Below are 121,896 nucleotides of genomic sequence, written 5' to 3' on the forward strand. Positions count from 1 at the left end.
ATATATATATATATAATAGAGAAAAACACAAAGAAATATAAAAGTATAATAAAATAATATCACGTACGGTTAATCATATTTAATATTTGGTGAAAATTACAGATTAGACAGATTTTATCAAGTTTGATGTAAAATTTGTATCGAAAGGCTGATCACTAGATATAATTAGAGACAATTAGTATTGTGAACGACTAGATTTAGTTTCTTAAATTTGTCTGTGGATACTCTTTGATTTGTTCAAACCGTTACATACGAATTGAAATACCTAAATATTCTTAATATACCATTTCATCAAATTCTGTAATTCCTGATACAAAAGAAATTTGTTGATAAAATTAATTTTTTTTGATGAATTTTATTAATAAATTTTAAAACTTTAAAATTAATGATCAGAATATTTATTGATGATAATTTGTTAATAAAATTTATTAATAAATTAAAATTTTAATTATCGATGAAAATATTTATGGATAATTTTTTTTTATTGAAAGAGAATATTATATCACCATCAAACCATAATTGATAACAAGTCTCAACCTGAATAAAAATCATGAGTCTGACAAATTTCCAAAAGATTGAGCCACTGGAAAAGTTTGAAAACGAACATATTTGGATTCACGTGTGATGCTCTAAGTGCCTAGAAACTGATCTTCTGCTTAAGAATTGTCAAAGTGTTCTAATATAATAATATGCGAAGTTTTGTATGACTAACTTGTATGTGACTCTGTTACTTTCGTCGGGTGTTCATAAGATCTGTCTGCCACTTTCCTAGATGTTCAATAAAACAAAACACAAATTTCATCAAATAAACATAATAAAAATGGAACACATAATTTCCGTGTCCTTAATTGGTAATAAAGAACTCTTACCAACTGTATTATTCTTTATTTTAATATAAATTATTATTTATTATTTTAAGAGCATGTTTTTTATGAATATAATTACAGTAGTCGATGAATGGATAGAGATGATTTAAAGAAACATGAATATTTGTTTTCAATAAAAGGAAATGAATTATTGTTAGTATTTTAAGGTTGTTAAAAAGGAAAGAGAAAATGTGTAAATAGTAGAGTGTAAAGTAGTAGTTGGAAAAGTGTATTTTGTAGTTGAGAGTAGTTGTATGTTGTGTTATTTTTCTTGATGTTATAAATGGTAGGATACATGAGTATTTATAGACCCAGAGATTATTCTAGAAACTTCTAGTTAGAATTTGTGCAAATATTTTTAAATTTTTTTACATAGTTGAATGTCCTTGAATTTTATTCTTATCCTAAGCTTTTCTTCAATACTTTAGAAGTTTTATTACATTTCAATAACTCCATCTTTAAATTTTTCAAAATTATTCTAGAATTTGCATTATACTTTAACAATTATAGATAATGATTTGTGAGATTATGTTCATTTTCCATCCTAGTGTTTTGAGGAGATTTGGGAGAGAAGTTTGTCATTTTATCACTCCCTCTTTATTATATTAGAAAATCTTTGTACCATTACACCATTGATCTTCCTTCTTGGAGATACATGTCTATTATGAAGAAGTAATGGAACAGATATTCCAACTTCATATATTTTGTTCCACTTACCCGAGTACATTAGTGATTATATCTGATTCCAACTTCCTTTATTTTTCTCCACTTACTTGATTACATTTGTGATGTATCCGATTTCAATGAGCTTGAATTTTTTTATCCACATCTGATTTTGCTTTAATGAACAAAATTTAAATATTTTATTTTTAACTTCAAATATATTATAATATTTCTTTTTTAATTAATAAATATTATTAATATTTTTACTTATAAAAAAATTAAAATTAATTACAACTTATCTAATTATCATTTTATATTATGTTTAATATCAAGGCTAATTTGATAATTTAACTTTTTCATAAATTAAAATTCATTTTTTATTAGTCACATCATTCAAATTCTACACAAATTTTCATAAAATTTATTCTCAAACTTATCCCATTTTCACCTTCAAATCTCTTAAAAAAAATACACAAAGTTCACCTTCAAATTTACTTAAATCAATTTGATCAAATCGATCATCTTACTTTTTTTCAGATCTTTCCATTCATAAAAACACGTTCAATTTATTTATTTTTCCTAGTTGTGAACATATAACTTAAGAAGGATTTGTTAGATAGGATAAGGGTAAAAACCCCATGAATCTGAAACGTAAAGTAAAGAGGACGAAAAATTATCAAAACTGAAAATCAAAGTTGTGCAGAAATCATGAAAGCCACATAGAACAGAATCACAGGTATTCACATTATCAAGAACTAAAGGAATTGTCTTGGATTTTGCGCTATAGGAGATATTAAATTAGAACCAGCCAAAACAACAAACTCTTATGAATCAAAAGGGCAGTAATAACAGGTCATGCGGAGAAGATGACAAAAAAAGTGTAAACAGAACCAAGAAGAAATAAGGGAGAACGCACCTGAAAAAATGAAAGCAAGCAAAGTCAACTAGAGAAATGAGGATGTAGATGTAGAGAAAAGCGAGACACGAAGCGGTTCCAGAGAGAAGTGAATGCGGGAGAAGGCAGTTTCGAAAATATAAGTGAAGAGAATATGAACGGTTAACAAGCGAAAATGATCTTGACCATTTAAAACCCAGAAGCATCAGATTGCAGACACGTGGCGGGGTCAGGTAGCAAAGTTGTAATGATCATTTAAGTTAGCTTTCTTCAAACCAAACATTCATGTATTTCAAGCACAAAAACTTCAATATTTAACATAATTTACTTTAAATTTTATATAAGGCAATTAAATAATTTATAAATTTTTCATTTTAAACCAGTTAATTATAAAGTTTATTATGAGTTTTTAAAATATTTTTACTTCACTGTTTAGTGAAATATTAAAAACCCTCGTGTTTTTTCTTTTTTATATTCAAACATGTTTTATATAAATTGTAAAAATATGAACTTGATCAGCTTACTTAAGGTTGACCAGCAATTTATTAATTTGAATTGCGATTAGAAGTCACACAAAAGCTGGATTGGTTGTTGTTGAATTTAGTAAGCACACGTGTATTATGCTATAGAAGACAGACTTTTATAACAGTAGAAGACTATTATTAACAATGTATCCTCATAAAGAACCAATCTATCTGGCCAACATGTGGTAGAACAATTAATTATATCATTTTGTATATCGGTGTCCCCCCACTTGTACATATAGCCCATGTTAACTAAAATGTAAACAAATACTTTAGAGATCAAAATTTATAGAGTTCAAAATGCAAAATACATTTACTAAAATTTAATTAAAATAATTAAATATATATAATTCTAAAATTTTAAAATTGAGATATTAAATTAGGTCAAAATTTTAAAAAAAAAAAAACCGATTCTAATATTTACCAAAAAATAAAAGATTAAAAATATATTTAATTCTTACAAAAATCATATACATATTTTTATTTTTTATAATTTAATTGTGATTAAATATATTTATTTTTCATAAAGAACCAATCATTTTTAGAGAAATCACTCTCTTCATTTAACTATTTTCGTACACACCGGGTGCTTACTGTGCTGCACATTGTAATAATGTAACTACAAAGTCATGACAAATAAACATTTTGAATTAACGTCGGCGTGTACAATAGACAAGATAATCAACACATATAATGACAAAATTTAAATAGAAAAAAAAAAGTAGTGGCGCTTTCTTCCACTTGTAGTAGACAACGTTCATACTTCCACATTCTTTGGCCTCTATAAATTAGTGGCCACGCCATTGGCCACTGCACAGAGGGCAAAACAAAAATCCAGAATTGAACCGAACCAGAGAAAGAGATAAAGAGGTTCATCAACATGGCGGGTGGGGTGGTTCCTGTGGACTCATCACCAATTACCAATGGCTTCGTTGGCAAGATCACGCTCTCAATCGTCATCACCTGCATCGTTGCTGCATCCAGTGGACTCCTTTTTGGATATGACCTTGGAATTTCAGGTTATTTTCTTCTAAATTCTTCTTACAACCACGTCAATTCTGAAACAAAACAACACTCTCTAGCTTCTGCGTTTTTGTTCTAATATTTTCATCAGAAAATCACAGTAGAAGCAGAATGATATGTATTTGCTTTTGCAGAGTTTGCTTTAGATTCTCAATGATTTCAAACATATGGTTGAAAATCGAAAGATCTAGCAGAAATAGGAGATATACCAGATGTTACTCTTTTAGATAGCATTATTATTCATACAGTATAAGAATAATTATACTGGCTCAAGTTCTCTAAGAATTATTAGACTCCACCCTTGCTTTATTTTAGAGTTTTTTTTACCTTACCAATAAGGTATATTCAATTATAATTTTTTAATCAAGTATAAATTTAAATGTAATTATATATCCCTCAATTTAAAGAAAATTAGCTATTCCACTAATTTTTTGCCGGGGACTAATATTGGCAGAATTAATTACTATGATATTTTTGTAGAAAAACTAGATATATTTAGCATCTTAGAACACAAATATAGTAATAATAGAAAAGATTAAAAGAAGATATTTTAAAAATATTTAAATTTAATACGGGCCACAAAATGAATTTGAAAAGAGAAATTTTAATCATAGATAGTAAAAGCAGATGTCACTGGCCTCACAAACAGAAAATACCCTTTTTTTTTGTGGATGGCACATGGTTTGAATTGAATCTGAAAGTATTTGAAGGTCCATTAATTGCAGATGTTGAAAAATAATAAAATCTTACATCATGTGGGCATGATAGAAGAAAATGGAGCATAAGTTGAATTGTTGTGTTTGAAAATGTTTAAACTTTTATGGACATCGACATTTGTATACAGTTAACAGTAACTTTGCACACGTCACATTGGGCCCACGAGAAGTTTTATTGGTATGGTATCTAAGAATTTGGATGAGTTTGACAAAATAGTTTATTAGCGTTTAAAATAGAGGGTATACAAACACTTTATATTTATTATTTTATTTTTCAACTTTTATTTATTTTATAAATATAAAAGTGAAATTTTTAATGACTAAAATATTTTTAAAAGTTGATTATTAAGTGTAATTTATGTTTGAACATTTTATGATAAAGATAAGTTAGTAATGAAATATATAATGTCTAAAGCTGAGTGTTTCCTTGGAATAAAAATGTTAAAAAATTTCAGGAGGAGTGACAACAATGGTGCCGTTTCTGGAAAAATTCTTCCCAGACATACTAAGAAAGATCGGTGGGAGTGAAGTGAACATGTACTGTGTTTATGACAGTCAAGTGTTGACATTGTTCACGTCTTCTCTGTATCTTGCGGGGTTAGTATCATCTCTGGTAGCTAGTCGAGTAACAACAGCAGTGGGTCGAAGAAACACCATGTTATTAGGTGGTGTAGTGTTTCTTCTTGGTGGTTCCCTTAATGCAGCTGCACAGAATATTGTTATGCTCATTCTGGGTCGTGTGCTACTTGGATTTGGGGTCGGTTTCACTAATCAAGTAAGTTACATTTTTTATTTCTTAAACTACTATATTACTATCGCATTTTTATTAATCAAAGTACTTATTATTAATCATGCTAGAATATCCTAGACCATGCTTTTTGTCCCTTTGTTGCCCACCAAATTGCAATAATTTCTTTATTCTTCTGTATTTTATAACCTTTTGATATCTTAGACTATATCATATTGTTTTCCACCGTTTTTTCTCTTTATGTTTTGTTTGGACGATGAAAGATATGGAGAACAACAAAATGAGTAAAAAGAGGTGGAAGAGAAAGGTGAATACATTGTAAATGTGTTGATTTTTAAGTTTTCTGTGTTGAGAGAAGTCAATAAAAGAAACAATGTATAAGAAAAAGAGAGAATAAAGTTATAAAACATATTTATCTCTAATCATATATTTTTATATTAAATAGACAACAAATAAATATGTTATTTCCATTTTTTTAACAAGTCCCACACTTTTGTTTCTCGCTTTTTCTAAAAATATTATAATTTTAGAAAATATAGGAGTTTATCTTTTCTCCTAATTTTGTCCTTTACCCAATAATAAAAAAATTATCTGTCATTATTTTTTTTTCTCCAAATTTATTTTGAATTCAAAAAATAAATTATAAATACATGATAAATTTATTTTAAAACTAAGGCTGTATTATTTTACTAATCATCTGATAAATCTTGGACTTCAAGAAAGTACTAAACTAAAATATTTAATTTTTTAAAAAATATAAAAATGTATTTGTTATTTATTAAATAAAATGTAGTAGAAAAATATAGTAATAGAATTTAAAAAATATATATTTCTTGTACTGTTTTATTAATTCACGTGGAATTTCGCATTCATTGTTCATACTAAGAAAATATTTAAGATGTTTTTATTTTATCTTATGTTTCCTTTTCGCCTCATATTTTTTTTCTTGTGTACATCTTTTTATTTCCGTCTTTCTACTTGCAATATATGTCACTTTCTTGTTTTTCTACCTTTATTTCTTAATTAGTGCTGCGTGCATGTTTATCAATTATATCAGGTCACTCGTCACAGTATTTTAAACTTTGACTCAGGCCATTAATATTCTATTTTATTCCAACATAAATATCCCACATATATAGAGCCGGCACGATCATCCAAAGGACGTAACACAACTGCATAACAATAATTCTATAACTACCAAAATAGTGAACGAAACAGAGGCTTGAATTCAACCTTCTATCAGGATCACGCCATTATTTTTTTAGCGTGAAACACATGGACGTTATTAAATTATAAACAAGTCAAAAAATAAAAACTAAAAAAATAAAACCTATAATGGTTGAAATAAGTTAACCTTAAGATAACTAAATAGTTCAAATTCACTTTTTTAAGCAATGAACCTTAAGATAACTTATTGGCATGTTGCAATAATTCTGAAAAACAGGCAGCCCCGTTGTACCTTTCTGAAATTGCTCCACCCAAATGGCGAGGAGCATTCAACACAGGCTTCCAATTCTTCCTAGGAGTTGGAGTATTGGTCGCTGGCTGCATAAACTTTGTAACTGCCAAACACACGTGGGGGTGGCGAGTTTCGCTTGGCATCGCTGTGGTGCCGGCGGCGGTTATGACAGTTGGTGCCTTGCTTATAACTGACACTCCCAATAGCTTGGTGGAACGAGGCAAAATAGAACAAGCCAGAAGAGCCTTGCGGAAGGCCAGAGGGTCCTCCTGTGATGTTGAACCCGAATTAGATGAACTCATTAAGTGGTCACAGATTGCAAAATCTGTAGACAAGGAACCCTTCAAAACCATATTTGAGAGGCAGTATCGACCCCATTTGGCCATGGCAATTGCTATCCCATTTTTTCAACAGATGACAGGGATTAACATTGTTGCATTCTATGCTCCTAACCTGTTTCAATCAGTGGGTTTGGGACATGATGCCGCTTTACTTTCTGCCATTATTCTCGGAGCAGTAAGCCTTGCCTCTCTCCTCGTCTCAACTGCTGTTGTTGATCGCTTTGGTCGAAGGTTCTTGTTCATATCTGGTGGCATTGTCATGCTTGTTTGTCAGGTGAGCAAAATTTAGTTACTTCCTTATGTTATATATCTGTCCAATGTCTCCCTATATTACTAACAGTAACAATTTTTGTGGCATGAAGATTTCGGTGTCAGTTATGCTAGCAGTGGTAACTGGTGTTCATGGCACAAAGGACATATCAAAAGGCAACGCAATTGGGGTGTTGGTGCTGCTTTGTTTCTACACTGCTGGTTTTGGCTGGTCATGGGGACCTCTGACGTGGCTAATTCCGAGTGAGATTTTCCCGTTAAAAATCAGAACCACTGGACAAAGCATAGCTGTCGCCGTGCAGTTTATTACCATATTTATATTGTCCCAGACATTCCTGACAATGCTGTGCCACTTTAAGTTTGCTTCCTTCCTGTTCTATGCGGGTTGGATTATAGTGATGACACTCTTTGTTATACTTTTCGTGCCAGAAACGAAAGGAATTCCCTTGGAATCAATGTACACCATATGGGGAAAACACTGGTTCTGGCGCCGCTTTGTAACACAACTTCCTCAACAAAATCTTCCTTGAACTAAATTTCACTTTAGGACTGTTGTTTATAACAAACAGTTAAAAATTAAATATTGTTGACTTTGCCTTCTAAGTTCAATGTTTTCTGTATATGTAGAAAATCTCTGTAATGATCCAGTTATAACTAGTCATAACTATTTGTATGCCACTGATCTAATTAGCCAAGTTTAATATAATTATTATATATCAGTTCTGTGTATCTATTTTTCTTTCCTGCTACAGTTAGATTTCCTTTCCAAGAGTATTGTGTTTCCTTGACTAAATATTTTGGAGTATTTTTATCAACATGTTCATTTTATACTAAACCATGCAAAGTGCGCGAATAGTTTCTTATAATCCAAAAAGTTATTTTTTAGTGCAATTGACATTGATGTTTGTAAATCAAAGTCTATACGCTATGTTACATTACACCTCACTTTATAATTTCTGTCTTTATATTGAAAAGTGAAACTAACAGAAACACTTAATAATTGTTGATTTAACTTAATGTGTATGTTAAAATACATTTTATTTAAATAATAATAATAATATTAACGATATTTATAATATTCTGCTTACATTTATTTGCTTCAGATAATTATCATAACCTGTGGCTTTTAGCTCTGGCCAAATTTAGCCTTCTTTTTGTGAAAATAGAACAAAAAGAGACTCAACATAATACAGCAAGTTGTTTGTGTTTCAAGCAGTAAAATGGTACAATTTTATTTTCAAAATTATCAATTTTCAAAATTCTTAATATATCTCAAACTTGCTTTATCTCCATCAAGTTGTGTCTACAAAAATGAATTTATATCAAAAAATTTGTTTTAAGTATGAATTTAAATTATATTTGCAATTAATATAAAATTTTATTTGTAAGTATGAATCCATTTTATTTAAATTCAGTCTGAAATTATGTTTTAAAAACATCAGTATAAATTAAATTAAACAAAAATTTTATGTACAAGACTTCGGTAATAAAAACTAAAATTAAGTGTAAGTTCTAAACTAATTAAAAAAAGTTATATGGTAAAGGAATAATCTCAACATACAATTATAAAGAAAGCGAAATTGTGAAAAACGATTTCATAAGAAAACATTGTCCTTCTAACTTACCCATCACATAAGTATTTTAAAAGTTATCCTAATAAGTAATTTAGAAAAAAAAATAGTAATATATATATATATATATATATATATATATATATATATATATATATATATATATATATATATATATATCAACTCAGTTCTATTTATAGTTCTGTTAGGGTTTTTTTTTTTTGTCTGTGTATATTTTATTAATTCGAATTTCCTTCAAATGACGCTCACGTGGCGTTATCTTAAATTAATTGAGCGGAAATGTGGGATCTTATGGTGTTTTGTTCCTTTTGGATGTGTGGTGTGGTGTCAACTGTCAACTAACCCACATGATGTTTTAATATTGTTATTAATTTTTTTTTTTCTGTTACCTCACAAATATTTAGACACTGCATGTCATGTTCTTGTTCTTAGTGCTTTAGCTTTATTAAAGATGAGTTGACTTGCATATTCAATAATTCATGTGGGTTGCTTAGGGTGTAATTTCTGTTCTTATCCATTTTCCGTCAAACGTATGGTTTATTTTGTTAAAGAGGAAGGAGAAAATAAACAGAAAGAAATATATTGTTTTTATATAATAAGCATTATGTCGTTTCAACCAGTACCAAGATTAATTTGATTAATTGATTATGAGTAAGAGTTATTTAACCGACCTTTAATGTTTAAATATTTTTCTATTAAGAGTATTTTAGTTTTGAATCCAAAATCCTGTTTCAATAAAAGTATATATATTTTTCGAATATTGTCTTTTTCTTTTATAACTCCATATTTTGAATATTTTTGTCATATCGCCACAGCTCAATTATGACAAAATGTTCATGGACAAAAAATTATCGCCAAATGCAATTAAGTAATGATTGAATCACTTTGTTTGCATGAATTTGACATTGAAAGGCTATATAATTAACTTGGTACGTAATTTTGAGTTTAAATCATATATAGTATAACATGTATTGCCGATAAAAAAAATATATAGCATAAAATTAGTTAAATACTTAAAAAAAATATCAAACGTATATTTGTAATTAACTTGTAAAGAGTTTATACTGGATTGCCAACTTTCGTAAATATTTTTGTCAAGAGATGATTTTTATCACCACTATTTTTTAAAGAAAATTATTTAATCTAATTTGACAAATTTTTTATATAAAAGAAAAGGAAATATTGGTCCTAATCCAACTTGAAGTGCATTAGGCCATTTGTAATCTTAAAGTTATAGTAAAACTAATATTTAAGTTTGCGTTCTTTAAAATAAAAATTCACATTTCTCAACAAAAAAGTTTAAATATTTAACTTAAATTAGTTAAATTTTTATACAAGTTAAAAAAATATTATTTACAAATTATTTTGAACAAAGCTTTCTATTAAATTGAAAGAATTTTTAGAATTAATATATATATATATATATATATATATATATATATATAATTTTAGTAGATTTCTGAAAAATACTCTTAATATAGATATTGAGCTGCTTTGACCAGAAATTTATTAATTTGAATTGATATCCATAGTTTGCGGTTCAATTTAATAAATTATAAACACTTGTATACTATACTATATATATAATACTATTTTCGTAAATATTAATAATATACCCCCGGAAGAAAAAAAAATGCTGCCTGGCTAATAAATGATAAATAAAGACTGAACAATTAATCATTACATCATGTTGCATTTGCCTGTCTGCCCACTTGTGTGGTCAAGCTTACTGTTTCAGAAAAATTAAACCCTAATTAAAAGAATATATCATAGTCAACAAGCACCAAAATAAATTTAAACAGTAAATATGATGTAGGTGTTTCTAGATTTAGTTAAAGTTGGATCTGTAATACTTATGATTTAAAAATAGTTCTTTTGATTCTTTTTCTAATTTTGGAACGATGTAGATTTTTTTTTTCTTAATAGAGTTAAAATAAAATATAAAGGTAAGGATGAAGCTCACTATATTTAACGAATATATAAAATAAAATAAACAAGAAACAAAACTATCAATTTTAAAATCAATACTTTAGCATGTAATGTATAGGACGATTAATTAATCTTTTTATATTACGAAAATTCGTAATGAAAAGTAATTTTGAATATAAATTAGTTTGTGCATGATTACTGGAACATATTATGAGAGAGAAAAAAGAGAGATGTAATGGCATCATATAATAGAAGGGGTATTAGGCTAATAGATAATCAAAGTTGTTGAGCTGCGTCATAGGTTTTTCCTTTTTTAGCTAATGGAAGTCACATTTTTATTTTTTATTTTGACGTTACAAACGCCACTTATGAAGGGTATGGTGCAAATAGACCTCTGATGAGTACTGATGTTCTGGTGCAAATACGCCATTTATGGAAGTTACAATCTTTTTATACATAGTCTCCATTTTCACTTTGCAGAAATAAAATTTCTACATTATTCTACTTATTCTTTTATCTGAATTTGTAGTTCACTATTAACATATGTGGTATTTTTTTCTTCCTTGAAGAAGACGAAATATAATTTATACTTCTAAAAGATGAAATGGAATTCCTATTTATTAATTATAATTATTTACATGTGTAATGTTGAGCGGATAAAAATAATATATCTTAAAAAGTTTCATATTATAAGATAAAAAATGAAGTAAGTGTTATTGATTATACAATAAATTCTAAGTTTATGATATTCCTTATCCCGGTCAAATACACTTTAAGTTTGTATTTAATTTTTCTTATACTCTTATAGTAAAGTATTGTGAGGTTTAAGTTTAATTCTTTTATTTTAGAATGCTGAATATACTTTGAATCGAAGGATATATAAGAGAATAATTTATGTGTTGTACAAAATTTCATATAATAATATTCTCTGGTTGTTAATAGACAATTTTGATATTTTCTGTTTTGGTTAATTAATTATGTGTTTTTCATATGATCGTTATTATTATTGACCATCATCTCTAGAAGTAGAAATGGAACTTTTATTTTCTATTTTACATAATCACGTGCTTTTAGACCGTCTTCAATGATATCAATGTTATGATTATATGATGACTATTTATAAATTGATATATTCATGAGATTTTTGCATTGTGAATATGATATTTGAGGAAAAAGTTAAGATGTTGGCTTTGTTGTTAATTTAATTTCTCTCCTTGTCCTAAAATTTGATCAATAAATACAAGAAAAAAAATAACAACTTTTATACATATTTTAAATTAAAGTTATTAAAATGTTTCCTTTTTCGCATGTAAAATTTTTATTTTCATCTTAATTTTAATATTATATTCAAAAGTTGGATTCTGTATTTTCATATTTGTCTTTTTTTTTCTTAGTAAACTTGGTAGCCCCCATATTAACTAAACTTGTTAACAACCCTGTTTCCTTTCTATTTTATGTAGTTTAACTTTCTTGATAAATAATTTATCAAATATGAAATTATAAATTTTTTATTAAAAAATATTTAGAGTGTTCTAATCTAACCCATCTATAACCTTATCTATAACAATATATAAAGGAGATTCCTCTTTTTGTGTCCACTTTTCATTTTTCAATTTTAGTCTTAATTACTATTTTAAAAATTAATTATTTTATAATTATTTTTTCTGTAACCGTTTTTTTTAAATCTTTTTTATTTTGACCGTTATTCTAAAAACCTTTTTAAACAATTATTTTATTTAACAACTATTTTAAAATTTATTATATATATTTTAAAAATAAATATTATTAATTTTATAAAAATTAAAAAAAGCAGATACACAGACGCGACAATGCCTATGTGTTCGCTAGTGTATAGAAGATAAATTGCCGAAAAAAAAAATACTATAGAGTCCCTTCTAATATTTCCGATAAAATTCCTGCAAAAAAATTTCTCCATCACAACAACTAGTTATACTCTGGTTACACAAAGCAATTATGCATGTCTAATGTTCTATCTTGTTGTGTATTTGATTATGCCCATCCATAAATTAAAAGGTTTAAAAGGTAAAAGTTTGGCTAGTAATTTATGGTTGATGCACGAGATTGAAGCATATAATTATTTTTCCCACGTAATTTCCGCATAAACACCGTACGTGATGATCTTTTATATATAAACTATATAATGGTTAATGAAATGCTCGTATAAAAGATGTTATGGATAGTTTGAATAACATTTTTTTAATTATGAATATTTTAACTTTAAACATTTTAAATTACCATTATGTGATCCAATAATAATTAAATTGTTGTAAGGTATATCAATTGTTTCATTGCGGAGACTGGATGGATCTTCAAACAAAACTTAGGGGATGTCAAGATAAAGAGTGTGTGTTTTTAGTATCTGAACTTTCACGCAAGATTGAAATTTGTTTTTGTCTGAAACTTTGATACATTTTGAATTCACAAACTTTAAAAATGAATGGATATAATCTTTTTCACCCAATTACGTTAAATTTTGTTAATGCATCAAACACGTTTCTTAGCAGTTATTAAAACAGGATCAAGACAGACCTATAAATAACTTAAATGTTAGCATGAAATGCGTCTACATTTCAAAACAAAACAAAATTAGTGTAATTGGATTAAAAAAAACTATATATATTAATGTCTAAAGTTTATGATCAAAATATATTAAAGTTTTAAACATAGTTTCTAACATGAACGAATTTCAATTTCACTTCAAAACTAAAAAACTAAAAGAATATTTAACTCCAAAATAAATATATAAAATTTTTAAAAATATCAAATACATTAAAATTAAATTATACATATATATATATATATATATATATATATATATATATATATATATATATATATATTATATAGAAAAAAAAATGTGGGAGGAGGGGAGGGGGCCAAAACCCCCTATAAACATTCTAAGGTCCACCATTATAGATGGATCAAGTGCCAATTGAACTATTATAGTTGGGTTGATACGATGTTAAGTTAAAAAAGTTACATCATGATTATAAATTATAGTTTTTGGTTAGTAATAATTTATAACAAAAGAATTTGTCACAAAACTATTTTTAATACTTAAATTTGTGGTAATTTTTTTCACAATAATTTATCAAGAGCACGGTATAATACAATTTGTAATATACTCGTAAATATGATACACTTGAATGGAAAAACAGAACAATCCAATATTTTAAGATTTGTAGTTGAATTGGAAAATTATGTGTACAAATTAAGGAGACTTCATGTTTTATCTTCTTTTTTACAGTATCACAAATGTAAAATGAGGATGATCTTTAATTTTTCTTTTTCTGTTATTTTATATTTTACAAATGGGTTGAGGCAAGTCAATTTTGTTTATTAATTAAATTTATATTATTAGTAAAAGAACTGATTGTTTTTGTGAACACAATTTATTTATTTTTTGATGAACTTTTTTTCATTAAATTTTTTTTTCTAGTAGTGAAAATCAAAAGGAATAAAAACATTATCAAGAGGAATTTTTATATATATATATATTTTATGCTTGTCTTGAATTGTAATTAATCATTTTGAAAAGTTATTGGACAACTCATATAGTGTATCATAAAGTAATCATCATTAGCCATTGACCTGTAACTAAATGAACACATTACAATTTTTTTTTTATAGAAAAAATGCAGAATAGTTCTCCTCCACTTGCAAGTTGCAACAGACAGCGTTCATACACTCATGACTATTTAGGAATAAAGTTTTCGGTTTTTATTTTTGTTTCATTGGTTTCCATCGTTGGCCTATAAATTAGTGGCCACGCCGTTGTCCAATGTCCATTACACAGACAGTACAGAAAGCAAAGTGAAGTGAAGTTTGAGTGAGTAGAGAAGACTGAGGTTCATCAAAATGGCCGGTGGGGTGGTTCCTGTGGATTCATCACCGGCGGTCAATGGCTTCGCCGGCAAGATCACGTTTTCCGTTGTCATCACTTGCCTCGTTGCTGCATCGAGTGGACTCATTTTTGGATATGACGTTGGAATTTCAGGTTCATTCTTTCAATCTAATAATACCTTTATTCTGTTCTTAGTTAATCCTTTTCTAAATTTTCTTATATGAACATCATATTCGCTTTTCAAAAGTTTCCTTTTAAGTTTCAACCTTAATTTGACTTCGTTGATTTTAGACATCAGAGTTGTTAATTACTCTCACATACATACATAATTCTTACGATTATGGTTTATACTAGCTTTCTCTGAAATCGCAAATACATTACGTCTCAAACTTAATTACTTTTCCTAGGAAATGTTTTGACCTTCCTCAGGTTTTACTTATTTTATTATTTGTAAGGATATTATGGACATGGGTGAATAGATATAAAAGTATTGCATTATTAGTTTTGCACTCAAGTTAATTTTTAAATGTATAATTATCGTCAACATGAGTGTGATACTAATTATATGTTTTTGACAAGTTTCTAGTAAGCTTTTAATGGAAACTAAACTTTGCCCAAAACAATTGTTACCGCAATAATTGAATCATACCAAGTACAGACTTAATGTTAAAAATAAGATTGATAGTAATAATAATAAAATAAAACTTGGAACAATATTTTCCGTCTTTACGGTTTTCTGAATTTTCTTTCTAAAAAAGGAAAAAAACTAAAAAATTAAAAGTTAAAACTAAAATTATGAAAATTAATTTAAAATAATTAATTAAAAATATTATATTTAAATTTTAATTTCTTTAAGATAAGGAATAAAATAAAAAATAATTTATGATTTTTATTTAATGTAATTTAAAATTAAATTTGTCATTATTGACTTTTAATTTCGAATTCCCAAAAAGTTTCTGATATCGGAGAAAAAAAATAGTTGAGAATTTGACTTCTGTTCGTCCATTATTTGAGGAAATAATATTCTGGTTCATTTGAATTTTTTTTTTAAGAAAATTATTATTTAGTCAAAAATTTAAAAATATTAATTTTTTAACATAATTTAGAATAATTTTTTTATTATTATAATGGTTTATAGATAAGGATAAATAAAAAATAAAAGAAAATTTAAAATTTGACAACGTTATTATTATCATTGTTCTTGTTATTGGTCATAAGTACTTTTCATTCTAATATTTTTGTTTTATTAAAAAAAATCAATATTAATAAATTTAATTTCAAATTATATTAAAAAAAATCATTAACTAGTTTTATTTTATTCCTCCTTTTAAAGTAATTAAAATTTAAATCCAATACTTTTAATTAATTATTTTAAATTACTTTTTCATATATATATATATATTTTTTTTTGTTTTTTCGCCCCATTCTAGAAAAGCAAAAAAGCAAAATATAAAAATATAAACAGGTCCAAAATGTTCGGTGATCTATTTAAAGATTTTTTTGAAAAAAATTATTATTTTGGAAAAAAAATTAACGGTATTTTTATTAGTTTTCTTAATATGCAATAAGAAAGAAAAAAAAGCCCATGTTCTATCTTGAAATATAAAAGTACTGCTAATTAAAAAATAGAAATAACATGTTGCAAAACATGTAAAAAGGTTCCTAGAAATATTTCCATCCTGGACAGAATACCAAATGCTCACTTCAAGTCAAATGACTCTTAAAGGTTTGCATTTTAAAGCACTGGTAAAAGACCTTCAATTTATGTCTGCCCAGGAACTAATTGTCCACCTCAACAAACCTTTAATTTTAATTGCAATTTACCATCTTAACAAAACAAATAGTTACATTTACAACGATGTTATAAGTAGTATAGAAGCTTTTTAGCACCTGATTGATATAAGTTAATTTTATTTTTTTACCAAAGTAAAAACACTTGTTTAGACAAAAAAAAAGAAGAAGAAGAAAAACTCTATAAAGTCCTTCTAGTTTTATCATATACTTAAATAGTGTTTTCATTAATTTGAATATGTAAAGCTTACTCCTTCCCTTCGATAAAAATGTGAACAAATTTCAGGAGGTGTGACAACAATGGTACCGTTTCTGGAAAAATTCTTCCCAAATATACTGAGAAAGATCGCAAGTGCCGAAGTAAACATGTATTGCGTATATGACAGTCAAATATTGACACTGTTCACCTCTTCTTTATACCTCGCTGGGTTAGTGTCATCTCTGGCAGCTAGTAGAATCACGATAGCGTTTGGTCGGAGAAACATCATCCTCTTTGGAGGAATCGTCTTCTTTGTTGGTAGTGCCTTAAATGCAGGGGCTGAAAATATTGCTATGCTCATATTAGGTCGTATTCTACTCGGAATTGGCGTTGGTTTTACAAATCAAGTGAGTCAACACATTCACATTTCATATACTGCTGCAGTTAATAATGAATTCATAATAACAGAATATAATTTCTCAATTCATGTCATATTCATTTTATTTTTGCTTCTATTAATGTCATCTGTGTGTTGCATTGCATGAATCTGGAAAAGGCTGCGCCATTGTATCTTTCTGAAATAGCTCCACCGAAATGGCGAGGAGCTTTCAACGCGGGCTTCAATTTCTTCGTCGGAATAGGAGTGGTTGCCGCGGGCTGCATAAACTACGGAACCGCAAAGCACAAATGGGGTGGCGGGTCTCTCTTGGCCTGGCGGTGGTGCCTGCAGCAGTTATGACAATGGGTGCATTGCTTATAACTGACACCCCAAGTAGCTTGGTCGAGCGTGGAAAAATAGACCAAGCCAGAAGAGCCTTGCGCAAAGCCAGAGGATCCTCCATCGATGTTGAACCTGAGTTGGAAGAACTCATTAAGTGGTCTCAGATTGCAAAATCTGTGGAGCAGGAACCCTTCAGGACCATATTTGAGAGGCAGTATCGACCACACTTGGTCATGGCAGTTGCTATCACATTTTTTCAACAACTCACAGGGATTAACGTCGTCGCATTCTATGCTCCTAACCTCTTTCAATCAGTGGGTTTGGGACACGATGCTGCTTTACTTTCTGCCATTATCCTCGGAACAGTCAACCTTGCTTCTATCGTCTTGGGCACTGCTATTGTTGATCGGTTTGGTCGCAGGTTCTTGTTCGTAACTGGTGGCATAGTCATGTTTCTTTGCCAGGTAAGCAAAATATTTATCATTTTATTATTTGAAACGTGGTGGCACCCATAATAATTAACAATTTTTGTGATGACTACTGTGAAGCTTGCGCTATCCATTGTGCTAGCGGTGGTAACTGGTGTTCATGGAACAAAGGATATATCAAAGGGAAATGCGATTGTGGTGTTGGTGTTACTCTCTTTGTACGCTGCAAGCTTTGGTGGGTCGTGGGGGTCTCTCACATGGCTCATTCCGAGTGAGATTTTCCCCTTAAAAATCAGAAGCACTGGACAAAGCATAGCTATTGGTGTGCAGTTCGTAACCATATTCATATTATCTCAGACATTCTTGGCAATGCTATGCCACTTTAAGTTTGGTGCCTTCGTGTTCTACGCGGGTTGGATTGTTGTAATGACAATCTTTATTATATTTTTCTTGCCTGAGACAAAAGGAATTCCTTTGGAGTCCATGTACATCGTTTGGAGTAAACACTGGTTTTGGCGTCACTTTGTAAAAGTTCCCCAACAAAATCTTCCATGAACTAAATATTACTTCGGGGTATTGTTGTTTGTAATAAGAATTGTGATATATATTGTTTAGCTTTTGATTTGTGTTTGGTTATTATCTCTGGCTTAAACTTTTTTTTTTTGGTTAGATTCCTATTTGTGTATTTTGTTAGATTCATATTTGTATATTTTGGTTATTATCTTTGTCAGAACATTTATCTGTTTTCATTCTTTTATCACAATCAGTTTTCTACCTTAACTTCTTTTCTTCTTTTCTTATGTATAATGAGTGATGTTACTATAAACATGTTTGGTGAGTACCATTCTGAAGACGGTATCAGAGCACCTGTTTCTGCTGCGTCACTTCATGTTTAATTTTTTGCTCTTGTTTCTTCGTTATTTCTTTTCTTCATCTCTCATAGATTTTTCTATTGTGGATCATGAATTCCAGTCTTTATTATTTATATGGAAGTGAGAACCTGTGTTATTCTTGTCATTTCTGAAACAGAATTACCATTCTTGGAGCCAAAATATGAGAACTCTTGTATGGAAAAACAAGTTGAAATTTGTTGTCGGAAGCATCCGCGTTCCGGGACGTGTCCATTCAATAATGTTATGATTTTCTTTTGGATAAATTGAACATTGCCCGAGTATGGTTTACATTGATGATGGCAAGAATCTTTGGATGATTTAAAGGATAGATTCTCAAAAGAGATCATTTCCAAATCTGATTTGCTCCGATAAATTCATTCGTTAAATACGGAGAAATAAGTGTATTCAATTTTACACTTATCTCAATATTCTTTGGGGATAGTTTGAATCTTTGAAACCTATACCAAGATGTGTTTGTGATATTGCTTTTACTTGTGATTTGTCCTAAATTAATGTCAAATATATGTGCTTTCTAAAGGGTCTCAGTAAGATCTACCATAACGTAAAAAACCAAGGTCTGACCGGCATGATGGTAAGAGCAATGTTTATATACCATGGAAGGAATCCGAACTCCGCGTGAGATAAAGAAACAATATAATGCATAAGATAATAATCATACTATTTAATTAACGAAAAAATTAAATAATAGAGACTTAATTAGAAAATGTAAAAAAATGTTAGAATTTAATAAATACTTAACTACATATGAATAAATTTATAAAAGACTTAAAACTTAATTAAGTCTATTAGACACTCTTATAGAAAAGTTTAATTAGTCGAATGGTACTCATTTTTGTTTGGATGTATCAGTTTGGTACCCATTTTTAAAAATGTGTCAATTGAGTCTCAACTTTTTGAAAATGTCTCAATTAGATCTATTTCAAAAAAAAAAAATTTATTAACGTCGTTAACCACATTGATATTTAAAATGACTTACAAAATTAAGTATTGATATTTATATTAAAATTTAGTGGTAAAAGTTATGAATAAAGTTAATGGTGTTAATAAATTTGTTCTGAATGAGACCTAATTGAGATATTTTGTCAAAAGTTGGGACTCGATTGACACATTTTTTAAAGTATCAAATTGACACATCTGAAAGAAAGTGGATATCATCTGACTAATTCAACCTTTGTACGAATATGTGTAAATATCTAGTTCCAAACTATCTACATGACACTAATGGCTTGAACCAAATAAACAACTTTTGCATGACTATTTCTTCTTACACCTCCATAGTTTCAACCTGCATCACTATGAATTTTTATATATTTAAAAATGCCTTTCTGTATTTTATATTTTTTGAAATATAAAATTAAAAATATGTTTTTAGTTACATAATTTGGAATATAAATATATTTTAAATTTTACAATTCAAAATATAAAATTGTATCATGAATTATGCATTTGTAAATACAATTATTGTATTTTGAATTATATATTCGAGAATAATTAATATATATTTCAAATTATATATTCTGAAACAAAAACAAAAAGTATTTGAGATTATACATTCCAGAAAAAATCAAAACTTACATTCCAGAATACAAAAATTAATAGTAGAGGTTGAAAGTATTACGGAGGTGCATGAAAAAATTACCCTTTTGCATCGGGGTGACATTCTACTCTGGTTGGGATGGGCCAAATTAAAGAAAAAAGTTGTTAACGATGTTTTGCATTAATAAATGGGTTGCTTCTTTCTCATCTTATTTTTTTTTTTTTTATGGAACACTCCCACTATAATAAAATATTTCATTAATAATAATAACCAATTTTAATAATAAAAAATTATTAGTTATTATAATCATCAATTTATATATTAATTTAAAAAATAAAAAATTATTAATTATTAAAATAGTCATTATACTAAAAAAATTATAATTAATCACTAAATTAATCATTTATTAATTAGAGATCAATTTAAATACTAAATTATTTTAGTAACTAAAACTTAAATAATTATTTCTAGTGATCAATTTTCTTTAATAATCAAAATTATGGTAGCCAATTTTAAATACCAATTTAATAATTAATTATAAATTTTTATTCATTGACTATTTTTAATAAATAATAATTTTTTATTTTATTAATTAGTATCTAAATTTGTTAGTATAATGACTAACGATTCATGATCATTAAAATTAATTATTAATGAAACATATTTTTTAGGTTAAATTATTTATTTGGTCCCAATTTTTATAAGTAAATTTGAATTTGGTCCCTTAATTTTTAAAAGTGTTACCTAAGTCCTTAATTTTAATATTTTGTATCAATGAAGCCTCTTCCGTTAAAATGACAGAAACGACGTTAAGAGTACAGTGACATAGAGATATGAAATTTGAACAGTGAAGTGGCACAGTAATGTGATCAGTGAGGTGCATGCTCCAGCCCCTACAATAACTTTCTCAATTTCTCCTGCCACCACCCTGCATTCATATTCGCACCACAACCTTCAACATTCTTTATATCCATACCATCTTTTTCTTCAACTTTCCACAGAGAATGATGAACAATGAGATATTTATGTATGATTCATTACACATTTATATTGAAAATTTTTAACTGTTTTCAAATGCATTTAAATATAAATGACACATTTCAGTCTCATATTTCCACGTCACTGTTCTCTTAACGCCGTTTCTGTCATTTTAACGGAAGGGACTTCATTGATATAAAATATCAAAATTAGGGACCTAGGTAACACTTTTAAAAATTAAGGGACCTAGGTAATACTTTTAAAAAGGTAACACTTTTAAAAGTTAAGGGACCAAATTCAAATTTACATACGAAAATTGGAACCAAATGAATAATTTAACCTATTTTTTAATCTCCCGTAAAACTTGTTCCCCTCATTTAAATTATAATCTCCGCGGAGTTAAGATCGAAGACAAATTGGTTGCTGGTAAGTGGTTCAAGGTGGTTATCAGTGGTGTGCAATGACAGCGCGAAACGACATTGCTTACGGTGGCAGTTTGAAGGTCGAGTTGAAAGATAAGGATTATCCTCCCTCTGGCTCGTTTCTTATATACTCTCGGGCTCTCTGTTATGGATTGGCATGAAAACCTTGCTGTTGGCTTCAAATTGCTTTGGTTCCTTTCATAAAAAATGCCTACGGGTGGAATTCACTATTCTGGGAAGATTTTGTTTTAAATATTCTGGAATAAATATTTTGGACGGTATTTCTGTTCATATTTTTTATAATATAATTTTGTACTTATCACGTTTGTATTGTTTAGAAATCTAAATAGAAGACGATTTAAATAGTTTTCTCTTTTTATTTTAAAAAAACAAAATCATGACGAAGTACATATTATTAACTGAACCATAATACGAATGTATAATATTCTTCCTCCTATCCTTTAATATAACTTTTATGGACAAAATTACAGAACATATGTTACAAAATAGACAATATTTCGAATGTTTGATGACAATATTAAATTTTAAAAATTCTCAATTTAAAAAATATTTTTATATTTCTAACGGACTATTCCGAAAGATATTTTTAAATTCAAAAATATTTCCCAAAACATCAAATTTGGTTATACTTTTCGGATTAAGTATTTTGAAAAACATTTTTAAATTCGAAAATATATTTTGGACCCCCTGATCAGAAAGTTATTAAAAAAAAACAAAAAAGAAAGAAAATTTTTCTTATTATAATTTTAGTGAAGGTTAATTTTGAGATTACAGATTTTATGCATTTGCAGGAAAACAAATGGGGTGCATGAGAAGAAAAAAAAAAACCTAAAAAATGTCTTCCCCAATTTTTTCTTTCCATAAATGTCTTACCAGAGTTTGGATGCTCCTATCCCGTTTGTTATCCTTATTACCAAATACATAATTCTACGTAGTTGTTTCAATTCCTTTTATTTTTATTTTAGGAATTTCATCTTCATTATTTTAATTGTATAATTTTAATTCATCTGTTAATTCAACATCATGTATGCTGTATTTAATAAGATTTTAATGTAACTGTGCAGTTGTACGTCCCGTCGGTATGTGTATGCAAATATATGGACAGTTAGTTTTTTTAGGATGGCAATTAGGGTCTGATCCGTCCGGAGGATTGGAGAAAAAATGCGGAGCGGGCCAAGGAAGTGAGCTTGTAGGCCCGTGCGGGTTCGGCCTGCATAGGCCCGCGGTTCGCGCGGGCTGGCCCGCAAGCCCGCACAAAATAAAAAAAAAAATTGTATTTGTGTATATTAATTACTTCTTCTATGGAATCTTGCATTAACGTTTCAAATTCTTGTATAACTGGAAAAGACAAGTATTATGTAATTTTTAATGTGCTAAAATTTAAAGAATACATTGTGTATGTCATAGTATGAAAATGATCAAAATGTTGAATTATCAATTTATCATCTAATTCTCCAAAGTCTTTACTTAATTTTGTGAACTTCTTAAAGTTTCCCAATTTTTAAACATTGAAAGTTTTATCATAAAAATTAAAAAAAAAATTAAAAAAAAAGCGGGTCGGCCCGCTGGCCGAATGGCTAAGGAGTATGCGGAGTGGGCCAGTGTTTTCAGCCCGCATAAAATATGCGGGGCGGAGCGGGACGGGGCGGGCCAGCCCGCGTTATGCGGGCCTTATGCGGGGCGGGCCTAAATGGGGCGGGCCGGCCCGCATTGCCACCCCTAGTTTTTTCTAAACAATTAATTGATAACGGATTTTTAATAATAAAATATTTAATTGAAATATTTAATTAAGACATAAATTGAATTGTTCAATAAACTTTTTTATAAAGGCTGTTGTATAATAATTGCATAAAATAATAGGATTGGCAATATATTGAATTAGAAGTGTCATTGATTAGTTAAAATCCACTCCTAATGAGTAAAAAAAAATCTATACTTCCTAAAATTTTCTCTTAAAATGGGTTAGGGTTAGGACTAAAGTGATTTTGGTTTCATGATAAGATTTTAATTAACTCCTAAATATAATATGTTTAGTCTAAATAAAAGGTTAAGTCAAATTGTGTTGAAGGTCAACCCAAGTTTGTTCAGATTGAAGTTCTAGACGAGTTGGACGTAACAAAAGGTCAATCCAAGAGTTGGTGCAGGCTAAAATTCGACCCAAGTTAAGTCAAGACTAAGGTCAACACGAGACTGTCAAACCAAAGGTCAATATAAGTTGAGCTGAGTCAAAGACCGAGACAATCCGCCTCAAAACGAAGTTCAAGATAGGTTGTCTATAACCGAAGTTTGAGAAGAGTCAGCTTCGACCGAAAGGTGAGACAAGATGGACCAACCAAAGTTCAATATGGGTTGGGTCGAGCTAAAGGTCAATACGAGTCGGATCTGATCAAAAATCAAGACAAGTCAAGACAAACTGAAGGTCAAGATGAAGTCGAGATTAATCACAGACCAAAAATCAAGACAAATTAGATCGTGTCGAAGATCAAAACGAACAATATTGAAAGTCGAGATTCGCCGATCCAAATTAAAAGCTAAAACAAACTAACTCATGCTAAAAATCGATATGGATCAACTTATATAAAAAATCAAGACAGGTCAAAACGAAATTTGATAACCTTATTTAGAACTAATAAAAACTAACAAATTAACTTTATTTTTGTACAATTTGGAACCCTATTTTTATTAAAGGTTAAACATTTATTTAACGGATATATTAGAATAGTGCGAACGACATTTATAGAGTATATTAAAAGAGGAAATTCATGAAATTGAAAAAGTAAAAACTTAAATACCTTTTTCGTCCTCATTTTCGTAGTGTTTGTTGTGGATGGTCCTCATTTTGACAGAATATTTAAAATGGTCCTAATTTTTATCGAATGTTTAAAATGGTCCTCATTTTCGCAATTCGTATTTTATTTAGTCATTTTCTGTGACGCTGTTTAAGTCAATAACGGAGCACTGTATAGGTGGCACTGTTTGTATTATGTTGCATTGGGGTGTGTTACATGTTCTGTACAGATGGTTCTGTTACTGATTTAAACGACGTCACAGAAAATGACCAAATAAAATATGAATTGCGAAAATGAGGACCATTTTAAACATTCGGTAAAAATGAAGACCATTTTAAACATTCTGTCAAAATGAGGATCATCCACAATAAACACTACAAAAATGAAGACGAAAAAGATATTTAAGCCAAAAGTAAATAAATCAAAGCAACTGAGAGTAAAATATGATATTTAAAGCAACCCTTGTTTAGATTCAACAAGCGATGCGGCTATTTATTGCAGGCTAATAAAAGTGCAACATGTTTAGTCGTTTTCTGTTGGGCTTGGGTACGGTTGCCATAAAGCTAAAGTTTTATTTTCTTGAAAAAATTACGTACTACCAGCAATTATATTTCTTCCCAACAAAATCTATATCTATACATAAAAAAAATATTTTACATGTATACTATTTTTTTTCTAATTTTACTTTTTGATTAAAATAGTTATATTTCTACTTTTATTCTTTAATTATCATTAATGTAAAATTAATTATTTTGTAAATTAAATAATTATTTTACTATTTTATATTTTAATGTAACATCCCAATTAATAAAATAATTTTACTAAAGAAAAATATCACATATTTAATATTTAATACTTTATACAGATAACACTATACACTAAGAGTTCCTATTACATTTATCCAAGAGATAAATACAAAATTGGTATATTGGCACAGTCTAAATCTCTAGAAAAAATGACAAAAAGATAAACATTACAAAAGTTTTTCAAAAAATACAATTTAACAATGAAAGAAAATTTAAAAAATTAAACAATTGCATTGTCATCACCATTAGGAGAGCTAACACTTAAAACCTCATCTGTTCACACCAAATATTAGTGATCATTGCAAAAGAAGAACAACATCACAAAAAGCACACACACCCAATAGAGGATAAACTAATATAAAGATAATTGTTTCATTAATCACAAATTAAATCATATTAGGAAGTTAAGTAATTCACACCATTATAAGCAACAAGCCACATCATAAAAGATCCATTAGACTCAGTTATCCAAATAACAAGCATTGATGTAAAACTATTTGGAAGCGTTGGCACTTGTGATGGATAACTTCCACCAACAAGATTAATTCTATACTGGTTTCTAGAACTACAAATGGTTTTTCCAACTAGGACCTCCTGCTACTCTCCATTCTAATTCATTCTCCTCTACATGAGTTTGAATGATTCGTAGAGTTTTAAGATAAGCTTTTAAATTTGGAGTCCCTACATCAATGTACACCAAAGCACACATATTTTAAACGGATTTTCCCTTCAAAATCCATTCACCATTCTCAGTTCACTATTTAACAAGTTTCATCCATTATATCATCAATATACAAGGCACATATCCATTGACAAGGTCATCATCATCACAATTTCATACATCATTATATTCCAAAAAGTTCATATCATCCCCAAACATTCACATAATCACCAAACATATTACACTATAACTTAACAACACAAATACAAAATTGGTTGGGGGTTTTAAAAATAAAACTGCAGTTTTTACAAAACTCCAAAAATTATATTCTTAACATTCATATTAAAGATAATTTATTCAAGAACTCAATGCAAAAAGAATCAACCCAATTGGATACCTATAGAAAAAGTTATATATTAAACAAGTGGCAAAGATCATAGTTGTTAATAACCTAATGTACGGGAACCTTACAAGAAAAATTGCTCTCACTATAAACTTTCAAACAAAGATCCTAACGGTCAAAACAAATAATCATACGTCTAGGACATACTGTAAATATTTTAGTTCGACCCAACAATTAACGAAGTAATAATTAATTTTTTTTTGAAATGACTCAGAGCAAGAAAACACAACTCGCTTAAAAAGAGAAACTCTTTGTAAAAATTAATTTCGACACTAACTCAGTGAGTGATGGGCTCGCCCAACAAGTCTGCTTAATGCATAACTTCAATTTTGCAATTTAACAACTCCCAACATACATCAACTCATTCCAAGTTTCATACAAGTTACCAACACACTAAATTTGTGTTAAAGAACTCAAACCAACCAACATTACCACATTTGCACTTCATATAGAAAACCTCAAAATTTCTAACACATACATATTAAACATCAAAATTAGGGATTTTTCATCTCATACTCACGAAGAACGAATAAAACTCACCCATTTGATCACAAGAGGGATGAAATATGAATGAGAAATTGAATGAAGAAGCTTGAAGATTTGTAAAGGAGAATGAGTTTTGAAGGGAAGTTTTGTGTTTGTGATTTTAGGATGATCGGTTTAGAGATTTAAAACAAAAATAAAGGTTTTACATTTAATTGTTACATTTTAAATTCAGATAATTATTTACAATAAAAAAATTATTTAATGGTAAGAAATTATATAAATGGTCTATTTTATAATTATTTTTAATAAAATTTATATTATACTTTAATAAAATTTTGCTAAAATAAAAATAAAGATACACATGTACATAACACGTGTTTTTTACTGGTACACATAAATTAAATCATTGTATCCTAATTACTTAAGATTTAAATTCTACCGAAAAAATATTATTAAACTTGAGATAATATAATTAAAAATTTTGTTTTAAAGAATTCCTTAAAAATACGATAAACTATAATTTAAGAAAATATATATATATATATATATATATATATATATATATATATATATATATATATATATATATATATTTGTAACAAAAAACTTTATGCCACGTCATTATTTTTTTTTATTGTGGTATAGTAATATATCACATTAACTCAACTCTATGTTTGTTTAGTGGATGACACATGCGTTTTTATAAAGTAAATTAGAAAAAAAATATGCGACGATTAATATTAATCTGCGAATAAATGAGAATATTGATCTTCGATAAAATGAGAAAATTATAATAAAAAGACAATACTCAATAAATTTTTCCGTATTGGCCACAATTTTTTATGTGGATAATAATAATAATAATTATTATTATTATAATAATAATAAAAATAATAATATCAATAAAACATAATAATCAAAAACAATAATAATAAATATAAGTATAAATTTATTTATTTTTAAATATTAACTTTTATTATAATTGTAATAAATATAATAATATTACTTATTATTATTGAAATAATAATAATTATACTGATAATTACAATATTAATAATAATTATAATCAATATAATAATAATCATCCAATTTACACTAATTATATTCTATTTTAAATTATTTTCATGATTAAGAGCAAATTGGTAATCAATCAAGTTTTCCAATTACAATTTTTTAATTTTTAAATTTATTAGTTGGAACTAAACAACTTAGATAAGGTGGTATCCAATACATACTTTTTTTTTGCTCTCCAAGTTATTACATTAGTTCATGCTCTAACTGACGTAGAATGTGTAATTAAATAAATAACTTCTTTTTTTTTTTTGCCAAGATATTTAGAGTTATTGTTGTGAGTCAATCTGACTTATCAAGGATTTGAGATGAGTTGGGTTAAAATAAATTTACAAATTTTAGTACGAGCCAAAAATTGATCCGACCCATTAAGAACTCAACTCACCTAGATTGAATCTGTGGTGAGTCAACATCAAGTCAAACATAAAAAAAAGGTTAAAATACTTTTTGGTCTTCGTTTTTGTACCAAAATCTCAATTTGGTCATCGTATTTTTATTAGTATCAATTAGGTCATTTTCGTTAGTATAAAACTAACACAATTAAGTAGGTGTCACGTGTCAGTTCCTCATTTATTTATTTATTTATTTGATTTTTTTTGAATTTTTTATTTTTTTAAAAAAAATTATTTCTGCCACGTGTCTGTGTGTGTCAATCTAATATGGTGACACGTGTCAAATTATTGTATGAATTTCAATTTGGTCCTCATATTTGTTCCAAATTTAAATCAAATTTAATTTTTATATAAAGATAATGATGATACATTTATTACAAGTGATATTTTTATTACATATTTTTAACAATATTTAATTTATTTAAATTTATATTTTATATTAATTTTATTTAAGTTAGTTGATGTAGAATGTCCGATTAATATCGCATAACTATTACATATGTTGTATACTTAAGTGAAGTAAAATGTCATTTTTTTTGGGTTTTCAGTCGCTCAACTATTACATCGGTTGACTTTTAAAATGTAGAATTTCAAATTTACATCGATTTTAATAATAATTGATGTAATATGTAGTTTGATAATTACTGCCACCATGTTTCTTTTTCTATTATTTTTCTCTAATCGATGTAAAGTGTCGTTGTTTCCACTATTTTTATTATGGTTAGTCTCAATTTTATGTATTTTCATTTTGAAATGTGAGCTTTCTACACCTTTCCATGCTTTCATTGTTAGGGATAATATGTATTGTATTGTATGAGAAAATATGAGTGATAAGAAAGAATTGAGTACGTACTTTATGTGTTGGTATATGTATTTATAAGCTTATTGAGTCTATAAAGAAAGAATATATAATAAATTGAAACATTTTAAACAAATTCTATTTCCTAGTAGCATATGTGAGAATGATAAATTATGATATCAATAATAATGATTTATTAACAAAAATATATCGAATAACATAATCAGTTCCAAACATACCACATCAGAATCCGAAATCTTGGACAGAGTAAGTATGTAAAATAATTTAATTTAATGAGTTTTTTTCGTAAGAGAACATTAAATGTAATGTTTAATAGAAAATACTTTGACTTTCTGATTTTAAAGATTAACATGACCTTCTTTTACATAGAAAATTGGTCCAAGTGGGAATTATTAGTTCTGCTTACTAAATGAACCTTATCTTTTTGCCATGGCAATTTGATAACTTATATTATCCATTGTTTTAATGAAGTTTAGTACCGTAGTAGGTCAGCCAAATATTGTCCAAAGAGATTGCAGGTGAATATATAACTTCGATAGTATAAACAAAGAAGCATCAAATGTTGTCCATTTAATTTTTCTGAAATGCATAGTTCCTTCACAATACTATTTAATCATTACTCACCAACCCGACTGAGAAAGTATTGATGAACTAATGAACCTTCCCCGACACGTAATTTCACCGAGAAAAAGTGGGTCCCTTAATAGATTCTCTTCGGCAGTCATGATTTTACTATGTTGGAAGTCTCGTATCGACTAGAGATAAGATTAATTCATAATATATAAGTGGGCATAATCTTTACCTTACAAATCGATTTTGTGAGATTGAGTTAGACTTAAAATTCACTTCTAACATGGTATCAGAGCCAAGTTGAGCCAAGTTAGAACCTATCTTAGCGAACTTTCTTGGAAATTATGTTCCACCCAATATCAAACCTCTAACGGATCACCCACTAATGTCTTGTCCACGCACGAAAGGTAATACTTTTGAGTCATTGATGTTGTTGTTCAGTTATACATATATAGATTGTTCTTCCGTCTCCACCTACACACTCTTAGAATATAATGTATCATCAAAGCGTATCCGTCACCACCGTCACCCACTGTTTACTCGTCAGAAGCTGAGTTTTGCAAATAAAATTAACTAGGCTGAATGAAGATAAAAATAGATGAAGAAAAGCATAAAGTAATATGTTACTCTTGTATTGATTAATGGAAGTGCAGTGGGAGGGTAAGCAACGAAGGGCAATAATTTGGATAAAATAATAGTGCATGGCACAGTACTGGACACATATCCAAGAGTTTATTACAACTTCTTCAAACTGTCTCAGACTCTCTCAGCTCCCTCCATCGGATCATCAATGTCCTATTTCAAACTGACATAATATAAATGATCAAAGGCTCGAACATGTTCAAGTCAAAAGGGTGATGTAGAAATTTACTTTCATGTGTCATGCCCTTGAAAATAAATTAGTTACATTGATGATGAACAGCTACCGGAGAAAAGAAAAGAGAAGAAAGGATGTTTATATACAGTTGCATTCATGATAAAAAGGAGTGTACAAGACTTTGAAAAGAAAGGGTTCTCCATGTTGGTTTGGTGTTAAAAGTAGGAGCCCGGCCGTAATATATAACAGACTAATAATGATAAATCAGTCCGTATAAGACAGGTTAATGGATGGAGTTGGACTCATCTTTGTCACTTTTTTTTCTTAATTTTTTTATTTTTTATTTTTAAAATTTATTTATATATATATATATATATATAAATTAATATTAAAAATATATTTAATCATATAAAATATTTTTTAAATTTTTAATTGATTAGTTAGTATTTTTAATTAGATAAGTTAAAATAATTATTACATATACACAATGACCGATATTAATCAAGAGTATTAGAGAGGCTAAAGTAATATAATTATTTGATTGAATAATTACTATAATGCTTCAAAAAATGGTTCATCTATAAAATAATTGGATCCTTAAATTAAATCATTAGTATAATGTTTTAAGAGATGTGAAGATATAAAATCTATCTTGTTTTCATTTTCACATATAACTTCCCTTTTAGCACTTTTAAAGAATGAATTTATTATTTTATTCTTCATCGATATTTTTTTAAAAGTATATTAAAAAATAATTTTTCATAATCGAATAAAAAATTGAGAGAAGTAATTATTAGAAGAAAAATATATTAGAGTAAAGTCACAATTAAAAATCGGTTATAAAAAACACATAAAACATTATTTTTTTCTTCTATAATCATAAAAAAATGAATATACATAAGGCTCATGAGATAAAAAATAATGTTAATAATTATTAAACTAATATTTAATTATCAAGTGAGATAATAGAGAGTTACATTTTTTCCTTCAAGAAAGAAAGGAAACAAATGAGAAATGAGAGAAAAAATAATAAATATGTGTCTAACTTCATTTTTTCTTCGAAAACAAACAGAAAAATATGAGAGTGAGAAATGAGTACAATTTTGTGAAAAAACTAAGAAGACAATGAGAAAGAAAATAAAAAATATCTTAATAAATATTTGGTTTAATTATTCTTTTAGTTAAAGTTTCCAAATATGTCAAGTTGGTCATCTAGTTCTTTAGTTTTAATTTGGTTCCAATTTTTTAGTCGTAATTTGATAATTTTAGACAAAAACAGAGACCACCAAAAGCGTAATTGAATCTAATTTTTTTTATTCTTTATTATATTTGATTTGATGTTTTATTATTTATTAACATTAAATGTATTTTACAAAAAAAAAAAAGACAATTTAATTTCCATCAATTTCTAAAATATACTATCTATAACTTAAAAAAAATGATAAATATATGGGAGGTCATGGCCCCTCCCACTCCTTAGATGCTCAGCCATTACATATACATGTTATATTACTCCATTATAACTAATAATTAAAACTTTATTTGTCAATGTTAATGATTTACATTACAATACTATTATATATTTACACATTTAAAAAAAATATAATATAAAAAAGATTAATCCTTTTAATTTTTTAATTTTATGTTTTTATTTAAAAAAAATGCCAACGAATCGAGTTGAATTGACTCGTATTTTGACTTGTCAAATTGACAGACTGGATTAGAACGAGTTAACGAATTGAAATCTTTAGTCCAATCTATCTCTTTGATGAGCTGATTTGTTGAGTCCAAACTGATTTGTCATCTCTAATTAAAAGTGCAAGGGAAAGAAAGGAATAAATCATAAATTTTTAAAATTTACTCGATAATAGAAAGAACTGAATTATTAACAATTTTTATGCAGAAAATAGGCTTTTTTGTATTTTTGGGTCTTTTTGACCGGTTATTTGTAAAAATGGGTCGTTTGATTTTTTTTTTTGGAAAACAGGGTTAAGTCGTTATGGGGAAGGACGACATTGAAGGTGAAGTCGTCCTCCCTCAGACCGGTTTCAATTTTTTTTTTCTTAAAAACAAAGTTGCCATGCAGAAGCACGATTTCTGAAATCTGAGGATGAAATCGTCGTTGCAGATGCCGGTTTCACTTCATTATATTTCTGATCTTAAAATTATGACTCTTGGGTAGGTTACACTCCTACGCAGTGAATGAACCATTCATAATAGTGAATGAACCATTCATAATAGCCACACATAGACAGATGAGCATTCTTCATCCCGTATACAAGCTCTTAAAGCCACACTTCACTATGCATATTAATGCCTTGGCTCGACACACACTCATCAATGCTGGAGGGGTGTCAAATGTTGGAGGGCTGTTAGAGAAAACAGTTTTCCCTAGCAAATTTTCCATGGAAATGTCAGCTGTTATATACAGAAGTTGGGTTTTTTCCGAGCAGGCACTACCTACTGATTTGCTTAAGAGGTGGTGATAACAAAACATTTTTTTTACTCCTTATTATTGTATTGGTTAAAATTTAACAGAAACATGCAAATTGAGAGTGAGGTTTTATTAAGTAAGAAATGAAACCGGACAAATTTGTTATTTCTAATGAATTTCTGGTGTTAGCAATCTATATATAATAACATAACATGCTACCATTGTATTTGGATTGAATATCAGGGAAATGGCAGTTCCAGATTCTAGTTATCTTTATGGACTTAAGCTTGTGATAAAGGACTACCCATATGCTATGGATAGGTTACAAATTTGGGAAGCAATTGAAACTTGGGTGACTGAATATCGTAACTTCTATTACTCGTCGAGTGAGATGGTTGAGGAAAATGACTTAAAAAGTGAAATCAGCATCCTCAAGGACGACTTCATCCTCATATTTCCAGAAATCGTCCTTTTGACCGAGGACTTTGTTTAAAAAATAAAAATAAAACCGGCTGGGAGAAGGACAACTTCACCTTCAATGTCATCCACACCCATAACGATTTAATCTTATTTTCAAAAAAAAATATCAAACAACTCATTTTTATAAATAACGGGTCAAAAAGACCCAAAAATACAAAAAAGTCCAGAAAATAACTTTATTTACAAATTAAATCGGTAAATAGTAAAAACTGCGTGGTCATTATTACTTTATATCAAATAATTACATAATATTTTTATCGAGTAATAATATCTCTAGTTAATTACTGCTAAGTTAATACAATTATTAGTGTTTGGGAATATTAAAACGATAGATAGAATCAATGTAATACTTTAAGAAAATATTTATTAATCAATCAACAATTTTACAATCAAAAACTTAGTTTTATAACTAGATAGAATAAAAGTTCTTAATATACAGAAAAGCAACACAAAAAACAAAAACAAAATTAGTAATAGAAAAACAACAATGTAATCATAACTATATAATTTTATCTCTAATTACAGTTAAAGTAAAAGACAAAGTTTCATCCTCATTATTAATATATATATATATATATATATATATATATATATATATATATATATATATATACATTTTTATTTTCAATTTCATTCTTTGATAAATAATTATTTTACTATTTTTACCTTTTTAGTAACTATTTTGTTAGATCTAAATGTTTTATTCATTCAATTCTTCTTTTCTATATATAAATATATACTCCATTTTTGCATCATATTTTTATTTCCAAATTTATCCTTTAATAAATAACTATTTTTTAAAATTAAAATAATTATTTTACTATTTTTACCTTTGAAGTACCTACTATGTTAAATTTAATTATTTCATTCATTTAATTTTTCTTTTAAATTAATCCTGTCAAAACTAAAATAAATATCTTTAATAAAAATTATCTACTAAAAGAATATTTATAATAAAATTATATATTTATAACAATTTATAACAAAATATATAAAATGATATTTTCTTTTGTGTCCACGTCTTATTTTTTCAATTATATTTTTAATTATTATTTTAAAAATTAATTATTTTATAATTTTTTTATCATCGATCATTATTCTAAGAACATTTATTGTTATTTTAGAAACCTCTTTTATGTACATATTTTACTTTTTTAATTTTACATCTTACAACTCTTTTAAATATATATATATATAACAACGTCTGTGTTTAAAAGATACTTTATTTTGGTGTCCTAATTTTTCTTTCCAATTTTATCTTTTAATAAATAACCTTTATTTTTAAATTTCAATTATTATTTTTCCATTTTTAACTTTAAGGTTTTGTTAGATCTAACAATTTCATCCATTTAATTTTTCTTTTCTATATATAAAGAATACTCCATTTTGGTATCACATTTTTATTTCCAATTTTACATTTTAATAAATTACTGTTTTTCTTTAAATTAAAAAAATATTTTACCACTTTTACCTTTTAAGTAATCGCTTATTTTTATTTAGTTTAACTATTTTATTTATTTAATTTTGTTATTAAATTAATCATATTAAAACTAAAATATATATCTTTAATAAAAAAAATTATGTAATAAATAAAAAAATATTTATAATAAAATTTTAAAAATATTTATATTTATTTTAGACTTAATTATGTTTTGAATCTCTGATAAATTTGGAAACTTTTAATTGATCCCTAATAAATTTTTGTGATGTATTGACTTCTTATGATGTTATTAACTTTATGATGTGACAGCTATCTTGTGATGTGACAACTATCTTGTACTATCATCCTCCTTGAATGTTGTCACATATTATTTGTTACAAGAGATGGTGATGACGAGATCTTTTTCAAATATTTACTGTATCTAATGAAAATTGTTTTTAAATTTTGTTAAAATAATAAAATTAAAGTTAAGAAAATAAAAAAATAAAATAAAATTTTATAAAAATATAAAATATGTAATTATAAAATTATGAAATATAAGATTATAAAATAAAAAACTAAAAAATATAAAATTACAAAATAAAAAAAATTATAAAAATAAATAATTTCATAATTTTAAAATCTTAAAATATATAAATATAAAACTATAAAACTATAAAATTATAAAATTATGAAATTGTGAAAACAAAAAATTATGAAATTATAAATTTTTTAATTTTGATTTTTTGTAATTTTATAATTCTTAATTTTATAATTTATATTTTTTATTTAGAAATTTATAATTTAAATTAAAGTTTAGAAATAATTTTAGATAAATACAATAAATGTTTAAGAAAGATCTCGTCTTCACGATCTCTTATAACAAAATATTACGTGACAATTTGTGGTGATATTTAAGGAGAAAAACAGTACAAAATAATTATCAAGTCATAAAATTAACAAAAAGATTTAATTGCATGAATTCAGTTGAATAAGTGTAAAATATAAAAAATTTGATAGACAATTTTTTAAAAAATTTATTAGAGACTAATTCAACAAATGATTAGACTTTTATTTTTAAAATTAAAATAATGACCTCACATTCTGTTTTCACCTGTATACATGAAAAAAATAAATCTAAGACAAAAGTTCCTTTCGCTTTCCCTTGCAACTTGCTTGACCCATGTTTTTAAATAAAAATAAAAAAACATATTTATTTTACCACGATTATTTTTAATACTCTTTAAAGTGTCAAAACAGAATATCTCATAAATGAAAATCTGTGTTTCACAGAAATGTATAACATTTATAAAAAATTAATACAAGCACTTAAGGAAAAAGTATCTTTATCAGGCCGTTATATTAATATCCGCAAAATTGTGTCAAAAAGATATTAATATCACTCATCTTCAAACATATATATATATATATATATATATATATATATATATATATATATATATATATATATATATATATATTATTTAAGCTATATAAATAAAAAATTTAATTATTTAAACTTTATTTCATAAAAAAATATTATGTTGGGTTGTTTTCATGGTTAGAGTAGATGCTTGGATGTGATGTTTCACAGGCAACATGTTAATCTCTGCTATAGTCTGTTATTGTAGCACTATCTTCGATTTGATGATAAAAGTTTTATTTGGACAAGTTTAAGTTTTTTTTCTGTGTGAATTAATGACAGGTGGAGTTTTTTTTGTTGTTGGAGTAACTGAATTTTTAAGGTAAGAAATGTTACTTTGGATGATATATATATTATTCTCATAATATTTAGTTTTATGATTTTTAATTGTTTGACTCTTTGTATATCCGAATAATTTATTCACATGTTCAAAGTACTTTTCCTCTCATCACAATCTTTATCACACACTTATTTTTTCTTCTTATTTTTTGCATAATTTTTTTAAATGGTGTATTATAAAAATAGTTTTTATATATCACATTTTATTAATTCTACTCCTTTTTAATATTTTTCTTTGTTATTTTTTTTTTCACTTGAAAATATTTAACTCTCTCAAATTCAAGTGTTCAATTACCTAAATGATTCATTTACCAGGTAATATAAACAAAAAATTATATTTTTATTCTCTTTGACTCTTAATTTTTATTTCATTTGAAGAATTGCTCAAAAAATTTTCATTATTTCTCAACAATTCAATTAGTTTGATATCTGAAGAGTTATTTGCAGATCTCCAAGTTATTTTATTTCTTATCATACTTTTAATTATTTATTTTTTTCTTTGTGCAATCTCATTTAGTGCTATATCAAATCATTTCTAGTGTATATATTTTATCATTTTTACTTCTTTTTAATATTTTTATTTATTGATTTTTTTATCATGTTGAATATTGTTTTAATGATTTTTATATAATTATTTTTATTTTTAACTCATTATTATATATGAAATTTTACCATTGTATTGTATAAATATAATATAAAAATTTAATATAATTGTCATGAAGTTCAAAAGCTAAAATATTTATATTTAAATTCAAATTATAATTAGTTTAATTTTTATTCTATGTGTGATTTCATTTAACTAATATATTATCACCTTTATTAATGTATAGAAAAAGTATAAATTTTTTTGGTACTATACCTTCATATTCAACAGATATAAACAAACAAAAAACCTATAATGTATGAAAGAGATCAATGTAGATAAAAAAAATGAGTATGAAGGAAAGAGATTAGAAGAAAAATGTGGATGAAGAGAAGAGAAGAATAATAAGGATGAAGGAGATAACGAGAAAATGTAGTTAAATGTATGTGGATGAAAAAGATGAGTGTGGGTGAAAGAGATAATTATGGATGAAAAATGTGATAATTGTAGATGAAAAATATGAGTGTGAAAAAATTTATGAATGTTAATAAATAAGACGAGTGTGATGAGATTTATATAGATGTGTGAAAAAAGAAACTATAAGTAAACATATTTGTCATCCTTAAATTTGGATCATTATATTAAAAGTAATATGGGGTTATTTTTAATTTAAGGAACACTCACAGATTCAAAATATATAACTTAATGCCGACTCAACCGACTTTAACTTATATACTCATGCTAATCTTATTTATTTTAGCTTTTTATAGTTAGCATTCATTATAAGTAGACAATAACTTAAATAAATAAATATTAAAATAAACAAGATTAACATTCGTTAAACCGATACAAACTTAAATAAATAAAATATTAAAATTAAATATATTATTGTATAAATCTACACTAACTTAAATAAATCAAATATTAAAAATAAATAAGATTTACATTCGTTTATTTATTTTAGTTTTACTTTATATGTAATATCCACTAGCTAACACTAATATAAATAAATAAATAAAATATTAAAATTAAATAAAGTTAACATTTAGTAAACTCATGTTAAATTTCATTTTAATGTTTGTTTTAGTTAGTATTTGTTAAGTCAAAACTAACACAAATATTTATGTAATAAAAAATTAAAAAAATTTTAACTTTTTGTTTGTGACTTTTAGAAAAAAATAATGTTTTGTGTCGTATTAAAGTCGATGATAATAACATCGCAATTTGACCGATTCTAATATTTGAAAGTTAAATTATATTTTCTTGTAATCCAAATATCGGAAAAAGAAAAAATAAATTATGTCCCTGATGGTACCAATAATAATTATAAAATTTAGTTAACAAATAAAAAAAATTGATTATATTTCTTTTCGAACTAACAAATTTACAGTTGAAATAAATGTTTTCAAATAAATGAAAACTCATACTATGGCACATAAAAATTTGAAAGAACCAGTTCCACGTAAAGTAAAAGTAATTTGTACTCATCACACTTCAGTTTTTGTTCTTAAAAAAACAAGTAAATGATTTAATTATTAGGATAATTGGGGATTGGAGAACTGTGAAAAAAGAAATTGTTGTTGAAAATGAGGTATGGATGAAGTGGTTATTGGAAGGTAAATTGAAGGAGAAGGATATGAAGAAGGTAGCTGAGGTGAGTAGATTTTGACAGTTTGTTTGCAGTAAGAAGAAAGAAGGAAACATAAATGAAGGGAAGGCAGGGTGGGTTGGGGGCATTTAACAGAACAAAACTGTCTCTTGATAATGAAGAAGAAAGATGACCAACAAACACACACTTGTTTTAATTTGGTCGCTGTTCAAGTCTGCATTTAAGTGAATTCAAGGAGGTTTAATGAAGGCAGGTGAACTTTCTTCAAATTCAACACTCCATCTATCTCTCTTTGCCTTTAATGCCTTGCTACTTCCTACCCTTTTCTCTTTCTTTACCTTCTTCTACTCCTACCTATTACGCCAACCATTTCTTTTTTCTTTCTTAATTATCACAACAAACTTTTAATTCATTTCTTCAATTCTAATCATGCTTTTTTGCTTCCCAAATATTATTTTAACATTCATAATCCATCTTCAACCACAACCATCAACATTTTTCACATCAATAATTGTAAATAAATTTTCTTCATTATTAAATGCTGATTCACTTCCAGTATGACAATCACTTTTTCATCACTACAAAACTAACTATATCTAATTGATTTCAGTCATACTAGCATGACCACTCATTAATTTTGACGGCTTAAATTGATTTCAGTTTTAGTTGTCGTGATATTTTCAATACATCTATTTTCGTTTGAGTTATACGTTTCTCGAACATGAGACTGAACATTAATGAGTAATCTGATAGCGAGTAAAATAATAGACTCAACAAAAAATAAATTTCACTAAAATAGACTTTAATCTAATTCTGATATCATATTAAGAAGTTAACTTTATCTTAATTTTAGAAAATGGGTTTGTAGATTAAGATTTATATCCATTTATATATTATAAATTAATAGTTATACTTCCAAAGCATTTGATTCTTAACATATAATCTTGTTGTATACTTATCATCTCAATACACATGATGATGTCTCAACAAATGTGCGCTTGAGTATCCTGTAGGTAATCCACAGTTAAATTTGATTTAGTAAATCACCCATTTAGGGCAGCACAGGAAAATTGGTTGTAATTGGTGACGTTAGCAATGGACAAGCCTCTGAACCTAAGAGGCCAAACCTATATTATTCCGTGTTCCATGTAAAAGAAATACAACCCAAAATCCCTTAAAAAGACACACATATGTATCACATATGCTTTGTCACATCTACGTTTGCCTTCCTTGAATCAATAAATTGATTTAATGATCCGAACTGAATCATTTATAAAAAAACAGCATGAAAAACATTTGATTTCAGTTTTTAAGATGACCCAATTACCTCAATGAAATCAAAGTGTTGTGTACGTAAAGATTGACATGCATTACACGAAGTGAAGGCATAGTTGGCGGTGTGTCATGTAACACGTTGACCCACCTAGCTATTTCTGGGTTATGAACTAGAATACCATTTGATGAATGAACACAACAAATTAAACTATGTTTAATTAGTTTGTTAGAAGCCCCATTGAATTAATGTGTAGGAAGAAAGAGATTTGAAATTACAAGAGGAGGGGTTGTTTGGGAGATTTAATAAAGAGAGAGAGGGAGGTGAAGGAACATTAAATTGGGTTTTATTTATTTGGTAACTCATAGGACTTGGTTGGTTTAATGGGGAGGGTGTTGAGAGGCTTTAAAGGGTGGTTTAATAGCATAGGTCATCTAAGGTGTGGTTTGTTTGAATGGGTGAAGAGGGTGTTGAGAGCTTTAAAGATATTAGTTTTGTGAGTGAGCCAATTGGGGAAGTTGGAGTTATTGTTAACATTAAAGAACCATTGGTAATGGCAATGGCAATGGCATTCAAGACCCTCCTTTCAACTGCACACACTAACAACATTTATGACCATGCCATACCTCTCTCCATCCATACTCTTCCACTTCTCACCGCCTTTCATAACTGCCAAACCTTCCTCCTTCCCCTTTATAGTACTACCTCTAAATTCTTCCTTTTTATTATCAAAATATCAAAATTAAACTTCTTAACACACTCCAGGAACTTCTTCAACTTTTCTTATTTTATTTTTCTGTTTCGAATTTGGAAGGAGCACACGATAAATGAGTACTCTTCATCTAGCTTATATCAATAATACAACATTTTTTCATACTTTTTCCGTATGCTAAAATTTTATATTCTCACTTTTTCTTTCAATTTGCAACAATATAGAGTGCAAGTGTAAAGAATATGCCGGAAGAACATTTTCATTAATATATTAAACTCACATAATAATGACACGTCTTTTTAAGGAGTTATTTCTTTCAGACTTAAAGATGTCATTTAATTCTGTTGAAATTGAAAATATCACATCTTAGAATTAAAGTTTACTACTAGTAGTATTTTGTAGTTGCATGTTTACGTCTTCCCAAGAAGAAAAATACATTACATAAAATTAAATATAAATAAAATTTAACTGTTTTTATTATGATTTAATGATATTTTTTTTTTAAAAACTTGTTAATTGAGACATTTTTTTTATTAATTTTAAGATTTTAAAATTAAACTTCAATGACTTCAGAAAAAATATTTTTAAATATAGTTTATAGAATTAAATCTAACTAATTTTTGAATCAATGTAACGATTGATTACTTTCATTTATATTTAAGTCTAGAAAAAAGTATATATAATTAAAATATTTTTATCAATTTATATATCTCATTCATAATTAAATCATATTTGACCAACGTTGTTTATAAATTAATTGCTGTAAGGACTGATGTGATCACCTAAAATTTCTTGGTAGACTCTTTGGAGTGATTATAAATGTTCATTAAAAATGGAGAGGAAAGGGGAATAGAATAAGAAAAGAGAACAGTTTAGATAAAAAAAAAATGTAAATGTTAATTAGTATCTGGTTAAAAAGCTTAAATTATTATTGTATTAAAATGTGTAAAAATGTGTGTGTGTGTGCATGTGTATTTTTTTTTTAAAATTACTTTTATAAGAATTTTAAATGTAACAAATGATGTGATAAAGATAAAAGAAATAAACAAGAAAAGAAATAGTAAATAGAGTAAGTGAATGTTTGTAATTTTTCCTTTTCCTTTTTTTTTTACATGAAGGTGTGCATTTATTAAGAAGCCAACTTGGTAAGCACGTTTGCATAAGCAACATCCCTCTGCTTTAGATCTTCAAATTTTGATCCCCTTTGCAGTTATAACCCGGAAGTCGAAAAGGCAACTCCTCCTATATAAAGACCTCAGTCTTATACTACACTTGATCAGAAAAAACAACAACCAAGTTTTGAAGGTGAAACCACTCTCTCAAACTATGGTCTCCTTTCACAAAGCGCTGGCCGAGAGTCCAAGGCCTGAAATTCATGCAGAATTCGAAGCATCATCAAAGAAGAGAAAATGGGAAGAGCCATTTGCCGAAGACTTCTTCAAGGATCAAACAACTCTAGAGAAAAAGAAATCTATCTTTGATATAGAGATTCATCCTGAGACCCCTTTTTCTTCAGAGAAATGGCGTCAATACCTCACTATTCAGGTATCTAACTATCTATATTTTTATGTATATGCTGTCAAAACATATGTTGCAAAAACACAGCTCTGGAATGATCTTCTTGTTAATCTATGATGTTTTTTTTTTTTTTTCCATGTGTAGTCCGGGCAGATACAGTTGTGTAACACACGAACAACATCAGAGGACCACAAGAGAAGTCCCGAACCACCACCTTCTCATCACATGAGTTTAGACCTTGAGCTGAATTTGACATGTGAATCACTGAGGAAAAAAGATGACAGTTACAACAATGTTAATGAGAAGCAGAGTTCTGGTTCCCCAGGGGGTTTGAGTGAACCTGATCATGATCTGTTCAGTGAACCCAGCAAGTGTAAGAAAGATTCAGAAGGTATAAACATTCGTTCTCCCTCGTGGCTGTCATCAACTGAGGATGATTACAATGAGATGGTTGCAACAGTTTGCATGCGCTGCCACATGTTGGTAATGCTATGCAAGTCATCTCCTTCCTGTCCTAACTGCAAATTCATGCACCCACCAGATCAGAACCCTTCAAAATTCTTGAAGAGAAGGTGCAGTCTTTTCTGCTAGTTATTTATTAGGAACGTCAAGAGATACGTATAAATTTTCAACTTTGACCTTACGCTTATCTTTCTATTTTTCCCTCTGAAAAGCCTAAGTTCTTCTTTATATATATAGCTCAAGTGTATGTTCAAAACAGTGGGGTGATGATTAACTCTAGCTATGGTACTGATTCTGGTTGTGAGAACGAATGCCAATAAGTGAGTACCCTAGAGACTGACCTGTTATCATCATCGTATTTCCATGTACAGACTATTCTCGAATATTGTTTATCCATCTCGCCAGAGCAGAATTTCGGTAGATTTTTTAAGGATTTGAAACCAAACCCATTTTACTTCATACTGATTCTTTAATTTGTGAAGATCTTTTCTTCACATTGCAACGTTCAATTTCACTATGTTTTTTTTTTCTTCTTCTTAATAACTAATACTGAGTTTCCTAAGAACTTCATTTTTAACATGTTGCTGGGTAACCAGTCTTCAAACAAGTAAACCTGGTTTTTTTTTTTACGTGGATATTAATTTCACGGTTTAGGCTTCATGTATATTTTAAAAATGTCAAAGCAAAGAAGGCAACACAACCGGAGTAATTTTTTCTCTTTTAATCTCCTAGAAAATAGAAATAATATATGGACATTAATATCTTATCATCCTATTATAATACATGGAAAATTTATATTCTTTTTTAAACTCATTATTATAATTGAATATGATAAACTAGTTGATTTTTTTTTTTAAATTAAAAGGAAATTACTCTAAGATGTGATTTCATTCTTTTTGCTCCCTCGAAAACCCCAAATCTACTACATATAATAACTAACCTGCTGCATATAAATCCCAAATATGAGTTCTAAAATTATGGAAGGATCTGCAGACTAAAAAAAACACATGAAGATCTGTCAATTCTATAACGATGGCAAACAGTAGGTTTGAAAAAGAAATATAACATACAGCCAGAAAGTTGGTTATCATAATTAATTTCTTGATAGATAAGTAATCCCTGGAGTCATAACCTATCTAAAATCCACATAAATTTTAACAAATTCTATCTATAATTTAGTCAAGTTGTGGCATTGTTCTTTTCAAAGTACCCTAGTCCGTAATAACCTGTATGCAAAGTTCAATGGCTAAATAATAAACATTGAATAGTTTGTGCCCATACAGGGCATTCTATATCCACTTTCCACTTTTTCTAAGGTAAGAAAATGCATAAACAAGATATATAAGGATGCATCTATCTCTTATTTAAAGGGATGAGTGAAGGTTCTTTAATTCAAAGCAAGGGTAGTTTGAGGAACCAATCCCATTGAATGCACATTAACGCTCCTGTGTAGCCTCATGCTCATTTACGTTCTATGCTCATAAATGCAAAGGAAAACAGAGGGAGAGATAGATACATAAATACATCATTAATCCTTGCATATATAATCCACATGAAAATAAAATAAAATCTGATCCACAATTCACGAACTCCTGGATTTTGGAACTACCTTGTCAGCTGCATTTATGAAATGTTTCATCGTAATAGGCGATCTGCGAAGAGTGGAGATAAGTTTTGGGATGTGAAGTTAGGATATTCCTTTGACCTTAGGTAATTCGACACAATTGTGGTTTGGAACCAACGGTGGAATACGTGTCCTGCAGCTAACGCTATTGCTTCTGGTACTTAAATATTTATGTGTCGGTTATATATACCATATCTCTTACTTCGGGGACAGTTCTTATCTCGGTTTACTTATTAATTATTTCTATTCATGTTTTCAAATGATTCTATCCATTACACTGTGTTTGATTTCCAACTGTTTTTTTTTCTTCACATTTAATCTCTAAAAGTGTGATATTTTTATGTTTGACCCTTGTAAATATCAGCGCTTCTTTTTGGATAAATATTTAACATTTCTCGTTTTGTTCTGTAAAAGAAATCTAACGAAGAACTCGTAACATTTAGAAGTAAGATAAAAGAAAAAAAAATTGAAAATATTCATTAGGATAATAGAAAGACTCGTTAGTTAAAGTAAAACTATAGTCATAAATGGGGTCCATATGTTGCAACAAAGCATATGATATAGTTATATAGGAATTTCTTGGTGCATGTGTTGAGCACAATATTAGATTGTAAACCCAGATAACTAAAAAAGTATGATGATATGTTTCATTCTGACTTTGGGTATATTTTAAAACCTTTAATTAGTGAGAATTGAACATGAAATTTATATTATATTAACTTATTAGGCACGTGTTTGGTGAACACTCATTCATTTTGGACTTTGATGTATATATACAGAAGTCATATTTAGACCAACACTCAGCACGTTTCCAAGTGCATCATCATTACCAAATTTACCCTGATAACAACAGCAAGAGGGGATGACATTTTCAAATACCGACACTAGTAACATGAATAAAACGAAAACAAAATTATCAATAACAATCACATGACGTTCAAAGGTTTCTCTGGCAGCTCAAATGCGTTTGAGATGGCCGCGAATTAATTCTGTTAAGTCAAGAACATGTCTCCTTCCAATGTCGAGCATTAAAATAGTGAATTTCTTTTTTAAACTTTTCAAAATAGTGCAAGTTTAAAAAAATATAAAAAAATAACAAGTTGGGTAAGTATAATATAACTTCTTTGAAGAAATAGTGTCAAAACGACTTTAATTCATTAGTGAATTTGTAAACTTGCATGATTTTAATTAATTAAAATTAAAGAATAAAGTACAATGCATTAAAATTTCATGAAACTGGCATAACTTTAATTTATATCACAATATATAAAGTTGCACAAAATTAACATGCCTTAAATTAAGTTAAAAAAAAAAATTTACAATGCACTAAAATCATAACAAGTGATACAATTTTATTCTAGTAGTTAAAAGTCATGTCAAACTAGCATTATTTACAAGCTTTGTACGTTTTTTAAAACTTGCTCCATTTTGTCAATTTTGAGAAAATTTACACCATTTAGTGCTTTTGCCTCCAATGTCATTTTTTTTCATGGCAGTGAATTTTCATCTAGCTCCTTGTATTCTCTTACATTTCAATGGAGATGATATTTTTTTATCATTAATAATAAATATATTTAACTCACAAATAGGAAGAAATTTTTTTTGTTTTGATAATTTAAACAAAGGTACTCATTTCGCGTGCTTCTTACTTTTTTTTAACAAAGTATATAAATGTCTTTTATTATACTATAATTGTCATGAAAAATAAATCTAATTCTAAGGATGAAACATTTTTTTTATAAAAGAAATATATTAATATACAATCACATTTATAAAAAGTTCCTACAAATTATTCACACTTAAGTAATTTGGAAAAAGAAGGTATATTCACAAACAAACTTAAAATATACAAAATATAAGGATTAATAGTCTAATTATACATATCACCCTAATGTCTTTATTAATCCTAATTTGTTTGTTCTATTATCTGTTTGTAAACTCCAAATTGATTGGTATGAAAATCCAGATAACTTTTTTTTTTTAATTTTTGGAAAGAAATTTTCAAGAAATACCTAACCTTATATTTTATTTTTGAATTGAAAATTGGAAGGAAGATTCTCAATAAGGATAAAATATCAATGAGTCATGAGTTTATCCTATATAATGCATTGACATTATTCCAATATAAAACTTTAAAATAATGAATTTATAGGTGTAATGTTAGGGTCGATTTAGTCTTTGACTGCGATAAGGCCGATCTAGTCTTTAACTGTCAAAAGGCCAATCTAGTTGTTAGGTCTAAGACCCATCTAGTTGTTAGACCAATATTAGTAGGATTGCTAAGACATGAGTATGAGGTCCTAAATGAGGAGTTTAATGCTTATGACTCGGACAACTGTCCAAGACATGACAAGAGACATGGACTAAATAGAGAAAAATTTGATGAGCATGGAATAAGAAGAGAATCCAAGGGTACAGAAAGATGGCATAAAAGAGGATCTCAAGCGAGGAGAAGAAAAGACACTTTGAGTGCTCTAACTGATTGGACTTTGAATCTTTTGGTTAGAACTATAGAGTTTTTTTTTTTTATATGATACTCAAATTTTCATCTTTACTCAATATAAGATTGAGATTCTAACTTGGATTTTATAACCTTTAATAACTTGATAAAAAAAAATCTATATAATGTTAAGTGCATATAGATTATTTCCTTAAGTTTTATAGAACAATATTTATGAAAATCTTATATTTTGTTTTCCGAAGAATTAAGAACTTAATCAAGGAAGTTTTGATATATTTTTTGGCGCATGATAGCCTATCACAAAGAAAGAAACATTACGCCTGTATTTGTTTCCAATTATTGAAAACGATATCACAAAGAAAGAAACATTACGCCTGTATTTGTTTCCAATTATTGAAAACGAAGGGATGGATTTGTAAAAAAAAAAAAGCATGAAAATCAATGAAAATAACACAAGAGAATATTTTTTTTATTTTTTTTTCACTAAACTTTCCGCACCATTCAGTGAATAAAGGTCTCATAAATCAGCATAAGTGGTGAGACTATTTTTTGGAGGTCGTTGAGAATACATTATAAATTTTTTTGTTCTTATTAAATACATTTGTTTTCGTTGACAACATGTTTGTTCATTCTCTCTCTTTGGTAACTTGTAATTAGAATGATCAATTAGTTAGGAATCCAAGTGTAAGTTTAAGTCCCACATTAGTCATAAATGAGAAAGTAGAGTACCATATAAGGATCAAAGCCCATAAATTCATTGTTTTGAGTTTTTGGGTTGAGAGTAGTCAATGTCATATGTGGTTGGACTCAGGTTTCATTGGTGTTGTATCTTCCCAATAAAACTTCCTCTATAGACCTAACACAATGAACATCTTTTCAAGAAGTGTTGTTTGATTTAATCCTATAAAAGAGTCATATTGATCACGTACAAGTATAATTATAAATAATACTTTATTTCTTAAATTGGGTATTAGAATGTTTTTCTACATATCCATCTCCTCTACAAAACATGTATATTTGTCCGCATACATATCTCTATTTTAAATTATTAATTATAGCTTTAATTTATTAGCTAATTAAAAACCTTTATTAACATTTGTTGTCCTTAATTTTGTAACTCAGAACACATTTTATCATTTTTATCTTTTTCTATAATATTTACCATTTATCTAATTGTTGTTATTTGATATTTTTTTATATTTATATGATTTTAATTTCTTTTTTGATATGTAACATTGGATAAAAGAAATTGTGCACCCTTTTAACATAAATTACTTCATAATATCATTTTTTTTTATTTTGATGTTTTATATTTTAGAAAAAATATTTAATTAATATTTAGAATAGTGAAAAGATGGATATAAATTAGAGTTGTCAAAATGAGTAATCCAACTCCACTTTGCTCAACCCACCACAGGTTGGTCACTTAATGTGTCAACCCAACCCAGTTCACTTATTAGCGAATCAAAAAAATACGAACCTGGTTTGGTTCACCACGAACTAGTGGGTTAATTGGGTTGACTCACTAATTCACTTAATTAAAAGAAATATATTTTTTCTTCAATCTCAACAAAACCAAATTATAATCCTAAATAAAATATAAATAAACTTCAATAGAATTCAAATCTAATCCAAAAGGATGTTAAACTCCAACTCCAAACCAAAATCATAAAAATACTAATGTGTTGCCTAAAAAAAACCTAATCAAACTTATATGCAAAACTCAACATATATAATAAAAAAACATTTGTGTGATCCTTTGTTTGTGAGTTGATGAGTCAATCCGGCTCCCCACGGGTTGAATCTAGGTGGGTCAGGTCAAAAATTAACTCGAATTAAAATTTATAAAGAATTTTCAACTCAACTCGACTCAAATCCGTGGTGGACTAGGTTGGATCGTGGGTTCTAACCCATTTTAACATCTCTAATATAGACACAAATACGAATACTTGTTCTCTGACGAAGATGAGATGAGACAAATATTTCATATCTATTGGATAGAGATGAAAATATGATGAACTTTTATTTTGAAGACGGGAGATTAGATAATCAAACCCGTTACGATAGTAATATGAATTAATATATTTTTTTTACTTATTCTATTTTGTCAGTTTTGTATCACATAAACTTGTGAATAGCCAATCATTTCCCCTCGTTTTGTATACTTTTGCTCATAGCCAAGAGGACGAGTATAAGACGTAAGTTTCCTTCTCCTTTTTTCTTTCATTCCAGGATTAGGTTAGTAGGTTTTCTTAGTTTTAAATGTTGCTTTATGCTTTTTGTTTCCTACTACTACTTTTTAGTAATTTTAGTTTTTTACTTATTGGTCTTTCTTTGTATCTTAATCACTATACGAAGAACACTCCTTTGAGCTTATTCTTTTTTTACACTATTGAACATTTACAAGACGTTTTTTTTAGAGTAATGGGGTTATCTCTCATCATCTAAACCCTCATTTGGTTAATTTCAAAAGTTGTGTTTGATGCATTTTGTATATAAATGTATGTTGATCATATGAATTGCTGTGTTGATTTGTTTTTTTTTTTATTAGCAAAGAAAATACATTATAAATTGAATACTTGAAATACTTTATAACCTGTATACAAATGTGGAAATAAAACAATAATATATACATAGGACCTGTCCCCTTACATTCTATGAACCTCTAAAGTCTACTTACAGCCCCTACATTCTCTTCTTGATTGCGAACAAATATACTCACATAAGTACACAACAATCTCTAGAAGCTATTTTGTAATTTCATCGGGGACCTCTTTTCCTTGTGTTCAACATTAGTATGATGGATCTTACTATTTTTACTTGTGCCTGTAATCACTCTCTCTTATAATCTCATTCTCACTGCTCCATTTGTCACACATTTTCCTTACATGCCTAATGACCCTACAAGGAAAAAGATGTGACTAATTATCTCATCATCTTTTTCTTTGTACATTGCACATAACCTAGATCTGGTCACAACCTCCTTTGGAAAAATAATTTTGCTCGACAACTTTACAATCTTACTTTGTAATACCACTACAAGAATGCGCGGTTTTAGCGTCCAAATTATGGCGTCGGATCAGTGTAGGACGCAAAATACGACGGCCAGACCCACGCAAAATCGACGGTAACCAAAATGTTATTTAGAAACAAAAATTATCTATTCGTAAAAATGAAAAAAAATATTAATTTTAGATTCTCGTCGGTTTGGCCGACGCAAATCAACCAATAAGTTGCGTCGGATGGCCCACGCATAACAAATTAAATTGTTTGCGTCGGCTGGCCCACGCATACACCGCTGAGATAAAAAAAAATAAACTTTAGGTTAAAGTATAGGGGGAAAACTTCAGATTTCACTTTTCCCCCTTCCGCTTTCCCATTCCCTCGAGCCAGCCTCGACATTTCCCTCCTTCTCTGTGGCGTGTGTTTTCTTCCATGAGTGGCGAAACTCCATCGAGGCAAGTGGGCGACAAGAACAATACTCCAATGAGGCTAGCTTCTTCAAAGACGCCACCTGCTGCGAGCTGCTCTCGCAAGATGAATGTCGTGACGAGTGTGGAGGCTTGGGCGAGAAAGGGGCGCCGACGAGCTTCCTCGCAGATTTAGGGATTTTCGTAAGCGCGGTTTAGGGATTTTTGTTCGAACCCAACAGATTTTTGAAGCATCCAGGTTAGTGATTGTACTCCTGTTGATTGAACTTCACTACATTGTTGATTGAATTCCTATTGATTGAGTAATTTTTTGGTTATGAGATCCAAATTAGGTTTTTAGAATAAGCTTTTTAGGTGGACCTGTCTTCTGTGGATTTTAGACTTGTAGATTTTTGTGCGACTGTAATTTGATCTAATTAAAGTCACAATTTACTTAATTTTGTGTTTGCAATTTCGCTTCTAAATGAATCAAATGATATCCTGAATTATTGTTTGAAATGTGTCTGGATGCAGGTTTTGGTATTGTTGGATGCAGATTTTGCGATGTGCCTGGAAATAAACATTTGCGTGGGCTAAGCCCACGCCAACAATTATAAGGAAAATTGTTTGCGTCGGCTAAACCCACGCAAAGCCCTCTATTTTAGATATTTTATTTCAATCATTCGTGGGCTTGGCCTACGCATAGGGAATCATTCGTGGGCTTAACCCACGCAAAATTTTGAAAAATTTTCAAGTGTTCGTGGGCTTGACCCACGCATACGAACTTATTATTATATTTTTTATGTGTTTTCGTCGGTTGAGCCGACGATAAATAAGCAGCAAATGTTCGTCACCATTTGGCCGACGCAAATGAGCTTTGCATCCAGCAAAAGGGCGTGGTCCATCTTGCCGTCGCTGGACCGACGAGATCATCATTTTTTCGTCGGTTTTGCACTAGTGGCGTCCGATTTTGGCCGACGAAAAAAACCTACATTCTTGTAGTGTACACTCCATGCAAAAAAATTTAAAGGGTCTTGATCATTATACTCTACAATGACTTTTGTGTCACAACTTACAACGACTAAGAGATTGTTATTATCAGCATCATGTTTACGATTTCTTGTTATCAAATACGTTCTCAATGAAAATGATTTGTTGTTTTACATTAATTGTAATATCGTTTTATGTTAACATTTTTTAACACATGAAAACAAGTAACAAGATGATGGAAAAGATAACAATCATATCACCAAATTAATGAAAAAAATAAATAACAAGAACTCAATTGAAAAATATTTTAAATATTTAATATATAGACAGAAAATTAATATAGATTCATTTGAAAATCCTCAATTTTATAAAATACTTGAAAGTTAATTAAATTTATATTTAATAACAATGAAATAAAATTATTAAAAAATGTAAGTAAATTTAACCTTACTTAAAATATATTATCATATAATACACATCTTCTAACATAAAGTTCATAATAACTTATTAAATAATAATACACTCTATATAGGAATTCATAATAAACTTTTAAAAACACAAGAACCACCTCTTTATATGACGGGATCAAACTAGTTTATTATACAGAGAACTACTCGAATTTTACTAGTTTTAGTTAAAATTATTGTTTTGGCTTTTTGTGACAATTTTGTTTTATATAACATATTTGAATATATCTTTATAAAAAGAAAATGTATACTCTGCCACGGTCGCCAAAAAATGTTACCAAGAAAAATTCAATTTTATTATTCTTTATTCATTGGTTTTCCAATATTTTGGAATTGGTTAAATCGATTTATTTATCGTAATTTGAATAACTATTCTTTATCATCTTCATTTATGTTACATCGTGCCAAATACTGGTGGAAACTTCCTGAAGCCATTTTTTACCATTTTACATCAACTTAGTAAAACAATTTGAATATTATATATTTAAAATAAGAAGAATCTCTTTGTCAAAACTAATTTATTATGTTAAAAGTGTTTGACAAAATGAAACAATAGAACATTGTTATATAAATAAAATTTAGGTTTAATTACTCGATTAATAGATGCGTTAATTTGGTATCCGTTCTTAAATAAGTGATACGCTATTAACAATGTTAATAATTTTTTTTTTTTTACTTAAAGGCACGTGACACTAACATTGTCATATATCATACTAAAGATTTGAAATATGATAATAAAAAATATTTGAAAAAGAAAATTAAAATTTTAAAATTTTAAAAAAATTTAAAAATTAGAGAATGACACGCCGTTAATAATGTTAATAATTTTTTTTTTTAAAAAGGACCCAATTAAAATATTTCTGAAGAATTGAGACACAATTAACATTTTCTAAATGAAGTACCAAATTGACATACCAAGTTTATGTTTATCTACAAAAGTATATTATTATGTAATCATAATTTTATATTTGACATAATAATAATTATTAGCAAAAATTAAATAAATTAAAAAATAAATTTTATTACAATAATCTATAATCTATAACTCAAAAGCTTTTAAAATAAATTACTTCTATATACGTAACGAACATTTTTATATCAATTAAACTATTTAATAAAACAAATTATTAACTTTATCATACACTATAAAAATATATTATTTATATTAAAAATAGTAATTCTTTTTGGAGGTAATGAAAACACCCCTTTCCAAAAACTGGTGATAAAAAATATTCAGAATATACCAAAAAATTTTATATAAATTTTTCCACAATAATATGGATAAAAATGTAAACATTTCAACTAAAACGAATTTATGTATAAGCTAAAATCAATTTATTATATAAATTAAAAGATTTTATCTTAAAAAAGTTTATTTTTATTTATATGTTTTAAATTTGTCTTAATTGTTTATTCAAAAGAACCATTGATATATTCGCGAGTAATGTTATGCTTTAGTTTTTGTTTATATAAAACAATGATTAAAAGAGTTAGTATTATCGTATGATGAATATTTTTAATTAATTGATACAGAAATATGTTCGATGATCTTTTTAAAACATACACAAGAGAAAAAAGTGGAGAGATAAACTGATAAAGGGATAATGTTACAGGGGAAGAGGTAACTCTTATATAGTGGTATCTGAAACTCAGTAAAAAAGAAGAAGAAAAGAGGTAAAATAATTGTTATTTGTTTTGGTGACTGAAAGGAGAAATTATTCACTCTATCTTTCTGTGTGAGTGACTAATTTGAGATCTCTGATAAATAAGCAAATCACGATGTAAGAAAGGGCACACACCCTTCTTTCTGAGAATGACAATGCAGGCAGGGGATCTCTGCCAGCAACAAAATACACATTCTCCCCTTAATTTCTTCACTTCAATTTCTGATTTTGGTTCCTTCACCGGAGGGTTGTTTCTCGAGCCCAAAGTTCCCGATTCCTTTCTTCGTTCCGTTTCCTTCAAGATTCACGCCGCCGCTTCTTCCCAATCCAACACTCACCGCCAACGGAGGAGGGTTCCGGCCGGCTGCTTTTTGTCAGTGAGCTTGCCGACTGCAAAGCTCGTCACCGAACCCAAACTGCCAAATGGCGAACACGTGTCCAACCAGGACACCGCCTCCAACGGTGTTGTTCGGCAAAGAAAGGTTAAGGTGCGAGGAGGCAATGCCGTCAACACCACCAAGCATCTCTGGGCTGGTGCTATTGCCGCTATGGTGTCTAGGTATATTTAATTTCACCGATTCACGTTATTTTCCATATGAAAAGAAAAAGAAAAGTTTTTTGTATAATAATTAATGTTTATGTGACATTTATCTTTTCTTTTTGTTTTGTTTTATAAGAACTTGTGTTGCTCCACTTGAAAGACTGAAGTTGGAATACATAGTTCGTGGTGAGAAGAGGAATATATTCGAGCTCATTAGCAAAATTGCAGCTTCTCAAGGGTTGAGAGGCTTTTGGAAAGGGAACCTTGTAAATATTCTGCGAACAGCTCCATTCAAAGCGGTTAATTTTTGTGCCTACGATACTTATAGAAAGCAGTTGCTGAGGTTTTCTGGGAACGAGGAAACTACTAATTTTGAGAGGTTTATTGCTGGTGCTGCTGCTGGGATTACTGCTACCATTATTTGCCTTCCACTAGACACTGTATGTAGCATTTTGAATTATGATTTCGTAGTTCGTTTTCTCTGTTGCATCCCCCAACTGAATAAAATTGCATACATGTGAAAAGTAAAGCACATACAGCTACAAAATTTATGCATTAGTAATGATTGAGAAATCTTTGAATTATTAGTTTTTCATGTGCTCAACCTCTATCAGTAAGTTTCAACAACTACAATTAATATTGTGGTGTTTACCTGTTTATCTTTTCCAATTTTAGTACTGAATAGCAACCTTCCTGTTATCTTGTTTAACAATTGTCTGTCTTCAGCCAAATATTTTAAGCTCTTAAGTTTCCTTTTTCATTTTATTTGGTTAAGGAAACATTTGGACTGGATATGGCATCATTACGAATGAATTATATGGAAGAGAAAAATAATCCTGTTAGTAATTTATCGTTATGCTGATGTAACCGTTGATCCCCAGCACCAGCCCCCCACCATCAGTTAATCTTAGTCATTCAGTAAAGCCTCATTTTTTCTTTTCTTCCTGTCTAGCTAGCTGTGTGCCGGAATATTTTTCTGTTATCCGTGAAGTTAAATTAAAAGTAGGAGTTTAACCAGCATAAGGAGTTTTCTTTTCGACACGGATCCTATCCAATTAGCTCCCAAGTCATGGCAGGGACATATAATTTTGGTATAATTTAAATAGAGTGATAGATAGAACGATGGGTACTATCGCAAATACAAGGTCATGTTAGAAGCCGAAATTAATCTCATGTCTTCTTCCAAGTAATTTTATAATTAGGACTTTTAGGAAAATGGTGCAACATGTGGTAAATTAGTCTGTATGTATTTGGCAATCAGTATGAATGAGTACCTGAATCGTATATTAAAGGTAATTAGGTTTTGTAGTTAATGAAAACTAAACCATTACCATTAAGCTATTTTTCTGTGTATTCACTTTGAAAAAATACTACGGGGTTTTTTACAGATCCGAACCAAGTTGGTTGCACCTGGTGGAGAAGCTTTGGGTGGTGTAATTGGTGCTTTCCAATACATGATTCGAACCGAAGGATTCTTTTCTCTTTACAAGGGTTTAGTACCATCAATTATAAGTATGGCTCCGTCTGGTGCAGTTTTTTATGGTGTATATGATATACTCAAATCAGCTTATCTGCATTCACCGGAAGGAAAGAAGAGAATTCAGAATATGCATAAAGAGGGTCAGGAATTGAGTGCATTTGATCAGCTTGAGTTGGGTCCAGTAAGAACATTGTTGAATGGGGCTATTGCTGGTGCATGTGCAGAAGCTGCTACGTACCCATTTGAAGTGGTGAGGAGGCGACTTCAATTGCAAGTTCAGGCTACTAAATTAAGTTCTTTTGCAACATTTGTCAAAATAGTTGAACAGGGAGGCATTCCAGCTCTCTATGCAGGACTTGTTCCCAGCTTATTGCAGGTATTAAATTCACAACCTCTTGGCATGCACTAATTACTATTTTATTGGACTTAGTGGATTTCTCTCCCTAGGAATCAGGAGAATTGTCCTCTGGCTGGTTGTCGATCCATTCATATTAATGATTCACTAAATTAGAACTGCTCTAGGTTTCTAATGTACTGATCTAGATTACGGGACACAGAGGGTGATATTTCTGTTTCCTCACATAATCTAAATTCCATTTTTCATTGTACCATGTGATCACAACTGCTTGTAAAATGTTTTGACCATTTGTATTTGCCCCTGTAACACTCCACAGTGTACGTTTTATATAACACAAAAACAAACAATTTTATCTGTTTATTGTGCAGGTTTAGATTAGGAATCATAATGAAAACTGACCAAGATAGAAGAGACCGTAACAGAAAAATCGATGTTGCTTTAAGATTTCTTTCCTTTGTTAAATTTGTATATTTAATAGATTTCTTTTAATTATTTTTATATAGTTAGTAAATTAAAACGACTCTTTTGCCATTTTTTCCCTTTTTATTCCCGTACTGCTTAAGGTTGTTTTTAATGGATCATACGATTTTGAATAAATTTCATATTTTAATTTCCTATTATCAGGTACTTCCTTCAGCTTCAATAAGTTTCTTTGTCTATGAGTTCATGAAGATTGTTCTGAAAGTGGAGTAGACAACGAATAGACTCTCAGATATATAAAATGATAAGAAGCTGTAGCATGATCACGGCGAGCAGCTAAAATAGTTACAGAATGGTAACGATAAATTTTAATTGGCAATCGAATTTGATGTCTGCTTTTGAGGGTGAAAGCAAAGTTCAGGTCTACCATCCCGTAGGACCGATCACTGTACCCTTACCATGTGTATTACCAATAGAATTTTTGGATTGAATCTTCAGTCAACATACCCAGGCTACAGCTCGACAAAGTGAAAATATATTTATCTAGTCACTCCCAGATATTGACTCGTATTCTCATTAGGTTTACACAATTTTGTTAGTTTTTTTCAATCAGGCACAAATTCTTTATCCTTATCAAGGAGTGCACAAGCAAAGTCCATTTACTTTAGGTTGTAAACTGAAACTTTGCTTATCAATTATTCTTGTGCTTTGCTTGCATTACACCTTACTAGATCATGTACATGTGAGTGCACGTGATTTTGGGTTTTTTATCACAGAAAAAATGTTCGGTTAATTTAGGAGAAAAGAAATCTCTTACTTCTTTGCGCGGACCATTGTGAAACTTCTTCACATGTGAGATTGATTGCAGGGTATACGCTCCCATCAAGAAAGCTCAACAATGCTGATGTGGTGGTTTTTAGCCAGTTAGCGGCCATCAAAATGCACTGCAATGTTCAGGAGAGGAGGTGCTTAGAATTTAGATATTTGTCTTTCTTTATTTAGAGAGGAGCACCTAACAAACGTATTTTCGAACTCCAATTATTACACCCCTCGAGTCGAAGATCTATGGCTTCGCAATCTTCATTGTGTGGTTGAGGCACGTCATAGATATGATTCATTTCTAGTTTATCAAGATGGGCTAAAGAGCTTTATAGAGAGTGTACACTCCTTGGGATCAGATTTGGATCCAATCCTTTGAACAATCATCAAGTATTCTCGTCATCCTGTGTGTTCATAGTCTTATTGTACACTGCACTCGAGATTTGAGAGTTGTCTACTCTCCTAGAGATCATCAGATTTGGACCAAACTTTTTGAACAATATGTTTCTGGCTTTGTTAGACTTTGTGCTCGGGACTTATACCAGCATGGAGATCAGACCTAGATTTAGCCATTAGAGTGATTCCTCGATAGCCTCATCAAACTCTACGCTCGAGGGTTGTGTGCCCTCTTAAGTATGACAAATAGATCTGACTCTGGAGTTATCCTTTAGTAGTCTTATTGTGCTTGAGGGTTGTGTACCTTTTTGGGATTGGACCTGGATCCAATCTCTTGAGCAATCATTCAGGAGCCTCATCGTGCTCTGTATTGGCTTGGGCTATTGACTCTCTGGAACCAACACTTTCCAGATTTGGTGTGGAGTTCGACCCAGTTAACTATAATTTGTCCAACTTAGCAAAGACACAAACTCCTAACCAAAGGGACAAGAGTTGTTATTCCCGAGATCTCTGAAAACTCACATGAGGTGCACGAAACCAATCGCAAAAGATTGAGGTAATACAACATGCCTTGATTCGGGATGCTTAGGATCATCAACAACCCCCACGGGTACATAAATTGGAGTTAAGGAGTCCAGTGTAGGTTAGGGTTTTCTCCTATTCTCCCAGGAAAATAACAAATTGGTGTGTAGTTGCTGAGATGCTAATGAAGATCTAACAAGTTAGAAAAGGGATTGGGACGATATTGTAGATCAAGAATCTATGGTGATCATTCTTAATAAGAAGGCTGAATGCTACAGAGATTATAATCTATGGTGAGCTTTTTTAATAAGAAGGCTGAATGGGACAAAGGTTATATGTTCATCACGTTGGAGTAAAACAAGTTGGGGTGCTATAGCTAAGATGATTAATTTACTTAGTGGGGGTTATGAAGGACAATTTTTTGAATTCAGACAAAATAGTGGTGTTCGTAGTGAAGGGACGAGCTATGTGGGATGTTTTGGGAACAATGTGTTAGAAATATTTAATATATATAATTTAAAAAATAATATTTTGATGGATTATTAATTTTATAGGTAAATATTATATATGGATTAAATGTTTTTAATTTTATTATGAATTACTATTATACTCTAATCACCCTCTTTTACTCATATATATTATCTATTTGCATGGAATCAATATACAATAAACACATAAGTCTTATGTTTTATATTATCTTTTAAGATATCAGTGTAAATAAGGTTTAGAGATTTTTTGTTCACTTGATCGATCTGACATATTGTTGTATCTTGAAAGAAAAGCGTATATAATTTTATTTTTGTTTTGTCACGGCATTATCTTTATAAGAACAGAGTTGTGTGAATTTCAACTCAAGATATTTCTATTTCTTTCTTCGTACATTTTTATCTTTTTTATCTTGTATTGTTATTCTTTGTTATAAAAATTGTTAAGTCTAATCAATATTTTTTTATCTATATTTATGTTTTATTATTATTATTATTATTTTATTATTATTTCTAACACAATGTACCAAATCATTGGAGATTCCACTGTTATACACAATTCAGAATATCGTAGTAATATATTTGAATTCTATGATGCAACTAATGAACATATTATGGGATGATGGTCACGCATGTTAAAGAAGGATCAATGGATGTTAGTATTAGTATTAGCGCTGTTAGATCCTAAGTAAAAAATATTCGAGTTTTAATCAAACAACTTTTTTAAAGTAAAAATAAAGAATTAAGAAGAGCAAAATTAGGGGAGCAAATATAAAAGAGTAGGAAAGGAAAAATATTTTTTTTCAGATATTTATAATAATTTTAACAAAATCATCAAAACGTTTACTCATGCTCAATTACATATAGGTTTACCATTGAGTAAGCAGATTTAAGATAAGGCAGTGGGATAATTAGAAATTATTTGGATCTCAATCGATATGCATTAGTTTTCCTAGTAAAATTCATGCATTTTATGTTTTCCTAATATTTTTGTTTCTACAACCATTGAATGCAAGGTCTGTGTGGGTGTGAGGTCACTTTTATTTTTCACATGTAAATCTTGACAAAAAGAAAGATATAATTTATCTTACAATTTTTACACTTTATCTTACAATTTATGTATTCCTAATATTTAGAAGAGAGTGAATTTTATTTATTTACTATTTCCATTTTTAGTGATATTACTAATAAATTTATATGGTTGATGGGTAAATATTAAGGGGATTGATGTGTATAGTAGGAACATGTAAAATTTGATCACGATTGGTCCTTTTAGAATAACTGGTGTGTTTGGGAACGCGACAAAATAAAAGTTGAAATATTTATCCCTTGAAATGTTATTGAATCATTAAAGATATTTCTCTGCCAACTTATTTATGAGAATACGACTCTCATGACCACTGAGAAAGATTTTTGAACATTTGGTTCTATCTATCGAAATTTAGATTTTCGAATTTTGTTTTTTATATACATAGTAAAATAAGAAGTGAGATAAAAATATAATGTAAAATCATACCACATTAAACTAAGATATAAATATCCTTTTTTAAATTCACAAACTTTACTTTATATTTTTTATAAATATTTAGATTAATTTTGTACTAGCTTAGTTGGAATAAATGAATTTTCCCGTAATTAATAAAAGAATCCAATAACATATAATTTTGAGTAATATTTACTCATTTAAATATCAAGATTACACCTTCAACTATAATAATAAAATTTGTATTTATAATTTTTTTTATTACACAATAATAAAAAATTATTTTTTCATCATATTTATTTACCATAAGTAAATAAAATAATAAATATTGAAAATAAGATATGGAATAAATGAAATCCAATAGACAATTGAAGATAAATATAAATAAATAATAAATAGATAATTAAAATGAGGTTAAAAAAAACTCATTTATTATTATAGGTGTGGCATTCTTTTACGAGAATATCAAGAAAATCCGAATATCTATTGTGTGTAGTATTCCTCTTATTACCAAATTATGTTCTTCTTTTCTTTCATGTAGAGATGTGGATTCAGGTTTATATTTACATCCAATTTAATAATCATTACTTCTTATCTTAATTGAACTACTGATGTGGTAAGAAATTTTATTTCCAATTGCTGATTTAGTTTCGTTCGTTAGCACAGATAAAGTGATATAGTTTTCCGGAAGATAAAGAAAAGTAGTGCATGCATATAACTTGTCCATTATTTATGAGGTTATCGGTAATTACACTTGTCCTTTTCAATATCTGTCACATGGTTATTTCTACAAATTATATTATTTAAAGTAATTAATGTTACAACCTCATTTTGAATTAAAATCCGAAAATATAAAACCTTATTCTTTATATTATTTCTTCTACGATTTTCCTTGAAAACATGAATTAATATAATAGCAAAATAATAAATGTGGACCTATAAATAAGTTGTCTGATAAAATGAAAAATAAAATATTATATATATATATATATATATATATATATATATATATATATATGTATGTATATTGTAGGTAACATCAATTGTCTCATGGCAGAGGTCAAGGGAATCGAGTCACAGTCAAATCGTGATGCTTAGACCGTTATACTCTTAAGTAAACATAGTTGTACTTTGATTATTACTCTAATTATTAGTTATACTCTTAAGTAAACAAGTGTTCGATTCTAATAATTGATATTAGTAATCTTATACCAATTTTATTTTTAATTTTAGTAATAAAAATTATTTTTTTAATTTTAGTGATAAAAAATATTGTCCTTAATTATGACAGAGAATGGTTCATAGTCGCAAATTTCGCTAAAAGTTTAGTAATTTGGTTGCTTATCCTATAAAAGTAAAAGTACATTCATTCTTAAATATAAGTCACTTTTAACTTATTTCCACATACTAATAAGTTAGATGATTCGGTTAATAACATTAAAATTATTAACCATTTATTGAAACCTACTCTTTTCACCTAAACAATTACTATTAGTTATTCATTCTCTTCGATCTTTCTAAGATCATTTCCATTAAAAGGATTTTTTTTAATATTAATTTATCTTTTTTAAGTTTAACTTATGATATCACTTTTAAGACTTTATAACTTTTATTCCAATACAAAACTCACACTTTATGTTTTATTTAGTTATTAGTAAAAATATATTTTTAAAATAGAAAAATATGTTTTTATTGTTATGATCTAAGTTTTTATTTAATATCAACATTTTAGATTTTAAAACTCACTTTAATTAATAATTTATTTAGTTTTTAATAAAAATATGTATTTTTAAAATAGAAAAAATGTTTTTATTGTTATGATCTAAGTTTTTACTTGGTATAAAATTTTAGATTTTATATCATGTCATTATACTTTAGTGAGATATTTTATAATATTGAAGTTTTAAATTCTTAATCTATGTAGGATTTCTGCAATGAAGATATCCCAATGGATAGAATAAATTTATTCCGTTTGCTACAACATTTATTAAAAAATAATTAAGGATACTTTAATGAAAGTAATTAATACTATAAAATAGATAAATTAAATTTAGAAAAGTATCTTACTTTTTGAAACGGACACTATCGGCTTATGGTTTGTGGGGTGAGGATGAATTGGAGAAAGCTGTCAGCAATGAACGAAATGCCACGTGGCTCCGAAATGTTGACCTAAAGAATTTAGGATTTGGTATTTAAGTGATTTAGCACATTTGCAATGTAAGTAAATGAGAGTTTTATATTTTAATTTTAATTTAACTATTGTATATAATAAAATTTATTATTTTAACAAGTAGAATAAGATTTCTCAGTTTAAAAATTAGAGGTTTGTAACAACTGAAAAATATGGTAAGCACTGTTCTAACGAGAAAGTTGTTTCTAACGAACGTGTAGTATCTCCCTCTGTATTTAAAACTCCTCATTAAATGCTTTAAATGTGTTTTAAAAGTATAACAATCAATTTGACAACCACTAATAACGCTCACTGCGGTCACATAAATGCAATGTGCATAGAAATAATATTAATCCGTTGTATAATAAAAAATATACCTTTCTAGGTTAATATACTATTAGAAGGTTACTGTCCTTCACATCCTAAATCAATTAAAACTCAAACTTCATGAATTTAAGGGATTCGGTTAGAATCATAAAATCATTAATTTCCATCGTCATGTTCTTAATTTATGGTTATAAAGATTTTCCTATAGTTTTAAAGAATGTTATTGAATCATTGACAATCATTATAATATTGAATTTAATAGAGATCAAAATTCGTTGAAAATATGCGATTATCGAGATAAATTAATGATGAATATTGACATTTGCTTGATCGATGGTATGTAATATTTGTTGATAAGGTTGTAATAGTTATTATCGATAGATTCTTGTTGTTGGTAATTGAGTGAAAAAATTAAAATAAAATTTTGAGATTTAGAGAATGTATGAAGTATTTTGTTACCTATTTCACGAAGAGAATGATTATTTTTCTCACATTGGTCATTTCCAAGCTCAATTTGACCCCAAATTGATCTTTCCAAATGTGCAATTTCCCATACTCCAGTTCCCGATATCAATTGGTTTTAAAAAAACCCAATACTAAATAAGGTTTGTGTGTTAGAGGTTGTTTAGTGTCGACACCCTTGCCCATCGTTAGTGTCGGCTGTTGAGTGAGCTTTGGAGATCTCATTTGTTTTATTCATTGAGGGTTTAAGGAATAATGTATGGTTGTGGTTTATAAGAAAAAGGAGATTGCGTTTTCGTCGCCATCACCCTTTATTGATGACGATCCCTTCGTCATAGTAGCGTTCATCATTTGTACAAGTATGTGATTAATGCTTTATGAATGTTAAGGTTTTTATTTCTCCATTTTTCTTGAGCATTGTGAGGTTTTGAGTTTTGTTTAATTTTTGTGAGTCAGATCCTAACTCTATGTAATACTATTTTATGTATGTAACCAACCTAGTAACACAAGAGGCTGAGTGATGTAAATTGTGCGTATGTTTGACTTCCTCGTGATCATGCTAAGTCTATAACCTTTTATATAACCTGTAGAACTGAAGTATCTTCTTTTTGTCTAAATTTGGTCCTCTAATTTGTATTTGGTCTTAAGATTTAGATACAATCATTTATAGTTTTGAAATGAAGTATTATGACTTGGGATGAGAGTATATTTCGTGTGTAGGGAGATAGTTACTTTTAAGCATTTATGCATTGGCATTAGGAGTGTCAAAGTGAGCTAATACAACTCACATGGGTTGGCTCACCACTGGTTGAGCTAAAAATGGGCCAGTTCAACCTGATTCACATTTCGGTGAGCCAAAAATTTTGAAACCTGACTCGACCCCTCACGAGTTAGTGGGTTAGTGGATTGACTCACTTACGAATGTCTTTTTTTTCAATTTAATTTTTTATATTTATTGCAATGAAAGTGAATTGACTTAATTTATTTTTTATAATAGTAGATTCAATGTGTTCACCTAATTTTTGAAATATTATTATAAAGATAGTAGGTAAAAATTAAAGTATCAACATATATAACTTGACAAATAAATAAATTAACATTCAAACTATTCAAATATTATTGAGCAACATGCTTCTATTTAAAAGTATCAAATTGTGAACTTATATAATTCAAAATAGTAAATAATTATAATAAAAAAATTAAAAATTGTAAAAAAAAAATAATGGTGTTGTTGATTATGGGTTGCGGGTCAATCCACCTTCAACCTGGTTCCAACCCGTTTAACCCATGAGTTAAGTGAGTCGGGTTCAGTTCAACCCACTTTAAAAAAAATGAAATTTTCTCAACTGAACCTGGTTCAAACCCGCGGTGAGCCAGGTTGGGTTCACGGGTTGGAATCCATTTTGACATTTCTAATTGGCATAAAAAGACTTCATTTAAGTCATTAAATGAATGTATCATCTAAGTCACTCTAGTGAGTGCTTTTTGTAATACCCTCACTCAATGAGTCAAACTCACTCAAATGAAGGCTTCATCTGAGTCGCTTGAGGGAGAGCATCGTTTGATACCCTCGCTCAAGTGGAAGTAGATTTTCTTATGTATTGTTTCATTCACTCCAGTATACTTTTGTTTGATACCTTTGCTCATTAAAACTATTATTGTTCAAGCAAAAATATCACCTAATGTCATTATTTGAGTGATTTTCTTGTAATTTGTCTAAGTGTATGTGTTGTTTATATGTTTAAATTATTTAATTGTGTTTAAATGATTTTTTTGTTTTAATTCAAGTGTATGACAAAATGTATATATGTGTTTATGTGTGTCCTTGTATGTACGTGTCTTTGTGTGAAAGGTTTCTTGGAGCATAGTGAAGGAAACAACTGGATTTTCTCAAAATCCAAGATTAGAGTGAATCAAATGGATCTTGGCTTAGTAAGTTGGTGTGAGATCTAATTGAACATGTGTATTCAATCTAGTTATTGTTGTTAAATTTCATATATGTTATTTGAAAATCATTGAGTTTGTGATTGTGTTACTGCAAGTGTGTAGCCTTGCAAAAGAATTTTTTCTTGATAGGTTTGTCAACTATTTTGTGTCGTTAAGATTGACTTGGTGTTTAGTTAATATTGTAATTTTTGAGACATAGTGAAAAAAAATCTCTAATTAAATTTGTTAGGGTAAACTGAATGTAGATTTCAAAGAATTGAACCAATATAAAAATTCTTGTGTTTGCGTGTTCTATCTTTTCTTTACCTTATTTTGTTATGGTATAAATAATCCAACACTTGAACATCCAATCACCTTGTGTTAACAAGTTTTCTTTTAGAAACAAGTTTTGAAAAAATCAAATAAAACTAAATTTTTAAATACCAATTCACTCCTCTCTTAGTTTGAGAAGATTCGCCATATCATTGGATACAAAGTGTAAATTTATACATATCTAATATAAAGAACATAATTATTAAGTAATTTTTAAAAATAATGTCATACATGAATCTTATTTAAGTTTAAATTAAAGATATATAATAATGAAAGTTTAGGAAAACATATAGTGATCATAGTTTGCTATCATGACATCTTGTCGAATTTAAAGCACACAGTTAACTTGATTGCATAAGTCAAGTGTCCATAATAGAAGTTGACAGACACATGCGTAGTGGAAGAAGCCTTTGTTCCCATCCATATCAAAATCGATCGCACTTTGCCTCCATTTCAGTACAGTGCGTCTTCATGGTTTAATTGTGACTCGAAAATGTTTCACAAACGACAAAATAACAACCAAAACCTTGTCTTCTTTAAAATTACAAATTAATTCCTTTCGATTTTCTATTTTTAGCATAAAAACGAAGAATCTCTTGGACAATCACTGACGCTGTTTCTGGATTCCACCAAAACCGAAAAAATTAAATCAACGAAAGGGTAAAACTTACATCTAAAATCGGGTTTCAGAAGAATCAGCAGTTGCTTCTGCTAAACAAAGTTGTTAATGATTAACTTGATACATACTCCCACCATTTGTACATAGCACATCCATAAACCACACTATAAACAATCACCCTTAGAGGAGAATGAGCAAACCTGTATCAGCCAACACATTTCTAATCACAAATTACTCAATCAACGTCAACATTCATCTATTCCAATCCTATGACCATAAATAGCACTACTAATTAACCTATCAGAAGTGAAGCAATTGTTTTATAGATAGAATTTGGGTAATCGAAATCCAAAGATAAACAAGAGAAAAAGGGGGCACCTTAGAAATCCAGATCCTTGGGCATGTGGAGAATTGGCCCTTTCCTCAGCAGTTACAGGGTAAGTCCAACGAGAGAAATCACGGTTGAAGTAATCCCAATCGGGAAGAAGAACCGCCGCAATCCCAAGAACTCCGAAGACGTAGGTCACCATCATCTTCTTGAAGGAGTGGGTGAATATGCCAACCGCTAAAATAACCGCCGCCAGCCAGAGAAGGCAGGTTCTGAGAACGGCGTCGTTTGGCATGATGTGGTGCAGGTTCTGGGAACGCAATATGAGTTTTTGAGAGAGGGTGTGGGAGAGAGTTGGGATTAAAATTTTGAAGTTTGTGATGTGATGATGTTGAATAATGGGTCCATAGTCCTCACTCACCACTACACAATGGTGAATGTGGTGAAACTTTGTTAGGCGTATGAGCTTTAAATGCTACCCCAACGCTCCCCCTACTCTTGAGTGCTCTCTTTAATGTCCACGTTGCTTTCGCTCATGCTTGCACTTTCGTCTTCTTCATGCTTACACTTTCTGGGACACATTTCATCACAAAACTCGCTGTTTACTTCAAATGAAACAATTTTTTTGGAAAGGAATCATTCAAAACAAAAGTTGAAAAATAGACATCGTCGGAATCTGTCGATTTTCTAGGAGTAAATAGCAAAATTATTCTCCTTGGATATCAAACATGTTCTTCTTCCTTCCTCCTTTGGTCAATGTTTTGCGCAATGACTCCACCATTTATCCGTGCACGTGCCTCTGCAAGCATCTTTCGTTTTCTTCCTTATTCATCTCAGCTTCATTGATTCTCTTACCACCCTTTAATGAGTCCCGCTGGAAGACATAAAAACAATAATAAGAACTTGCTGATATATGAGGAAACAATAATTCTTACTTTTATTTTCATTTCTCTAGTGTTCACCCGTAAGTAACGTAGTTAAAATCAAAATTGAAAAAAAATTCATAAAACATGGATAATAGATTCTATTTCCATGGTGTTGCGGCAGGTTGAAATGAATACCGGTTAAAGTCTATATTTAAATTTTAAAATCATAAAATCTTAGTACTGTACATACGTAATATTTTTTAAACGTAATACTTAAGTGGATATCACAGCAAAATTAATAAAAATATTTCGTTAACAATTTAGTGATATTATTAATTATAATAAATCATTTATATATCAATTTATAAAATAATAAATTTTTATTACTAAAATAGTTATTATTATGAATTTAAAATTATAATTGGTCTTTAAATTAATTTCTAAAATTTAGTTATCAATATTTTAGCTACCAGAGAAGATTGATAAGTATAGGGTAGCTACCTAGATTCTTGCATCAAAGGAATTAATTTTTAATTAATTAGTGACCAATTTAGTAATTAATTATAATTTTTTGTCTTATGTTTGTTTTATTAATCAATAATTTTTTATTTTGTAAATTGATAATAAAAGTTTATAATTAATTTCTAAATTGATTTATAAATTTTAGCTTATCAAGATTTTATCTATAAAAAAAAAATTGATTACTAAACATCAGATATCAAGGATTTTGCAATCTAAATTGATTATTGGTAGTGTCTAACAATTTTTGTTACATTAAAATTTATTGTTAATGAAAACTTTTCTTACCTTATTAAATGTATTAACCTTAACACCATCCAATTAAAACTTAGCGTAACTTAAATAAAACCTATCAAGGCAATTATAACTTTTATCTCTTCTCCTTACCCAACTTGCATTTGGTTAGGTGCACGATCATCTATTCGTCCAAATTCAATTAAATATGAAATTAAGAGCTTCAAAACGGACACCAATTTATCTTATATATCTCCTCGTAAAATTCAAAAATCACATTCAATACCTAAATATTAATAAAAGAATTGATTTTATTTTTATTATTATTATATTTTCATAGTAAAAAATAAAACTTACTATTCATATTACGATCCTACAATCTACAACTATAAATTTTCATAATCTTGATTATAATTTAAATTTTAACTATTTTATCCGTACACAAATTACAGGGATTAAAGACCGTGAATAAGGTAAGTTGTTTTTGTATGGCTCAAGTTTCAACAGAAAGCAGGGACACTGATATTTATAATCACCATGGTCTCTAACTTGTGTTGTTCATATGCCATAAACTTCTTCAATGTACTAACTGATTCCAAGAACCGATGGTAAAGGAGCAAATTAATGAAAAAAAAAAGTATAATGTTCGAATGGAAGAAAGATGGCAAACATGACACCTTCCATGAACTAAGGATAAATGTAATGTTTACTTGTTAATTAAAGAAAATTTCCAAATATAAGATCCTATAAATAAAATATCAAATTCTCATTAGATTCTAAATCTCACAAAATTCAAAATTCATTAGAATTAAAGTTTTATAGATAAGATAAAAGAACACTTGGATTAGAAGAGAGATTTGAGAAACCTCCCAATAAGAGTAAGGAAGAAAAATTAATTAACCCAACAAAAAGGGTGACAAACCATCTTTAGTAGGTAATTATAATAATGATGAAGAAAATTACAACTCCCTAGAGTAGTTAGGTTTATGAAGTAGTTTAACCACTAAATAGTTAATTTAGTCTACGTTTCTTTCATATTTAAAAGTAAAGAATTTATAATTTTTGCAATTATATTTTCTTGTCTCTTTTTCAAGCTTCTTCAGTCATCCTTTCTTTATAGGTTATTTTTATTTTTTGTTCCCCATTTTCCTTTGTCATATTTCTTTTAAGGATTTTTTGTGGTACCTCTCCTTGTTTGAAGCACTTATTATCTCTTCCAAAAAGTTTTCTCTCCATTAATGACCTCTTTATTAGAAGAGCGTACTTTCTCATAAAAATTATGTTTATATGTAATATTTTGATAAGAAATCTACCAAAGATTTTAAATTGGTCAATAATCAAGTTCATTAAAGATTGTCTAGTTTTTTTTTTTTATTATTAATGATTTTATAGGAGAAATTTTGTTTGACACCCAGAAGGTTTCATAATCGAAGGCCAAGTTATCAAAATCCACTAACTGAAAATAAAAGCTATATAAGGCCTCAAGAATGTGGTAAGTTATAATTAATGACTATTTGTTACACTTGGGTCTTATTGCGTTTTCCTGAAAAAAAAAGAAAAGGAACGAAAAAACAGAGTAAGAAAATGATGAACACTGTCAACGAAAACTGATTATTTTGTATGTTTTTCACGCATGCAGAAAGGAAAACACCATGAGTTTAATAAAAAGCGGGTAAAACAGAAAAAACAGAAAGAAGAAAAATGGGCTTTTAAGGCCCAAATTATAAACAGTAAAAGGTCTAAAAAAATATTACGTAAAGCTAACTTTGTGTAAATTATGTTTGTAGTAATATTTTAAGTAACGAAAATGCTAATCAGTACTCTAAGAAAGTTAATCCGTGTTATAAGAGTATTGGTTAAGGTATAAATAATAAGCATATAGTTCATAATTTATAATTAAATGTAAAATTAAATGAGTTCTGATTAAAAATATTCATAACTATTATACAAATGCAACTAATAATTTATTTGATGCATACATAAAAAAATTAAAATAATACTAACGTAGTTGTAATGTAACAAAATAAAATTATATTAAAAATATGAATATTATAACATTGTTTCGATTAAAAAGAATATAGTATAATAAGATTCAAATTAAATTTAGAATTCTATACAATATTTTTTATAATAAAAATAACTTATGCAATATCATATTAAATAAAATAAAAATTATTAAATAATTTTATTTAACCAAATTAATGGTATGTTTGTGAAAATATTTCTACAACATATTTATTTTTATTAATCTAAAATGTTATGATTTTATTATGTAATTAAAAATAAAATAGGAAGTTAAATTGAGGGATGAATAAAACGTTAATTCAAATTTTTAATATAGTTTTTTTTATTATATTACAATTATCTTAAAATTATTTTATTATTTTATTATTTTAACTTTAACTATAATTTTTTATAAAATTTAATGTTTATTAATTATTTTTAACTGGTGTTTTTAGCGCATTGGTTAACAAGAACTTTAAACATTTATGTGTATATTAATGGTAAAAAGAATCTTCCACTAGTTAAAGAATTAAAGGGAGAAAGAAATGAATGATACATTTAACATGAATGACATTGTTATTATCACAAAATTTGGACATGAAAACCACTTGAATGGATAAAGAGATTTTTTAATGTAAAAGAACAATATAATAAAAACTTTAAAAAAAGTTGGATAAATGCAACATGATAAATACTCCAATAAAGAGTGCTGATATTGACCATTAACTTTGGAATTTTGGAAGCTAAAATAATATATTTAAAATTTACACATCTTATCATTATCACTAATACAATAAAAATGAATAATTAATTAATTAATTTAATGAAAGGATTAAAGGTTTAAATATATTTTTGTCCCTCATATTTCAATGAAATTTGAAATTAGTCTATCTTCAAAATTTTTGACCAATTTAGTTCTCCATCTTTAAAAATGCGTTAATTTAGTCCTTTTAACTAAATTTTATTAAATTTATATGACGTTTGAAGCACATTTCATGATAATAATATTTGAGTTGTTTACACTGTTTAACACATTTTCGCTTCAATGCTAACTCCAATATTATCCTAAAACGCATTCGAAACGTCAAATAAACTTAACAAAATTTGGTTAAAATAATTAAATCCACGCATTTCTAACGTTCGAAGACTAGATTAGACCAAAGTTTTGAAGAAGATGCACTAATTTCAATTTTCACTAAAAGTTAAGGGATAAAAAACATATTTAACCCTTAATACAATTATAACTATAGAAGAAATCTTACATGTCTAATAGTTTTTTTTTTTGTATTTTTGAATTATTGAATCCATCAATAATTAAGCTAAAACTAAAAATTTTAGTTATATTTTATTCAATGTATATTTGTATTGTGTGCAAAAAAATTATCTTCATTTTTATTTCACAATCTTGTTTGATAAAAAAAATCTTTCTACTTAAGTAAAATGTACTCCATATTCTTGTCAAAGATGATTAATAAGATTTTTTAAATTTAAATTAATTTTTTATTGAATATGATATTAACAGTTTAGTTAAAAAATTATTAATTAATAGTAAGAGAGTAAATAAAAGGATGATAATAAATATTATTATCTTTTTCAAATTTAATAATTAATTAAATTTTATCTATAATTAAATGAATTTTCTTTTAAAAAACAAATATATTATAAATTTTAATAAAGAATGTATTAAAAAAAATTGGGAGGGGGCCGTGGCTCCCTCAAAGACCACCTAAGGTCCATCTCTACCTATGGAGAATTTTAACCAGTATTTTGAAGGCACTAATTAAGGTATAATTAATGATTTTTTTATTTTACCATTTTTAAATTGAAAACTGAATAATTAATTTTGTTAATTAAAATAATATAAAATTATATAACAGATTTTATAAAGACAAAAGTGTCCTTTAGAATTTCTAAATAATATCTCTAACACAATAAACACTTTGGAATGTTGAAGGCCTCTACTAGAATAAAAGACAAACATATCTCTCTGACACTTGAAGAGTCTCTCAGTGGAAGCTTAAAACGTTTGAAAGGTGTCGTCTTTAACTTTTTTCAAAACAAAAATCTCTTTGAAATTTATAGTCTTTTTCAAATTCTTCAATGGTGAAAATATTGCAATTTCATGTGAAATTTTTTTTCATTTCTTCATAGTATCTTTTGTCACTCCTTCAAATTTTTTTTTTTTTAAGTTTAATTATATTTTAATTTTTAGTAATATTAAAATATAGTTATTTTATTATTTAAGTAGTTTTTAACCTTTTATAGGTATGTATCAAATAAATTATTAATTAAAGTTGTATATCACTTATGAGCATTTTTGTCTTCTAAATAAAGTAAAATTGCAATTATGATGGTTAGATCAAGATTCATTTAATATTACAGTTTGTTATGTAGTAGTGGTAGAGCTATCAAAACGGGTAACCCGGTCCGACCCAGCTCGACCCACCACGAGTTGATGATTTAGTGAGTCAATCCAACCCGACTCACTTTTTAGCGAGCCAAAAAAATTTGAACCCGGTCCGACCCACCACGGGTTGACGGGTTAAATGGGTTGGCTCACAAGTTCACTTAATTAAAAAAAATATTATTTTTTTTTTATTTTTTTTCAGTCAAAACTAAATTGTAATTATAATTAAAGTCTAAATAAACTTTTATACAATCCAAATACAAACCAAAATAAAAAAATACAAATGATTTATGTGTTGGATAAAAAAACAACTTAACATGACCCAAATATAAAGCTCAACTTAATAAAAAAAAAACACTTGTGTGACCCTTCTATCTGTGGGTTGGTGAGCCAATCCGGCTCACCACGGGTTCAACCCGGATGAGCCGGATTCTAAATGAGCCAGGTAAACAAATTCCAACCCAACCCGGCCCGAACCCGTGGTGAGCCGGGTTGGCTCACGGGTTCTAACCCATTTTGACAGCTCTAAGTAGTGGTTTCTGATTCCTCATTTTGAATGAAAATAGGTAAAAACGAACTACATCATTGTCAGACCCAAAAATAATAATTTTTTTTTTGTTTCTTTTTTAACGGTGTTTTCTTATTTTTGGAGAAAATAAACATTTTGAAAAAACCACATCCTTTTGCACGTTTAATTAAAGGTACCGTCTTAAGATGGACGCGTAAGGATGCTAATACCTTTCCCATGCGTAACCATCTTTTTGCAGATATTGTCTTATCTTTTTGACTTTTTCGTAATTTTCCAGGATAAACTATGGTGACGACTCCAAACTTTATTTGTTGCAAATTTTATTTTTAGTTTGCCGTCTCGTCGTTATTTTAGTCATTACATGTTATTTTTTGTAAAATTCACGGCATATTAATGATTATTAATCAGTACCATCTAAGGACCCTTCTCCTATTAATGAAACGAAGTTTATCAACAAGAATAAAACAGATAACTCTTTATCAAGAAGAATAAAACCGATCAAGATGACGCATCTTACAATTGTAAGGTTTGACATTTTATTGAGTAATAACTTTCATGTATTCTGCTGGTAAATAACACTTACAAGAAAATAAAGAAAGTGGTGGGATACACCAAAGGATGAGTTAATTATGTAGTCAAGTGCTCTAAGGTCTAAACTTTTAAATTTATGGTGTTAAACTTAGCCTATTAACATTTGTGTCCCATTTTATTAGATTACATAAAGATATGGCTAGACTTTAACATCATTAAACTGGTAAAAGTAATTAGTTAAATTGATATAAACTAATCCTGAGCAGACAAAGCGAACCAACTTAATCAAGTTACCTTTGTTGGGGTTCTTAAGTTTTTGTATAACCTTTTTGTAGATTAATTATGTAAGCTATTTCTTTTGTTTTTACTTCTCAATGCCTGTGTAGTTGTTGTTGCCCTCTACTTGCTTTGCTTCTCTCGTCATGTGCATACTAGCTCATCAAAATCTCATATGACCACTTTACCATTTGAGCATACCAATACATGTTAATACATAGTAAAATATTTTGAGTTGCCTCTTTCCGATTCAATATCACCCATAATATTTAATCTCTCACTAAATTTTATTTAGATTTCATTTAGCATTGGAAGTATCATCTAGCATTTTGCTACATATATATAAATGGTGATTTTGATTTCTTGAAGAGTGACATTTACCAACATTTTTCACATCTTTCATCACTTTCATTTCTTTCTCTCTCCAGGCAAGATTGGCATTAGATTGTCCATCAAACAAAACCTTTCTTGAAAAGGGTTTTTAGTCAATTTGGAAAGGTGTTAGCTTGACTAAATTTGGCAAGACCTTGGTTAGTGTCCCTCAGAACAAAGCATGATGAGATAAATTTTTCTCTAGGTGATAAGTAGGTGATCATCAATGAAGCGTTACACAAGTTACTAAGGTAGATCCAAATTTGTCAATGCCCCCCTTCTGTTTTCTTCATTGCTCGTCCTAACTTAATTACTCATACACTGATTAATACTTAAGAACCCTAATTAAATTTCAGCCTTTACATATATATGTTAGGTTTGGTGCATATATTTTTGGTATAATTGAATGGTGTATGTCTTTTTCAGCATATTTTTGCATTGATTATAGTACCTTTGGAAGGTGTCTCTGACCAACTTAACCAACCGTAGCCTTTGCAAGGCATTAGAAGCAAAGAGATTGCGATGATTCAGTTGGAAGAGTGTCCTTCAAGCCAGTCGAGAATGGCCTTTGTAGGGGACAAAGACACAGAAGTTCGTAGGAAATGTGGAAGTAGAAGCTAAGTGGGTGGCCTCGAACTTGTTTTTAACGTTTTATGGAGGTATTGGTTGGAAACCCATTGCAGCAAGCAAATCAGTTGTTTAGCTGACACTGAAATAAAGGATGATATTATAATCAAACTATAAAGTTCATCTTACATCACTGGTCCCTTAATTCTATTCTCGTCGACAAGATCCTTTGTCTCAGAGATCAATGTCTTTGTGTGTATGATTCGTTTACTAAAATTGCAAGCTTAAAGACAACGAGCTAGGTTTGCGACACATGAACAAGAAACTGAGAAGAAAAATGTGTTAAAGAACAAAAAAATTGTCTCTCTAACTAACTCCTTTGTTCTTCATATAGACGTCGACACTTAATAATTAAATCGAATAGATTTTAGGTTTGAAAATGAATGGCTTATCTGTGAAGCAACATGGTTCACCAGTTGACAGACACATATATGGAAAATTTATTTTTAATTTTTATATTTTCCATCAAATATAATCAATGCTTTTTGTTGATCTCTAAACTTTAAAATAAAAAAAATAAAAAACATGTTTTTTAAAGGTTGAAAAAGTTTCTTTAATAAATTATTAAATTAAATTCTGGATTCTAGTCAGTGTCATGAACTTATATTTTTCGCAATTAAACTAAATTAAAAATGGGCCTGTTTTGAATTTAAATAAGGAACCAATTACATTAAGCCACTGCTCCAAAATCATAGGTAAATGCGTATCATTGTAGAAGCATCGTTAGATTTGGGTGATTCAAATGTATATTTGATTTTGCAGATTTAGCCAAGTTTCAAAACACTAGTGTGTACTAAGCGATAACCTTTTACTTTGTATTGGGTTTAAAATGGAAGATGCCGCCATGACCAAGAAAATGTGCATCAGAACAAGGTGCATGGGGACAAATCTCCAACAAACGCCATTGAAGGTTTCTCAACCGTGCAAAGAATGTTTTAAGGGTTAAAAAAAAAAAAAAAATTGGGGTGGACTTGGGTGTCTGCTGCAGCAGATTCTCCTTCACGTCTCCAACTGCACCACCCTCTGAGTCAAAGGAGTCACATCCTTTGTGTCCTTTTCAGGCATTCAGCTATTACTGGTACCTTTGATTTGTCCGGACTTTTTAACCTCCAGGCTTTCACTCATATACTTTATATATCCATAATCTATCCATGTAGCTATAACTATTTTCAACAACTTCCGTAGATTTTTTTGTTTACCTGTTTAGATATTCGGATAAATTATGAATCATGTGCCTATATTTTACGTCTCCATTTGACCTAGATACACATGCATATGTGGTTTGGTGTACCTTTGAGTGTCTGCTCAATGTTGATGATTACATTATAATTATAATAAAGAGGATTAAACTAATCAAGAAATTAATATCGATCTTATATATTTCATAGTACTTCTCTATTAGAAATAGTTTTTTTTTTTTAATTTAATCCAGTTAGTTTTGATACAATTGTGAAGCTTTAATTTTCTGTAAGAACGATTATTGTCTTGAAGAAAGGAGAATACTTAATGTAGACTAATAATACTTAACCTAGCCAAATTTAAAAATAAAAACAAATTCAATTATCGAATAGAAAATAAACTGTTCAGTGACCAAATTAAAAATTGCCAATAAAATATACAAACTTGTCTATTATGAAATATATAAGTAAAAAACTTAAAAGGAAAAATTAATTTTGAATTGTAGATAAGTTAGATTTTTCAATTCAATGTTAATTTTATTAAATGCTATACGATTAGAAATCTCCATAATATTGTATTGTGGGAAAGTAGTTGGCCCCCAAGGATTTTATTTTATTTTTCTTAATTAGGATTATTGCGAGTGTATCTTGTCCTCATAAATTTATTTATATGGTTTTATCCTCAACCTATATGTGAACTCAATCCTCAACCTAAATAAGTTGAACAAGGGTTGTCCTAATAAATATATGGCCGCACATATTATGTGTAGTGCTGATTAACACGAGAACAACTTATACGATTTTATATGAACGTAAAATATTGTTTATTAGTTAATTAATAAATTAAATATCTTAAAAAATAAAGAGTAAAATAGAAATCATCCACATAATAACTTTGTGGGGGTTATTTATATAGTATTTTGGTTACTATATAAATATATATAAAGTTGAAAACATCTTTTATTGTGAAAAAGAAAATTATAAATATAAATCATTAAATTTGATTTAAACTATATAATAATGTTGAGAAAAAGAGAGCGCACACCACCCGTATTTATTACGGGAAGGAGGATTCAATCATCAATTTAAAAAAACGATAAGTTATATAAAATAAAATAACTTTTTAATGTCTGCGTATAGAACTAGTCGTAGGCATACATATTATGTAGGGTATACAGAGTTGGATTTATAGTAATATATATTATTGGGATATTTTTATTTCTTTTTCATGGTATTGTTGTTGAGTTAATGATTTGTTTAAGGGGCATGAAATCCAAGAAGAGAGGACGTGAGTCTATGGGTGCCATGCAAACGATGACGAAAGAGGGAGCAGCCTCCTCTTTGCGTGCATGGGAGGGGTTCCTCCGACAACCATTCATTGGCCACGTGTTACGTAATCTAATTTGGAACCTAGTCTTTTTAGGAACACTTTATTGCCATATTAATAATCACTTAATTTAAACTAAAACAACTTTACTTCATAATTACCAAACTGTCCTCATTGCTTGGTTTCAATATCATATTTTATTCAATTTCGAAAACATGAATTGTTCAAGTGATTAACAGGAAAAAATTATTTTTTACACCATTGCATCTGAAGAAATTGATCGAGTTCTTTAGCATGTCTAAACGTATGTGTAAAGTGAAGTTTGAAAAATAGTATATTGTTACTAATTAATAACATCATTAGATTAGTTAATACACCATTTAATTAATTCAAATACAAAAAGTACTACCACTTGGAAAGGACTACTTACAAGAGAAAATAGCATATATACTCTAAAAGTGTAAATAATTATCATCATTTAATCATTATTATATCATAAATTTCTTAAATTTTATAATAACTATAATAAAAGCTATATTGATTATAATTTTGTTTGATTAGCAATATAAATTTTCATATAATGATATTGCATATGAACACATTAAAAATGGCCACCATATTAATTAGCTTGAGGGGTAAAGTTGTAAAGATTGTGAAATGTTATTTAATATTAGATATAATTAAGGAGGAGAAGGAAGCAATAAGAATATAATGGTTATATAAGTAGTGTGCACCAGCCCCAGTTTAATTTGGTTGTAACGAGGAGTAAAGGATAATAACAGTTTCTGATCAATCTGAGTATAGCACAGAATATGGGAAGATCTCCATGCTGCGACGAGAATGGCCTTAAGAAAGGTCCCTGGACTCCCGAAGAAGATCAAAAGCTGGTTCAGCACATTGAGAAACATGGCCATGGAAGTTGGAGAGCTCTCCCTAAGCTAGCCGGTTCGTAAATTTCTAGCTTTATGGCTCAAACCAGTTCTTTTCTCTCATTTTAATGTCAGTTTCCTCATTCATTTTTCTTTCTTGTTGCAGGTCTGAACAGATGTGGAAAAAGTTGTAGGCTAAGGTGGACTAACTATTTAAGGCCTGATATCAAGAGGGGAAAGTTTTCTCAAGAAGAGGAGCAAACAATTCTTCATCTCCATTCTATTCTTGGAAACAAGTACGTTTCCTTGCCACAGTTTTTTTTTTCTTCCTCCAGTTTTCCATGCAAATTTAACCTACTCAGGCCTATCTCCTCGTTATCTGTGCTGTTATGACTTTCTCCTTTTGATTTTTTGGTTCATAATTTTTTGTATTTTATCAGATGGTCAGCAATTGCGACCCACCTTCCTGGCAGGACGGATAATGAGATAAAGAATTTCTGGAATACTCATTTAAAGAAAAAGTTGATTCAGATGGGTTTTGATCCAATGACTCACCAACCCAGAACTGACCTTGTTTCCAGCTTGCCCTATGTGCTAGCTTTGGCCAGCATGACAGACCTCATGGATCATCAGACCTTGGATGAACATGCTATGATGTTGCAAGCAGAGGCAGTCCAGCTGGCAAAGCTTCAATACCTTCATTATCTAATCCAATCCTCAAACTCCTTAAGCCCCAACCACTACGACCAAAATGCCACCACAAACAACATGGAACCTCTCACTTTGTTAAACTCAATCTCCAATGTGAAAGAGAATCCGGTGATGTTGCAACCAGATGCTCCTGCCTCATTTTCACATGGCATTGCTAGTTCTCAACCACTCCACCACCCAAACGTGCTACCTCACCTTATAGACCCACAAGTCTCTTTCAGTTCTCAATCATGTTTGAATAGTGAGATGGGTCAAGGTACTAACTTTGCAATGGTAAGTCAAGGGGATCACACGGTTGATCATGACTCTTCCTGGATTATTCCCTCTATTCCTCCCAATGCAATAGCTACATCAGCTAACAATCCCGGAGATGCCAGCAGCAGCACTTCTAGCTATGGAGGAGGACCCCAATCTTATTGGCCTGAACTATTTTTCGAGGACCCCATCATGCATGACCTATCTTAGTATTTATTTTCGAAGAGGTTCAATTATTGTGTGTTATGCCGTGTTTGCTTCTTGTAACTTAATTAGACCATATATATATATATATGCTCTAGTATATATACGTGCATATACATATGTATGCCCATTTACATACATTCGTATTTATATATCAATACATGTGTTTGTACATAACTCCGGGACAGTTTCATCGAACTAGTTTGGTTGTCGGTATGACAGCATCGTTTTTAACAGTTATATTTTCTTTGCTCAAACAAAATTTGGCATTTACTGGTGTTTTTTTTTATTTACTTTTTGTTTCATTTGTTATGTGTATATGGAATGGAACTGTTTGGTTTATGTTATGTGTAAGTTTTTCTTCAAGAAAATAGGGTAGGAAGAACATGAAACGCGAAGATCCTGAGTTGACAATAAGCTTACTTGCAGAAAAGAACCATGAATTTGGTCTATGATTTATGTATATAGTCCACTTTGAATAACTACACATGACACACCAAGCACTTTTACCGGATTTCTGCTTCGTGAAGTCCACCATCAAGGAATGGTACGTGGGAGAGAAACGTGTGTAAAATGAATAAACTTCTAGAAAATTAGTTTCCTAAAAACTGAATAATACAGTTTAAGAGCTACCTATACGCTGATTACTTTCTTCTCAACTTTATCACTACCCAGGGCTTAGAGCAAAAGCTAATTTTTTTTTTTTTCTAATGAATTAAAAACATGTTGCGAATTAGGAATGGGATGTTATACAAAGCCATCCCTCAGTCTAAGGTACAAGATAAAGAGTACCAGAAAATGTGTTGGTCCTAAAGAGTACCAGAAAACAAAAAACCTTGAGCAGATCTACAACGATGATCTAAACACTGAAATATTATTTTGTGAACCCTATAAGTTTCCACAGAGCAAGTGGGAGGTTTTGTTTGAAGTTTAATGAGTAAATTAATGATGGCTTATCTAAGAGACATTAGGAAGTGTTTGAAATATGCAGCAAAATCCTAAACCACGATAGAGGAAAATGGCTGCTTATAAGTTAAAACAAGTCCTGTATTTTCATCGTGAGTAGTTAGATTTGATTCCTTTTCCATTAAGAAGTTGACTGGTAAGGCTTGAGGAACAGAAATAAAAAAATATAGCTAAGTTTACAAAGTCTTCGCAATGAAACTGATGTACAACACATGTCAATGCAGCACTAGTGGCATTGTGATTAATCTAATGGTACCTTTTTGGAGTATGCCTTGTCAAAGGCACTTGAATAATTCGATTGGTTGAGGTCAAGTTTGGCATGATTGTCAAAGTAAGAAAGAAAATCACAATGTGGTTAGGTTTGTTCTCCTCCATACTCTCCTAATTTTTAAGTGTAGGGAAAATTTTCACCACCTAATCCTACCCCATGCGTTGTGTGTCACTTAAAGATTCTTATGTCATTGCAATTATGTTAATTTAAATAAGATTTTTAACGTCTAAACTAAGCATGCTGTTTGATTGATGGGGATAATGCATATACAAACATAGGCAATTATTGCATACTAAAATACTGGTAAGGCCTGGGAAGCTATGTCTGTCTTGCGAGTGGCAACATCAATCAAGAAAATGATGTCATCAAGGTAGTTGGAACAATCATATTCATAATAACCACATTAATTCTCGTAGTTATGTACTACTATTGTACATTTATACTGACATACAAGTGTGTAAATTGAGTCATTGGCCTTCATAGGAATCTGTCATCAAAATTTCGAAAACTGTTTCTCTTGGAAGTGAACATAGAATACTCGTTTGAATACTTCTTCTGAATCAGAATATATAAAATAAAATTTGATTTCTTCAAGTTATGAACATTTTAATTTCTTCGGTATAGAGGATAAATATATAAGAAAAGATATTTACAGATACGTTAGTTGGTTCGTATAGTTAAACTAGTTTTTAACTCTCAAGTATAGTACCAACTCTTCTCAATATATTTACTTCAAAAAACCCAACATATTTTTAAATTACTGTTCACATAATCAATTGACAAATGGCGTGTTTTTTTATTAATTATTTACCGGTCTGCTTCGAAACAAATCGTGCCATGCTTTTTTCTTTTTGTTGTTATTAATCTATTTTGCACGATTTGATTTTGTCACAAAATCGATATATTCCGTGTTATATTCTGAACGTTCTTGCGTTTTTGCGTAATAGTATTGAGAGTCACTTTTTGACAATTCTAAACCTTAATCCTTACAAGAGAGGGAAAAAAACAAATTCTGAGTATTTCAATCCCTTTTACAAGGAGGGTTTCTAAAGAAAACCTGTGCTATGATATAAAGATTTAAAGGGTCTTAAAGAAGCACCAAATACAATAAAATATAAGAGCTATTAAGTAAAATCCAAAAGCATAATAAATACAAAAGTGAACATATCCTTCATTGATGTTTGAATGATGCACAAGAATAGCTCATTTCATAGGGAAATGTAAATTATTTCTACCTTGCATTATCTTCATTTCTTTTTATCTAAATTTTTAAATCAAGAACACAAAATAACTGTCCTCTTTCCTATATTAAAAAACAAACAAAATAACAATAATATAAATCAAGAACATAAAATTAGGTAACTTACCCAAAAAAAAAATTAAATGTTCCATAAAATATGAAAAGAAAGAAGTAGAAATTTGAATGACCCAGCCACTCAAAGTCTAATGTTATTTATTATATAAATGAGAACAACTAGTATTTGGAGAATAACTGTTAAAAATATTTAAAAAGGCTACGCTAATAAAAGGATTAATAAAGATTGTGATGGCTTCTCGTGTTTACTAGATTTATTTAGTTGAAAATGATGATTAGTATAAGATGGTGAGCAAAGTCTTAGGTGGAGAATTGATAAAACAATTCATCCACACCGATATATGTAGATAAAATCTGTCAAAAGATTCATCTTAGTTTAAACGTACCTACTACCCATGGATGCATGATTTTTTAACAAGTACAAGGCAGGTTTTATATTTCCCTTTTATGTAAACATTGCATAGAATAGAAAATCATCAAATTTCTACTAACTTTATTGTTATTTGGAGAAGTAGATGAAGAATTTTACTAATATCTTTTATTGGTAAAGAAATACTATAAGAAAATTATTAATATGAAACTAATTTCAATGACAAAAAATAGTTAGTCACTATAATTACTAATTTAGATACCAATTTATAAAATAAAAAATTACTGGTTACTTAAATAGTCACTATTATAAATAAGGTTTAAATACCTTTTTCGTCCTCATTTTTGTAGTATTTGTTGCAGATGATCCTCATTTTGACAAAATGTTTAAAATGGTCCTCATTTTTACTGAATGTTTAAAATGGTCCTCATGTTCGCAATTCGTGTTTTATTTGGTCCTTTTCTGTGACGTCGTTCAAATCAGTAACGAAGCATTGTACAAGTGCCACTGTTTGTATTACGTTGCATCGGGGTGTGTTACGTGTACTGTACATGTGTGGTAATTTAGAAATCATGCAGAATATCACAACAATCCAAGCACAAACAAACCCCAAAATAGAATTACGAAAACCCTAACCCACGAGCAAACACAACCCAGAAAACCCTAAACCCACTTACCTTGTTGATGATCATTAACTGGAAAATTGAAATGAAGAGCGCGACTGCAATCCAACGATGAAATGACAAATATTAGTTGCTTCCTCTGCAAATCCGAGCTCAAGAAAGACGAAGATGAAGAAATCGCCTCCAACGATGAAGAGCGTGACTGCAATCCAACAAGCCCTAATTGCAAAATTTCCCCCAAATTAAAAAGTTAACGTTAATTAGCCATTTGTACAGTACACGTAACACACTCCCAATGCAACGTCATGCAAACAGTGTCACATGTAAAGTGTTCCGTTACTGATTTACACGGCGTCACAGAAAATGACCAAACAAAATAAGAATTGCGAAAATGAGGACCATTTTAAACATTCAGTCAAAATGAGGACCATTTTAAACATTCTGTTAAAATGAGGACTATCCACAACAAAAACTACGAAAATGAGGACGAAAAAGGTATTTAAGCCTATAAATAAAAACTTATAATTGGTCACTAATTAATTAGAGACCAATTTAGAAACTAAATCATTTTGGTAGCTAAAATCTATATAGCTAATTTTTAATGACCAATTTTTTACTTTAGTAATTATAGTCAATTACAGTCATGGTAGCTAATTTTAAAGACCAATTTAATGATTAATTATAATTTTTTATTCATAATAATAACTATTTTAGTAATCGATAATTTTTAGTCTTGTAAATTAATATCTAAATCGGTTACTATAGTTACTAATCATTATTGATCACTCTATTTAAAAGTTGTCTTGTAGTAAAAATATATTTCTATATTAAAATATTTGAAGTGTTTTAATGAACTTACAAAATATTTATACAAGGAGTATACTGTTGCACGTTAATACAAAAATAAGTTATTTGACTATCAAATTTATCAAATTAACTATCAAAATAAATCAGTCGTAATTTATAACCAAAATAACCATTTAATGGTAATTGTTGCACTGTTTATACTGTTGAATTACTCAATTTTTTGTTACCGAATTAGTGACTTAAAATTAGCAGTACTTTTTTGTTATTAAATTGTCTCTTATATTTAGGTAACCAAACGCTCAGTGACAAAATAAAATATTGGTTGCTAATTGTTTTGTTACTAGATTTTTATTACCATATAATTTAGGTTGAAAAATATATTAATGATCAATTTTAATTGTTTAGTGACCAAAAAGTATATTAGTTTGATCGCTAAATAATTTCTTTTTCTTCATGCTCCTATACTATGCACAAAAATAACTCATTAAAAGAAGAGAATATATAGAAAGATTTTCTATTTGCATTCAAATTGAGTGGTTATTATGAGTATTATTTAAGCTTGTTTCGATATTGATGGAAGTTTTTTGAATATGTAAATATGATAATGGATAAGAATAATATTTAATTTTTTAGATTTAGTATGAGACAAGGATATGTTTATACATATCCATCTCGTCTCCATCTTCATCTCTTTTTCGGTATTCACTTTATTCTCGTAGTCATTTCATTTTAAATGACTAAATACTTTTAATTTTTTCTAAAAAAATCGTATTAACTTTTCATTAGTCATTAGTTTATAACTTATTTCTAAGACACATTTATTCTAGATAATTATTTAACATTTTCTCCAATTTTTATTTTATATTTATATAATTTATTTCTTTAGAGAAAAAAAACCGTATCTTTTTATATTAAATTCGTGATAACATGAATGGAAATAAAATATATATATTTCAATTCATGTTAAAAAATGACTATATTCGTATCTATTATATAAAAAATTCCATTCATTTTTTAATATGAATGGAAATTTTATATATATATATATATAATACCGATTGAAGATAAGATAGTCAAAACACTTATCCTACTTCAGTGTAATTTCTAAGTCGAACCTCAACCTTTTTAACAAAAGAGTATTGCCATGCCCGTTATATATTTATTAATTCAAGAGAATAATAATTTATTTGCATAATTTAAAATATTTAAAAAAATGACATATTTGAACGAGAAAATTGAAAAAAAAAAATCAAATTGAAGAATTTTAATAAAGTATTTTAAATAAAAAAATCGTAGAATTTGAAATTTCCACAAAATGAAGAAAATTGAAATTCTTCAAATTGGTGGAATTGCTCATTGGTTAGAACAAAAATGTCCACAAATCTAAAAAGTCGACTTATATCGACCTTCACTTCGAATTGAAGGTCGAATCGAGTTAGATTGGGTCTAGTTTTAGCTGAGTTGACCCAAGTCCTAGGTTTAACCAAGTTGGCTCAGACCCTAAGTCAAAATGTGTCGACTCGGGCCACGGTCGATATGAATCGGCTTGAGCGAAAATTGATTTGAATCGAGTCAACTCAAGCCAAATCAATTTGAATTGATTGAAATCGAATCGGTTCAAATCGGCCAAGGTTGAATCAATTTGAATAAGCCCAAATGAACCAACTGTGGTCGAATAAGCTCGAATCGACTTGAACCAAAAATCGAGACGAGTATTTCCAAATTAAAAATCAAACTAAGTTAAGTTAAACTTAGTGATAAATTTGAGTTGACAAAATATAAATTAAATTATTTTTTTTCAAACTAGAAAATTGAGATTTAAGATATTTTAATTATTCTGTCAAAACATCTCATAAATAAAAGAAAATTAAATTACAAATAATTCAGTTATTAAATATTTGATTTATTGTAATCGTTGAAATCCTTAATAAAAAATACCTAATCCAAATACAAGTTAAGAGTTTCAATGAATACTTGTCAGATTTGTGATAATCCAACCTTAAAATAACTAATGGTGCCTCCAATGTGTAAATAGGAGAGCTGAAGATTGGGATAAAAAGGGGAAAAAAAAGGAAAAGGGATAAACTACAAATGACACGATTTGCTTTGTGTTTTATAAATATGCTTTCATTCATATATATATATATATATATATATATATATATATATATATATATATATTACTTCATTTCAATAAGCGAGGTTAAACTGACATTATTCGAATAATTTTTTTTTCACCAAACCCACACAATCTTTACAATATTTTATTTATTTATTTATTTTAAAATTAAACTTTATGTTAGTTTGACTGACAATATTATTTAATTATTAAATAAAAAATATAATGTTTCTGTCCACTTTGATGTTGCCACCATCGACCCTATATATGAACTTTTTTTTTATTATTATTATTTATTTTAACAATTGTTAAAATCAATTTTGAACGTGTTTACCCGACTAAATATTTTGCAATTAATTCAGCGTTATATTAGAATCAGCTTGACTAACTCCAATAATATTTCCTTTATTTCCTTCATAACCGATACAATTTTACGGTATAGTATAGCCACTGTGAATATTCTTTTAAGTGGTGGTAAATCTAGTTCATTCCTTTCTAAAAAATTCCAAAAGACAACGCATCACTTGTCGGTGAATTCATCGTAAACATTCTTATAATGGTGGTAAATCTTCGTGTTCATTCCCTTACAAAAGAAGTTATAAAAAATAACTGAAACCACTTGTCAGTGTCTTTCCCTTATGAAAAATTCCAACATATATGTATTCTCATTTTTTGACCTAATTACAATACACATTGTCGTTGCTTTGCAATCTCGTTGCGTTCACTATAATTGTGGTCCTGGTTGGCACATCTTAACATCTGTAGCCATGTGACTGGGTTTTTTGAGATATGAAACACACAAACTCGTTCTGAGTACATTGCCCAGAACAATGAGGTTAACTAGCTCATATATATTCACAACATGAAGTTTTTTTTTACATAGTTAATTAATATGACAAAAGTAAGTAAAAAATAAATAAAAGTATTATAATGAAGTTTTGAAAATAAAACAACCTTAGGAGGGTCAAAGTTTGTTAAGGAAAAAGTAATCTGACATAAAGTTTTTGATTTGAGTCCCATGATAAAACATAATGCGATTATTTTTTTGATGGGAATGGAAAGGAAAAACCCTTTGGAGAGCTGAAAGGGGCATTGTAGTACAAAACACGTACAGTTTTTGATGTTACCATGCAAGTACTGAAACTCATAGACTCATGTAAGAAGACGCGACATTCTCTCACCACTCTATCTTTATCTCCAATAATTCATCTTTAGAAATTGCGTGTCTGCAGGGAAAGGGATTGGGTTTTTATTCTTCCTTTTTTTGTTTTAGTGCCCACAAAACACATGCTCCATAGTTTCATAGTAGACCTTGCCGTGGGAAGGGCCACATCACATGCATGTGCGTCACTGTTAATTATCTCGTACGAAACAATTTCTATTTATTTATTTATTTATGATTCTTAATTCTATATTTTATCTTAATTATATTATCATCCATTAAATTTGTATCATATATTATATATATTATTATAACACGTTTTCTATCTATTTCTATCCCATCATTCACTTTATCTTATGCTTTTTTTTTTCATTGCCTCCTCACATGTTGATACAAATTTTGTATAAACTTATTATAAAAGTAGATTCTCTTTCAGTCGAATCTCAAGAGATGGTTGAAATGGTTCTCGTATTAATTTTGTATATATACGGTAACCAATGATAATAAATAAAACAAACTATCATTAACACAATGATCAAATTCAAAATTATACTATAATTTTTGTATGCTAATTTTTTTTTCCGATGAAGATTGATGTATAAAGCCTTAAACATTTCAATAATAGTGATACTTCATGGTTTATTATTATTTAAACACATCAAAAGAAGTGCATAAAAGTAAAGTGAAAAAAATAGGTGGAAACTACGATCAAATCAAACAAACTTAAAACAAAGCATAATACTTCTATTTAAAAAAAAAAACACACAATTAATAACTTAAAGGAAAGCATACTACTTTTATTTTTGAGAAAATCACAATTAATCAAGTTTAGAATATAAGTTTCATCAATATTATAATTAGTTAGTAAGTTCACATTAAATATTATTCTTTTAAAAAAAATAATAAAAAACGTGCGATATACGAGTTATTAATTCATATGAAAGATACATCATCTCATATTCAAAATCTTAAGAAAATAAATTTATAAAATATTTATTTTAAATTGTTGAATTTTTTATTTTTACTTAACGTTGAACTCAAACTCACATTAAAAGTAGTAAAAAAATAAGAAACTTCCCTAAAAATGATAAGCTTGTTTACATACACTGATCATAAAAATTGTTTGTCCTTCAAATATGTATTTATTATCACACCTAAGTGCATTCCTCATATATCTTTCAACATATACTATATGTATCATCAATATGTTGTAACAAGACTGAAAGAGTAAGATTAACAACAATCAGATACTAATGAAAAATATTACGAAATTAGTTAAATGACACTCTATAAGTGAAACAAAACTTTATTTTTCAAAACTAACTTATAAGATATATAATATTTATACTTACTAATATATTATATTTTAATTATATTTCTAGTTAATATAAATATGGAAATTGTATAATATTATAATCTGAGATGAGGAAATTAAGTAGTTGTAGAAGATCCATAATGAGTGCAGAATATAGAGGTAAAAGGGTGGAATTAAGCCTCGTTAATAAATTTATCTTTACAGATGGAGAGTTTGGACTTTGTATAACAGTTGTGTCTAACATGAAGAGATATGTGTGAGGTGATTGCAGCTCTGCATCTTCAACTTCATCATTGTTCCAATTGGTTTCCTTCTTAGATAACAAATACTTTGTTTACCGCGCCGTTGTCTCTTCCTCAGGGACTCGATCTCTGCACCCTCATCAAATCACATCACATTTGCACAAACACAACACAACCATTCCACAACCACCATCGCATTATTGCTTCTTCTTACACAAACAACAACTCTTCTATTTAATCATTCCTTAACTATATATACATATATTTTAATTTTAGTTTTCTTATGGACAAGGTTAGTTATTAGTATTTATTAGTGAAAGAGTCCTCTTTCACTTTTTTATATCTTTAAATTGTTATGAGAGAGTGGAATCCATAATCTCTCTTACTATTATTTCTAACTTTTATCATTAAATCAATCTTTTAATTTTTAATATCTTTTTGTTGGATATGTTTCTCTTGTTTTGATATAGGTGTAAGAACATATTTGTAACTGTGTGACCTCTGGTTTTGATACATGATCACGTGTCATAATCATTATTATCTTTCCGTTTGCATTATTTAACGGTTGCATTATCATTATTGGTTGTGACCTCTCTGGTTTTGATATTATGATCATTAATATCAGTGAAAGATAATCCATGAGTAGTGTTGGTTTATATGTTAACATGATAGAAGATGTGACAAATATATGTAATCAGGATGGAAAAGAACTTTGATTAGAATAGAAAAATGTTGTCGTATAAAAACTTGTTGAAAGATTACTAAAATTAGTTTTTTGTTTTATTCTATTTACATAATTTACAATATTTGAGACATAGAAGGGTTTTATTAGGAAAATACAAACACCAATGAGACATGAGTCTAACTACATAAGATATTGACATCACTCTCAACCCAAAATCTTAAAATAATGAGTTTGAGTCTTTATCTTTACATAATGTTCGATTTTTTTTTTTTAACTAATGTAAAATTTAGACTCACACTTGAATTTTTAACAAAATCGACTCAAACTCAAAAAGTACTTAGTGATTTTTTTATTTATAAAATAGTAAAAAAAAAATCCAAATAAAAGCTAATGGACAAATATTTAACCAGCTAGAGTAGTTTATTATTCAGACCTAAAAAATGAGGTACAGAATGAGTTCATATTTTTCTCCCTTTCACAACTGCACATAGGACGGAGGTCCCTCTTTGATGGAGTTTTCTTATCGACACGTTGTAGTGTAATAATATGAAGGAGAAGATGGTCACACACTGTACCCTCACCCGTTGTACATTATACACGTGATGGGTTTGACCAACATAAAATTGTAATTTCCCTTTCAGAGAAGAAGAAACAAACAACGTATTTTAATCTCATACTTCATTTTATAACTTTCCTTATAAATATCATATTTTCATCCAACATATTCTCATGAATCTTCTATCACTCTGTTAATTACAGAACTCACTTTACTAACAAAACAGAAAACTGGTAAAAAAAATTAAAAAATATTTTGGATCTGGATATTCATTAATGCACGCTTCATGGAGTAAGGGTGGCTTAGTATTAATGTTTGGAGATACATGTTATATAGTGTTTTATTACTTTGTCTCTTTTAGAGTTTCTTTGAGTGAATTTTTATAGTATGTTATATTGTATAGTTAATTGATTTTTTTTTTCTTTCATATCAAACATATTCACAATACATTTCTATTATTTTTTATTTATTTTTTACTTTTTTTTAAATATAAATAATTTTACCTTTCATTATTTTTTCCCTTATTTATTTATTTTTCTTTTCCAATCTAAACAAGATTTTAGAACAATGGAATGGACAGTGGAAAAGGTCATTTGCACATATTTTAAACCTTTTATTTTTCTTTTCTTCTATCTAATTGTAATTCTTACATTTTAACAATAGTTTCCCTTTTAATTTTGAGGGAGTTAAAAAGACAAAAAATATACCTCTCTATTCTTATTTAGTATGGATTCTGACTAGGGATGTCAAAAAAGTTTATACCCGTGGGTATCTGCAGATAAAATTCACAACAAGTAAAAAATGAATATTGTAAATAGATATTCGCGGATAATGGGTACGAGTATTTTTAATACCCACATGTTAACGGGGCGGATACGGATATCATAGTATTCGTACCCGTAGATACTCATATCTGCTATACTCTAATTTAAATTAAAAAAATAAAAAATATATGATTAAAATATTAACATATTTATTTTGAATGAGTTATTTTTTTATCATTTAGTTTTTTAAAAAAATTCATCTCTTTGTAGACTGTCATTCAATACTATTTAGATGAGTTATTTGGACTTTGTTTAAAACTTATGAATGCTATGTATTGTATTTTATTTGAATTTATGATTAAAATATGTTGTTAAATATTTATTTTTATTTTTTTTTTGTAAATACCCGCGAGTACCCGTGGATAGTAAAAAATTATGTTGGTACCCACATAACGGATACCCGACGAATATGAATACGGGTACAGGACAGCGGGTAGGATACGAAGGAGTTACCACCCGCACTCTATCCACTCCGTTGACATCCCTAATTTTAACCAAATTTATTACCAAAATCAAATTTAACACTAATAATTTGCAAAGAAAAATTATTTAAATTTTAACACAGTGCAGAAACAACAAACAACAACACGTATTGAATACCCAAATAATATAATGAAATAAATGTAGTGGCTATTTTGCAATTAGATCAAACTTTGTAACAACAGTTGTTATTTTAACTGTTGTTATATACCATAAATTGAGAAACAATGACGATTTGCCTAAATATCGTCGTTAAAATTGTAAAAATGACAACGATTTGTTGTGAAACCATTGTTATAAGATTTTTAACAGCTAAATAACGATGATTTATTTGAAAAATCGTTGTGAAAAACATAGAAAGAAAAAGAGTAACATTAATTATATTTATGTATTTAATAAAAATGAGAGAAAGAGAATCAATTAAGAGAGAAGACGTCATGCATATCAGAACATCAGAACATGTAATGTGAAAGATAACATAAACGAATATAATTGTATCGCTATCTTGTGATATAAAGTTATTTTCAATTATCAATTATTTTCAATTACTGATAAATGATTTTTATAAAAATATTGAGATTTAATTATATATAAAGATGAAAGAGAAATTTTTAAATAAATAAGCCATTGCGAATAAAGATAAAAAAGAATTAAATTCCAATGCGTTACATATTTAATTAGTTATATTATAGTAGCCATGAAATGAGAATTAGTGAAAGAATAAAAAAGAGAGGGAATATATTTAATTAACATGGTAAAAATGAAACGGATTTTAGTTAAAATATTTTACTGTTAAGCAATTTAAGTAATCGTAACGAAGAATATTTGTTTGGAAACGTGGTTTTGAAATTTAAATTGCGAAATATAAAAAGGCAGAAATAGAAAGTTGGAAGTAACAGATGTTTGTGAATGGAATCTGAGTGAAGAGGATGAGAGGCCCACCAGAAGCGGAAAAGGCCTAAACTGAATAATCGACTTATCCATTATATCTTATAACTTATATCTTTCACTTTTGTCCTCTTCTCGGGTCACTTCTTCCAAACACGCCTTAGCTTAAGACGCAAATCCCAAGTTGAGGTATCAAAATTAAAAACTAAAATGGAAGAGAAATAAAATGAAAAGAGACCCCAACTAGGAAATGGAAAATGACCTTAGAATCAGATACGACTTATCAGTGATATATTCATCAAAAAGCCCTTTCACATATATTCTAAAATCTAAACCCCAAACAAATTCAATCAACAATAATACTTAATTTAACTACCATATTTAAATACACAAAGAACATAGATTTTTTTTTATATGCTAAAATATATAAAATGAACACATTTAATATAATTTAAAAGTACAATAAATAAAATATTTCAAACATATAAGCTATATTTTAAATTTATGATAAACAGTTTAATTAAAATATTATATTTAATAATTTAAAATATTTAATTTTCATTTAAAAATAAAGATGAAAATAATAAAATGAAAGAGATAAAAGAATTAATGCCTCGTCATTTATAAATGGATAAATTTGACAAACCGATTACGTTGTAGTAAAATAGTGATGAAATGGTATTAAATTCCAGTTAGCTAAAGGTATCCTTCGCTACTATGTTAGGAAATAATATTTATTGAGAAAAAACATTGTATTTAATTATCATTTTGTGGAAAAAATTGTCAGGCCAACCATAATTTAGATTGGTCTTTTATACAATGAGGAAAATCCCGTAGTAAGACACAAAATTTGATATAATATGACTTATTTAAAACAAGAGTTAAATTGAAATTAAGAAATAGAGCTCAGAAATTATTTCAACTAAACAAAAAAAAGTTAAATATAAAAGAATTTTTTTATTTTAAAACTATTATTTTTTTAAATTAATGACGTGAAAATTAATCATATATATAGACATAAATTCACTGTTTTAGAAAATAAGTTTAACTAATAAACCATTATTAAATAATACTTATATATAACTTTGGATTTCAAAATATAATGTGAGTGAAATCTATTTCGAAAACAATTGTACAGAGGAAATATTTTTCAAAGAAAATTACTATTTATTAATTTTTTACAATAATTAAGTTTAAACAGTATTAATTTAATTTATGGTTAAATAATAATAATATAAACTATTTCTAATATCACATTAAAATCAAGACATTATATATATATATATATATATATATATATATATATATATATATATATATATCCGAGACATATATCAAATCAAGATTCACATACAACAAAATTGAACAGACAAAGAATAAAGCCCGTGAAATGCGGGTTTGACATTTTTATTGCGGGACACCATCAAACAACATTTGACAACAAATTATTTTTTAAACAATATTTGATAATAATATAATTTTCCGATGAATATCAATTTTTTTTATGCCCATTTTGGTACATATTCAATCATAATATGTTATATTTTTTAGTTAATAAAGATCATACTTCGTAGATAGTGGTTGTGACAACTAATTTTGTTAGGACTTAAGTATAATCAAATATTATTTCGTAATAATAATGTTAAAGTAAAAGTATCTAGTTTGTTCATTAGGGGTGTCAAAGTGAGTCAATATAGCTCATACGGGTTGGTTCACTACAGATTGAGTTACAAAATGAATCAGTTCAATTTAGCTCACTTTTTGGTTAATTAGGACTTTTGCAAACGGATTCGACCAGTCACGGGTTGGTGGATTGGTTCACTTATGAATGTTTTTTTTTTAATTTATTTTATATATTTATTGTATTACAATGAAAGTAGATTAACTCTTTAGTTTTTATAATAGTGGAATCAAAGTTTTCATCTAATTATTGAAATATTATTATAAAGATAGTAGTTAAAAATTAAAATATCAACGTATGTAATTTGACAAATAAATAAATTAAATATTCAAACTATTTAAATATATTGAACAACATTCTAGTATTTCAAGGTAAATTAAAAAGATTAAAGTTTACTTGTGTATATGAATAGGGAGTAAGAAATTTTTACAGGAGGAGAGAGAAAGAAAGGAGAGGAAGTTAGGAAAAATGTTGAGTCAAGATACATTTGTATTCTTTTCCATTTTATTTAGTTATTTTATAACTATAATCATTAACTATCTCTAATCTCACTTTGTATATTTATTCACACGATTTATTTATATATTTACATTTAGTTAGGTGTTTTTAACTTCATTTTAATTGTTTATATTTATTTTTAGTTACACACATACCTTATTTATTTAATTATATTTGTCTTAAGTTATGTATTAATGATTGGTGACAGAGTTGTTGGTAGAGATTTCTGAGAGATTCATATAGAAACGCTTTTTTAACGTTTAAGTCGGTAAAAGTTTATAGAAGATATTAAGATAGGAGATAGTGATGAGCAAAATATCTAAGTGAATACTCCTTGCATAATTATCCTATAAATTTATAGGTTTTTTTGGGTATGTGGGTAATAGGGCGAAAAATAAGTTTTGTTAAAGTGTATTTATTTAATATATTGGCACATCTTAGCTATTCGGATGACTTAATGTTATATACATTCAATTTCAAGTATCTTGGGTCAGTAGGTACATAAATTCCTCAAGTTCAAAAGCCATAGGATTGAGTTAATGGATGAATAAGTTTTATCATTTGATATAAGTGGTTAATTTCAAGTTTGTATTTTCACAACCATTATTTTGAAGGTCAAAGCTTTATGCAACCTACATTGATGTTTTGCTACCCCATTATGGAAACAAGTTTATTTAATTATCATATTTTTTTTATGACATGTGTTCCATTGGTGTTATTTTCGATGCATATTAACAAGGGTTTTTCTTGCTTATCGGAACGTTATGTCATTGGATGATGACGAACCTTACAATGTTATTTCAACATACTTAAGATCAAAACATTGTCATAGTATGTGAGGATGAAAACAAGGTTCTAAACACAAATTGTGGCTATCTAAGATATTTGAAACGTTATTTCCCTTAACCTTCAATCGGGGTAATGAAAAGATTTCAGGGTTGAATCTTTGTTTCCTCCGACCTTGACTAGGGAGCTTGTTTTGATACACCCAATTTTACATCACTTAGAAATTGAGGTGAAAATCAATTTAAATACATATTTCTCCTTCAATTCTCTTAGACAAGTTTTTCAAGAATAAAATTATGTTAAAACTCCAACGTAAATAATATTGTTTCGGTACACCCAATAAGTCTCACATCACTTAGAATTCGAGGTCAAGCCTAGTTTAAATACTCATACCTCTCTCCATCCTTTGAGACGTCTTTTAAAGACAAAACCGTGACGGAACTCTACGCTACTCCAAAGTGGACAATATCTCAGAAACACGATGATTATTCCTAACAATGACTGCTAGACGAACTTGGGTCGGAATCGAAACAAATACCTTTTGGATACAACAATTTACATGTATAGGAACAATTTTAATAAATGAAACAAGTAATTTAAATTATTATTAAAAAATATAATTGTTGATAATGATATTATGTTTTTTAATGCAGATCGTGATATTACGTAACAATAAAAACATATATTTTCTAATATCAACTACTTTTTCATTAATGATTATTATTAGTTATTTTATTATTTACTTTTAATAGAATATTTCATATCGATTTGATAATAGTACGATTCGCGTTCAAACGCAAGAATCATGAAGGTGGTTTATTAATGGCAATTTAAATTTTTATTATGATTTTGTATCACAGTGATTCTGATATTGAAAAAGTTTCTGTTGTTGTAGTAATCCTTCTTCCTTTTTAAGTAACAAGTGATGCAAAGCGTCTTTATATGGATGTTTAGCAATTTAAGAGAAGAGTTGATATTTCAATTTAAGGTGGGAGAAACTTCCAAATTCCAAGAACTTTTACATAACATTTATGCATACTCACTCTTGAATATCACTAAAAACTCGACTATGTAGCTTATTAAATGTGAAATCCTATATTTTTCCATTTGATTAATCCAAAAGCTTAATAAATTGAATTAACCTATTAAAGAATTATTAATTTTCAACATCATTTAATTTTTCAACTTTCAGCTAATTTCGAATTTTCAAGGAGTTGAGTTTTTGCCAAGCATAGTCTAAAGAAAAAAAATAATATTAAAAGGTTAAAGAAATATTTGATTGCAACTAATAAATATATTAATAAATGTTTTTCAGATATCCGCCTAAAGCTTTAGAACTTAAGGCAAGTTTTACTGTTTTAAAAAATATTTAACAATTTTATGTTGACAAAAATTACAAAAACTTATCCAAATAGAACCACTGAAAAATGCTTTGATTTAATTCAAATTTTACATTAAATTTGAACTAAACCGAATCGCATTATGTTTTCAGGTAGATGACTCTTTTACGAAAAATTAAACCAAATCATTCACAATCCTCCTCCCTGAATATTAATAAAAAAAAATGGTAAAAATATTTAATGTCATAAGTAGGTCTTTGATTAGGTTTAGACTCTCTACCGAATATAAACTAAAATAATAATTGAGTAAAAGATTTTTAATGTCATGATATTTGCAATAAATTGCAATGTTCCCCATTAGCTTTCAAATTAAATACAGCAGGTCATTAATTTAAGCAACGTGTGGCAAATGGTAATCCTAACTGAAAATGAAACTAAATTTGAGTGTGTGCGTTGAAGGTGAGGGATTTGTGTGAAAAGTACAAGAGAGGAGAGACGTGGGAGATGCATTTGTTTTATTTATCGCAGAGTGAGTGCATAGGATAAGACTAAGAACAGAGAAAAAAAGAAAAAAAGAAAAAAAATCTACAGAACAAAAACTTGTGGCTGCAATTTCTCTATCAATTCATTATATCTTTCCCCATCACAGTTAATTAATCCTATTCACTTCCTCTTCCTTCCAACATATCCCTCTCACTCTGTCCATTCTGTCAAACCCTTTCGGCTTTTTCGTACAACTAGCCACTGAAAGCAACAAAATACGAATTTGTTGCAAAAACATATTATTATCACAGTAAATGCAAGTGCCCAAACTTTAAAAGTCATCAACTCAATAATCACACGTTTCCTTTACCTATTTATGGCTTAAAATCTCCCATTAAACAGGTTTGACAGAAAAGCGAGGACAAGAAGGAGAGAGAAGTTTAAGAAAAAAAGATAAGACTGGATTAACATATTGTGTTTGGTTTTCTTCAGCACCGAGGAGACAGAAAGTAAAGACAAGTTATTAGATTAGATGAGATGGTTAAAACTTGTTGAAGAGGAGGAGTGTGTGAAAGCAGTTTAAGGAAAGGTTGTAGAGATGAGAGGTGGTGGATGCAGCATAGTTTGGTTCAGAAGAGATCTGAGGGTGGAAGACAACCCTGCACTGGCGGCCGGAGTAAGAGCCGGAGCTGTGGTTGCAGTTTTCATCTGGGCACCGGAAGAAGAAGGCCAATACTACCCCGGCAGAGTCTCCAGGTGGTGGCTCAAACAAAGCTTGGTTCATCTTGATTCTTCTCTCAGGAATCTTGGCACTCGTCTCATCACTAAGCGATCCACTGATACTGTTTCTTCTCTCCTTGACCTTGTTAAATCCACTGGAGCTACTCAACTCTTTTTTAATCATTTATACGGTCAGTTTCCTCTTCTTGGATCATTTTTACTTTTTGTTTTACTTCAAATAGAATGAATGTCCAGATTCCGGGGAGTTTGCTATAGTCATTTTGGATTGTGGAAACCTAGATTACATGAATTAGGATAAATTCTTTATCCGATAGCAATGTACGGAACAGGACATCACCGTTTTTTCGACTGATTTGTTTGACCCACTTACATGGATGTCTGTGATTAGTCATCCGTACAGATTAGTTTGTCATCTTTTTGGATTTTGTTTGTCTCATGACAATCTAAAAAATACGATACAGGTAAATGGGTCAATTCTAGTTCCTTTGGTGTTTGTGAAATGTTTGTGTTTTGATGTGTTGCAGATCCCCTGTCGCTTGTAAGGGATCACCGAGCCAAAGAGGTTCTGAATTCTCAGGGCATAACAGTACGTTCCTTCAACGCGGATTTACTGTATGAACCGTGGGATGTGAATGATGTCCATGCTCGACCCTTCACAACTTTTGCTGCTTTTTGGGACAGATGTCTTACCATGCCTTATGACCCAGACTCACCTCTTCTTCCTCCTAAAAGGATAATTCCAGGTCTACTCTGTTCATTCACATTTCTTTTAATGTTCAATCGCTGCTCCATCTTCATTACTCAACATTATCTAAATCAGAGAACAAACATAACTATGCTCTCTTTACTTTCCCCTCTCTATAGATGACACCATTAATGTAACTTCTTCATGCGTTTGGATAATGTGTTTGAGTGAACTGTAGACGCCTCCAAGATAGACAAAAAGTCTTAGACTAAACTTTTGAGACTATTGACTCTAGGATCTTTAGTAGTGAGTGCTACTAGGAAAGTCATTTCCTTACTTAAATTAGTAAAATACATTCCAATCTTCTAAAAAGTGAGAATAGAAAAATTTTAACTACGTTCCTATTGGGTTTTTTTTATCAAGTTCAAAAATATCAAGAGCACTCATTTCACATTCTTTTAATTCTAATTTAATTATATATTTATATTTAATAAACCATGTTTATTAATCACGTTTTAATTTACACAATATAGAAATTAGAAGGTAATAAATAACTATAAAATTATGAAAAGTTAAAAAAAAAAAAACTTATATTTTGTGGTTCAACTTATAATTTAATTTTGCTTCTTATTTATTATTATCTTAATTTTAACTATTTAATTACCGAGATAATAATTTTGTATTATATGTATATACACATGGGATGGGAATTTAGATCCTAGCCTGCTTTAACAAGTTGGGTGAACATTATTTTATCCTACTCCAAGAAAGATTTTTCGTCAAAGTTAGACATGGTTTTACGGGTACCCACTATTTCAAATTTAATTTTTATACCTATCGATACTAATTTATATAAAAATTAAAATTGAATTTAGACATCTATTGGGAAAGACTTTTCTTTTAATTCACCTGATTTGAATCTTTTTCGATTAAAATTGGTGTGAGGCTTTCGTGTCCAAGCCAAAATTAGTGAATATTTTGGTAGTTGTTCCGAACTTGTTCTGAACATCTTGAGCTCCATATAATCCTGGGGCTGGTTATATTAAAGCCTATAAGTTAACAATTGCTTAACTTAAGCTACTTACAAGTTTTTGGAAAGAAACAAAATGATTTTACTCCTAGGGTAACATTGCAAGCATAAAAGAGTTAAAAGACTATTTCAAAGTTAACTTTAGTCTAAAAGGATGTAGGGAAACTTAAAAATGAGCTTCAAATGTTCAAAGTAGTGAGAAAAAACTTCAAATTGAGCTAAGAAACTTGCAAGAAAAAAAAAATCTTGATAGTTTGATAGAACTCAAAATTAGATTCACCGTGTTCTATGTATTAAAAGTGAATTTTAAATTAAGAATTGAACTTCAAACTTATAAGGTAAAATTTGTATCCACTTATATAGTATGAATTCGTCTTATTTTTAGTTGATATGATATCTCTAATATACTCATCATGTCAAGGCATATATCTCGAACATAGGGTTAAACATTAATGGTTGTTTGATAGCATTCTAATAGCAGGTGACGTGATAGAGGTGACGTGATAGATTAAACAAATAACAAATCTTGATAAGATAGACTTTAAATGACTTTGATATCATCTTAAAAAGTGGATTTTAAGCTTAGCTCAACCTTACAATATTGTTGTATTGTGATAGATTAAACAAATAACAAATCTTGATAAGATAGACTTTAAATGACTTTGATATCATCTTAAAAAGTGGATTTTAAGCTTAGCTCAACCTTACAATATTGTCGTGTATACAGAACCTTTCATCTTATGAATATATAATATATCCATAGCATTCAATTCTACCAAACAATGAGGACCAATTTTCCACCAATGATGCTATAATAAAATGTATGTGGTAGATGACGTGGACAATGGATGTTGTATTAAATTTTTTTTAGTGTCAAATAGAGTGCTTTGTAGGTAAGATTCTAAGTTCTCTTGAATGTTCCAACAATAATGAAACTCAATTCCATATCTTTTTCTTTTTTGCATTTGTAAAAATAAGGTATAAGGAAAAGAAAATTAATTTACTTAAGTTTTCCTTTTAGAAATAAAGGATGGATGTGAAAAAATAAAAAGGTACTTGTAAGTAACACTGTGTCCCTCTTGGAAATAGTTGTTTCCACCATTATAATATAGTACTTCGGCTTCACGAAAGGACGAAATAGTGTTTGCTCTAAGTTAAGCTACTATCTATTATCCACAAAAGTTTCTTACTTGTGATGCTAGGGATAACAATGGAACCCAACATGTGTTAATTCTCCTTACCCATCCTTCTAAATAAAAATCTACATGATTACATCTTTCATACTTGTGTGAGTATTCATGAAAATTTAGTAAAAGAGTAAAATACATGATGTTTCAGGTGATGTGTCGAGATGCCCAAGTGACACATTGGTGTTTGAAGATGAATCAGAGAAGGCAAGCAATGCACTTCTTGCGAGAGCATGGTCACCGGGGTGGAGCAATGCTAACAAGGCATTGACAGCATTCATAAATGGTCCACTGATAGAGTACTCAATAAATCGCAGAAAGGCTGACAGTGCCACAACCTCACTTCTCTCACCCCATTTGCATTTTGGTGAGCTGAGTGTGAAGAAGGTCTTCCATCTTGTCCGCATCAAACAACTTCTGTGGGCCAACGAAGGAAACAAGGCCAGTGAAGAGAGTGTGAACTTGTTCCTTAAATCTATTGGTCTCAGAGAATATTCGAGGTACATTAGTTTCAACCACCCCTACAGTCATGAAAGGCCTCTTCTGGGCCACCTTAAGTTCTTTCCTTGGGTTGTAAATGAGGCTTATTTTAAGGCATGGAGACAAGGCAGAACTGGTTACCCTTTGGTCGATGCAGGGATGAGGGAGTTGTGGGCCACTGGTTGGCTGCATGATCGGATACGTGTTGTAGTTTCCAGTTTCTTTGTCAAGGTTCTGCAGCTTCCTTGGAGATGGGGAATGAAATATTTCTGGGACACCCTCTTGGATGCAGATCTTGAAAGTGATGCTCTTGGTTGGCAATACATATCTGGCACACTCCCTGATGGTCGTCAATTTGACCGAATAGATCATCCACAGGTGTTGTGCTACTTTTGTGTCAAAGCTGCATAATTCATCTTTCTTCCTTCACCTTTTGGATTTATGATAATTTTGTTAACATTGGTTTTTAGTTATGTCCTGTTGTCAGCAATTTGAATACTGAAAATTGATAAATAGATGCACTCATTTCAGTTGTTGGATTTTGTAGTTTGAGGGCTATAAATTCGACCCAAATGGAGAATATGTACGACGGTGGCTTCCAGAACTTGCAAGGTTACCTACTGAGTGGATTCATCATCCTTGGAATGCACCAGAATTCGTGCTCCAAGCTTCTGGAATTGAGCTAGGAACCAACTATCCTCTTCCGATTGTGGGAATAGATGCAGCAAAAACTCGATTACAAGAGGCACTATCGGAAATGTGGCAACTAGAGGCTGCTTCAAGAGCTGCAATGGAAAACGGAACTGAGGAAGGACTTGGAGACTCCTCTGAATCAATCCCTGCTGCTTTTCCACAAGACATGCAAATGGAGGAAACTCATGAACCTGTTAGGAACAATCCCTTTCCTGTTGGTCGGCGTTACCTGGATCAGATGGTTCCAAGCATCACTTCCACCCTTCTCAGAATAGAAGAGGAAGAAACAACTTCTGATCTCCGAAACTCAGCAGAAGAGAGCAGCAGAGCTGAAGTGCCTATAAATGTAGATGCACAACAGAATGCAGGAGTTATATCGAACGAACGGATGTTGCAGAATGCTCACAGGAATACACAAGTACAAAACAATACTACAATGGAACTGAGAAACGTGGCCGAAGATTCTGGCGTAGAATCTTCAAGTGGTACAAGGAGAGAACGCGATGGAGGTATAGTTCCAGTATGGTCTCCCCCAGCTTCCAGTTACTCAGAACAATTTGTAGGAGATGAAAATGGTATTACAAGTGGTTCCTCGTACTTGCAAAGGCATCCTCGGTCTCACCAATTACTGAATTGTAGGCAGCTACCTCAGACCGGGTAAGATTTCAAAAGGCCAATGAAAGCATTGAACACTTTATGTTCAATATTTTCAGTTTAATGATTATGATCCCTTTTCATTCTTTTGTTGGCTCCTTGTTATCTTATCACAGTTAAATTTTGATGACAGGTAATTCATAATCATATTTAAAGCGACTAGACTAGAAGAAGAAAAATACACTATCACCTTTATGTTGAGATAAAGTGGGACGTTGAAGCCGCACAAACATAAATGAGTTAATTTCCTACACCCTTTACCAGCGGCTGAACTCCACTGTGTACGAGATTTCAATTCATACAGCAGTTCATCTGCAGTTTCTTTTGCTTTCTTGTACAATATTTGCAACTTGCTGTGTGGTATAGTGTTTGTGGCGAGGGAGAAAAAACCACCATAGGATCTTTGGTCTAATAATAAACTCAGATTTGTGCTTTCACTTAAGCCAGATATATTAATTATGATCCGAGTTTTAGTTACATCTTCTGTACCCTACATATTGTGCAGTCTCCAGCTTTATCTATTTGAGTACCTAAGAGTTTGCAAATTTGGTTCTTCTTTTTATGGTAAAGAATTTGGTTCTTCTGAATTGCATACAAAGTGTAAATGTAATGATTAATTAACAAAAGTCAACCACTGAGATCACTACAATTGCAACTGCGGAGCAATGTGATTTGCTGAGAAAAGTTATTTGTACTCTTAATTGCACTTTGACATAAGCTTCGCTCTTTCCATTTGCTGTGTGGCAAGTGGTCTGATGATAATCATCACGATATGAGTCGGGAGACACTTTATTTAACCAGCAATGATGACTTTAAACAGAACAAAAATGTTAATTACAGCTAAAGTCAGGAGATCTTTGCTTTATATATTTTTTTTCAATTGGTGAAGATACCATTATACTTTCACACAAAAAAGTATAAGGGAAATTCTTTACTACAGATTGCTTTATAAAGTACAACTTATAGCATATGGAACCTTTACTTTTTATTTTAATTTTAGAATTTATTGTTTTCTTGACATCTTTTAATATATTTTTTCTTTTGCATATTTCTTTTACACTTTCACCCCAATAACCAACCAAAATCAATTCCTATATGTTAACCTTCTCTCTTTCTTTCTTAATTAGCTATTTTCATTTTTAGAAGTTTTACGAAAGTAATCAAAAGGCATATTATATTACAATTTAAAATTATAAGATCCAAATATAAACTATATGTTAAAAATTATTATAAATTTAATTATATAAAATAATCATTTATCTTATATAATACATAAACTAAAATATGTTTGATTAAATTATTGTTACCAATGACGGATCTTGCTCAATAATGTTGGGGGAGCCAAAAAATATACTCAAAATTTATATTTTTAATTATTGTCATTAATACAATAAAAATTAATACATAATTTAATATAATTGTAACTACAAAACAAATCACACATATCTAAAATATTATTTTTTTCATATTCTTGAATTCATCAAAGAATTAAATCAAAACTAAAATTTTCAGCTATTTTTTTTAATATAAATATGAAAATCTTTCTAAAAAATTAATACGAAATTTCTCATGTAATTAGTTGAACTTTAAGAAAATGATCCTCTAATTGAACAATATGATCATTAGTATTATGCTTTAGAATATGTAAAAAATTGAATTAGTTTTATTTTCATCTTCACATGTAACTTTCCTTTTATCACTTTAAAACAATGAATCTATTATCTTATTCTTCATCAATATTTATCCCAACCTAATAATAAAAGATATTGAGAGTTCTTAAAAAAGATTAAAATCAAAAAATAAGTTATCACAATCTAATAAAAATGAGAGTTCCTAAAAAAATCTATGATAATGAAGTTACAATTAAAAATTGGTTATGAGAAAACACATCGTACATTACTTTTACTGCTATATTAAGAAAAAATAAATATAAGACTCATGAGATAAAAGATAACGCTAACTATTAAACAAATATTTCAAGATCAAGTAAGATATGAGAATTACCTTTTTTCTTCAATAGTGAAAGAGAACAAATGAAATGAAAGAAAGAAATAATGAGTTTGTATCCAACTTTTTTTTTTCAAAAGCGAAAAGAAAACACGTAAGATTAAGAGATGAATCTAATATATAAAAAAAGTCAAAAAGATAATAAAAAAAATATGCATCTTAATAAATATTTTTAATTTTTATTATATTTGATTTTATGTTTTATCATTTATTATTATTAAATGTTATACTTTATAAAAAATTAAAAAAATACCTAATTTAATAATCATCACTTTTTTAATATAAACTACATATAATTTAAACTTTTCTAAAAACATTAAAAATTTCTAAATTACATATAATACAAAAAATAAAATAAAAAAAATTGGGGGCGATGGCCCTGTTCCTCAAAACATCCGCCACTGATTGCTACAAAATTTAATTGAGCGAAAATATTATATGTTGTTCTTCTAAAAAGAGAAATGAAAAAGAAAAGATAATCATAAGGTGCATGTTTTCGATTCACTTCCTTCCAATTGAACATCAACCTATCATATCAGTTCCTTCTGTATGCTTAGAAGAACATTTTTTTTTTTCTTTTCCTCCTTTGTCTTCTTTCTCTATTTTTAACAGTTTCAGGGTGCAATCGCATTTTTTCTAAGAATTTTGATTTCAAAGTTATTGATTCCATATTATTTAAAACACATGATGGATGGCAACCTAATGCTACATTTTTTATTTACAATTTTATAAGAAGTGATTGCTTTAAAGAGTTTTTTTGAAGGTCCATGAGATAAGATACGGAGAGTTTTGTATTGTAACCTAACCTTGCTGCATCATAGTTCTGGCTCGCTCTAAAAACAACTTAGATTCCATTCTGCAAGGCCTTCCAAGCAACCTAAAAAGCCTAACCAACAAAGTCATAACTTAATAATTGATACGCGTTGACTTCTTCTCCCATAATAAACTCTTTAAATTAGTGTTCGGAAACTTGAAAGGACCACTCAAATGTTAAAAATTCATAAATTCAGTTTAATTTTAAAATTTTGAGTTTAAAATGTATTGATTCTTATATATAATTTAGACTCGTGTCTATTTGTGCTGTATGGTCTGGACAAAAACATTCGAAAGAAAAACCTATCACCATATTATTAAAATCTGTGAACGTACTCTACAAACTTTACTCTAAACATAATGACATCTCATTCTATTTAATGTTCTTATAGAAACACAAAAAGAGCTCAACCTCACCGGTTTAGTGGACAATTAGTGATTTTTTGTGTGTTTGGAGAATGAGAATCATGAGACAGAGGAAGTTAGGGCATAAAGGCTATCACTACTCATGAATGATGAATTTGTCATTGGATTGGCCTTTTTTGGAAGTGTGCTTTGTCTCTTTTAAGAATCATGGAGGGAATTATTTCCTCTTCTGTTTTTTTCTTTTTTTTTTTTTTTTCTGGTTAAGCCCTACCTATGAAAGCATTGGATTCTACTTTAGGTGTTGGGTAGTGTCTATAAAATAAAACTGCAAGTCAACTTCAATCCCTTAAAGCCTAGAGGTTATAGTGCCACTAAACTATTGGGCAGTGTGGTTAGATGAAGTCCTTCGTCTCATCTTAATGTACGTTATGAGAAGAAAAAGAAGCTGCGGATTTATACGCAGTTTCAAAATTAACTCAAGTTGAAATCCAAAAGCAAGTTCATATATATTAAAGTACACATGCATGTGTTCAGGTGCTTTCACAAGTAGCTGATTTGAATATGGTAGAAAATATTCGTACACAAAGATGCTTTTGGATGCAAACTTCAGCACTAACTGGTAGACCTCATTAATTGATTCATTGAAAGGCAATTAATTATAGTGAATATGGAGTTTGATTGTGGCATTAAACTACCAATCAAAGTTAGCAAATGAAATGCAAATTATTTGAATAAAAAGTGTGGCTTTGAAATTTGAATGTGAAAGAGAAACCTCCCCATAAAAAAATTAAAGCAAACTTGGAGCCTGCAATGCAAAAATGGTGGTATGTGAAATGAGAGAAAGAGAGAATGAAGAATGGTGGAAAAGAATAAAAAAGACGGCATGGTTTGACCTGTTCCAATGCTTTTGAAAGGTAAAAGGGTAGGAGTTATCTTTTGAATAAGATTATATTTGATTTTTGTCTATTAGTCATATATATATATATATATATATATATATATATATATATATATATATATATATATATATATATATATATATATATATATATATATATATATATAAATAAAAGATGGTCAAATGTAAATAAATTTTTGACCGTGAAATCATATTGTAATATAAGTATAATTAAATATTGAAGGCATATATGTATACCAAAAACATACAAACCTATAACCAATAGTTAATTTAAAATAACATTGCATCATTTAATTCCGACATTAAGTGGCTACATTTAAATACAATATATATCACAACCATAAAGATGCAATAAACTTTAGAAGGCATGGGAGACATGACTAGAAATGAAAAATATAATATAAACAATAAAATTATTATAATGCATGGTGAAAAAAATTAAGTGCAATAAATAGTTCATGTGTTAAAAGATAAGCATAAGTCTTGGTAAACATTAAAATGCTACAATTTATATAATTTTAATGGTGGTGTTATAATTTTTATTATTACACGGAGTTCCAAAATAGAAGAAATAGATAATTAATTACAGCTACAAATGTTGGAATGAAAAAAAAAACTAAATTGCAATATTCAAGGATGAATTTTACCAATAGTTAAAATTCGTCTCTCATTACAAACAAATAATTATTAACAAATTTTAATAGTCAGAAATTATTAATAGATAATCACTGAAAAAAAATTATTATTGGTAATTACCAAAAAAAAAATTCATGTATTGATAAAATTTATTAATAAATATTTTACCAACAAATTTTGTATTTTCATTAAACAATCAGTAATTTTAATTTATGGATACATCTTAGTTGTTTGATAATTCCGTTCGAATATAGTGAATTGTTTTACATTATAATACTTAAGAGTATTTACTCTAAAAAATGAAAGATTTGTAATTAAATAGCAATTTAAAAAAGCAAGTATAATCAAATAATATAATCATTAAATATTGTAGAGATATTTTATGAATAAATACTAGCTTTCGGTTTCGGATAATATTTTATATATTTTAGTTTAATTTATTTTAATCTCGTAAATATGATTATTATTTCTCTACCATAATTTTATTAATGCTCAGTTTATTCACATACTTTAACACTACTCACCACGAATAGCTTACAGGTTTTTTTTTTTTACAATTCTCATTACTCTTTTATTTTTGGTTTATTTTTAAAAAATAGACTTTTCACTAATATATATATTGTGAAGATAATATACTAGAAGAGAATCTTGTATCTACTATGACAGTTTTATTTCTGTAGATCAAAGGTATTTATGGATGAAACTTGTTGACTCAAATAACATATAAGGTATTAAATCTTATTATATATTTATGCATGCTTCTATAGTTAATACATTAAATCTTTATATCCTAAATCAATAGGTTTTCTTGAGTAGGAAGATATAGATATATGGAATAGTCAAATTTTAGACCAATTCAATTCGTTGGTCAATGATCCTCTAACTTTGATTAGTGCAACAAAATAAAAACTTTAAACTACGAAGAAAATTGGTTCATTTTCAATTAAATTAACATTAATGTTTGTTATAATCAGTGCTAATAAGAGGTCCTTGGTTTTCATCCCAAAATAAATAAATAAATTACTTATTCGGTGTTTCCTATGTATCTTAACTTAAACTAAGGAAGAAATACACTAACCAGTCGCAACAACTTCCAAATGAGGAGTTCAGTTAGTAAACGACAATTAAATATTACTTTAGTAATAACTATGTCAGATTTCATTCTTGTATTTATACATACTTTTCAATTGAATATAAAGTATTTTTGTGTTTGTAAATTTGTAGACCAAGATATACTGTTACTTTTTCAAGGGGGAGATAAACACATATTTTTAAACTAATAATTAAATTGAAATTGGATTACTCGTAATCATAATTTATATTTATAAAAATATGAATAAAATTAACGTTAAATATGTTTTGGTCCTTTAATTCCTACTGAAAATTAGAATCTCAACCATATAAATACGTGGATTTAGTCCTTATAATCAAATTTTATTAAATTTATTTGACGTTTCAAATATATTTCATTATAGTACTTTAGTTTACTTATTTTGTTAGATACATGTTCACTCCAATGTTAATTGAGGAACACATTTGAAACGTCAAATAAACATAAAAAAATTAATTTAAATGACTAAATTCACGACACATATTTAAAGATAAGGAACTAAATTTGTTCAAAGTTTTTAATAATGACTAATTCCAATTTTCATTACTTAAAGTTAGAGGTCCAAAAACATATTCAACCCATAAAGTTATATATGATATATTATTTATATAAATTAAAATTGACATAGTTTATACTAACATTAATTATTTGATTATTATATTTAACATAAATAATTATAAATTATAATTTAACCATTATAAACAAAATTATTATTTTTGTATAAAAAAGATGGACAATCTAACAAAAAAAATGTATAAAAAGCTTAGAAAATCTCCTATTATAAAACCCATTTTACATGAACTTTGTAAGAACTTATGCTCACTTTTAGTTCAAACACGAGCTCTTAATTTATTTTGGTAGGTTGTAAAATGAATTTCATATTTTTAATTTTATTTTTTATTACAAATTAAAATTACAGTACTAATCACTGTGAGGTAAAGCGTACATGAAGAATTTTTATGTGTAAATTAGACTCATTCCTCTCATTGATGGATAATGTGGTGTCTCTTCAATTATTCTCACTTAAAAGATCCTTCATTAAAGACAATTATGACAAATAAATTATTTATTTAATCACTATGATGTAATATTATATTACTAATTGATACTATCCAATATATATATATATATATATATATATATATATATATATATATATATATATATATATATATATATATATATATATATATATATATATAATCAACTCATAGTTTAACTAGATCTTTTATGATCAAAAACATTTTAATGAGTGAGATCAAGTTACATAACTATAATTTTAATTAAAATAAATAAATTATACTTAAGTATTAATTGTAACTTCACAATAGAAAGTTATGTAAGAAATTAATTCCTCTAATATTAAAATAAATATTTGGTCTTCCTTCGATTGTGTTAATTCAGTCATATTTTTTTAATGAAATTCTAATTTTTGTTAATTTTGTTTAATTTGATTTTTTAGTAATATCATTTAAATAATTATAGGTAATGAACATTGACTATCACGTTTCACTTCGCTTTTTTTTAATGATCATATGTCAACTCAACATGTCACATGTTAGAATCAATGTTTTATATTTAATTTGTTTTTTATATTCGTTATTTTATTTTAATTTAGTCATATTTTTTTTTAAATAGAACAATTTTGTCTCTTTTTACATTTATATCAAATTTAATTTTTATATAAATATTATAATGATGTTTTTATTAAAATTTATATTTTTATTAAATATTTTTTATTTAAGGTTACAATTAGTCTAAAATTAAAATGAAAATTTTAAAGATGAAAATTACAACCATTAATATAAAATTTTAAGATGCCAAAACAATAATATTAGACCATTATACTTGGTCGATAAAAAAGGTTTTTGAAGACATGTATGATGTAAGCGGGATCCATCTTAATTAAACTCTTATACTTGATTGGTAAAAAAGTTTAATTATTATTTTTAGAATTTATTAAAAGTTTGAACCTCAATTGTAGGGGTGACAATGTGGGCCGACCCAGCTCATTTAGGTCTGGCCAGTATTTGGCCCACACAATGTGGACCAGTCCGTCTCATCCCGCATTTTCAGCACAGGTTGAAAAGTTTGGTCCACCTCACATAAGTGCAGGGTCCCGCTTTTTTATTCTTTTTTGAATTCTTATGATAAAACTTTCAATGTTCAAAAAATTAGAAAATTTTAAGAAGTTCACAAAATTATTAAGCAAATACTTTCAGGAGTTGGATAATAAATTGATAATTCAACATTTTTATCATATTCATATTCATAATATTCAAGATATATTCTTCAAATTTTAGCGCAACACATTAAGAAATACATAATATTTATATTTTTCAGTCATACAAGAATTTATAACGTTAATGCAACAGTCTAGAAAAAAATAACTAATATATATAAATGCAAGTTTTTCGTTTTAATTTTTATGCGGGCCACAAACCAGCCTACGGTTCATGCGCGCCACAAACCAGCCACATTATGATGATAATTTAACTTATATTTATAACCTATAAGTTTTTAAAATTATTTATAATTAAAGTAAACATATTTAAACAATTTTATTAGGATTGACGACATTCAAGAATAGTAATACCCAACACCAAACACTGCTTTTAAAATGTCCTTAAATAACGAATTTAGTTTTAGCACGAATTGACCATTGACCTCTTTATTTTAAAAATTAAAATCAATGTTGATTACAAGAAATAAACAAATAAGAGTATCGACCAAATGTCAAAACTTAGAACAAAAACAATGTATTTTTCTTAAATCATTACATAAACGGAAAATGTGAGAATACTTTCCCATATATAGATACCAAGAGACACAACTAAGCGAATTCAAAATTGCGAGACATCACACACGTCTCTAATATCTATAATATAATACTTAATAATACGCGTGGGTTTTGTTAATATTTCTGTTTTTGTTTCTTTTTATAGTTTTATAGTGTCGCTTTTACTTTTATTAATTGACTTTTTAATGTTCATAATGCAGAAAATACTATATTATATTTATCTATAGTTTATAACAATTTAATAATTAGAATTATTTTTTATAACTGTTATTTGTCTTTATATAATTTCTACTGTTTTTGCCCTTTGTATATTCTCACTATATCACTCCTATTTTCATTAACCTGTTCTTTTTATATTTTCATAATCAGTATACCCCAATGATTATTTTTATTTTATTTTATAATTATAGTATTATATAAAAATATTACCTATAAAATAAATCAAAATTATTTATAATAAAATTATAAAAAAATGTATTTACTTTGTAATTTAATAATAATAATAATAATAATAATTTTAGTAATTTAATCATATATATATATATATATATATATATATATATATATATATATTCACTGGTTTAGATGATACAATTGCTAATAAAAATGCGTGTTAATAACTGTTTTTCGGTGTACATATTCTTTTAAAACATTTCACTCCTTATATAGTCTTACCATATCACTTTTATATACACATTCTTTCCATAAAGTAAAAAAAAAAACCACAAATATTATTTTATTTTTAAGTAACGACTACTATAATAATAATTAAACTTTTAATTATATTTATTATTCTTTATTATCATTAAAATAGGCATACACTATCATGTTTATGTTTCCACCATCATATAAAATTAATGTAAAACAGAAGTTTTAAATAGAAAAGAAAGTTTAATGCTAAAGTTAATTTGAGTAATTGTAAAGACCATAAATATTTTATTTAATTACAATAATTGTCAACTGTTTACCCTAAAGTATGAAATGATTAAGAAATATATAAAAAAACCATATATGAGTTAAGAAGTGTGTAACACGACCCAATGTAATTAACACGAGAATGATAGATACACACAATGTAAAACCGCGTAAGTCTCATCATAATGTTCGTGCTTTCTTACAACTGCTTTAATGTTCATAAAACCATTACATATATGTTAAGATTAAAAAAATAAAAAAATGATAATAATAATAATAATTAAATATGATATATTATAATATAATATTCATTATAGGATCAGAGTGGTTTTTAAATTAGGAATCATAGTTTCTTTCTGAAGAGGGAAATAAATTTCTGATTAAGCTTTTTTAAAGAAAGAAATAAAGATGGTTATTTTATAATATAGTGGAAAACTAGAAAAGTCAACAAGAAAGAAGTCATTGGTGTGTGCTTGTGGAACCCTTTTTCCTTGGCAACAGAGAAATATAATTTTTTTTTTTGTCTTTGTGAAGCTTAAGGTTCCCGAAACGGTTACATAATAATATCATAACAGAGAAACAAACATAGGCATCATACGATTCCTTTCTGTCTCACACACAACACAACCTTCACAAATTTATCACTTTGCTTTATTTATGTTCTCCCTCTCCCATTCATCTCACTCGCTTCTGTAATTCAGCTTTTGCAAACTGCCAACACAAACCGCATGGACTATCCCAGTCCAAGTGCAAGTTCAATCCTTTCTCAATTTTGATTCGACAGGTGAGCTTAGATTCCTTGTTAGCTCACTTTTTCCTTTTCTTCTGTCACTGCTTGGTGTAGTGGTTTTTCTGGGGTTTGGGGTTCTTCTTCAAAATTCTGTTTTTTTTGAGAATTGTCTTTGGGTTTTTTTTTTTTTTTTATCACACAGATTGTGATTCCGGAACCGGGAGGTGGGTGTGGGTTTCTTTTCAAATTTGGATTCAAGGTATCAGCCAAGGTTTGTGCTGAGAATTGGTTGGAGTAGCTGCTCAAATTTTCTTTCTTTTCATTCATGGATAAGTTGTGCTGTTTTAAGGCTTCCTACTCTCAGGTAAGAATGTAAATTGTGCTCTAGTGGCTTATGCATGAAACTTTGTATGCTGTATATTGAGTTTCATGGAAATTATATGGTTGTGTTCCTACCTTTTTTTGGTCACTGGCTTTGGGGGGAAACTCGTATTATCTGACCAAATTTCAGTGTTGTGAAATCTTCATTATTGCGTTACAATACTTATGTTGTAATCCTGTATTTGATGTATTTGGAAGGAGAGTGATGTCTGAATCTAAAATTTTGGTGTATCAAATTTGCTTGCTTGGCTGGTAATTTAAATTTGTTATCGAATGCATGTTTTGTCTGCATCCTCGTTTTTATTGGGATTAGAAATCTGTGTCTTTTGGGATGACCAGGAAACAAACTGATTCAGTAATTAATAGTAGAAGACAACTAGCCTAGAAGTTTGTAATTTAGCAACCTCAGTCTAAGTGTAGATACATCCAATAAAACATTTTTTGTTTTGGTCATTCCAAGAACTCTGAAAGGTTCTATTTGTGTTTGATAGGGGATTGTTAATGTAATGAAGGCGGCTTTGTTATGCAATCAAATACTTATCCTCCCTTCTACATATGTGACCTGTAGTGGCAGGACTATTCAATTTGTGTGTGTTGGTTGCTTTACAGCTTGTAGCAGCACGTTCTTCATCCAGCACTGGTAAGGGGAAAAATCATGAAGGCTCAATAAAGTATGGTTTCAGCCTTGTAAAAGGGAAAGCTAATCACCCAATGGAGGATTATCATGTTGCCAAGTTTGCACAGATAAAAGACAATGAATTGGGTTTATTTGCTATCTATGATGGCCATTTGGGTGACCGTGTGCCAGCCTACTTACAAAAACATTTGTTTACCAACATTCTGCGGGAGGTTGGTTGAAACTCTTCAGTGTTTTGATAAAGAATCAATATATTTTCTATGTTTGAGATCAAAATTCAGATTGGAAATGTTACATTGTTCTAATTCATCTTATACACCAGGAGGAATTTTGGGAAGACCCCACTCTTTCCATCTCAAAAGCTTACGAGACCACTGATCAAGAAATTCTATCAAACAGTTCTGATCTTGGGCGTGGTGGATCAACAGCAGTAACTGCTATATTGATCAATGGCCGAAGGTTATGGATAGCTAATGTTGGAGACTCACGAGCTGTTCTTTCTAGAAAAGGTCAAGCCCTACAAATGACTACAGACCACGAGCCAAACATGGAACGATGCAGCATTGAGAATAGAGGTGGCTTTGTCTCTAATTTGCCAGGTACTTTAAAGCTTCCATTCCATTATTTCAGTTTTTGGAGTCTATGTGCCTTTGCATTCTTGTATGGATCTCCACTTTTTGTTTAATTTGTAGGTACCATTTGATGATAGAAAGAGTGTCTCCTCACTGTTATTGTTATACTCTAGAGAAGGGACTTGAATTTGTCTTTTGATGTCAAATAAGACAAAGTAAATTAACGATGCATCAAGCAACTAGATTAATTAACCTTGCAGAACAAATATTCTCCTTACTTTGTGATTCTCTATCTGAATTCTAGTCATTTAATCTGCTACAGAGTGAATTTGAAAGTATATGAATTCATCTACTTTTATAAATCATAACTAAATTCAAGTGCACATTTTTTAATGGTCTTCTGTAGATTGCATACTGCTTTGTGACTGCTGTTTTTCTTGGAAAAGAATTTTGCGTGGTATGAGTTTTTGATTTTAACATGAAAGTTTGTTGTACCCTGTATTTGATCTACTTTTTCCTTTAACGGGGCTTGTGGGGAGGTTATGGAAGAAGTAATTGCTGAAGTATCCAAATAGAAAAGTAATTTCTTACAAATTTATAAACATTCCCATAAAAGGTTTCTCAGAAATTTTCTTTTTCTTCATTTTACTCAAACCATGTACCCAAAAGTCAAGACATTTTTACAAATTGAGATTAACTGTATTCAAGCGCTAATATCAAAGAAGTACAATTTTTTTTTTGTCTTGACTTTGAAATGACCACTAAAAAGTGGTTATTGAATGCTTGTGGTATTAGTGAGATTACACTTTTGACAGCACAAAGTCACACCATTAACATATGTACTCAATGTAACATTAATGATTATGATGATGATGATGCAAGGTGATGTGCCTAGAGTAAATGGACAACTTGCCGTTTCTCGAGCATTTGGAGACAAGAGTCTGAAGTCACATTTGCGATCAGACCCTGATGTGCAGAACACTGACATAGATGTTGATACTGAGATTCTAATCATTGCAAGTGATGGACTTTGGAAGGTGAAATAATAGTGTATTGTTGTTTTCATGGTTGTGGCTTTTAGAAGTTCAATATAAAATCAAAAACAGGAATTCATTGGCATGTGATAAAGCAGGTAATGACTAATCAAGACGCAGTGGATATTGCTAGAAGATCGAAAGACCCACAGAAAGCAGCTAAGCAACTTACTGCTGAAGCATTAAAAAGAGATAGTAAAGATGATATATCTTGTGTTGTGGTTAAATTCAGGTGATGGTATCTTTCAATCCAAGTTTCATATTGGGGTGCAGTTTATAGCAGCAATAAAGGTACATCTCTATGAAGCATGTCAACTTATGGTCCAGACCAAACAACATATATTACATGATGTTTGGGTTAGTCCTTACTGAACTTTTCTGAATAGGTAATTTTCCAAGGAAAATAGAAGGGTTTATCAAGCTCTGAAATTGCTTTCTTTTGTTAGATTTTGTGGTTTGAGAATGTTTTTCATTTGTTTCTGCAAAAGTGTGATTGGTGAGAGTCTGATGTATATTGTCTTTTGATTCTTCATAAAAGACCTAGCGGCTGTGTAAAAGACGAATATGCTTCTAGTTATCGATTGGGGTATAGTGAGTGCTAGGATGATTGGTCCTATTCACGGTTGTATTCCACATTCTTTGATAGACATCAACCCTTTTTCCTTTGTTCCATTTTTTTCAAATGATAGGTTCCCACCTTTGTCTTTTCAGAGATTTTTCATGATCCAGTGACACGCTTTTGGTACCTTAATTGTAGTTCAACGTGCATTCACACGCAATGTCATGCAATGAACAAAAAACATCTTTGATTCTTGGTGCATGTGAAAACTAAAATATGTGGCACAATTTCTTGTTTGTGTTTTTTGAGACTAAATATGAAGACATTCCATTACCACAAAAATAATGAACACCAAATCTGAGATTAATTATCATGACGTTTGGTATTCATAATGTTTTTGTATTAATATGATTGCTTAAAAGATTTTTTTAACCCTGTTAGTCAAATGTTTCACTAGTATGGCTAAAGTTGTACCTTATGTGCGAGTATTGAATTCTCACCCTTTTCGCAAAAGTGCTCAAATAGGGAAACGGTCTAAAATTTACATGTTATTCACTATTAATGTAAAGTTTTATCTACTATCAACTAACCAGAAATCCTTTTCATTATATTTTTTTAAAATTATTATAAAATCAATAAACATACACTGATAAGAAATCAATGGAAATATAATAAACCTTTATGTTATTCTAATTAAATCCTATTATAATTCATAAAAATGTTTTATAAAATATTCATACCATACTCTTCAATTCAACATTTTTATATTTATTACTTAAACAAAAGCCTCTGACAAACCTTCCCTTTAGCTTATAAATTAAAGGCTTGGAAAAACATCATCAGAACATAGAACATACTGTTCGTGGTTTTATTTGAAATGTCATGGGTTTTGAAAACTTCGGCAAATATCTGAAATCAATTTCACCTTGTAACGCACCTTTCAATATAAAATTTGTGACAGATTAATATTAAGATACATTCTAATTATATTCAACCGTTCAAAATTATTTTTATCAATTTAATTGGAATACTTAATGTATGCATTGTTTTGATGATGCAGAGATAATTTGTCTTATCATTAATATACAAACTGGCTAATAATTTACTAAATCTTTTTTTAATCAATTGTTAAAGACAAATTTGACTTTTCTTTATATAAATTTGTCTTTTAAGTGAATTTTGGAATTATGCTAATTCACTTTATTTTTATTACTTTCTTTTTTAAATGTATTTTTAGATAAGTGCTGCAGTATATTGGATGTTAACATAGTTGGGATTGCTCTATAATGATACCCAATAGTGATAAATTTATTTATTTGTATAACAATCATCTTAAAAGTTAAGCCAATACTAATTTGTATGGTTGATATTTTAAAAAATATACATATTCTGAAGCAATCCAAACTGCAACCATAATTGGCAATACAAACTTATTGCATCAAAATGAAGGTTGATGTTAAAACTGTTATTAATCCTAGCACTGGAACTAACCTGAAAATGACGGTTCATTAATTTTGAATATTTTGTTGACTATTATTTCTTGTTATATAAACTTCACTTAAAGGCGGGCGACATATACAATGAAGGACAAACTCTACAAAAATCTAATTAATGAAAATCAACTGAAAACGGTAAAATTTTAATTCATCACGAATGCTCCTTATTCAAATATGGAGATCAATCAACATGTTACGTTCAGTCTCTTTTTCGTAGAGATCAATACTTTCTCCTGGGAAAAGGAATCCAAGAGACTGCTGAAGAATCTGATATAAATTACTTCTATATATGACATTTTAATCAGCTTACCACCAATCTTATTATTTTTGAACTACAAATAACACGCACCGATACATCAACAATGCATCAAAATAAGTATTATGCGGGATTTACAATCATTTCATTCCCAACAAAAATAAATTTATGAACTGACGATCAAAAGATTTGACCTTCAAGAAAACCTACAAGTCAAAGAATTGCAGATTTCAGCCCGAGTTGCTACATTTAAACTATACAGATGTAAGTCTCAATCTTCAAGAACGCTGAATGAAGTATTTCTTGATCATATGGGACATTTAAGGGTCGATTACATTATTCAGTAACATAATTGACCACAATAAGCACAAGATCCAAGGGTGAGAAGAAAAGTCAAAGCAGAACTTGCAGCCAAGACTTTCATAGGGTATAATCAAATCTCCAATATTTCAAGGTACATCCGCTCAGTAAAATCAACTCACTGGTGCATCCCGCGGCTGCTACTTTCCTCTCCTATTGAAACAGTGGCGAGGGACTTGGATGCCCATGCTCTAGCATTCATTGCTCCTTCCTGCAGATTACTTCTCTTGCACGGCTCTTTCAAACAGTTAAAAGACTGTATTAGCCGCTTCAAATAAATCAAAGGATGCTCCAGTAAGCTCCCTAATCTAATATTTTGGATGACCCTTCTCCAAGCAAATTGAATACATATAAGCAGTGTCGGAAAAAAAGAGTACAGTAATCTCAAAACCACAAACGTAGTGGCCAGAGCCAAATACGTTTCCTGCCGCAGTAAATTTTCTGGAGATCTAGCCCATGAAAATGGACAACTTTCTGGCTCGGTGTTACTATGACTTTTATCAGTGGAAGAACGACCAATTTTCTCAAGTGATAGTTGATCAAGTGAATCAATCCTGATCCCTACAATGACAGCCAAATAATGAACTAAATACAACAAAAATAGGGAAAATAAAATGTGATACTGCAAAACAAAACAAAAAAAGAAAAAGGATGTGCTATAGCGTAAAAGAACTACAAATTTTTTGTTTTTTATCAATCTAAAAGAGGTAATGTACTTGTTGGGACAGCTAAAATGATTTACCACAATGCTTCACCTGGATATTAAAAAAGAACTACGAAAGTGCTAGGAATTTTCATTGGGGTTTTTAACCAAAACTAAAGAATCTAAATTTCCTACCCGCAAGAGCAAAGTTTTAAAATCCACAACCTCTTCAACCCTCTCTTAGGTCACATTAAGGATGGTTTTTGATTGAAAGTGTCAAAAAATTTATAAACTACAATCAATCTTTAGTTTTTAGAAAGTGGGTCTTAGATTAGGATATTTTTAGTTTTAAAAGTTCGTTTTTCCTAAATTTTAGTTTAAAGCTATGTTGGTGGTATTACTGACAACAAGGGTGTTAGTGTCAGTAAATGCGGTGACGACTTGTTGGACAATGTTAATCTAAGTAGCAACAAAGACAATAAATGATGATGACAGCGATAGAAGTGGTGACAACAATTGGAAGGATCATATGAAAGATAGCAAGAGTATGTTTATCTAAAAGTAAAAACTACATTAACAAATTTCTTTTCGGTTTTATAAATGAATGTAAAAGTATTTCAAAATTGAACTAAAAAAAATCCATACCTATTTTTCCCAAATGCATTTTTTTTCAAAAATTGCATTCAAAAACCAAAATCTTGCAACCACCAGGAACCGGATCATAGAGCATTTCTATTACAGGTGTCATTCTATGAGGTCAAAATTTAACTTTTGTGGGTTCCACTATAAATGAATGTAAAAGTATTTCAAAATTGAACTAAAATCATTTCAGACCTATTTTTCCCAAATGCATTTTGTTTCAAAAATTGCATTCAAAAACCAAAATCTTGCAACCACCACGAACCGGATCATAGAGCATTTCTATTACAGGAGTCATTCTATGAGGTCTAAATTTAACTTTTGTGGATTCCACTATACCCCATCCATCACTTTTAAGACCCTTTTGCAATTTTTACTCCAATGCAAGGATCTTAGACCTACACTCTCATTAACGTTTTATTTGGTTGTTGGCAAAAGTATATATTTCAAAGATAGAAAAAATAATTTTTTATTCTCAGAACCAAGGTCTTATTTAAGAACTTAGATTTTTTTATGCAATGTCAACATACTCCAATGGGGAGATCTTATAAGACATAGGTCTTAACCTTATAACCCAGTGTATGACCCCTGCAATGGAGATGATCTAGCAAAGTCCAAAACTCAACAAAACGTTTTTGACACATTATCACAGAAAATGACATCTTCCTTGCTAAATACAAGTAACACTTTATCCAACCTCTAGTGTCACAACCACCACGTAATCATGGCCTCTTCAATGAATCATCATGGTTGAGAGAAGCGGCATTATGTGTTTTTTAGTGTTTGTATTTTCTAACTTATTCTTCTATGAGCAAGAAGGTCCAAGTTTGAATCAGGGTACACTGTGGCCTATGGGATTGACCACATCCCTTGCAATTTAAAACTCCTGATTCTGAAATACTCCATTCAACATCTAAGCAATTGGGCTTTCATGCCCCATGCACTCCCAAGCTGAAATGCAACAGTTACCTTTCAAGTGAAATACACAGTAATCACTTGACTGTAGTAAAAGACTAAATAAGGTATGGCCAAAGTCTCTCATCAATCAAATTTTACTGTGGTTTCTGGGACTAGCAACATAGGATTTAAAATTCCCTTGTATTTTGAAGTGCTCACAGACTCTTTTATAGCATGTTGACTTTTTATGCCATCACACCCTCGAGCCACAATGGCCCTTTAACGTGAAAGAAACGACATTAAAATTTACAGATTTTTAATGCAGTGCAATACAATAAGTCACAGCCAAAGTATGCCAATGATTAAATATTAAAATTTAATCTTAAAACCAAGACCAAACTATCTACATGATTCAACCAACTGAATACAACCTATCTTCTTTTGTGTCAAATAAATCTGTCCAATCTTTCATGGGATCATGTTCGGAAATCAGATTTTATTGTAATCATGTTTGTGCTTTGATGTAGGTTTTGGAACCTTTGAATACGGATTAATCACTATAATCAAATTTAATTAAAACTCAAGTGTGAATTGAATGAGTTAACATGTGCGAATCTCAATCAAAAGTTACATGTACACTAGAAGATAGCACACGAATCCCGATGCATGGATAAGTAAAAAAAAAAAAAAAGTGTGCCTCACCGGTAACATCATTGTAGAAACCAATGAGCGAAGCAAGCGTCCGAGAACCATGGTACCGAACCCGCATGGTAGAATTCAAAATGAATAATGTAGGGAAACCATGGACACCATATTTGGACAGTATGCTGCAAGAATCGCATAGGCACTCAATTGAAAGAATACACAAACAAAAGAAAGAAAAAAATGAAACCAAAAACGCATTACACAAACCTCGGCCTAACCGAGGATTCTTCAATAGCAAAATGAGGAATGGAAGGGTGCAGTGCAGAGAGTACGGAGAAAACCGGTCTAAACACACGCGAAAAAGGGCACCACGACGCATAGAAGAGCACAGCCACATACTCGTGATTATTCTTGTGAACCATATTCAGCGCCTTCTGCAAAGAAACCTCATCTCCCTGTTCATAAGCAATGCAAAGCTTCCATAACTAGATACAAATACTGTAATCGAAAAATTATAATAATACATTAGAAAAGAAAGAAAGGGAAAGAGGGAGAATTACCTCGGTAACGGCAATGGATCCAAGAGAATCGGGAAGAGGGCAGGTGGAATCTGGAAACCCTGAGACGAAATCGAGAAGGGAGTGAACGGGACAGACTGTGGCGGCGGTGGTGGTCTGAGAAAACCTACGATGATGATGCGGTTGAGCGGTGGCAGAGAGGGTCCCACAGAGCAACACGGCGAAGACGATCTCCGATCCCCAAACCCTCATCCTTATCCCTTTCCCTTTCCCCGTTTCCCCTGCAGGGAGTGAGCAGAGCAGAGCAGAACAACCAAATCCAAATGGAAACCCTAATTCCGAAGCATGGATTTGAGATGAGCGAGGTGAAGGGAGAGATGGGTGACGTGCCTCAACCTTAGTGGACGCTTTTTTCTTTATTTTAATTTTGCTATTTTGATTTAATTACGGAGAGAGAGAGAGAGGAGAGTGATCGGTGATGGTGGTGGCAATGGGAATGACATTACTATTTACCTCTTGGCACACTCACAGCTGAATCGGACTCAGAATCAGAGGAATCACACCACACAACCCTAACTCTTCTTCTTGGCTTCATCGCCTTTGCGTTCCACGCTGCTACCACTTCTCTTTCTTTCTTTTATTCGCTCCACCATAATGCATTTTACAACATAAAATACAATCCCTAACAAAATTCTCAAAATTAATTTTACTTGTTAATTTTATGATAAACTAAACCATGATTTTAAATATGTTAATTTTACCTTTCTCTTAATTAATGTCAATTATGCAAGACTTAATTTTATCTTCTTAGATTAATACTAACAGCATCTTGCAGTTCAGAAGAATTTATTCTGATATATGAATATCTAGCACGTGGTGGGTTCAGAATAAGATAAGATATTTTTGGTTGCGATTCA

At 29.0% G+C, this 121,896-nt stretch overlaps 8 protein-coding genes and 2 pseudogenes across 12 annotated transcripts; 8 read left to right on the plus strand and 2 right to left on the minus strand.

Annotated features, from left to right (window-relative positions):
* Positions 1-3,725: 3,725 nt before the first annotated feature.
* LOC114196101 (sugar transport protein 5-like) lies at positions 3,726-8,234 on the plus strand. The gene is made up of 4 exons (XM_028086627.2): positions 3,726-3,967; positions 5,143-5,462; positions 6,880-7,509; positions 7,598-8,234. The coding sequence occupies exons 1-4, from the start codon at positions 3,829-3,831 to the stop codon at positions 8,033-8,035; spliced, it is 1,527 nt and encodes a 508-aa protein (XP_027942428.1). The 5' UTR covers positions 3,726-3,828; the 3' UTR covers positions 8,036-8,234.
* Positions 8,235-14,776: 6,542 nt separating this feature from the next.
* Positions 14,777-18,782, plus strand: LOC114162662 (sugar transport protein 5-like; annotated as a pseudogene). Its single transcript, XR_014984519.1, has 4 exons — positions 14,777-15,044; positions 16,969-17,288; positions 17,438-18,066; positions 18,151-18,782. The product of XR_014984519.1 is annotated as a sugar transport protein 5-like (transcript).
* Positions 18,783-32,972: 14,190 nt separating this feature from the next.
* Positions 32,973-33,644, plus strand: LOC114163690 (putative linoleate 9S-lipoxygenase 5). The gene is made up of 2 exons (XM_028047984.2): positions 32,973-33,196; positions 33,395-33,644. Exons 1-2 carry the CDS (start codon positions 32,973-32,975, stop codon positions 33,642-33,644), a joined length of 474 nt encoding a protein of 157 aa, XP_027903785.2.
* An 8,564-nt stretch (positions 33,645-42,208) lies between these two features.
* LOC114162944 (uncharacterized) lies at positions 42,209-43,390 on the plus strand. The gene is made up of 2 exons (XM_028046958.2): positions 42,209-42,535; positions 42,653-43,390. The coding sequence occupies exons 1-2, from the start codon at positions 42,317-42,319 to the stop codon at positions 43,097-43,099; spliced, it is 666 nt and encodes a 221-aa protein (XP_027902759.1). The 5' UTR covers positions 42,209-42,316; the 3' UTR covers positions 43,100-43,390.
* A 10,241-nt stretch (positions 43,391-53,631) lies between these two features.
* Positions 53,632-58,618, plus strand: LOC114164820 (putative mitochondrial adenine nucleotide transporter BTL3). Of its 2 annotated transcripts, none has more exons than XM_085666068.1 (4): positions 53,632-54,145; positions 54,264-54,567; positions 55,516-55,983; positions 57,254-58,618. In XM_085666068.1, the coding sequence occupies exons 1-4, from the start codon at positions 53,736-53,738 to the stop codon at positions 57,311-57,313; spliced, it is 1,242 nt and encodes a 413-aa protein (XP_085522194.1). In that variant the 5' UTR covers positions 53,632-53,735; the 3' UTR covers positions 57,314-58,618. The 2 variants fall into 2 exon arrangements, with proteins under 2 accessions (XP_085522194.1, XP_027905394.1); XM_028049593.2 differs by lacking the exon at positions 57,254-58,618 and adding an exon at positions 56,590-57,105 and having other exon boundaries at positions 53,639-54,145.
* Positions 58,619-65,495: 6,877 nt separating this feature from the next.
* LOC114164505 (peptidase) lies at positions 65,496-67,117 on the minus strand. Of its 2 annotated transcripts, none has more exons than XM_085666448.1 (2): positions 66,306-67,117; positions 65,496-66,147 (listed from the first exon to the last, which is right to left on the minus strand). In XM_085666448.1, exons 1-2 carry the CDS (start codon positions 66,548-66,550, stop codon positions 66,108-66,110), a joined length of 285 nt encoding a protein of 94 aa, XP_085522574.1. In that variant the 5' UTR covers positions 66,551-67,117; the 3' UTR covers positions 65,496-66,107. The 2 variants fall into 2 exon arrangements, with proteins under 2 accessions (XP_085522574.1, XP_027905006.1); XM_028049205.2 differs by having other exon boundaries at positions 65,496-66,127; positions 66,306-67,086.
* A 10,756-nt stretch (positions 67,118-77,873) lies between these two features.
* On the plus strand, positions 77,874-79,426 carry MYB93 (myb domain protein 93). The gene is made up of 3 exons (XM_028046777.2): positions 77,874-78,070; positions 78,161-78,290; positions 78,435-79,426. The coding sequence occupies exons 1-3, from the start codon at positions 77,938-77,940 to the stop codon at positions 79,168-79,170; spliced, it is 999 nt and encodes a 332-aa protein (XP_027902578.1). The 5' UTR covers positions 77,874-77,937; the 3' UTR covers positions 79,171-79,426.
* A 17,350-nt stretch (positions 79,427-96,776) lies between these two features.
* LOC114163218 (cryptochrome-1-like) lies at positions 96,777-102,046 on the plus strand (annotated as a pseudogene). Its single transcript, XR_014984613.1, has 4 exons — positions 96,777-97,486; positions 97,841-98,059; positions 100,370-101,076; positions 101,246-102,046. The product of XR_014984613.1 is annotated as a cryptochrome-1-like (transcript).
* Positions 102,047-112,166: 10,120 nt separating this feature from the next.
* Positions 112,167-115,638, plus strand: LOC114196024 (putative protein phosphatase 2C 10). Its single transcript, XM_028086512.2, has 6 exons — positions 112,167-112,396; positions 112,545-112,706; positions 113,333-113,572; positions 113,683-113,959; positions 114,815-114,969; positions 115,065-115,638. The coding sequence occupies exons 2-6, from the start codon at positions 112,668-112,670 to the stop codon at positions 115,200-115,202; spliced, it is 849 nt and encodes a 282-aa protein (XP_027942313.1). The 5' UTR covers positions 112,167-112,396; positions 112,545-112,667; the 3' UTR covers positions 115,203-115,638.
* Positions 115,639-117,311: 1,673 nt separating this feature from the next.
* On the minus strand, positions 117,312-121,661 carry LOC114196023 (5'-adenylylsulfate reductase-like 4). The gene is made up of 4 exons (XM_028086511.2): positions 121,022-121,661; positions 120,729-120,916; positions 120,519-120,643; positions 117,312-118,198 (listed from the first exon to the last, which is right to left on the minus strand). Exons 1-4 carry the CDS (start codon positions 121,229-121,231, stop codon positions 117,756-117,758), a joined length of 966 nt encoding a protein of 321 aa, XP_027942312.1. The 5' UTR covers positions 121,232-121,661; the 3' UTR covers positions 117,312-117,755.
* Between the last annotated feature and the right edge of the window lie 235 nt (positions 121,662-121,896).

This window comes from Vigna unguiculata, chromosome 9 (genome assembly GCF_037176805.1).
Source record: "Vigna unguiculata cultivar grain cowpea cultivar isolate G323 ecotype 2 chromosome 9, ASM3717680v1, whole genome shotgun sequence".
Classification (NCBI taxonomy): Eukaryota; Viridiplantae; Streptophyta; class Magnoliopsida; order Fabales; family Fabaceae; genus Vigna; species Vigna unguiculata.

Excerpts from the sequence above, each read along its gene's own strand:
- LOC114196024 (XM_028086512.2), top strand. The coding sequence starts at position 112,668 with ATGGATAAGTTGTGCTGTTTTAAGGCTTCCTACTCTCAG. Across the intron at positions 112,707-113,332 it reads TTAAGGCTTCCTACTCTCAG|CTTGTAGCAGCACGTTCTTC; the intron begins GTAAGAATGTAA and ends GTTGCTTTACAG. Across the intron at positions 113,573-113,682 it reads TTACCAACATTCTGCGGGAG|GAGGAATTTTGGGAAGACCC; the intron begins GTTGGTTGAAAC and ends CTTATACACCAG.
- LOC114164820 (XM_028049593.2), top strand. The coding sequence starts at position 53,736 with ATGACAATGCAGGCAGGGGATCTCTGCCAGCAACAAAATACACATTCT. Across the intron at positions 54,146-54,263 it reads ATTGCCGCTATGGTGTCTAG|AACTTGTGTTGCTCCACTTG; the intron begins GTATATTTAATT and ends TTGTTTTATAAG. Across the intron at positions 55,984-56,589 it reads TTGTTCCCAGCTTATTGCAG|GTACTTCCTTCAGCTTCAAT; the intron begins GTATTAAATTCA and ends TCCTATTATCAG.
- LOC114196023 (XM_028086511.2), bottom strand. The coding sequence starts at position 121,231 with ATGAGGGTTTGGGGATCGGAGATCGTCTTCGCCGTGTTGCTCTGTGGG. Across the intron at positions 120,644-120,728 it reads GAATCCTCGGTTAGGCCGAG|CATACTGTCCAAATATGGTG; the intron begins GTTTGTGTAATG and ends CGATTCTTGCAG. Across the intron at positions 118,199-120,518 it reads TTTCTACAATGATGTTACCG|GGATCAGGATTGATTCACTT; the intron begins GTGAGGCACACT and ends CTGTCATTGTAG.
- LOC114196101 (XM_028086627.2), top strand. The coding sequence starts at position 3,829 with ATGGCGGGTGGGGTGGTTCCTGTGGACTCATCACCAATTACCAATGGC. Across the intron at positions 3,968-5,142 it reads ATATGACCTTGGAATTTCAG|GAGGAGTGACAACAATGGTG; the intron begins GTTATTTTCTTC and ends AAAAAATTTCAG. Across the intron at positions 7,510-7,597 it reads TTGTCATGCTTGTTTGTCAG|ATTTCGGTGTCAGTTATGCT; the intron begins GTGAGCAAAATT and ends TGTGGCATGAAG.
- MYB93 (XM_028046777.2), top strand. The coding sequence starts at position 77,938 with ATGGGAAGATCTCCATGCTGCGACGAGAATGGCCTTAAGAAAGGTCCC. Across the intron at positions 78,071-78,160 it reads AGCTCTCCCTAAGCTAGCCG|GTCTGAACAGATGTGGAAAA; the intron begins GTTCGTAAATTT and ends TTCTTGTTGCAG. Across the intron at positions 78,291-78,434 it reads CATTCTATTCTTGGAAACAA|ATGGTCAGCAATTGCGACCC; the intron begins GTACGTTTCCTT and ends GTATTTTATCAG.
- LOC114162944 (XM_028046958.2), top strand. The coding sequence starts at position 42,317 with ATGGTCTCCTTTCACAAAGCGCTGGCCGAGAGTCCAAGGCCTGAAATT. Across the intron at positions 42,536-42,652 it reads GTCAATACCTCACTATTCAG|TCCGGGCAGATACAGTTGTG; the intron begins GTATCTAACTAT and ends TTCCATGTGTAG.
- LOC114164505 (XM_028049205.2), bottom strand. The coding sequence starts at position 66,550 with ATGCCAAACGACGCCGTTCTCAGAACCTGCCTTCTCTGGCTGGCGGCG. Across the intron at positions 66,128-66,305 it reads CAAGGATCTGGATTTCTAAG|GTTTGCTCATTCTCCTCTAA; the intron begins GTGCCCCCTTTT and ends TGGCTGATACAG.
- LOC114163690 (XM_028047984.2), top strand. The coding sequence starts at position 32,973 with ATGAGCATTCTTCATCCCGTATACAAGCTCTTAAAGCCACACTTCACT. Across the intron at positions 33,197-33,394 it reads CCTACTGATTTGCTTAAGAG|GGAAATGGCAGTTCCAGATT; the intron begins GTGGTGATAACA and ends ATTGAATATCAG.